Source organism: Eubalaena glacialis, chromosome 3 (assembly GCF_028564815.1).
Source record: "Eubalaena glacialis isolate mEubGla1 chromosome 3, mEubGla1.1.hap2.+ XY, whole genome shotgun sequence".
NCBI classification, from domain to species: Eukaryota; Metazoa; Chordata; class Mammalia; order Artiodactyla; family Balaenidae; genus Eubalaena; species Eubalaena glacialis.
Window position 1 is genome coordinate 66,918,136 of NC_083718.1, and position 144,179 is coordinate 67,062,314.

Below are 144,179 nucleotides of genomic sequence, written 5' to 3' on the forward strand. Positions count from 1 at the left end.
CCTCACCTCATATCTTCCCATCGTTGGTCTTAAAAGGTCATCAGCCCTCCCCATTGCAATCATTTTTCCCCCTGAAAAGTAAGACTGGAAGTACAGCAATTCCATACTCATATCAGTTCCTATAAGGATCTAAAGAGGTTGGATGGTCATCTTCCAGGATGGGACAAAAGGCTTCCTGCACTGAATTAGTCAGAGAATTAAATAGTCTATAAGACCCCATTCCACTCCAAGGTCCTATGCTATGTAACGTGATTCCAGACAAAGAAAAGGATGAGAAAAAATCCAATTAAGGCTTTGAAGTTATTGGAAGATGACAAAGGACCAAAAATGAAAAGGTAAAGAATGTCATAGGCCATTTTCATTTGTGAGTCAATTTACTGAGCACAATTATTCACCAGACAGCAGTTCTTATGAGCAGTGGCCAGTATAAACCAGAAATTGTCACCCTGAAGACACACACATTTTAGTGGAAGGAAACAGACAATAGGCACATAAACAAAGAAATGTAATAAGGTAATTTCAGGCACCAGTAAATTCTAAGAAGAAAGTAAATAGGATAATGGGATGTAGAGGTATTGTGAAGCTGGCTAACTAGAAAGCATGGGTAGAGGCTTCCTGAGAAGGTGACATTCAAGTTGGGTTATGAATGATGAGAAAGAAGTAGCTCAAAAAAGACCTGGGGGAAGAACATTGCCCAGTGACAGAGTAAGGCTGGTATGTTCAAAACCAATGCTGCTGGATCTAGGGAACCAGGAGGAACATGGAGAGGGAGCTAGGTGGGTGTCAGATAATAAAAGGTCTTACAGGTCATGATAAGGAGTTTTATTTTATTCCCATTACAATGGCAAGTCATTGGAGGTATTTAAGCAGCAGAGTGACATGATCTGATTTATGCGTTAGAAAGATAATTCTGGCTGCTATATGTCATTTGGAGGGAAAGAGTAGAGGCAGAAGGACAAGTTAAACTATTATGAGTGGGACTCTGTACACTAAAAAATCATCTCCAATGTTGAAGCAAAGTTTATCTCATAAATATAAGGATAGTCCAATACTAAGAAATCTATGAATATACTGTATCACCAGTTACATATGACAAAAGCATATGATTATTTCAATAGGTGTGAAAAGAACATTTAATAAAATTTGAATACACTTCAAATAAACAACATTTTAAGATGTGAGACTAAATGAGTTGTTTCTCAACATGATACAGAGATACTATTTTCAGCTGGCATCATATTTGTGTGTAAAATACTAGAGGCCCAAAACAAAGATGCCCACCATTTCTATTATGGTTTATTATGCTGCTTATAAAGTTCTAGACAATTCAGTGAGACATGAAACATAATAAGAAGCATGCATTTGGAGAGCAGAAAATTATCATTATTGATAGAGAGTATGATTTATTTTCCTGCTGAGAATGTAACCCTTGGCATGAGCCTAGGTGCCAGGTGCTTCTGATATTTTATCTCAGCAAATCCCACAACACATTAGGGGTGACACCTTTCTTCTCTTTTGATAGATGAAGATAAGTAATCTTCCTAGGTAGTAAGCTGAGATTTGAACATAATTTTGTGATTACAAAGTCTGTGTTCTTACACCATGTTGCCAAAACAAAAAGATAACTCAGAAGCTGCCAGCACTTCCTCTTTCCTGAGGTCCCAGAGCTGTGGAAATTTCAGCCCCTCTCTGGGATCAAGGTAGAAGTTAAAGCTCACCAGCATCTCAGAAGTCCTAGCGCCGGAGAAAGGATGGCTGGCAGCTGCCTCCTTCCCTGCATCCCGTGGGCCATTCCAACTGGAAAGAGGCCCCAGAGCCTCAGCTACTCAGCACAAATAATGCTGAGGAATTTTGCATTTAAGTGTGAGTCTTAGCCCTTCCAGGGAATATTTAAATTTTAAAAGAAGAACGTTTTTCACCCAGATGAATCTACAATTGCTTGAATTGTGTGAACAATATTTTAACTGTGGGAGGGGTGGGTCTTTGGAGTTTCTCCTGCTTCCTCCAAGCTGCTGCCACAGTCACTTTCCCTTATGCTAGAAGAGGCTAGCACCTTGGCCTACACCTCTGGAAGTGTGCTGACCCTCTGCCCAGAAGTCATGTGTTGTTGCATAAGGTGACTTGAAGAAAGAGGCCAGGCTTTTGAGGTATGACTGCACAACTTGGCTTGTCTCTTCAGATGCAAAGGAGGCTCAACCCCACATTGAGGGTTGCCAAGACTTGTCCCAAACCAAGGAACTCTGATATCTGAAGCTCCGAGTTCCTGCCAGGATTATGGAACTTTCTCTTTCCATTCCAGATGATATCAGAATAAAGCATAACTCCTTCCATTTTCAACAAATCCTCAACTCAAAAAATTGAGGCCTATGGACTCTCCAAGATAGATGGAACTGACATCCCTACATTTTCCTCGTTACTCTTGAAATGTGATGTAATGTGTCATGGGCAACAGGCAGTTCAGCAGCTGCCTCACATCTGCCTGAACCCACAGTTTGTAAGTCCAAACTGGCCTCCTCCTAGTTGTCAGACTCCTTGAAGCTTTTCATTTTCCTTTGGATGTTTTCTTTCCTTCCACCATGAACAACACAAAACCCACCTGCAAGCGGCTGCTGCAAGCTGGCCCTTCTCCCATCTCAGCTCTCCATCATGGAGCAGGTATGAAGCTTGGATATGGTAGAAAGGAGAGGGGCAGATGGAGAGGACATGAGGAGGCGAGGAAAAGGAGGGAAGAAGGGCCAAGAGGGTGCCAACAGAAGACTGAATCCACAGGGTGACAGCACTTGGCACCAGCCCTGTCTCAGAAGCATGAATCCTAGGGGAAGTTTCTCTGTCATAGCCTGAAGCACCTGTCACTGTACCATGAGGACCAAGCTATTCCCAATTTTCTCAACTCATATTCCAGCCAAGCACTGAGGAATGTAGTGTTTCCCTGCCCTGGAACCTCAGGAAATCTGCCCTCAAGGAGGCCTCCCATTTCCTTCTGGGAAGAAATGGCCAGCGTTGATTGCCTAACTCTGTTCCCCATCTCAGAACCCTGGACAGCTCCCTGCAGGCTCTGCAGACCCTGCAGCCACGGCAGCCCATTCCTTTCAGAGATTTCCAACAAAACTACACAGTCTGCCTCTCTTGTATTCCAGTCCCATAAACAATAGAGACAGACAGTCTTTAAAAAAATAAATATGTGGCCACCTAATCCACAGGCAGTGTTGAGTATTCTGCAGAACATCAAGTCTATTTAAACATGGTTCCCATGTCCCCCCCAAGTTGCCCTGTTTATCATTTTTGACAAGATGTTTATTAGCAGCAGAGCAGTAAACGGTGAGTGAACATCTGAAAACAGGGTTAAAATGTTCATTGCAGCTCTATTTACAATAGCCAGGACATGGAAGCAACCTAAGTGTCCATCAACAGGTGAATGGATAAAGAAGATGTGGCACATGTATACAATGGAATATTACTCAGCCATAAAAAGAAATGATATTCAGTTATTTGTAGTGAGGTGGATGGACCTAGAGTCTGTCTGTCATACAGAGTGAAGTAAGTCAGAAAGAGAAAAACAAATACCATATGCTAACACATATATATGGAATCTAAAAAAAAAAAAAAAAAAAAAGATCATGAAGAACCTAGGAGCAAGACGGGAATAAAGACACAGACCTACTAGAGAATGGACTTGAGGATATGGGGAGGGGGAAGGGTAAGCTGTGACAAAGTGAGAGAGTGGCATGGACATATGTACACTGCCAAATGTAAAATAGATAGCTAGTGGGAAGCAGCCGCATAACACAGGGAGATCAGCTCGGTGCTTTGTGACCACCTAGAGGGGTGGGATAGGGAGGGTGGGAGGGAGGGAGATGCAAGAGGGAAGAGATATGGGAACATATGTATATGTATAACTGATTCACTTTGTTATAAAGCAGAAACTAACACACCATTGTAAAGCAATTATACTCCAATAAAGATGTTAAAAAAATAAAAAAATAAAATAAAATAAAATAAAATCCTGTAAATCACAACTCTGCATAGGCAGCCACCAGCCCTGGGACAATCCCTCCTTTCATGGCTCTGGAAACTGTGGCAGGTATCCATCTGCACTGGAGTCATTTACCCTGCTCAGGTGCTGCATAGTAGGATGTGAGGGGCTTTTTCCTAGGTAGACTCACTTTGTCCCCTCCTCACTTCTTTTGTAGAGTCCCTACTATGTGCCAGATGCTGCACTCAGTGTCAAGATCTGAAAACGGCCCTAGCCTTCAAGGAACTCATGATCCATGAGCAAGAGGCAGGGGATCAACACTGCAGTTGCATTGTTTGCTCTCTGAAGGACCCAGTCCCCCACTTCTTTCTGTGTTTCTGTTTCCTATCATCACTATGCCCCCTAAGCTCATATTTATTATACAGGACCCAGTTTGTATGTGTCCTGAGGTGAGCTTAGCCATGGATGGCTCAGCATTAGTGATGACCCTCCAGATTCTTATAGGCCACAGAGAGGAGGGTTTGGCCATAGTTAAAGAACTATTCATTTAACTTCAATACTATCTTCATGGCAAAGACCACATCATTATAGTGCTTTACCTACATGGCCAACTGGACCCACCGCTACAGCTGCTTCCAGTCTCCCATGTTGCTCAAGGTACAATGTTGCAATGTACCTCACATCTCACATGTCATACCTCCTGCCTCGTGCATCCCACCCCCGACACTGGGGAACAACTGAGCCCCGCTAAGCTCCTGTGCATACACACTGGCTGGCCCACAATGTTTCTGCTGCAGGCAGGCAAGGAAGGAAGGTGTGACACTGGCCTATGCCACGACCTATGTCATCAGATCAGCCTTCCCCAGCAGCTGCCCACAGAAGCCAGATAATACAACCTAGGAATACAAAGGAGTTAAGGCCCTGTGGGGGAGAAATTTAAGCTATCACAGCAGGAAGATAGGAAAAAATAGAGGATCAATTCTTCTCCCTTCCTCCTCCCAACAGACTATTACCAGACTCAGTATTTCTGTACAACCTCTCCAGAGACCTCCTATTTGATGCATCAATAGCTATGCTTTTTGGTAAACTGTATCCAGTTTGGTAACACACTTCCTTGTATTTGCTTTCCCTTCCACTTTGCCTCATTTCCCTTTCTCCCTCAATGTCACTTCCCTGGGATTGCACTCTTGCACCCTTATAGAGCATGAACTCATAAGTTTTTTTTCAGTCTCTGTTTCCTAGGAAACTCAGACTAAGACACTTCTCAACCAATCTGGAAGCTAAAAATACCAAGATAAATATGACCTAGATGCTGACTTCAAAAAGCTTTAAGTCTATTCCACAGCACCAACACATTCGTAGTTTTAATATGATTTGGTATCATAATAGAAATGCATATTGGGAGCAAAAAAGAGGATATCAGGTCTAGTCGGGAATGCTGAGCTAAGCCTTGAAAAATTTGTGAGACTGTCTTATAAGAGAAGGCCATACAGGACAAGGGAATGGCATATGAAAAGGCTTGGAGGGGGAATTCCCTGGTGGTCCAGTGGTTAGGACTCTGCACTTTCACTGCCAAGGGCGTGGGTTCAATCCTTGGTTGGGGAACTAAGATCTCACAAGCCACGCTGTATAGCCAAAAGAAAAAGAAAAAAGGCTTGGAGAGATTAAACCTTTCTAAAAATCTCCTGCTAAATATTTCTTCAAGTGTTCCTCATTCAGAAGTCCCTTGCTCAATGTCCATCAACAGATGAATGGATAAAGAAGATATGGTACATATATACACAATGGAATATTACTCAGCCATAAAAAGAATGAAATAATGCCATTTGTAGCAACATGGATAGACCTAGAGATTATCACATTAAGTGAAGTAAATCAGACAGAGAAAGACAAATATCATATAGTACCTCTTATATGTGGAATCTAAAAAAAAAAAAGGATACAAATGAACTTATTTATGAAACAGAAATAGACTCAGACATAGAAACAAACTTTTGGGTACCAAAGGGGAAAGGGAGGGTATATAAATTAGGAGTTTGGGATTAACAGATACACACTACTATATATAAAATAGATAAACAACAAGGACCTACTGTATAACTTAGGGAACCATATGCAATATCTTTTTTAAATTTTATTTTATTTATTTATTTTTATACAGCAGGTTCTTATTAGTTATCTGTTTTATACATATTAGTGTATACATGTCAATCCCAATCTCCCAGTTCATCCCACCACCACCACCCACCACCCACTTTCCCCCCTTGGTGTCCATACATTTGTTCTCTACATCTGTGTCTCTATTTCTGCCTTGCAAACCGGTTCATCTGTACCATTTTTCTAGATTCCACATATATGCATTATATATTCAATATCTTGTAATAACCTATATTGGAAACGAATCTGTGTTGGGCGCTCCTTCAGTGCTTAGCCAGGCATTTATTGTTCTGCCTTAGCCTTCACTTCCTGCTTGCATGGATCCTAATGGTCAGCCACAGGTGGAAGCATAGGGTCTTCTCAGGTTTTTCCTGAGCATGTGTCCAGCCATGAGCATGTGTGTGTGGCCTTCTAGATGCCCCAGTATATACGGGGAGGTTTTCAAAGTCTTTATTCTGCATCTCCTTCCCCAAGCCTCTTCCTTTCAGGATTTCCCATCTGTCTCTGCTTGCCCTGACTGTTCTCCCTTGCCACCGGTGGCTACAGCTAGTATATTCATCTTTACATGCTTTCAACAAACACCACCCAGGGAAGTCACTTCAACCCTGAAAAAGTTCCAAGGCAGGAGAAACAAAGGCAAGCCCTTGAGCCTATTTTCCAGGGAACCACAAGACAGGTCAAAACACACAGCACAGTTCTTCTGCAGAAATGCAGATGACCGTCCTCACGGCTGCTGTCCGGCTGAGAAGCGGGGATTTGTAAGTGGGTAACTTAAAACCATAGTGCTCCCTTCCCCAACTTCAGCAGCTTCTTTCTTCATTAAGCATTCCCCTGATGATTGTAAGTTTTTTAGGAGATTCCGGAGTTCTGAAAAAGTTGATTCTGACAGTTTTTGTCAGTTTAATCATTCCTTTAGTGGAGGGACATAGTTTTTCAGTTCCCTACTGTCATTTTTGGTGACATGCTTACTCTGTATATGTTTCAATATTTCTATAATAAAATGTTTTTGTAAAAGCTTCAGGTAACTCTGATAAATTATAATAACTTCCCCTCAACTGAGTTTTCAAAAATCACTAGTTTAAGTGAATTCCGGCTTTCTCTCTTCTCGTCTGAGCAACTTTAACTCACTGCCCCCTTGTGGTCCTTTAGGGTTAACGAACCACCCTTCATCAGTGTCCTCCAAGTCTCCAGACACTTCATGTTATTTTCTGTATCTACCAGGGCATCCTGTGTCAGCCATCTCTGTTGGTTCATCTGCAGCCCCTGGAGAATCTAGAAGTGAAGAGACATAACATAGTGTGCCTAGAACAAGACTTACTGGACAGGTGTCAGTTTTCGTCCTTCCCCGTTGTGAGCAACCTGTCTTCAGTTTTTCTCTGTCCTTGCATCATTTTTTTCTTATGATAAGCAGCACACAGAAATGATAATGAGGAAACTGCACCCAGATAAGCACATCTGCAATCTCAAGGACAATGCACTGCTAAACAAGGTTTGGTTTTATTGTTGTTATTTTGTCTTGCTTTTAACCACTGTGGAAGTTACTTAACTCCCACTCCCCAGAATCTTCACCAGACCCTTGGCAGATAGGCACCGAAAGGATTAGGCTTTATCTCTTCTTGAACATATTTCAAGGAAAGCTTTTCTAACAGCCACATACGCTGCTAAGCAGCTGAGTACTTTTGAATGCTTTCTCTGACTTCTCTCTCTCTCTTTTTTTTTTATTTAACCATTTTAGAGGATGTTTCTGGCCACCTAGAGGGAACTCTGAGTAACAAACAGATCTCCATGTGCTTGTTTTTCCTAAAGCAGATGCATGTAGCACCTGGCAGCTGAGTGATTTGAGGAAAACAGCTTCTTGTCACACCTCTCTGCACTCCATCAGCCCCGGGAATCATTAGAGATTTCAGAAACGGTGGCATGGAGCTTGGCATTGCCAGTTCTTACTTTTCGCGGAACGACGGGGAATGTGAGATTCTTTGATTCTTCTTTCTCTTTTCTACAGCTTCTTGGTTTCATCTCAGAAGAACAAGATGGGAGTACATGCCTTCTCCTTTGTTAATATCTTGTTAATGTGTGACTCTATACATCATGCTACTCTATGCCCAAAAGAAACCAGTGTCTCCTCATTGCCAGCAAATTAAATCCAATATCTTTCCAAGTCTCAAACAACTGAACCTGACCTCTTTTCCTAATCCTATTTCACACTGTCTAGGATGCTATGATCCAGGCAAAATCAAACATCGTCCATTTTCAGAACTTGCCCCTCATGATCCCCTTTGTGCAGCTGCAGGCATGTCATCTCCTCCACCTCAAGTACCCTCTCACCACACTGTGCCGCTGAGCAGCCCACCAGCTTTCTGGAGGCAGCGCAAACCTCAGGCCAACTCAGAGCTCACTTCCCTCTTCCCCAAAGTGGATGCCTAATTTCCTACGTGTCACATTCTGCTTCGTATTACAGCTATTGGTCAGCTACATCTGTCTCTTCCACTGTGTTAAAAGTTTCTATTAGGTAGGGAAGGTGGTAGAGCCACTTTTGGTGCCGACAATATGTCATAGACAACACTGTTCTCCTGAATGAATGAATGTTAAATAAAAGGAAAAAGAAATAGCATGCCAGTCATTTCTCAGGCTTCCAGCAGCTCCCAAGTAAAATTAAGCCAATATCTATTTCCTTCCGATACTCTATTTAGTGCCATGGAGACAATGAGTTTCCCAATCCAAGTCCTAGCCAGCCAGTGTAGTGCTCGTGGAATTGACTGATCAATGCTAAGGGATTGGAAAGACTCCATTCCAGATGCCTTGCCTCTTCTCTTGCTAATTATCTTCAATGTCTCCTGAACAAACTGCTCCATAATCAGTAACTTCATCTTCTGCAGAGAAAGCACCAGGGTCTAACTTAAGATGTCTGAAAAACAGCTCCATCCTTTCCCACCTCCAACAGGGATAAGAGGGCAGTCAACAGGCCTGAGAATGGGGCCTCAACACTAAGTGGGTTTAACACACAGAAAGGAAGCCTGCAAGAGCTCAAAGGAATCTTTATGACTATCTGACCCAATGTTCTCCTTTTACATGCAAGGAAAATGAGGACAAAGGAAGGGAGGTGGTTCCTTAAGCATAGAAATGGGACTGGAACTCTGGAGTCCTGGTTCCCAGGACTGTCCTTACCATTAATTATGCCAGTGTTTTCCCAAATCAACCTGAGCATACAAATCACCTTTTTGTTAAGAATCATCAAAACTTTGTTACCCCTGGGTTATGGGTGATGCAGAAAATGCAGACTAAAAGGTTTCATGCTTAAGGGATTGGAAAAGGAGAGAGGCTTAAACAGAGGAAGAGAAATCACAAGCTGATGGTAGAATTGTAGAGGGGGGTGGAGAGGAGTTCAATTTTAGAAACGTTGACAGCTGCAAACCAAGCACCGAGCTAGGCACCGCAGGCAACACAGAAGGGCAGCAAAACGTTTTATGATCTAATTGTTAAAAACTAGACTAGGGGGCGCCACACCAGTGGCTTGGAATTAAGCCCTACTGGCATTTGGAGGAGAGGAAATGACCATGATTACTAAATGATTAGTAAAGGCTTTCTTGGAAGAAGTAGTGCTTGAGTCAGACCTTGAAGAGAGAGCAGGGCTTACATGGTGCTGCAGAGGCGTGAGGAGCTAGAATAGGGGGAGGAGGAGCAAGGTGCAGGGGCGTTTGAGACAAGCCATCATCAATTAAGGGATCAAGGAGATGAGAAAAAATATCAGAGTTAGTTAAGTAAATTATGCCTCCTGGGGCTTCCCTGGTGGCTCAGTGGTTGGGAGTCCGCCTGTCAATGCGGGGGACACGGGTTCGAGCCCTGGTCCGGGAAGATCCCACATGCCGCGGAGCGATTGGGCCCGTGCGCCACGGCTGCTGGGCCTGCGCTCTGGAGCCCGCGAGCCACAACTACTGAAGCCTGTGCGCCTAGAGCCCGTGCTGCACAACAAGAGAGGCCCCTGCTCACCGCAACTGGAGAAAGCCTGCGCACAGCCACGAAGACCCAACACAGCCAAAAATAGATAAATAAATAAATTTATAAAAAAGAAATACACACCTAGGTATTTATAGATGAAATTATGTGGGAAAAAAATTATGCCTCCCTCCACTGGTCTCTTTCACTTCCCTCCTCTTGGTGCTCCGTCCACAGCCCTGCACACTCACTTTCCCACCTGTGTCGCCCAGGGCCTGCTCATGGACAGCACCCCACTTGGATCTGTCCTGCCCTAGACATCTCCCCTATTCTCACCCTTCTCAGCCCCTCTCCCCAACTCCTAGCATAAACCATACCTGTTCCATTGTTGATCACCTGCTGGCCTTTCCAAATGACTGGCTGATGAAATGATTACCAAAGGGTCAATGATAGAAAGTAACTCAAGATATTATTCCAATAATAACAGTTAGTTAACAGTTACCGAAGGCTTACTCTGTGCCAGGGGCTGTGCCCAACAAATGACACATAGCATCTCATTAGTACTCACAGTTTATACTTATATAGTCAATAGTGTTATTATTGGCATTTAGCAGAAGAGTAAATGGGCTTGGTAGACAAAACAAGGCACTCCCTCCAAAATGCCCACATCCTAATCACCAGAACGTAGCAATATGGTACTTTCCATGGCAAAAAAAAAAAAAGTTAGAGATCTTGAGATGGAGAGATTATCCTAGATAACCACAAGGGTCCTTCTAAGAGGGAGGTAGAAGCACCAGAGTCAGACTGGAGGCGTGACAGTGGAAACAGAGGGAAGCTTAGTGCACCTTGAAAATGGAGGTAGGGGTCATGAGCCTGGGAACAAGGCAGCCTCTACAAGCTAGAAAAGGCAAGGAATTCCATTCTCCCCTTGAGCCTCCAGAAGGAACGAAAACCTGCCAACACCTTGACTTAACCCATAAGACCCATTTCAGATGTCTGACCTCCAGCTTGTAAGATAATAAATTTGTGTCATTTTGAGCTATAAATTTGTGGTAGTTTGCTACAGCAGCAATAGAAAACCAATACACTGCATTTTCACAATACTTGCACTTAAACAGAGACCTTTACCGTCTTAGCTCAGTGCAGTTCTTCAAACAAAGAAAATTTTGTAAAATTTGGCAGGCCAGCAGGGGAGATGTGTATAAGTGTGTGTGTGTGTGTGTGAGTCTGTCTTGTGGAGTGTGAGCAGGAAAGTGTTATAAGGAGTAGGTGTTGGAGTATCTGGAAAATCGTCCAAATGGCAACAATCTGTCCTCCTGGAGAGAATTCCCTGGGTGGTTAATGTCACACCCAGAATGAGATTCTGATCCAGGGACCTAAAGAGCCCTGGGCAGGATGGACCACGAGGAGTCCTTACTCCTTGCGGGGCTTTCACATCACTCTCGCCGCCTTTGTGCTGGCATTGGTGACTGCCAGCTTTGTTCACCAGGAGGCTGCTGTCAACCTGACTAATTAGGGTGGTGCAATGATCAGAAATGGGAACCGTAAAAGGAAAACTGCTGAGCAGTTGGCTGCTCATTAGAGAAGGGCTGTGTCTATCACTCCCCATTAATAAAGGAAAGGTGGGACTTTGTGTCAGATCTCAGCTCTAATATTGCCTGGCTGGCTTTTATCGGCCATAGGAGACTCTGGGCAGGAGATGCTGGAACTGTTCAAAAGCACTTTATTACACAAGATTTACTTTGCACTCACCAGGGCAAGAGTAAAGTGGCTGTGCTGGTGGTTACCTGGAGTGGAGGCATCTGAGCATTTTTAATCAGTTATTGGGGGAAAGAAGTAAAAGCTACCCTGTGATGTGATGAGACGTAAATGCCGGGTAAATGACACTTTACCTCTGTGGTCTTCCCCCCAAAACTCATATCCCAGACTAGTCCCGAGACAATCATCAGACAAATCCCAATTAAGGGACAGTTTGCAAAATATCTAACCAGGTTTCCTCAAACTACTGCATATACTGGCAGCTACCGAGACTGCCATTCCCCAGAGTGTGTGAAAGCCCTGGCTCCCTGCTATTGGCCCCTTACCACCAAGGCTCCCCCAGAAGCCTTAGGATCCAGGCAGGCGGTTCTCCTAACTTCAGAAATAACCATGATAAGTGAGCACCTAGACTTGCACATTCAGGGCTCAGAAGACAGGAGTCATGACCTTAGGCAAGTTGCCCCCTCTGCAAGGCCATCTCCCCATATGTCAAATGAGGCAGTCGGTTTAGATCAGCACTTGTCAATCTCTAACTGCAGATGCATCGTCTGAGGAACTTGTGGAGTATCTGAGGCCCAGAGTCTTCGTTTATAACAAGTGTCCAGATGAGGCTGATGCTACTGGACCATGGACCACATTTTGAGAAGCAAGTGTCTGGATCCATGGTTTTCAAGTAGAGATGATTTTGCCCCATAGGAGACATTTGGTCATGTCTGGAGACACATCTGGGTGTCACAGCTGGAAGGTAAGTACTACTGGCATCTAGTGGAGAAAGACCAGGAATGCTGCTAAACATCCTACAATGCAAAACAAAGAATTTTTCAGCCCAAAATGTCAATAGTGCTGTGTTTGAGAAACCCTGGTCTAGATCAGTGTGATCCAGATCATTCTTAGTGTGGGTAAGAATCACCTGGATGACTTGTTAAAGCACAGATTGTGGGCCCCTTCCCCGGCGTTTCTGATTCAGTAAATCTGGAGTGGAACCTGAGGCTTTGCACCTAGAACATGTTCCCAGGTGGTGTGATGCTGCTGGCCCCAGCTCGCACTTAGAGAACCACTGGTATTGATGATGGCTAAACTCCTTGCAGCTCTAGCATGCCTTGCTTCTCCCACTGCCCACACCGAGGAGGCAGCAGCTCCTTACCTAGAAGCTCCACTGCAGTCAGAACTTGTTGATTCCAAGGTAGGAACTGGCATGGCTCCCCTGTGAGAACATTAGATCTAAAGATAAGGCAGCATTAAGAGGGTGGAGGGGGATCGACTCCATCTTGAGGAATATTCCTGATACATCTCGCCTCATGTTTAGGTGGATCCACTTTTCAAAGAAACCAAGGACTGTCCTTGTTTTGAGGCTGAAAACAAAATATCGGGAGGACAGCCTACTTCCAATTTTACTGCCCCATTTTTTGTTGCCCACAAGTGACCCATTAAATGTCAGAACCACGGTATTCAGCTAATATGCAATGAAAGTTGGCTGGCTATCCATCGAGGAGGACATCTTGGTGGGCCCATGAGATAGCACACGGTGTCACCAAGCCAACCCAACCCCTCCCCCCTCCCCCCATAAAACAGCACAGAAAAAGCTATCCCACTTAATCAGGATGACCTGGGAATGAATATGTGTGCTCTCACCACCCTGTTTGCGACTTCTCTGTGTGAACTTAGGCAAGTCACTTCCCCTCTCTAAGCCTTGGTTTACGATCTGCAGATGAGAAGGACACAAGTACTCCACAGGGCCATGGTGAGGATTCGTGCATGAGGCAATTGTTATTGATTCCCTATTGTGTGCTGGCACCATTTTAAGCATCAGGGCTACAGTAGTGAACAAAACAGACAAAAAGACCTGCCCTGCTCGCTCACAGTAGGCCCTCAAAACTTTTTTATTGAATTTACCCAAGGAAAATGAATGGGGGCGCCTCTCCCTAGGACATCTGTCAAACGCAGCCTCCAGTTCACTCACAAAGAAGAGCTCCGACCGGCAAGGCAGCTGAAGCAGAGAAACTGGAGCCCAGTGAGGCCGTCTAACCAGGATGATTTATCTTTAGTTCAATATGGTACAGGGCTGCAGCTCCTGGAGCTTTAAATATTGAGGGTTTCATTATGGCTATTTCATTATCCTGAGCAGTGCTTTGTAGGAGACAAAGTAGCTCGGTGTGACCAGGCGGCAGGTGAGGCCCACTGGGGTCAGAAATGGGGTCGTGTTGGGCAGGGAATTGAGAGCTCCTGGCAGCAGGACTGTGTCTTGAGCAGTGATATGGAACAGGCCTCACTTTGTGCCAGCCACTGCCGGGCACTGGGGACATGGTAGCACTCGGGAGGGGTGTAGAGTGGTTGGCCCTGCAGCAGACTGCCAGATCCTGCCCGAGGTTGGCTGAGAGCCAGAGTCCTTTCTGGGTGAAGGCTTCTTCTAGAAGACAGCCATGAGCTTCTGGCTGGTCAACACAGCAGGTTGGTCCAGAGCCTCTGCAGGTCCAACGTCTTGTTCAGTTCAATGGGGCCAGCAGCCCTAAGCCAACCCCCCCGCCCTTAGCCTGCCTCCTGCCCTCCCTCACGACTCCCCTTTTAGAGGCTGACCTGGGTTGCTTCTCTTGTTACCTCCTCCCAAGGTAAGATCTCCCCCAGCTGTCTGGGCCTTTCTAGCCACATCTTTTGATACTTACCCAGCCTGTGTCCTTTTCTCTCTGTCCCCACTCCCTGCTATTCATGTCTTACTAGATGTGATCAGCTAGCCCCAGGGCTGGGGTTAGTGGATGCATCTTTACAGGTGTTGACCCTCCTGCAACATTGATTCACTAAGCATAAGTTTAAATATTTTCTACAAATCTTCTGGAGACTCTTTCTTAATCCAAGGGGATAACAGATGTGGAAATTTGTGACTATGGAAAAATGCAGGGGGATTAAAGATAAGATGGGAGGGAATTTATTTATAGCTACGATGGGCTGCTAAAGTCACAATTACCCTGAGAGACAGATAGTATTGAGGCAAATTTTTACAAATGAAGAATCTGTGGATAAGAGAGCTCAAGGGACTTTCTCAAGGGTCACACAGCTAGCAAAAGACCCATCAGGATTTTCTGAGTCTAAAATTGCAAGCGCATCACCTATCATGGGAAGAGGGAGAACTAGTACTGATAAAACGTGGGATGGGTGAGCCTGGAGAGACGAGGATTTCCCCTAACATCTGCACTGAATCCACTCTCGCACTATTTATTTTTTCTGATAAAGGGTTCCTTTTTTTTAATTTTTATTGAAATATAGTTGATTTACAGTGTTGTGTTAGTTTCAGGTGTACAGTAAATTGATTCAGTTATATATATATACATATTTTTTAATTCTCTTCCATTATTTGTTATTACTACTGCGCTACACCGTTGGCCTGCGTTGTTTTATCTATTTTATATATAGTAGTGTCTACATGTTAATCCCAACCTCCTAACTTATCCCACTCCCCCCCATCCCCATTTTGGTCAACTAAGTTTGTTTTCTATGTCTGTGTGTCTATTTCTGTCTTGTAAATAAGTTCATTTGTATCCTTTTCTTAGATTTCACATCTAAGTGGTATCATATGATATTTGTGCGCTCCCTCACTTTCATCCTAGCTCCTCAAAGCCCTAGACCCTGGGGCGGAGCTGAAGCAGTTAGAGGAGGAGGCCAAGCAGTAGGGCCCAGCCTGTGCCGATGGTGCGGATGAAAACAGTTCAGGTATTCCCTGGATCCAAGCAGCCGCCTCACCTGAGAGCTCAGAGGTCCAAACCAGCCAGTCTGACTCCGGGCAGCTGGCCCTCCCCAGAGACGCTTCTCCAGCCTCTGCCCTGGGGGCCGACTGAAGCTCTGCTGGCCAGATGAGCAAGCTTCAACCTAACAGCTGGTGGTGGCTTACAATGTCAGCCCTCCCGACACTGGCATTTTCACAGCCATCTTCACGTTGCCACACTGGAGAGAGGCAGACACGTTTGAGAGAGAAGCAGGGCCTTTCCTAGACACAGAAAAGTTTTTGATTCCCCAAGCGCTCTTATTTCTTACATAAGTCTCCCCACCAAGGCTGCTTCTCGTTTCTTCCCTCTGGGTGGGAAGGGCTCGCAAGGCAGCTTAGCCTCAGCTGGGGCTCCTAATTAGGCAAGAGCTCTGGCTGATGGGCTCCCCCGGCTCTTCCCCAGCCCAGGCTGGAGTCTGGGAGGGGTCCCTGATGCCCTTTCTGCTGCCTCCCTCCTCCTGACTCGGGGCCATTCTCCTGCACCTCAGCCCCACCTCCCTCCTCCCTCCTCCCCAACCCTGCCTTGGATTTCTATGCCTCAGACCCAGTGCCTCTGACTACTACACTCCTGCCAGCTCCAGAGCAGATTTGCTAATCGTGTCCCCCACGTCCCCTCCCCTGGCATGTGGGATCATCACATCACACCCACACGTGCCCATGGTGAGAAGGAAAGGGCCTCGGGTTCAGAGCTACATGACCCAGGTGTGATCCCAGCTCCAAGTGGGATCTTGTTAACTGTGTGGGCTTGCTCAGGACCCATCATCTCTGAGCCTCAGTTTACTCACCTGAGAAAGGGAGAGGAAAGTAAGACCTGCCTGTCTCTTAGAGCTCTTGTGAAAGTCAAATAACATCATGCATTTAGGGGGTCAATAAATAATATTCCCATCCTCCCTTCCTGAGCCTAGAACTAGTTAAGAAAAAAAGACAAAACTGAAGCAGAGTGAATTTTTAAAATCAGTTTAGGGGACTTCCCGAGTGGTCCAGTGGTTAAGATTCCACGCTTCTGCTGCAGGGGGGAGTGGGTTCAATCCCTTGTTGGGGAACTAAGATCCCACATGCTGTGTGGCATGGCCAACAAATTAAAAATAATAAAATAAAATAAGTTTAATTGGTAGAGCTGAATTGGAGAATGTGGATTGAATTTGTGGCCAATTTGTGGCTAATATATCCCTCCTGCATTCGTGCATGGCACTCTGGGCTAAGGGATGTACCACTTTTATCTCCAAGAATCACCCAGGAGACCTGAGGCAGGTATGACTCTTACCTGTTACAGAAGAGGGACTAAGGCCCAGAGGGATTAGGAATCTTGCCTAAGCTCACACAACTAGTAAGTTGCACAGCTGGGTTCTGAACCTGAGTTAATCGATTGCAAAGCCCAGGCTCTCACCACCAGCCAGCAGGTGAGAGCCTTTCCTGCTACTAGAGGCAGAGGCACTGGACAACGGTCTCGACCTACAGATAACGCTTCCACTTTTCAGGGCGATTTCCCATGACTTATCTCATTTCATTCATTCACCTATTCAACAAATATGTACTGAGCCTGTCTGTATGCTAGACAATTGGCTGAGGGTTTGGCAGGAAGCAACGCAAAGTCCCTGCCCACAAAAGCGTACATTCTAGTGAGGAGACAGACCCCAAAGAATTATCTATAGAAAGAAAGATAAGTAGGTGGATATAGGCCTAGCCATAGACAATCCCAATGAAAAAATTAAATCAAGGGTTAAAGGATAGACAGAGGGACAAGGATAGCTGCTCTGAGCATCACATCCAACAGAACCCAAATGAAGTGAGAGAATGTGAGTATCAGAGGAAGGGCATTCCAGGCGGAAGGAACGGCCAATGCAAAGTTCCCGAGAATGGAGCAGTGCAGTGATCAAGGGCTAGCAAGTAAGACATTGTGGCTGCAAAAGAGCAAGAAGGAGGGTGGTAGGAGGTGAGGTCTTAGGGCTGGGGGCAGGAAGGGGGCAGCGAGGGGAATATGTAGCCTTGTTGGTCACAGGAAAGACTTTGGATTTTTTTTCTTAAATGTGTTGGAACCTGGAGGATTACAGAACAAGTAGGTGTCTTGATTTGATTTACATTCTTAAAATATGGCTGCGGCTTTTCCGGGGAGAACAGGTTATAAAGGGCAAGAATGGAAGCAGAGTCCTAGCCCAGTTATAATCCTGATCCTAGACGGGGACCTCGGCATGGGAGGCAGCAGAGCAACACAGAAGGTCCGGCTAGAGGCTCAGCACCAGCCACGGAACCGTCCTTGGTTCCCCGCCCCTCTTTCGTCAAGATGGCAGGCCAGATGCACCATCTAACGCTTGCTGTGTATTTTTCGAATGACATTTCCCCAGTAGTGAAAACACCGCGTGCCACTTTAATGCAAGATGGTGGAACAAAGGCAGAACGCTGAGGGAGGCGCCTCAATGCGCTCCCATTCAGGGAGCTACGCTGTGTGCCCCACCAAGAGGCTGGGGACGCTTCATTTCAATACATGTTCCTGAGCACCTTCTTGCCAGGTGTTGGCTGGGGCACCAAGCTGCACATTACAGGGTGTTGTGCTCTTAGCCTGGTGGTGGGGAGAGAGGCTGGGGGACACAAGAGAAGGAGTGAAGGATGAAGCCAGGAGTAAGGGAGAGGGACCAGGAGAAGGTCTTTAATGTGTGTGCCCTGAACAGGTCTAGGGGATGACCATGTATAAACAGAGGCAGGCAGGTGTGTAGAAGCATGGGCCCCAAGCAGTCCTGTGCAGGGGGAGTCCCTGTGGCCTGAACAACAGGAGCTGTAGCAGAAACAACTAATATTCACTGAGCAATGTGCCAGGCAAGCCGTGCACGAAGAGCTTAAAGGCAATTGCTCACTTGATCCTCCCAACACTGGGAGGCAGGCGGTACCACAGCCGCATTGTATGGGGTGAGGAAACAGGCTCTGAGAGCTTAAGTGAGTTGACCAAGATTATTTAGTAAGAAGAGGAATTTAAAAAAAAATTTTTTTAAGTTTTTATTGAAGTATAACACACATACAGAAAAGATTACAAATCCTAAGTGTTACAAAACAGAAACAGATTCACAGACTTAGAAAACAAATTTATGGTTACCAAAGGGAAAAGGTAGGGGGGAGGGATAAATTAGGAGTTTGGGATTAACATACACACACTGCTATATTTAAAATAGATAACCAACAAGGACCTACTGGATAGCACAGGGAACTCTACTCAATATTCTGTAATAAACTAAAGAGGAAAAGAATTTGAAAAAGAATTGATATATGTATATGTATAACTGAATCACTTTGCTGTACACCTGAAACTAACACAACATTGTAAATCAACTATAGTCCCATATAAAATTAAAAAAATAAATTAAATTTAAAAATTTTTTATTGAAGTATAACACACGTACAGAAAAGATTACATATCCTAAGTGTACAGATGGATAAATCATCACAAAGAGAATACACCTAGTAACTACCAGCCAGGTCAAGAAACCGAATCTCACCCTTCCAAAGCCTCTCTCCGGCCCCTTCCCCAACTCTTCCTTTCCCTCCTCCCCAAAGGTAAGCACTATCCTGAATTCTGAATCCCTAGATTTGTTTTTGGAGTGGAGATTTGCACCCAGGTCTGCGGGACTCCTGAGGCCAGGGTTTTTAGTAGGCACAGGACTAGGTGGATGGACGTCCCCCAGTCTGGCTGGGTCTGCACACCACTGCCAGGACTGTTTCCCTCAACCACATCCCATTCTGTGCCATTCTCCTTGCAGTGTCCTTGGTGGCACCGGAAGGCAGGTGACAGCTCTAAAGCGAACTCTGGAAACAGGTGTGGGAGCTGCCTGCATCCAGGCCAGAGTCCCTCCCTGGGCTCAGTGACAGGGATACGCACTAGACCTTGGGTCAGTGAGGTTGCCCACATCCCTTCTTCAGGAACATATGATTTAATGACAAGTCTGTCCTTTAGGAGAGAGCAAATTGATAGCCCTGAGCAGTGTCCTTGAATAGATATAACCATATTCTCAAAGCTAAGAGTTTTTATTTTGTGAAATGTGAAGAAAACTTGGGGCGGGGGGAAGGGGAATGGGGAGTTAGTGTTTAAGGCAGAGAGTTTCAGTTTAGGAAGGTAAAGGATTTGGGACATGGATGATGGTGAGAGTTGCACAACCGTGTGAATGTACTTGGTGCCACTGAACCGTACAGCTGAATATAGTTAAAATGGTATGTTTTATGTTATGTGACTTTTACCACAACAAAAAAACATTAAAAAAAAAAAAGCTATATAGTCACTGCAGAATAAAATAAAAAGACTCCAGTTGGTCAACAGGACAATAAAACACACCCTTTGTTCCCCCACCTCACCCCCTAGTCTCTGTTCTGGTACAAAAACAAAAAAGAAGCGTAAACTTTGCTGAGATAGTGATTAGCTTGGGTTCTTCTGAAGCCCTGAGTAACACAAGCTCTAACCCATATGCTGCCCCCTTCACCCCCAAGCATATTTCGGCCAGATCCTTAATACAGAATCCTGCGGTCCACTCCCCTCTTGACAAATCTTATTTTTCTTGTGTCCTTTCACTCAGGACAAGATGAACCCCTGACTTTCTCAGGCAGCACCCATCAAGGCCCTGCTCCCCTTCCCTGGCCGTCCTGACCAGAGGACTGTTGGATGGAAACAGTCTAGTGAAGGAATATTCCTCCCCTCTAAGCCATTGTGAGGCCTCCCCTCTAAGCCATTGTGAGCTCAGGGGGGAGCCACATGAAGGGAGATGGGCCAAGCCACAGACCTGAGTAAAAGAACTGCGGGTGGAGTTGGAGAGGTCAGTGAAGAGGGACTTTAAAGTGCAGCTGTAATCGATACTGTCCCAAATGGGGATGTTATCGGGAACATGAGGCCCAGGCCAGGTGGCCGAGGTAACCATTTCCTGGTCAGGTGAGCAGGAAAACTAGCTTAGTGGAGAGCAGCAGAGCACTTGTAAAGCTCTCCAGGTGGGGGAGACTGGGAGGCAAGAACCTGCGTCTTTGGGACGCAGGACACAGAGGAGGCAGCAGAGTGTAAGGTATAGAGTTGAAGCTCTGCAATCAGAAAAACGTGGGTTCCAATGCCAGCACCTCCATGCATTGCTGACTTGGCATAATTTACTTAACCTCTCCTAAACCTCAGTTCCTTTCATGGAAAGTGGGGTAATATAATCCACCTCATATGTCAAGTGAGATTTAAAATAAAATAATGTATTTCAGCGACAGACACACAGCAGAGCCTAGGTACGTGGTTGATCAATGAAATGATTAGGAGAAATTTCAATTACGCCCCCTGGTGGAATTAAGTCTATCACATTGGAAAATGGAAGGAGCATTTAGGAGACGGCGTGTCTATAGGATGTCATGGTTAACACACACACACACACACACACACACACACACATGCAGACACACTCACAAGAAAATGTCTGCATGGAAATCTCATTTTAACTAAAGTTTTAAAAACAGTGATTGTGATCAAATTTATTAACACATTGTTTTTAGGCTTTTTTTTTTTTTTTTTTTTATGGCTGTGTTGGGTCTTCGTTTCTGTGCGAGGGCTTTCTCTAGTTGTGGCAAGAAGGGGCCATTCTTCATCGCGGTGCACGGGCCTCTCACTATCGCGGCCTCTCTTGTTGCGGAGCACAGGCTCCAGACGCGCAGGCTCAGTAATTGTGGCTCACGGGCCCAGTCGCTCCGCGGCATGTGGGATCTTCCCAGACCAGGGCTCGAACCCCTGTGCCCTGCATTGGCAGGCGGATTCTCAACCACTGCGCCACCAGGGAAGCCCTAACACATTGTTTTTAAAATAGACTCTGGGGGACTTCCCTGGTGGTGCAGTGGTTAAGAATCCGCCTGCCAATGAAGGGGACACTGGTTCGATCCCTGGTGTGGGAAGATCCCACATGCCGCAGAGCAACTAAGCCCGTGCACCACAACTACTGAGCCTGCGCTCTAGAGCCCGCGAGCCACAACTACTGAGCCCATGAGCCACAACTACTGAAGCCCATGCGCCTAGAGCCCATGCTCCACAACAAGAGAAGCCACCGTAGTGAGAAGCCCGTGCACTGCAATGAAGAGTAGCCCCCGCTCACCGCAACTAGAGAAAGCCCGTGAACAACAGCAAAGACCCATCACAGCCAAAAATAAATAAATAAAATAAATAAATTTATTAAATTAATTAATTAAATTAAATAGACTCTGGTGGCAAAGAAGTCCAAGAATCCCCACAGGGATGTTCCTTGATGGGGCAGGAAGATAGCATGGTAACATGTCTCCAGGCTGTCCTCCTCTCCCCTCTTTCCATGGACCATGGGAAGGTACCTTGAGTCTCCCGTTGGCTAGAGGACTTGGTCCCCTTCCCTCAACTGTGAGTGGGATAGAAAAGCCCCCGCTAGCCACAGGTTCCTTTATCACATTTGTCCCGAAAAGTGACAGAGGATTTTCCTCTTGGAGCTTGTTTCAGGGATTAGGACAGAGTCACACTCCACCCACACTGTCCTACTTCCCCCTCGATGTCATCTTCCTCAAGGCCCCTGCGTGGGGAAGGAAAAGAGCCCCTCTCCTCAGGCTGAGGCAGACCCCTCCCACAGAGCCTGAGACAGGAACTCCTGCTACAGGAGACCTCCCTTCTTGGATGTCAGGCTGCATCAAGCCCAGGGAACATCAGAGCACGAGGCTCAGCCCAGCACTTCACTGACACTGCTGTTTCCTTGGCTCCGAACCAGCTGGTACACATCAACCAGCTGCGGGCCTCCTTTTCTGGAAGAGCTTACATTCTTTTTTTTTTTTTCTTTTGGCTGTGTTTGGTCTTTGTTGCTGCGTGCAGGCTTTCTCTAGTTGCGGCGAGCGGGGCTACTCTTCATTGCAGTGCACAGGTTTCTCATTGCGGTGGCTTTTCTTGTTGCAGAGCACGGGCTCTAGGGCCCGCAGGCTTCAGTAGTTGTGGCATGTGGGCTCAGTAGTTGTGGCTTGCAGGCTCTAGAGCGCAGGCTCAGTAGTTGTGGTGCACGGACTTCATTGCTCCGCGGCATGTGGGATCTTCCTGGATCAGGGCTCGAACCCGTGTCCCCTTCATTGGCTGGCGGGTTCTTAACCACTGCGCCACCAGGGAAGTCCTTACATTCTAATTCATTCAACAAATGCCCAAGTGGGCCTAACCTTCCCTGAAGGAATTTTAGAGAAATTTATATGAACAATTATTTTAATGCCTCCTAAGTTTATGGCACTTATGAATTTTCAAAGCATTTTAACCTTTAATACTTCACTTAAATGTGACACCATTCTGGGAGGTGGTAAGGACCGATATTATGATCCCTAAATGAAACTGAGGCTTAGAGAACAGTTAATCCAGGGTCACATAACTAGTCAACTGCAAAGTGAGGCCTAGGAGGAAAACCTGATGGGAATGATAAGATATATACACACGAAACAACTGTAAGAAGAAGTTGGGTGAGACTGGGAGGGGGTGACACGCTCCTGGAGGCTCCTGTCTCATAAACTGACCAATCTGAGTCCTGCAGGGAAGAGGTCAGTGGTTCCTCCTTCTTAAGACTCCCTGGGTCGGGCTTCCCTGGTGGCACAGTGGTTAAGAATCTGCTTGCCAATTCAGAGGACACAGGTTCGAGCCCTGGTCCGGGAAGATCCCACATGCCGCTGAGCAACTAAGCCTGTGCGCCACAACTACTGAGCCTGCACTCTAGAGCCTGCAAGCCACAACTACTGAGCCCGTGTGCCACAACTACTGAAGCCTGTGCACCTAGAACCCGTGCTCCGCAACAGGAGAAGCCACCACAGTTAGAAGCCCGTGCACCGCAACGAAGACTTGCTGCAACTAGAGAAAGCCTGTGCACAGCAACAAAGACCCAACACAGCCAAAAATAAAATAAACAAATAAATTAAAAAAAAAAAAAAAAGACTCCCTGGGTCTAGGAACTTGAATGTGCACATACCATTCCGCCTCGGATACATGCTGTGTCTATACGTGAGTGGCCACTGGCCATTTATGAGGTCCCTGAGGGCAGAGAAGACTTGGCACAGTATCTGGCACATGACAGGCGTTCAATGTTTTTGAATTGACTGCCTTCCAGCTGTTCTGAAGGTTAAAGCAGGACTTGACTTGCTGTGGCTCACTCTCGCCATCTAGTGGCCAGTTCTAAGAGAAACAGACCACAGATGGAGCCGAGTTTCCCAAGCCAATCTGGCTGCAGCATAGTCACACCTAGTCTACAGCCCATTTTTCTGGTCAGGACCAACTCAGACAGATTTCCGTGACACTCTTTAAAAATATGTGTGCATCTCATGCTAACACTGTGCCTGGCTCCAAAACAAAAGTCAAATAAATGGCCAACTATTAGGCACTGATTATGTGGACAAGTATTGTATGTGCAGGAGCACATGAAGGTACGAGAAAAGCACATTTCACAGTTCCTGAACTTAAAGAGCCTACAGTTTAACTTGGAGTAACACACTCCACACCCTAGGCATCCCAGCACACTCACATACTTAGAACAATGGAAGTTTTGGAACTCCCAGTAAGACTTGATCCTGTAGACAAAGCAGAATTTTTCTGGAGAAAAAAAGTTTGAAAGAAACCAATGGGATACTTTTATTTTTTTCACTATTGTGAGTCAGATAAGCAGAAAACCCTCTTGCTATAAAATACTAGAAATTCTAGATAAAATACCAAAAAATGTCTTGCTTAATGCATAGTGGAGTACATAAGAAAATTAAAAATTTTTACAGGGGCCAAGAATAGAAATCGAAAACATAAGGATAAGATACTGTAGAATATCAACAAGCAGATTTGTAATAAGATGAAATAGTTTTTCTAAAAGCTAAAAATATGGTCAATGAAATTAAAAACTCAATGGATAAGTTTTAGACAACAGACTGAACATGGCTAAAGAGACAATAAGTGAATTGGAAATAGATCTGAGAAACTTTGCAAAAGTAGTTAAAAAAGGAAAAAATAGAATGAGAGTAAGAGACTTAGAGAAAAGAATAAATGTAATACACGTAACCTACAGATTCAGAGGGTTAAAGGTGAGGAGGCACATTAGAAAAGATAATAGCTATGAACTTTCCAGAATATATGACACACATAGCTCTTGCCAATCAGGAAGCACAAGTAGGATAAATAAAAATAGATCCATGTCTCAACACTTCAAGGCAAATTGCAGAACATCAAAGACAAAGAGAAGTCTTTTTTTTAAAAAAGACAGTAGAAAAATATGTTCCAAATGTTGAGAGGAAATATACAGCTAAATTATCTTTCAAAAGTGAAAGTAAAATAGACAGTTTCCAACAAAGAGCATACCACTAACACCCTTTGTAAAAGTATCACTAAAGGGTGTACTTTAGAGAAAAAATTGAATCTGGGACTAAGAAGAACAATGCAAAATGAAATAGTGAACAAAGGCATTATAAAACTCTGGGTAAATATAAAACAAGCACTGACAGCATAAAACAATAGTGATTTTTTAAAAACAATAAATGATAACTAACTTAGGGGATATAAAAGCAAGGTGGATATAATGGAAAAGAATCTGAAAAAGAATATATATACGTATATCTGAATCACTTTGCTGTACACCTGAAACACTGTAAATCAGCTATACTTCAGTAAAATGAATACATAAATATTAAAAATAAAAAATTTTAATTTTTCATTAAAAATTAAAAAGCAAGGTAGAAATAAAACTCAGTAATGCTGACATGTAAGCTGGACTGCCTGATCAGAGTTAAAACTTTCTAAAGCTCATATTGTTCAGTAGGAGATTAGAGATTTTTTTCAAGTCAAGTATGCCTGTCAATTTTAAAAGATAATCACCAAAGTAAGAAAAATATGTGTAATTTCCAAACCTGTAGAGATGATGAAAGTGAATACAGAAATCTCAAGAACTTTTCATTAAACATGGTAGATTAAACCACTGTTATATCTCTGCTCGCTCCTGAAACTACTCTAAACATAGTATTAACATTAATAAATAAGTTTAGCAAGGTTGCAAGATAAAAAACCAGTATACAAAGATCCATAGTATTTCTATATGCTAGCAACAGACAATTGGAAATTAGAATTTTTAAAAATACTATTTACAATAGCACCAAAAATTATGAAATACATTGGAAAAAATCTGATAAAAAATGTACAAAATCTGTAAACTGAAAACTACAAAGTATTGCTGAGAGAAATCAAAGAGCAAAATAAGTGGAGAGATATACCTTGTTCATAGGTTATGATGACATATTGAAGATCATTTAAAAATCAAAATGGAGTAACTCTGGTTCAAGCATTCAAAATGGAGCCAGATGGCCACTGTGGATGTGGTTTCAGACATGTTCCTGCATCACTGAGAACTTAAATTTTCTGAACTCTATCAAACTCAAGGATGCCACCAGTTGTTTTCAAAATAGTATTTGCTAGCAGCTTCCAGCTGCAATCTTGTAACTATGTGACCATTTCGGATCCCAATCAATCCTTGCTTAATAAGCACCCTTACTTCTTACCAGTTCCAATCCCAAGTTTTGACAAACAATTTATATAACTTTGCAGTTGTTGCCTGTATAAGCCTCCCCCATTTTGTAGTCCACAGAATACAATTCAAGTGCTTCTTGAATCTGTGTCTCCCAGGCTATAGTCCTCAGCTTGGCTCAAATAAAACTCTTTTCTATTCCTATCATAGATTGTTTATTGATTACTTGCATTGACAGTCAAAAAACACAACATTGTTAAGATGTCAGTTCTCCCCAAACTAATCTAAGTCTCCAACGCCATCCCAATTAAGGTCCCAGCAGGACATTTTGTGGAAATTGACAAGCTGACTCTAAAATTCATATAGAAATGCAGAGGACCTAGAATAGCCAAAACAATTTTGAAAAAGAACAAAATTGAGGGGCTTATACTACCTGATTTCAAGACTTATTATAAAGCTACAGTCATCGAGACAATGTGGTATTGACATCAAATAGACAAATAGATCAGTGGAGCAGAGAGTCCAGAAACAGACACACAAATATGAACAGCTGATTTTCTGCAAAGGTACAAAGACAATTCAATGGAGGAGAGTCTTCAACAGTGGTGCTGTTGAAAAATGGATGTCACATGCAAAATAATGAACATCCATCTATACCTCACACCATAAACAAAAATTAACTCAAAATGGATCACAGACCTAAATGTAAAACCTAAAACTGTAAAATTTCTAGAAGACAACCCAGGAGAAAAATTTTGTGACATTGGATTACACAAAAATTTCTTAGATATGACTCGAAAAGTGTAATCAATAAAAAGTTTTTGATAAATCAGACCATCAAATTTTTAACATTAGCTCTTGAAATGACACTTTCATAGAACAGACAAACCACAGAATGGGAGAAAATACAATTGACCTTGAATAACACAGGGGTTAGGGGCACCAACCCTCCACGCAGTCAAAAATCCATGTATTGCCTTATAGTCAGCCCTCCACATACAGTGTTCCGCATCTGTGGATTCAACCAACTGGGGAATCTTGTAATACTTTAATATGTATTTATGGGGAAAAAAATCCATGTATAAGTGGACCCGCACAGTTCAAACCCATGTTGTTCAAGGGTCAACTGTACTTGCAAAGCACATATTTAAAAAGGATGTGTATTCAAAACATATAAAGAACTGTCAAAATTCAATAAGAAAACAAACAGAAAGGGCAAAAATTTGATATACACAACATGGATCCATATCAAAATTATGCTGAGTGAAAAAGCCAGACCAAAAAAAAAGGAGTACATAGTGTATGACTCCACTTATATAAAATTCTAGAAAATACAAAATAGTCTACAGTGAGAAAGCCAATCAATAGTTACTTGGGGGAAGAGGAGGAAGGAGGCTTATGAGGAAACTTCAGGGAATGATGGATATATTTACTATCTTGATTGTGATGATGGTTTCATGAATATATACATATGTCAAATTTTATCTAATTGTAAACTTTAAATATGTGCAGTTTATGTCACTTATAATAAACTTTAAATATGTGCAGCTTATGTCACTTATACCTTCATAACTCTTTTTTAAAAAACAAAACAAAAAATTACATTAACAGCTATCATTTATTGAGAACTTGTCATGTTTGATTGTTTTTTTGCTTATATTATCTTTGCACATTTCTATTTTACTCAGAGTAGGAATGACTCAGCTAAAAGATCACATTTCTCAATCTCCCTAGCACGCAGATACGGACATAGGCTAAGTTCTGGCCAATGAGATATGAGCAGAAGTGTGTGGTACTTCTGAAAAGTCTGTCTTAACAAGAATAAGCCATGTCCTTCTTTTCCTCCTTCTGTATGGAACGCAAACCTGTTGACTGGAGCTCTAGCAGCCTTTTTGGAACACAAAGTAATCTTGAAAATATTAACCAAGTGCTGATGATAGAAACAGAGGCCTGAGTCCCTGACAACATGATGAAACCACCATATTTGCCTTGAACTTCCTGTCCCTAGACTTCTTTTGTGAGAAAAATAAACTACCTTGCTTAAAGCCAATTATTTGGGGCGCTTTGTTAGTTTGTTTTGTTGTTGTATGCAACTGAACCTAATCCTAACTGACAGAGCCTCTTTCAATGATGCTTGGTATGGTGGAGCTACTTCTCAGACTTTGGGAAGGTTAGATCCTGTGACAGGTTGACACTTTGACCAGAGGTAAAGAAACAAACATTGTCTTCATGCTTCCTGCAGGTTCACGGACACTGCCCCAAAGCCACGCTCTCTGAGTGGCTGACGCAGGCTTTCACTCCATTAATCCACTTTGCTGTTTTCATCTGCTCTCACCTCCTTTCTGGCTATGTACAGACATCTTATTTTCCTCACCCACACATCGGTCTGAGTCCAACTTGATCATTTCTTAATACCACTTTGGCCCAGTTACACTTTCCACTGAAAATAAATAACACATTTTATGTTTGTATGACAGCTTTTATTGCTCTAATTCATGTTATAGCTGTTCTTTCACATGATCTACTAAACCATTAAGTTGAGGAGGGCAGAGAGGAGTCTCTCATTTCTCAGATGGAGAGGCCTGGCAGGAGAAATGATGTGACTTGCCAACATCCCAAGGAAAGAGTGGAAGCTCAGACCAGATGAGGTTCCCTGACTCTGTGCCCATCTTGCACTGCATGCAGAGCTCTCCGCCCTCATTCATTTATTCCCCTTTGTTTTTCAAAAGTTTGTCAAACACCTGCTCTGTGGCAGAACTAAGCCATGCCAAGCATTGGGTGGGGATACTAAGAGTAGCCAGACATGCTCTATGCTCTCAAGGAGCTCCCCATGCAGGAAAGACAACTTTTTACACATGCAGACAGTACCGTGGAGAAGCATGCAGCATCTCTACCTAGTGACTGAGCTGCGGTGAAGACAATTCCCTGGTGTCTTCCCTTATCTGTATTTAGGAAAAAACCAGAAGATTCTGGGATTTCCCCCTTTTCTCCTTTCATTACCAGTCATTTCTGCCTTCCATTTCATAATCATCTCCTTTGGACCTCTGTGCGATAAATGGATTTTTTGTGTTCCCCATCTATTCAATATCATCTCAAAGATTTTGCCTTATATTCCTTTTCACAAGTTTTCTTTTTATTTCCCTCCACTCTGAATTGGTCATTTCATCCTCATCCATTGCTGAACCAACATATGTTCTTCCTGCTGTGAGGTGACCCTCCACTTCTGTCATCACCGAATTCCCCTTGAGCCCTTCACTCCTCTGGGATTTTCTCTCTTTGGCTGTTTTCCTAGCCCTCTTCATGGGCTTTCAGAGTGGGCACTCCCAACACTTAGGTCTCTCCTGAAGAACTCAAGGCCTTCGGGACCCAGGGCTGGAAAAATGTAATCTTTACTGAAGGATAACATAAAGGCAGAAGCCCCACAAGACAAAGGCCTAACCAAGGCCTGGTTCTCTAGTTAACTAGCCATGACCTTGGGCAGGTCACTTCCTCTCTCTGGACCCCAGTACCCACTTTGGTAAAAAGAGAGTATTTAACGGGAGCCTTGCCTGACCCAGACACAATATAATTCTAACTATACTGACCTGCAATGTCCAATAAGGCAACCACTAGCCATGTAGCCATTGAGCCCTTGAAATGTGCCCAGTCCAAATCAAGATGTGCTGTGAGTGTGCGGTAGGCACTAGATAACAAAGACTTTGTACAAAAAAAAAGAAAATGCAAAATATCTCATGAGTAATTTTTATATAGATTACATGTTGAAATAATGGTATTTTGGATATACTGGGTTAAATAAAATATAATGTTAAAATTAATTAATTTTTTTTACTCTTTTAAGTGTGGTTTCAAGAGCATTTTCAATTACACTAGGGTTGCTGGTTGTGTGTCCACTGGCCAGAACTCAGACAGCTGTCACACAAGCCCAGTGCCATGGCTGGGTCCTGACTCACTCAACTCAAGACACATAGTAAAAGGAGACAAATTCATCTACCTTAGTCACCAGGTGACCTGGAAGATTTGGACCTAGACCAGTGTTTCTTAATCTGAGGATTAAGGACAGAAGCCTTGGGCAGAATTCAGGTAGTCTATGATCTTTAAAATTTACATCTTTATTTTCACTGGCCTCTACTTGAAATTTTAGCCTTTCCTTCCGTTATGAATGTAGGAAACAAACCACAGGAATGAATATTAGTTGTACTTGGACTTGTTTGTCAGCAATAGAAATCAGAGTTATGTTCCTAACACCTTACAGTTGCCGCAGAATTTCAAAATACAATTTAGTTTCATCACTATGATACCATGTAGTAGTTATTAGACCTGCCACTGAATCTTGTTATTTGATGTGTTAATAAAGAAGCACACGTATCACAGATTTGTTTTTATATTTTGGTAACTGTGTTTCAATATAATTTATTTTCTTAAATTTCTTTGGATGTTATTTCATACGTGTAAAAACATTATTCTGACAGGTGTCCTTAGACTGCTAGAGGGGTCCATGGCACAAAAAAGACTGAAAAGCCTAATCAAGAAACACAAGGCACGTTCATCGGCGGGAGTACCAGGGGGGACCCCTAACCCTGAAGGGGCTGCTAGGACAACGTAGGCTGTCCCACTGGAGATGCCCAGTGCCCCCTCAGCTTGTTTGCCCCACAGACAGAATCTTCAGCTACAGAACAAGAGAACAAAATATCTGACCCCTTTGTTTTGGTGCCAAGGCTTCTGGATATTCACCATTTTGAGGTCCTAAAAAGCACATCATCAAGTATTTGGATCCATTTTAAATAAGTAAATGATACGTACAACAGATATCCTTCGTTATTCCATCCCTGAATCCAACTCCCATCTCTGAGCCTCACACCCCTGGGAGGTGTCAGGGTCAACAAGAGGGCCAGAAATGGGTGGGTTTCAGCCTGGGAGGCTCATAGCCCTGGGGCCGGGCTAAAGCTCTGAACCTATTGGGTTGGTCTTTGCGTCAAAATATCCTATTGTGGTTTTGCTAAACCCTCCTCTGGCAACTCTGAGATTAGCCCTGGGGCAGGGCTCCAGCGGTATCTACAGAGAAATCTGGTTTAGGAATTATTCCCCAAGCCAGCCAGCCTCTCCCAGATGCCCTGAGCTACTAAGAAAAAGCCTTCTGGGAACTCAAGTCTCACCCACTGCAGTCCAATTACTAAGAGTATAAGGACAGCCGCCACTCCCTGGACACTTTACGCGAAGGCAGTCCTGCCTGTGTACAAGCTCTCATTCAACACTGAGCAAAGCAGAGGTCCTTATCCCTAGAGTACAGCCTGAACAAGACCACACAGCCATTACGTGAAAGAGTCAACATTTAAACTAGATCTGTCAACTCCACAGTGATTTCCCCCAACAGGCTTGAAGTCTCCCTTTGACTTGAAGCCAGACAACACTGAAATCATTGAGCAGAAGGTGGAATCCCTTTTACAGAACTCAGCTGACCCCCAACTAACCAAATATCATTTTTAAAAGATGTTCGATTCTCTCTCTTCATTCTCCTGCCTTCCACCTACCCAGGTCCTTCTTCCTGTAGCTGCCAAAAAGAATCAGTCCAATGGCAGTGGTCCGCCCCAACTTCTGCCACCAACGCCTGCCCTGGAGAAGCTCTAAAGGACTACAGGAGGAGGAACTTTTGTTTCAAACCCTGAAATCAAGTCCACTGCAGACCTACAGCCCAGTCAGTAGTAGGATCCGGACCCAGTTGTTTTGCCTCTGGGCCCTAGGTTCCTCATCTGTAAAATGAAGGGCTTTGTCTTCAATGGCTTCAAAGAAAACCCTGAGAATTCTCAAGGGAGAAGCTGCTTTTCTGCTTTTCACATTAGTCTTCAAGGAAGACTTCATGAAGGGCTCCATGACTAAAAGCATGCTTGAAGGCACTGGACTAGATGACTTCTAAAAGCTTGCCCTGCTCCCAGGACATCTTAGGAACTTGCCCAGGGCAGACATGCAGCCGTAGTTTAGTGTCTCCTGGTGCCGGGTTTTGGCGGTGGTGGGGGGTGTCTTATAACCTAAGAGGCAGTGCTGGACTTGAATGAGCTTCTGAGAAGCCTTTAATCCCCCTTTCCAGTCCCCATGCAGGCAGCGAAGGGCTTTAAACAGCACAGATGACATTTCCGGGAGAAATGGGCTCCCCAGTGCTGGTGAACATCACAGATTTAAACGGTCTACGTGATTAAATACACAAGGTCCTGGGTTTTCAACTCTGCCTATGCATCTGACTCACCTGTAGTTTGTTATAAAAGATCCTCTCCCTAGACCTACAGAATCAGAATTCTCAGGAATGGATCACAGTAGTGTCTTTATCAAGCCCCGGTGATGATGATGGCCAGCTTGGGGAACCACTAGAGTAGACTGCAGCAACAGAGAAACTAAGAAGTAGGAGCTGATGCTCCTACCTGCCCTAGTGAAGGCTTTAATAAAGATCTTCCAGGAAAAAAAAGAAAAAAAAAAAAAGAAATCACATCAGTAGTTAGACTTCTAGGCCCTCTGACCATTCTCTTTGAAACCGTGATAGCCAAGCAAATAGTATTAGTCCAGCAACCCAAGGCAACCCCCCACCCCTGTTGAGAACTGAGTTCCACCACTAGATGGCAGACACGCACCAGGCAGCCTCCTCCTACAGCATGTCCTACTTCCTAGCTTCCTCGGTAGAACTGGAGCAGGACCACATTCCTTACATACTTTGCAGGACTGTTTGAAGGCTGGAAAAGTCTGATGTGAGTGTTATCAGGAAAGTTGGGAAATTTCAAGAACTGAAAAGAAAGTACATGTTGTACATGGTGCTCACTGATAAAGAGGAATCTGGAAATATCCTCAACTCTAATTCCCTTAGTGAGAGCATCCTGAGCTTGTCAGATAAAACCCCATGAAGCACATGAGCTTGTAAGGCAGAGGCCAGGCTGGCTTTCCCTGGCCCAGGGCAGTCAGCACTTAACACCGTGGTGAACCCCAGGCCATTTTCATCCCCTGCATCACGGGCACCACTGACCTAGTTCCAGCAAATCCTCATTGTAAAAGGAGATGCCAAGCATGGATTGGACTGTGCGAAAAATGAGTTTGTGTAAGGCACAGTTTCATGTTCTCCCACCCTTAAGCTCCATTCATTCATCTGAGGAGATATGTCTAGATAAATCTATAGTCCTAGCTCAAATTGATTCAGTTGGCTAGTTTGTTATTTTAGTTCACGGTGTAATTGAAAAGATACATAAGCATATATGCAGGTATAGCCCAAGATTTAGCAGGAAGGGTAACTTCATTCTGGGTTTTAGCAAATATGTTTAAACTCTGCTTTAAAATAGAAATCTAAACATCCCCCAGCACCAGACGATGACAGAAATCAATCCCTATGGTCCCATCCTCTCAAAGCTTTCCCACATCCTAGGTCTCCTTCTCCACCTCTTGTCTTTAAAACTTTTATGCAGGTCCTAACAGGTTTCTTTCAGTCTGAGCCGATGTGGTTTGATTAAAGCAGCACTCACTTGTCAAAAGGGTGAGTCCAGGATGCAGAGCAGAATGTGGCTCAAAGGATGCTGTGACAGGCGGGTGGGAGGCAAAGCAAATCGCTCAAGGGCTTCACTGGCCTGCACAACTGTGCCTCAAATTACAACAAGGAAGCAGAACTGAAATCTGAGAAATAAGCAGAGTCCCAAGCAAAGCATCCAACTCCAGACGTGGTCCACAGATAGGGGAAATGTGAGAGCAATGCACAGAGCAAACTGGATCACAGCTAAAGCGGCTTGCACAACCATGACTCACGTCTTCATCTGCCTGCAGGTAATAATTGAGCTTGATAATACACACCTAAGTGTTATGTAAAAACACAGCGGCCTTCTGAGGATGGATTCCTCTTAAATCCAAGTTCTTTTGGATCTGAATTCCTTGAAGGGTTTGCCTCTGTCCTTGGAACAAGTGGCTGGAAATAGCAGGGCAACTCTGCACATCAATGAAGGTCATTTGGTGCCTGGGAGGCAGCAGGTGAAGGGATGAAAGGGAAGCTGAGAAAAGGGGGGGCCGGGGGGAAGGGGTGCTACAAAGAGCACAAAAGCCAATTACTTTAATTATTTTAAAATCCTCGGTGGTGGGTGACCTAGATCTTTCAGTAAAAAGAGATAGATGATTATCTGCATTTGATTGATGTATGACTATAAACTAAATAGATATAGTCATCCAGGGTAATCACACACACATATATGTATGTGTATTCAACTTGAAGTTGTTCACATTGTCATAATGTCAAATTTCCTCCACCCAACTCCAATAAAGTTTTCTTTATTTAGAAGGTTTTGTTCTGGCTTTTATTGTGAAAGTTGAGGAAGGGATGGGGAAGGGAGGGCAGGGAGGGAGGAGACTGCACAAACCGGATGACCTCAGAGGGAGCAGAGCCAGCCAGAGCCAGCGAAGAGAAGCCTCCCAGGGACCTTGACCTGGCTTCAGAAGCAGAGCAGAAACGCACAAGTGCACACATGGTGGCCTGGGTGCAGCCCAGGAGGGCAGGCATAGTGACAGCAGGCTGGTGCCCATATCCACACAGCGAAGGCCTGGAGGCGCTACTTTCCCATCAGCTCGCTGGCCTCAGCCACTGTTCCTCCTGCCCACGCACCACAAAGAAGGCAAGAGTGGGTTCTTTTCTGTTCAGTCTTTATTTACAGCAAAGTACAGAGTATGTGGTCATTTATGTAACTGCTAACAATAAAAGCAGGGCAGTAGAAAGAAAAGGGGGAAGCGCAAGCATCTAAAAGACAAAAAAAAAGCCTACGGCTTTATTTACCTACTCACCCTGTTCCTAAGGCAGGACTGGCTAGGCACTCACTGCCTCTAAGGGTGGCCGGATGCTGACCTGTAACCAGCCCCCTGCCCCAGGAGGGCCGAAGAAGGCCCAGAGACCAAGATCAAAGGGGACTCAGCTCCAGGCTCACCCTGACGGTTTCCCCAGCCTGCTCTCCTTCTCGTTTGCTAGGACACCGAGACTTTCCCCACTCCACCCTGAGGTCAGGGTGAAGGGGAGGAGTGGCAGAGAGGTCCAGTCAGCCCTTCTCAGAAGCCCAGCCCTGGGACCCAGAACCTCCCTAGCCTGCCTCACCCACACGGTTGTGGACAGGCAGGTGGGAGACTCCAGGGCAGAGGAAAACACTTCCCTGCAAGAGGCTACTACTTCCCTCCCATAGCCTCGGGCCCTAGTGCAGGTCAAGGACGTTAAATCAGGGAAGCCGCACAAGGACAGCAAAGGAGGTGATACACAAACGAGCTGGGCTCCAGTCCCTCCCGCACACAAGCCTTTAGCCTGACCTAGTGGCCTCATGAGACTGGCAACCCACCCTGGGCACAGAGACACGTGTCCAAGCCAGCCCAGGAGAGGCAAGAAGCCAGTGTCCTTGACTGCCCAGCAGCCAAGACCACAGTGGGTTGCTGCAGAGACAACAGGTTCTGAAGGGTGAACCGGAGACCTTTCCCTGCCACCCTCCCCAGCCTGTTCTTCAGAGACCACTGCCTCTTTGAGGGCCTACCCTAACCATTCCAAATCAAAGGACACCTGAGGTCACAACACTGCGTCTTCCGTATACACACTGCCATCTCTCTGCTCCTATTGGTCTCAGGCTGCCCAAGAACAAGAAACCCAGGGCAGCAGAAGCTCCACTGGGGTGAAGGAGCATGGGACCAGGCCTTCCCACGACACAATGCCTGTTCCCTAAACACATGGTCCGCGGACAACACCTGCGCAGCTGGGAGAAGCAAGCACCACCGGGTATGTCTGAAGCCAGGAGACTCCCATGTACACACGACCAACATTGCCCCACTCTGCTCATCCATATCGCCTCCCCGGACAGCAAAGAGTACCCAGATGACTCACGTCATGATTTCTGGCCTAATGACTCTATCTGACTCTCCAATGGAATCAGAGATCCAGTGACTCTTAAAATACCAAGTCCGGGATTTGCCACATAGAAAGCTCTAATTCAGATACTCAGTTGGCTAAATGCTGGGGTCACCACACAAAGGCAGAGCTTCCTGTCCCCTCCTTGCCCCAGACGTACTATGTCACAGAACCAGAGGAGTCGTCAGCACGGCCCAGTGAGCCCCCAACCAAGACACCAAGAATTGGTGATGGTTTTACCCAGAGGCAGGGCAGCCCTAGAGCTGCTTCCAGCGAGGACAGGGCTTCTCGGAGACACTGGAGGCTTGGTCCCAACACCATGAGTAGATGAGGAAGCGGCTAAGTGAGTCAAGGCTCAGAGATGAGAAGAATCCATCTTCCAAGGCAGTGGGATAGACAGCCAAGGCACTGAATGGTTTGGCACCTGGGAGCTTCAAGTAAAGTTGACCATGCTACCACCGAAGGGCCGAGGCTCTCCCAGACAGGGACGGGTTTCCCCTGAGCACAGACAGGCCCCACCCAACAAGGCAGGAGATCCTTGGGTCCTCAGGATCCTAATCCAGGCCTGCCATCTACCCTTCATCTCAGAACCGCACAAGGCATGACTGGAAAGGTAACCAATACTGACTCGGAAACACGCACTCCAGAGCTTGGCCATCCCGCCAGGTACCGGCCTTCAGAGCAGGCACCCCGGGAGCCTCCCCTTCTCCAACCAGGCAGCTGCTGCCCTTGGGGGGCTCCCTCAGAGCCTGCAGCACAGTCTCCTGAAGGTCTCAGGGGTGGCAAAGCCCTGCTGGGGATTAGGTTTGACTTTTTGACACAGCCCAACAGAGTTAAGAGTCAAATGGAGTCCAGAAAAGGGGAAGCAAACTACATGGTGCTGTTTGCTTCCGTGTGACTAGAGTTAACTGCATCAGTTTACCTGAATGGCTCAAGGGGCTATGAAAGCAATGGAAGGAGAAGTGTTCCCCAAAATGTTTCAGGCTGTGGCAGTCACAAGGGAATAACTAAGGGCATAGCCTACCGAGCACTGAGATGGTCCACACTGAGGTGAAAAGGTTCTGGCTCTTCTGCAGTTAAAAGGTGACGCTTTAGGCCTCTATAATCATACCTCTTCCTTCTCACTTGGTCCCCTGCTTCCTCCACCCCTCCCCACCAGGAATCTTCAGGAATCTGTACTTCTTGCAAAGAAGGAAGCTTTCACCAAGAGGGAGCCCTCGGAAAAGCTGGAATTCTCCACCCCAAACGTTTTCAGCCTAAGACTCCAACTTGTGACTTAAAAACGCCACTCCCCTTCCCCGCCCCTCGTGCCCGGCAGCTGCCATGTGACATGGCAGCATGGTAAATAAGTCAATCAATGTGTCTGTGATGCTGCCAGTGACAGTCCCTGTTATCGTCACCTCGCTGCAAATCCCCATGCTTCGGGGAACAAAAGCTACAGGCTCCCTACACGGCAGAGCTCTCTTGCCACCCTATGAGGGGCAGGCTGCCAGCAGAGGTCCTCAACCAAAGCCCAGACTGCAAGGTCCACTGTGCACTCCACAGCTTGGGGGACAGCCCAAGGAATCTCATGGGTGACCTCCCTGGGAAGCACCAGCATCTCAGACAATACGACAGGCATAGTCCCACTCCCTCCTTCCCCACTCAATCAGGAAGCGACCCCATCACATCCCCACCAGGGAAGGAGAGCAAGGCAGCTCTGGCTTTCGGAGAGACTGAGAAGTGGTTGAGTAAGGAAGGAAGCGTGGAGCTACCAGAGCAGCCAGAGGTGGGCAGGGGCAAGAAGAAAACGCAGAAGACTCGTTCCCCTCAGTGGGCCCCTTCCCTGAGTTTGATTTTTGAGTTGAGGTCTTGCCTAATTTCAACTCAAAAAAAAAAAAAAAAACAGAAAAGAAAAGAGGATCTCTCATCAACATTATCCTAAAGCTCCAGTACCAAGAAGGTGGCATCTGGCAAGGGAAGCGATCAAAAGTTCCAAACTCCACTTCCAACGAGTCCCACAGACAGTGAGAGCCGCGAGCCGTGAGCCTCCCTCCCAGATGCCTGAGCCTGCCCCTCCTGGAACCCACCAGGCAACTTCCCTTTGGTGAAACTCCAGCTCCAGCCCCCAAAACACTCAAGTACAGGCCCTCCTGCAGAATACTTACGGCAAACAGCTGTACAGTATTTGTACATTTACACAAAAATAGATCCTTTTCTATATATATATATATGTATTTATAACTGGTTACACGTTGAAGTCATAATTAGGCATCACCAGTAGTAGTTGGCACAGTTTGTCATTTAAGCTCAGGGTCAAGTTCTGTTTCATTTCGCTGCTCCGAAGTACCAAAAAAAAAAAAACAAAAAACAAAAGGCATTTCATCTCCATGGTGTTTTCTTAAATACAGCAATGTCATAGGAAACCATATGTATAGATGCACAGTGCCTCCTGCCCCCTCCTCCTGTCCCTTGGAGATCGGGGCCAGGGGCTGAGGAGATGGGGGTCAGTGCGGCCGGCTGCTGGACTCCGAGGCCTGCCTCTTGCGTGAAGGGGTATAGCCATTGAGATAGCCGTTGGTCTGCCGTTTGGAGATCCCTCCGTTCAGGATGTCCTGGATGTGCTGCACGATGAGGTTGATGGCCACTGTGGGGCAGAGACCAGCAGAGTGTTAGGGACACGGGGAGGGTGGGAGCACGTCTGTGGGGCTGTATGTCTGTTTGGGTGGACGGCACTCAGGCACTCAGCCTTTTAACCAAAGGTTAAAAACTGTTCCAGGAAGCTGGCTCTGCCGCTTGCGAGCAGGTCATGCCACCTCCCCAAGCCTCCATCAGGGCTAATATGACCCCCGCAGGGGCATTCTCAGAGTAGGACAATGTAGAACGCGATCAGAGGCACGGACTGGATGAAAGCAATCGACCCAAATTCTGGACATGAGGTCTGGCCTTCGCTCTGACACCATCAATTAGCTGTGAGACCCTTCCACTGGGTCCCCATCCCATGCAGCTCCCCATCCCAAGGACAGGGACCCCACAGAAGGCCCTCTCCTCCAAAGGTCAAATGGGACTATCTTTCCTTAGCCTTGGAAATAAATCATATGCTTCAAGCAAATGATCAATGTTAACATCACCAAAAATGGGATAAACATCAAGTGCTCCCTGAGGTGATGCCCCAAGAACACCCCTCCCCCAGGGTATTCTCCAGACTATATAAGCTGAAGCTAATCATGAGGACACAAAGGCAAACCCAAGCTGAGTGCCATTCTACAAAACAATGGGCCTGTACTCCTCAAAAATATCAGTGTCATAAAAAACAAAGAAAGGCTGAGGAAAGTTAAAGGAGATTAAGTCAATATTAATTGTCCTGGATGTGATGAGTGCACTGTGGCTATGTAAATGAAAATGGCTTTGTCTTTAAGAAATATACAGTGAAATTTTCACTGCTGTGACTAACTCCCAAAAGGCTCGGCAAAAAATTAACTTTTTAAACAGAGGAAAATTGAAATAAATGATAAAGAGAATGAGAAGACAGGGTCTTCTCACAATTCAACTCTGCCCCATTATGCCTAAGTCCAGGGATAGTCCTACTTTCTAGACAAGTCAAAGCTAACGCATAAATGCACTAGTGGTAGAAATCCCTTTCCCTTTAGGAAAGGCTACCTTAGTGGCAGGTCATTCTAAATTAGATTAAGAAGGAAATCTGCTTTTGCTAAAAAATGGCCTCAGATACAAGGCAGCCAGGTATCATCACTGGAAATGACAGTAGAAGGTAATCTATTGCCCTCTGATTGTTGCCAGAGAAGCACAAGTTCACGTCTGTCCCCATTTATGTACGTGCATATTCACAGGGGCCTGTCCCCGAGGCCAGACGCATAGGTATAAATACCTTTCTGGCTCACAGCAGCAACCAGTGGCTCAGCCACATCTATAGAGCTTTGTTTGGTTACCACATCCTACCCCAAAGTATAACTGACAAAGGGTAGAAGTTATGCCCCACAGGATGGCACCCCAAGAGGACTCACCTAGATTATCTGCACCTCTAGGAATGATAACATCAGCATATTTCTTTGTCTGTGGAGAAAGATATTTACAATGCATTAAATGCATTACAATGCATTAAAGAAAGAAGCTGGCCCAAGCCACTCTCTAAGGGAATGTGGGGAAAGGGCCAGCCTTCTCCAACCAATCCCAGAGAGCAGCAGCTTGTGGCTTTAAACATAATACATTTTATCCACTTTATCTAATTTATAATAAATTGGCTTTTCCCTGAGTTCTCATTAGCATTTAACATTGTTTCAGCTTACAATCTGCACAGAGAACATGGTCTTTGAAACCAAATATATAATTGCCTCTTCACCACTAGGCAAACCATCGGTTAGTAAAACCAAACTTAAAGGGGAGCAATTCACCTTGGATTTCTATACACAGTTTATCTAGCACGAGGGTAAACCCAAAAAAAAGTAATCGCCATTGATGACCATTTTCCCTGGCTCTGTTATGACACAGCCTTAAAAAAAAGAAAGAAAGAAAGAAAGAAAGAAAAAAAAGCCCACAGACTCTCTTTTTTTTTGTAAAGTTTACTGACATTTTGTGGACCATTTTACAAATAACTTGTGTGCTGGTGAGACCACATAAACGATGCCTTAGGACATGGGCATCTTTACTCTGTGCAGCTTCCACGCCACAACTGCTGAATTGCGACTGAGGCCCAACTTGAACCAGGCAGACAGTTTATCAGGCCCAAGTTCCTGGTTGATGCGGGAATGAGCTGCTCTTCCCTGAGCTGAGTGGCTGGACAGGAGAAACAGGTAGAACAACCTAGAAAATATTTATGTAAAATTCTTAGCTCCATTACAACTAAGTTAAACAGCAGAAAGTTGGCAGTAAACTCTAATCTATGTCCAGTAATCAGTTTACTTTGTATTCTTATTATTAAGTTAAAAAGAGCAGGAGAGGTCCTCAGATGGATGGATAGAATTGCACAGCTCCACAGCCACCTCTGCCCTCTTCCCAGAAACCTAATCCTGTGACCCAATCCTCTCCAGGGGAATGAACAGGGCATCAGCGTTACTCAGGCTGACTCAAAGTCTGCCTGGTTCCTGACTGAAACAAATGTCAAGTCTGTTTTGATGCAAAACCTACTAACAGACTTAAAGAAACAAAGAGGTCCCCGGGGTGGGGGGATGGGTGGGGGAGGGGTGCGGATGAACTGGGAGATTGGGACTGACATATATACACTACCATGTGTAAAACAGATAGCTAGTGGGAAGCTGCTGCACAGCACAGGGAGTTCAGCTCGGTGCTCTGTGGTGACCTAGATGGCTGGGATGGTGGGGAGGTCTAAGAGGGAAGGGATATAGGTATACGTATAGCTGATTCACTTCATTGTACAGCAGAAACTAACACAACATTGTAAAGCGATTATACTCCAATAAAAATAAAAAAAGAAACAAAGAAAGAAAGACGGTTTGGGATCATATTTTTCCACGAGAGGAAAAAGAAGTTAATTATTAGGAGAAGCAGAGAAATCCCCACACTCGGCCACACTCTACACCTCTCATCTCCCTGAAGGCATCACCCAAGACCAGATGAAGACCCAACCTCTCTCGCTTTCTCTCAGAACTTAACCCCACCACTCCAAACCTCATGTCCCTGAGGCCTTCCCTCAACGTTCGCCTGTCTTTCATGAGGAAGCTGGGGCGTTTCCTAGGCTGAGGGCTGATTCGCTAAAAGCTGAGAATTCCCCCGTCCTCACCCTTCCTTCTCTGAAAGCCAGCTCACTAGAGAGTTCCCAGCTGCTGTGGGGAGGCCTGACAGAGCCTGTGCTAGGGCAGAAGTACAGAAGCCTGTTCCAATATGGCGAACCTCCCAAATGGGAACTTACACAGGGACCAATGACAAGCTCGAAACGGGGCTCAGATGTAGTGGCAGAAGAGATTCAGAAGGGAATACCTTGTAGCTGAGGCCTCCTACACCAGTACTCCAACCATCACAGACCTTCTGAAGACCCAAGTGGCTGAGTCTATCCTTGGATACTGATGCACCCTCGATAAAGGGTCTCACACCATGAGCCTACCAAGCAAGAAGTGTACAGCTTGCTGGAATCAGACAGCAGGATCCTGAAGGGGTACCCCAGAAAAAGAGTGGCAGGACAGAGCTCTTGGAGAACACAGTGATAGGAAACAAAGCGCCAAAGGCTGCCCTTTCTTGGGACTTGAAGATAGAGGAGGGAATGAGTGAAGTCCCAGCCAGGGAGCTCAACTTACAGACCTTTATTTGTTTGATTACATTTTAAAGACTAAATTCAATGAAAAACAAGAACACAACTCACTGGCAAGCAGAATTCCTCAAAGGCAGGCTTGACGAATGTAATGTACTGAGATAAAATCTGCTCAAGGTCCCTCCCTCTTTCGCTGATGTCCCTTAATACTAGAAGAGAAGGAAAAACAAGAATCAAGAAAACAGTGCATGAGTCAATGCATGTCTGCCTTTCACAAGGCCGACCAGGATCACACAGGCTTCACAATGACTCTGGATGATTCACAAGCCGAATTCCTGAGAGACTTGACCAAGAGCCAGTCAGCAGCAGCTTTGGGAAAAACAAGTTGCATTTTCACGTCTTGCTACAGTCAAATCCAGCTATGCTCTCCAAAGCAAAAGGTTGTCCAGGGAAGGCCAATAGTCTTCTGGTTTCAAGCAACATTTGACCTAAATAAAACTTCATTGCGAACCCCAGAAAAAGGCAGGACAAACTCATAATAGGAAGTGGACTGGACCCAGAGAGGTGGTGGGGCATCCTGGAAAAGGGTGCGGGTTGCCCGGAGACTTCTCCTTTGCCCACCCTGATCCCGTACCCTTACACTTACTTACCTGTGTTCAGGACGGCAACCCTCTGCTGATGTGCCACCTCCACCTGCCTGGCTCCCACCCACACTTGAGCCCCTACAGGGGGTAGAAGTGGGGCAGAGGGCCCAGCTGTGGTCAGCCACTCCTGCCCACCTCAAGCACAGAGGTCTGCAAAGGGAAGACCTCTTAGTGAAAGATGAGAAAACCATGGTGTAAGAAACCATGGGCTGGAGCTGTGAAGCTGCCCAGATGGACCCAAACTCACCATCTTCTACCTTCTTCCTCCTGGGGGGACTGTTTTTCGGGGACTTGCAACAAACACTGCTTTTAATACAGTTTTTCATCAAAACACGGAAAAGCATCCAGAATCCTGGTTCCGCCACTGTACACTAACCTCCCTGGGCCTGAGTTTCTCCCAAACTCAGCAAGTGAGTTTGAGTCCCATAATCAAAAACAGCCCCTCCCTACAAATGTTTTCAATCTTGGCTATTAACTCTTTCCCTCCCACCCCAAAAGGGTATCAAATCCATCTACAATCATTTGCAATGGGCTCTCAGCTCCTCTCAATCATTTCTCAGGTAATCGTTTCAGGGATGAAACTCGCTGTAAACAAACATAGGGAATACTTCTAAGTGAATTTCTGGAAAGCCACGTCTGTAAATAATTCTGTGTTTACACCCAGGCGTGCACACAGGAACGCACGCACGTGGGGGAGCGCAGGTAACAGGGAGAGCCTGTGGCTATGGTCCAGGCTGGCATGAAGTCTGCATGATCAGATGGCTAGAAAACTGTCAGGAAGACCCCATTCCAGAAACCCGGGTAATAAATATACTGCTATCACCATTGACTTCTCTACCGGCTCCTCAAATCACAGGGAGTTTTCCCCCGCATGAGCCCTGGCAATAAAACGGTTGGTTGGTCCCTAAATCGTCAGGATTTGCCTCACAAACCCTGCCGCCTGTGCACCCAGCCCAGCCAGGAAATGGTCTTCTCAGGCATTTGGACACGGGGCCCTGCTCCAGCTGCCACCGCCGCTGCTCTGCCAGGGACGCTCGGCCAAGTAGGAGCCCCAACAGGTGCCACGTGGCTCAGCCCCAAGGGCCTCCAAGAGCTCGGGCACTCAGGCCAACGGGCTGAGCTCACCAAAACACACAGCCCGTGCGGCCTCCAGCTCTTCACACGTCTCCAGATAAGGCCCAAAGAAAAAAGGAAGCCAGACCAAAAGGGTATCAGAGCTGGGGGGGAAAAAGCAAACACACGCCCGCACTTATTAAGCAGCTTTGACTCAAAAGCCCTGCAAAAGCCTGATGCCGGGTTTGTTTCACAAGACGTGCATTTCACACAACTGCTGACAGCTTCAGCACTGTGGGAACCCCTGTCCTTCCCCCAGAACACACACACATACATACACACACACACACACACACACACACACACTCCCCTTTCACATCGCTCTGCCACTGCCCTCAGCCCAGGCCTGCAGCTCTCTTGTGTCTTGCAGACCCGAGAGCATCACCTGTCATGTCACGGGAGAGAGGAACGTACCAGGGAGAAAGCAGTGGATGCAGGTGACTCACACCTGCGTCCGCTGAAGCCCAAAGCCACTTCTTGCCCCATCAGCTACAGCGATGGGGGCAAAACTGACCCAGTTTGAATCCTGACCCCATTAACTACTACCTCTGTGGCCTTAGACAAGTTACTTAACATCTTTGGAGCTCATTTTCCTTAACTGTAAAGCAGAGCCCATAATAGCAACTTTCTCACAAAGCAGTCACTTAGGAAGACAGGGAGATATACATAAAACTCTTCAGCACCTTGGCTGGCACATGGTGTGTATTCAATAAGCCTAAGTTTCTATGATTATGAAGACAACAGGACCTGAGGAAGCTCCAGCAGAGGGATGGCTCCCTGAGACAGCAGACTATCGGGAGGATGGGAACTGTGAACTCAGGTGAGCAGGCTGGACCCAGTGGGGGTGGGAGTCCCTCAGAGCAGCTGGGAAGGCGGGGGGTGGGGGGGGGGTGCTGCAGTGCAGGAGTGTGGGGCGGACACGTGGAAAGACAGGATGGAGAGGGAGAAACAGGAAGACAGGGAGGAGGCATCCTCCAGCTTCCACCCTGGAAAAGGAGATGGCAGTGGGTCGGCATGTTGCCCAGACGCTGGGAACATGCAAAACCAGAAGGCATCGCCCACCTCTGCTCCCAAGAGCCTTCCATCGAATTATTACCTTAAACAGACGGGACCCCTCCTGAAGCCAAGGACAACTCGGGGCCAGCCAGTTCACTGCACTGAAACGCCTTCCTCCTCAGAGTCAGGAAACGGGGCCAAGCCAACAACTAAGTCAGAACAAGGTCTTGGCACAAACTGGAAACTCCAGGGACTTAAAACCAGCTTCCTCGTCATCACTCTGACCCTGGCATATTTGCTGCGCTGGTATAGGCCCTCTCAGAGGGGCCCTGCAGGGTAAAGGGCAGGAAACGACAGGTCTACCCTTCCCTGCTTGGCTTCCACTCAGCCCTTCCAAATCAGCTAGTGCTGCTTCGCATCAGCCAAAGCCGAGAACCAAATGTAGAAGGACCCAGAATAAACACAATTCCTCCATGGCTGTCAATTCACTTAAAAAATTCGTTGAGGAGATGTGTTACTCTAGTAAAAGAACACACTGACTATGTCAAGGCTCGCTGCAGCCCTAATTCCGTGTAAACTGGGCACAGGGAGCCATGGCGGGAGAGACTAGGGGTCAGCAGTCCCAGGGCCCCCGCCTCACGTCTTCCCTGTCCCTAATTCAAGGGTTGGTTAAATTCACACAGAGAGGGAAGGTGAAGGCAAGCTCTGCTGGGAGGAAACCAATTCCCTAGAAATACAAGGGGGTCCCTGGGAAAGAAGGAAGTCCTTCCAAGGCTATGAGACTTGATGCAGACCTCCCTCCCACATGAGGGTCAACTTGGAATGTGCCCAGGAGGATGTAACCCACAGACGGGTGAAATCATAGCGTTCACTCAAGTCTCCAGGAATGTTCTTTTGCCCCACAGCTCCCGACTAACCCTCCCTCCCTCTCCCTTACCCACAAAGCACATGCCAGGCATATTTTTTGTCCTAGGTGGACAGAGAGTGAATTTGTAGAAACAGCTTTTGCTGAGAGTGACTAAGCAGTGGGTGACATGACAAGACAGCGGAACGGAAAGAAGGCAGCGACCTGCCCCAGGGGCACCAGGGAAGGCAGGGGGTGAAGAGAACTGACCCTAAGAAATCCCCAGAGAAGGCCACCATCACCTCAGGTCTCTCACCCATTTCACATAAGGATCTCAGTACAAGAAAAGGAGGGAGAAGTTTCTGTTTAATCTACCCTAGGATTATTTGTTTGAATGAATCAGAGTCCAAGGATGTTGCCACTCCACAAAACGCGGTTCTAATTTCCTGTGTAATTTCTTGCACTCGCTCCTCCCTCAGGCATCACTCCATCCCCTGGGACTTTAGTACCACCTGCTGGACTAATGATGGTACCAGCCCAGGTGTCACCAGCTCCTGAGGACATGACTACTCAGAGGTTCTGACAAGTCCTGAGAGAACACTCGGAAAACATAACATCATAATCTCAGGTGAAGCAGGTTTCTGATCTGCCACATTGATATTTATCAACTAATGCCACCACCAGGCATTTTACCTGCATTACCTCTGATCGGCACAACTATCTCAGGAGTACTAACTAATCCTTACATGATCAACCAATAGGAAAATAAGGTACAGAGAGATTAAAGCATAATCTGCCCAAGGTCACACATCTACTAAATGGTGAAACCAGGATTTAAATAATGTCCAGTTTAGGGGGGAAAACCGCGGTGGGGTGGGGATGGTGGTGTGCTGAATTGGGTGATTGGGAGTGACATGTATACACTGATATGTACAAAATTGATGATGGATATATATATATATATATATATATATATATATAAAAATATATATAATCCATAAATAAATACATAAATAAATAAATAAATAAATAATGTCCAGTTCATCTGACTCCAATTTTCCCCCCAGTGATGCCTCCCAAATTTGGCAAGCTAATATGGACATCCGAGCAGATTAGCCTAGGTAGGACCTGGGTTTGTGGATGAAGGTGATAAACCAGACCCTGGAGCAGATGCATAAGCGATTGTCAGGCTCAAGCCTCAATTATCTGTCAAAAAAGATCACGCAATTCTTATCTGGCCAGTGTAACCCTAAAACACAGGCCTGTCTCCTTCATATTATCCATTTAAATAAAAATCCCATGCCTGGGAGGTCATAAGAACCACCAAAGTCACAAAGTTAGCAAGGGGCTCTGCTGGGACTAGAATTCTCCTTTTTTCCATCAGGTTACTCCCCCTGCCCGACACCACCGGGGAGGGGAGTGCAGCCCCCCTGACTTAATAGAGTGTGACTCCTATTACTTCTTAGGAGGGCAAAACCCAGGGAGTCGTTTCTCTAGATTCTGCCATTTCCACTTATAGTTCTTGTGATAAGAGTACTGAACTGGATAAACTAAAAATCTGTTTCATGAACCGGAAAAGAGGAAACTTCACAGACTTTGAGGTCAGAAGGCTCTGGGCTGGAGCTTATGAAATTTGACTCTGCCAACGACTTGCTCTGCGACTAGGAGCTAACCCTGGCATTTCCTGTGTCACTCCTCTTCCGCATGATGGGGACTCAAACCTTAAGTCAGCTTTCATCCCCCTCCTCAGTCACCCACACCCCACTGCCTTGGTTGGGGTCCGGTCAGCTCTAACTCTGCTAGGAACCTTTCTCATCTCTCCCCAACTCTCCATTCCCCCTCACACCACCCACGGGCGACAGCCCTACCTGTTGTCCAGATCAGCAAGACAGTCCTAACAAGCCATGGTGTCTCTGTTTGCGGTACATGCCTTCCTGGGTTGCCTACGCCATCACCCCGCCACATCCAAGTCCAGAACCCACTTCCCCCACAAAGCCTCCCAAGCTCTCTGGTGGAAGCAAGCCCTCTGCTTCGTGTCCCGCAGAGCTGAATTCACAGGCTCCGCTCTCCCACCAGCAAGCAGTTTGGTGTCTTCAGCACACGCGGAAGGAAGGCCTGCAGAGAGAACAACTGACTTTGCTCCCAAGCTGGGTGGACAGAGTGACCAAACCTCCACAGAACTTTCCGGAAAGCAAAGGGCGAGAGAAGCGGGCAGGTGGGACCAGCTGCCCAGAGTTTCAGGCAGAGGGTGTTCCTGCCCCCCCCCAGATGTCCTACAGTGAGTTCCCATCTTGATTCTGACACCTGTGGGGAAATCATAAGGAACTGAGCATTTAACCAAACTTTTCCCCAGCAAAACCAAAACGTAAACTTCTTATGTCATCTCTGTGACCTCAGGAGCCTTTCGTTACCTGAAACAATAAGTGACTAATCCCTTCTCAAATGTCACCAAATGTTCGGGCAGCAGGACATCCCTGGGGCTAGACTGACTCAGTTGGGCTGGGCCACGCAGCCACGAGGCTGCCTCGGGGAAGGCACGGGCCCCAGAATCGGGGAGGGCAGGGGCCTGTCACAGGCCACCGACAGGGCCATCAGAGGCTTTTGGAACGCACCTCTGCGGGAGAGCCGGGTGTCTGCATCTGTGTCTACGAAAAGCTTCATCTGGAACAGGTCTCGCACTTCCTGGGAGTAGAAGGCCAGGATCCCTTCGAAGAGCACCACGTCCGCAGGGTAGACGGTAACCGTCTCCTCCTTCCTGCAAACCAGAGCAGATGATGAGCCGAGCCAGGCGGGGGGAGCCCGAGAGGAGGAAACAAGAGAAGCTGTCTGGGAGTCTGGGGTCCCAACCCCTTGACTGAAAGGGCGCTGAGAGGGTTTAGCTAACACAACCTTACACAGCCCTCAGACCACCACGGAAGACCCAAGAATGAGCGCCAGGACGGCTGGAGCAAAGGTCTCCTGTGACCAGTTCTTCTGAGCTTTCGCCATAAAGCAGATGGGTAGACATCCTTCTGCTTGGAATAAAAAAACCTGCTGTTGGGACCTCCCTGGCGGTCCAGTGGTTAAGACTCTGCGCTTCCAATGCAGGACACGCAGGTTCGGTCCCTGGTAGGGGAACTAAGACCCCACATGCCACACAGCACGGTCAAAAAAACAAAAAAACCAAAAAACCTGCTGTTGAATGAAGAATAAAGACAGACAAAAGAAGATGTGATCACCTTTTTTTTTTTTTTTTTTTTCCCCTCCGAAGGCGTCTCCAGGAATGCTGTCAGTCCTGGCATTTATGGAACCTAACACTCTGAACTTTCAAAAACAGAAACTCACAGTTTTCTCCCAACAACTCCACCCCCTCCCCCAGTGCTGAGGCAACTGGGAGGAAGAAGGAAGGGGCAGATGGAGGGAGGGGAAAAGAAAGCTTTAGGTAAGAGGGTGGGAAGGGGAAAGGATTTCTGTGGAAGGAAAGAGTCCCAGTCCTGCCAGGTTTGGCTCTGCCCGGCTCCTACAACTGTCTTCCTTATCAGTAAAGCAGGGACATACATTACCTCATCCATCTACCCACAGGATTGGGAAGCCCAAGGCAGATACTACTGTCAACACGACTTTTCAAAAGCCAGGGGAGTGAAACCAAATGGATAACTGGGGCCTGCTGGGGTCCAGCTCCGCCCTGTCTCAACTTTCACTGCAATCTTACCTTTTGCTTCTGTCGGAAAACCACCTTGCACTTCACCTCAAAATTCACTAAAAGGGAAGTAATGACACCACTCCAAGGTTTACCACTCACCCTAACTAGCAGACATTTGTGAAGAAACATTTGTGAAGAAAACCAAACAGTTATTTCAAAAGTTCCTTAAGATGATAGGTTTTATCTGTGCAAACACAGCAAAGTCAGCAGCAGCTGGCCACTAAGGAGGGACTTCCTTCCCATAAACATGCTTTGATTCTTTATTGGCTCAGTCCCTTAGGTTCCTGTCTAAATTCTAAGGCAGCACTGCTGGAGCAACTACCAAGGTGGCAGAATATGGAGCATAAAAGACAGCAGAAAAGCACCAGGTTAGTGCAATTAGGAGACTCTCTAGGATGGCGGTATTAACTCTGGATGCACACAGAACCATCTGGGGAGCTTTTAAAAATATTTATACCTGGACCCTACTCCCCTGGGGCTCTGATTTCATTAGTCTGGGGTGGAGCTAGAGCATCGATATTTTTTAAAAGCTCCCCAGGTATTTCTTTTTTTTTTTTTTTAAGTCATGAAACTTTATTTACTTAACAGCAGAGGTTCGAAGTATATTGAGCGGATAAAAATACCAGGAGAAACTGCATCCACGTTGGTATTGGAGAGACGCCTAACTTCTGTATTTTAGAAACTGACAGATGAAGTAGCAATAAAGAAGGAAATGGAAAGTATGAATAACACAGTTAGCAAGCATGTATGTTTGTGCGTGCACACAACTTTAACTTTGTACAAAACTTGGAAATACAACTGCAGCAGGCACAAAAATTAACTGTTAGGCCACAATGGAATATTAACCAATTCCAAAAAGTAGAACTCACTTGTGTATTTCTTTTTATTTATCCTGCTTGGGATTTGCTGGGCTTCTTGAATCTGTGGATTTAGTGAGTTTCATTAGTTCTGGGGAAAATTAAGCTACTGTCTCTTCAGATATTGCCTTTATTCTCTTTCTTTCCTTCTCATTAAATATTTTCCAGGTCTTTTCACTGTCTTTCATGTCTCTTAATCTCTTTTCTGTTTTTTTTTCTGTCTTTTTCCTTCCTTAATGCATTAATGAATGATTTCTTCAGATCAATCCCCTAGTGTTTGAATTGGGTTTTTTTAGGTCCATTTTGCTGCTAAATATGTCTACTGAGTTTTAAAAATGTGCCATTGTGTTTTCCATTTCTAGAAGCAATGTTTGTTCTTTTTCCATATTTGATACATTATTTTTAATTTTTTTTCTTTTTTTTTAAATTTACACTTTCTTCTCCCAGTTTCATTGAGATATAATTGACATAAAGCACTGTATAAGTTTAAGGTGTACAACATAATGATTTGACTTACATACATCATGAAATGATTACCACAATAATGGTAATAATGTTTAGTGAACATCTATCATCTCATATAAATGAAATATTTAAAGAAACATTAAAAGAAATAGAAAACTTTTTTGTGAAGGAACTCAGGATTTAGTCTCTTAACAACTTTCATATATAACGTACAACAGTGATAATTATCTTTATCATGTTGTACATTACATCCCTAGTACTTATTTATCTTATAGCTAGAGTATATACCTTTTGACTATCTAGTTCTCCCTACCCCTGCAAGCCCATCTCCCCATTTCCCCACCTCCCCCAACTCCGCACACTGGTAGCAATAAGTTTGATCTCTTTTTCTCTGAGTTTGTTTTTTGAAGTATAATTGACATACAATACTACGTTAGTTGCTGGTACACAACACAGTGATTTCATATTTCTATACATTTCCAAATCATTACCATGGTAAGTCTAGTTGTCATCTGTCACCATACAAAGATACTACATTATTATTATTGAGTATATTCCCCACACCGTACACTTCATACCTGTGATTCATTTATTTCGTAGCTGGAAGTCTGTACCTCCTAATCTCCCTCACCATTTCTTCTTCCCTTACCCCCTTCCCCTCTGACAACCACCCGTTTGTTCTCTGTATCTATGACGCTGTTTCTGTTTTCTTGTTTGTTCATTTGTTTTTAGATTCCACATAATACGTGAAATCATACAGTATTTGTCTTTCTCTGTCTGACTGATTTCACTTAGCATAATACCCTCTAAGTCCACCCACGTTGTCGCAAATGACAAGATGTCAGCCCTTTTTTAAAAATGTTCCCCAGGTATGTCTACTGTGCAGCCAGGGTTGAGACACGCCAACCCTAGAAGAATGTCAGGTACTGGAAAACAGGGTGCTCATTGTGGTTTAGGATAAGGAACCAAACTGGGCAGAGTTCAGAAGCAAGATGGATAGAAAAAAGGATCAATGAGTGAGTGAAATAATGAGTCACTCTAGGCAGCTGCCCTGGGCCAAGAAGAGGGCAGAAAGGCTCTGCTGGGAAACAAAACACGTGTGTGGGATTCCTAGGGCTCCATTTGGAATACACAGAGTGAGTGCAATGACCGTGCTAATTTACCCAGACTGACACTGTGTGGCAGTGCTGATCAGCTTGCCTAACTGATAAACACTAAAAAGGAACAGGTGGTTTTCCAACTCAACAGTCATGCCTCTTCAGTCCTGGGACAGTAAGGAGAACAAACTGCCTGCTCTGTGGGTGGTGCCCCAAAAAGTTGAAATCAATCACTTCCCAAGTCCACATGTAGGTCTAGGTGGGAGAAAATTTAGAAATAGCTTAGAGCTAAAAACAACATTTATTGAGCACCTACTAGCCCAGGATGTGCCAGGAACCTATGGTGCAATATTCTGTTTAGGAGTTTAGAGATGGGCTGGGAGGTTCACATAAGAAACCTGGAGTATTAGAGCATTTGGGATTACCTAGCCCAACCTTCTCATTTGACAATTATTCCTTACGATAAAGAAGGGGAAGACCAGAGAAAGGTATTTACAGAGAATAGGTGACTTCTCAGTTTCAGTCCAACATTTGTTTGTAGTCACCATGAAAGACCCATGGGTGGGTTGGGATCAGTTAACCCTGGACAGCTGGGTCCCTCACAAGTGGCTCTTAAGAGTTGGGGGGGGACTGCTGTGGTCTTAGGTGGTCACAAAGCTTCATGCAAGAGATGGGCTCTGGGCCACTAAAGAACAGGGTTTTAAAATAAAAGGTATGAGAGAGGAATCTGGAGAAAAAAGGGAAACACATCTGGATGGGCAACTCTGCAGGGTTCTTTTTTTGTTAATACGTGAACTGGATGGAGCTCGTGCTGCACAAGGTACTCATCTTCACCCCCTGCCCCCCGACTACACTGGTCAGGCCCTGACTCCTGCCAACTGCCCTCACTCCACTCCCTTCCATCGGCCCCATATCAGTCTCTCACCTGGGCCACTCCAAGGGCTTCATAAACAGCATTGTGAATCCTCGTTCCTGCCACCAGAATGACCTCTCCATTCCTACATAACTGCCATCTATGGCTCCCTACTGCCAACACGTTTGTCCTCTGGCCCTGGGGTCCATGGTCCTTCCTGATCTGAGGCCTGCCTGCCTCCCAGCCTCCTCCACCTCCTGCCGCTCTCCCCACACACTGACCCCCATCCCTCCACACCTAACCTACTGCAATTCCCCATCAAGCTTGCCCCTGAAATGCCTCCCTACCCATCACCTTGGAAATCCCTTTCCCAACAACTTCTCATGCTTTCCAATGCACAGCTTAAATATCATCTCCTTTACACAACCTGCACTAAATACTCTAGCCCTTCCTCCCTCCTACTCCTCCACATCCCCGTGCCTCAGTCGTCAGGCTACACTGTAATTCTGTAGCAGTACCCCGCCCAGGACCTGAGAGGTGGTGGGCTAGGCTGTCTCTTGTCAACTTGACATCACCACCACTCCCCCAAGGCTAGAAACTACAATTCCCAGAATCCCTTTCCCTATATGGTCCCAGCTACTTTGTCAATGGGAAACCTAGAAGATGAAAGTGATTAACACACTGTAAATCAACTATACATGAATAAAACAAATTTTTAAAATTAAATTAAAAAAGAAAATGAAAGTGAAACAAAATCTGTAATTTTTAGGAGATCATAACAGCTAGACAAGGAAACTGCAGACACTCCATAAGTTCCCATTCAGAGGCTGTGGGCCCGGATGGATGCAGCAGTTTCTTGGACTTTGCATGAACCTAGCTTCTTCTCCAGATGGCAGCTCAGGCTGCCATCACTGGGGACGAATGTCTCTGATTCTCTGGCTGCGGCCTCCCAGATCTTTGCTCTCCCAGCCCCCTCATTATTCATGTTAGCTCCAGTTCCCTATTCTAAACACCCCTTTATTCCTGCACAGTCTGTAGAGGTTTGATATAGGAGACATATCTTGTTCTTTGAATGTCCTGCACAGCAGAATTGGGTCCATAGTAGGAAGCACTTCAGTAGCTACCAGTGAGGGATGAAGGTGAGAACCAAAGTAGCCCGGCTTTCCATCACAATGTGCTCTCTCTTTTCTCCTCCTCCAACCGAATCTTTGCCACACCCTCAAGTTCTGAGAAAGTTCATGGGAAGGGCACAGAACATGTGAGCTAACTGCATTAAAGGCTGAGATGTGTCCTAAAGGAACACACAGGGAGATGGAGATCGGGCTTTTTTTTTTTTTTTTAATTTTTATTTATTTATTTATTTATTTTGGCTGTGTTGGTTGGGTCTTCTTTTCTGTGCGAGGGCTTTCTCTAGTTGCGGCAAGCGGGGGCCACTCTTCATCACGGTGCGCGGGCCTCTCACTATCGCGGCCTCTCTTGTTAGGGAGCAAGGCTCCAGACGTGCAAGCTCAGTAGTTGTGGCTCACGGGCCTAGTCGCTCCGCGGCACGCAGGATCCTCCCAGACCAGGGCTCGAACTCGTGTCCCCTGCATCGGCAGGCGGATTCTCAACCACTGCACCACCAGGGAAGCCCCGGGCTTTTAATTATAGAAACATTTGGTAGTAGAAACATTTTAATTATAGAAACATTTGTTTTTAATTATAGAAATATTTGGTACGAAATCTAATTTCCCATTTTTAAAAAATCAACTCAAGAGAGAGTGGGATAAAGAAACCAAGAAGGAAAATGAAAAGCGGGAGGGAGAAACTTTCAAAAGAGCCCAGAGCTAAAAACAACACTTACTGAGCCACTACTAAGGAGCTACACGTGGTGTGACACACCATTTAGGAGTGTCGAGTGTGCCTGGGAGGTCCCCCGAAGGAGACAAAGTGAGCAGAGAGCTCTGTGTAGCTCTGAAGGAGCTCGGGGTCTGGCTAGCAGGAGGGAAGTCCTCCAGAAGCCCCTTCCCACCACTCAAGAGGGAAGGAGGCTGTGATGGAGGTCAAGCCACTCTGCTATTCCTTATTAGGAGCATGAAAATTGACAAATGGAAAGGACAGGTCTGACGTGATTGAGAAGCTCTCTGGTGGGTCTAGTCTTTGGTGACCCCAGTGCCCTCACACCTCCCCACACAGCTCGATCCCAAGTAAACCAGGAGAGCATAAAGAACAGCTTCCTTTCTTCTTCTTCCTGTTTTTCCTCTACCACACCCCCTTGCGTTTGTTCCAGGAACAACAGCTTGGGCACGTGGATGAGGACGAATGCGCAGTCCCTCACCTGAGTCCAAATTCACAAATATATCCCTTCAGAGTTAACAGAGCATGATGATCACGATTGGACTGTTCCAGGAAGCACCTGGATGAATTCCTGACCCCAGGCACCTACAGGCATGCTGATGCCACCGCCCTGTCACTGACAGGCTGCAGTGGGCACCAGGCACATGGGGGCGGCGGGGGGTCGGGGGGGTCAGGAAGAAGCCTGGAACTTCTGGGGATGCTCTGGGGAGCAACAGGTAACAATCCCCAGCCCAGAGCAGCTCACTTACCGGGAATGGGAGACAAAGTCATACACAGGAATCTGGACTGTTTTCCCTTCGGTGATTTCTTTGAGTGTCTTGAAGATGAGTTCATTGTCAAAGGCATCTGAAGGAAATCAAACTATTAAGATGTTTCTTAATTGTAAAATGATTTCTCCTATAATGATGAACAGGGCATCCCTATAAACCTATTATTTCACATATGTGTATCACACCCTAGAGAAGCATCCCCTCCCCACAAAAAAGCCAGATTTCTACCCAAAGCAGAATGCGAATTCCCTGCATCTCAAACCAAAGTGTATAAATGAGTTCTGAAAAGTGGATTCTTTTTTTTTTGGCTTGCCATTCCATCTCTGGCCTCAGACATCTCTCTCCTCTCTCTAAATCCAGCATATGATAACCTGGCAAGCATACTCACAACTAGGGGACTGCAGCAGGCATCACACCAAGTTTTGACTTCCACAGTTATAAGAACTCCAAACCAGCTAAAGGGGCAGTGTGCTCATCTGGGACTGTCAGGGCAAAAACCATTCAGGCCGCCATCCTGGACCCTCCACCCCACTCTGCCAGTCGGTGAGTTTAACACACGAGCCATGTACACGCACGTGCTGGGTGCTGGCGGGAGGGTGTGACACAGGCTGCTGCGGATCAGGAGGCGGGAGAACCAGCTGTGTGTGTGTGCTAACCTGTGTCTGGCCCACCCTGAGTAATAGGCTTCTCCAAGAGTCACCCTTGTTCAGACACAGATTCTATCAGTATTTAAGGCGCCAAGCACCAGAGGATGCGTTGCAAAGTGCTTCTTTCCTATAAGCCCCACCGCAACCCCGCAAGGTACCTATCAGTCCTCCATTTTATGGATGGGAAACAGAGAGGTTAAGCAACTTCTTCAACCAATCCCCCCCCACACGCCCCTTCAATGCCCCGACTCACCCGGGTGATCAAAATTGAACTGGCCCTTCAAGGCTTTGCTCTTCTGCTCTGAAGTGAGGACACGGTAGAAGCTATCCTGGCTCAGGATGACCACCTGCTTCTGGCGATAGTCCACCTCATTCTGTCCCAGGAGCTGCACAATCTTAGCACAAACGGAAGACTGTAAGGAGAGAAGGGAACACCACGGAATAAGGGAGGTCCAGTCACTGAGCTGATGTGTGCGCCTTGAGCAAGGGGGCCTTTGGAAGGAAGAACCCAAAGGCTACCATATCTTGGATGATGCATTAGGGGAAGGGAGGAAACGTCTGCTGAGAAGGAATTCAGGGGCCCCAAAAGTCTCTTCCTCTCTTTCCTTAACACAATTTACTATGCTCAGGTATCCACAGTGAAGGCAGGGGGAGGAGGGCAGTAATCTCTAACTCCTCTTCCATAAAGCCTTCCCCAAAGCTACTAATAAAAGGTGACACTATTTTATTCTTCCTTGCTTGCACCCTGGGATAGATACACAAAAAAGACAGCAGAAAGTGGGGAAAGGGCACACTGAGGCTGTGCTGATGGGCCAAAGGGCCTCTGGGTCATGAAGTGACTGGGCATTTGCTAGACATCTCACAGCCCCTGCACATCTCTTTATGCCAAAGGAATCTCATAGCAGAGAGCTTGACTGGTTGGCGGTAAGGCCAAGATCATGGCTTCCATCCTACTTCTGTTTGTTTCTTTTGCTCTGGTCCAGAGCCGTGGACTTCATCGCCCTCACAGTACCCCGGGCAGCCTTGTCACACATGTGTGCCCCCGCTTTTAGAGCTGGAGACATAAACATCACCAATACCTGAAACAACCTAGGGGTATCCCAACTAAGAGTACGGACGCCAGTTCCAGAGGAACTCAAACCTACATGCTTTGTGTTGCGTTGCTAGTAATACACATATCTGACTCCTTTTCTCTCCAATAACATACGCTCTTTGTAAAAGCAAAATTATAAAACCAAGTGCATTCAAAAGAATGAGATAGTGAAAGATTGTATTTACCAAATAACTCTTTTCTTTTTTTTTTCATTTGATACAAAGATTATTTGAAAAATAAGAATGTCTACATTACAAAACCTCTAGAAGCTGTAACTCAAGCCCCCTCTGGAACTGGGTGACCTAATTACAAGCGATGAAAAAATGAGCAGTTAGAGGTTTCTTGGGCTCAGCCTTAGAAGCCTTACTATTGAACTTATTTTACCAACTGATTTTACAGGGAAAAACCAGGAAACTTTTAAAAGTTTTTATGAAGAATGTATTTGATTTGTCCAAGCATAAGGAAAACTGGTCATTCCTGTTGTACTAGCAAGTGCAAATTAAAACTATTTTGAATTATACTCCAATAAAGATGTTAAAAAAAAAAACTATTTTGCACAATATGTCCTGTTGTACACGTGGTGAAACACACTGCCATATTATAAGGATCTGTGGGGGAAAAATATTTTGACTCAACTGTTAATTATTAGAAAATTATTTTATGACACTTTTACATATTAACACACAAAAAAGCATTTAAAACTACTTAGGATTTTTGGAACTACAGATATGCCAAAAGAAAAAAAAAAAGAATCACAGGAAGGTATAAAGCTTGCACATGACTTAAACTACATTCAAAAATGAAAATGCTACAACAGAATCAAAGGTTCTATGCAATCAAAACCTCTAAGTTTTTAAACATGTATAGGCCCATAATTTCCTTTTCCTAGCTTCCATCTGCTTCTTACATCACAAGGCTATGAGAGGGCAACGTTTATACCTGCAGCCTTCACTAGTAGATAGAATTCCTTCCAGAAGTCCAAAGAACAACAATGAAAAGAGGGATTCATGGAGCCAGATATATATAATCTATCAGGTTATTCAAATAATGGTATTTTTTTATTTGTAGCTAAAACACATTAAATGTGTTTTTTTTTTTTACTAAGAATAGTAATCCCACCACTGCCAGGAAAGCATATAAGGAAGTTACACTACTTAATTTCACAGATAAACCATCATTTCCCTTAACCCAGGCACAACCTAGGACAGAACCTATCCAATGGCCAATAAAACTGGTTAATGAACATACAATAGGTACAATTCTAGAATGTCAGTGCTCATCACACTCTCTATCAAGAGTAAAGATGGCTGGGGAATTCCCTGGTGGTCCAGTAGTTAGGACTCAGCGCTTTCACTGCCGGGGCCTGGGTTCGATCCCTGGTCGGGGAACTAAGATCCTGAAAGCCACGTGGTGTGGCCAAAACAAAGCAAACAAACAAACAAAAAAGAGAGTAAAGATGGCTGTTTTGTTGGTCCACAGCTGCTTGTCTCAGCTCTATGTTTTCAAGGACTGAGCTGGTGATCGTTCTTTCCACAAACATACCACCACCAACTGCTAACATTTTAACTGATTATTGGTTAGGTGTCAGGTCCTAGGCCAGGTGCTCCATTACAGCTACCCCCAGAAGTCACAAGTGTTACCCTTCACAGATGTGGACACCAAATTAAAGGACTTGGCTACAGTCATGCAATCCTGGTTCCTTTCCTTTTCAACTTAAAAGTAGTCAGGGACTTCCCTAGTGGCGCAGTGGTTAAGAATCTGCCTGCCAATGCAGGGGACACGGGTTCGAGCCCTGGTCCAGGAAGATCCCACATGCCATGGATGCAACTAAGCCCGTGTGCCACAACTACTGAGCCTGCTCTCTAGAGCCTGCGAGTCACAACTCCTGAGCCCGCGTGCCACAACTACTGAAGCCCGTGTGCCTAGAGCCCGTGCTCCGCAACAAGAGAAGCCACCAAAATGAGAAGCCCGCATGAGCAATGAAGAGTAGTTCCCACTCGCTGCAACTAGAGAAAGCCTATGCGCAACAACAAAGACCCAATGCAGCCCAAAATAAATATAAATAAATTTATTAAAAAAAAAAAAGTAGCCAGAAGCGGGGGGTGGGATAAATTAGGAGTTTGGGATTAACATATATACACTACTACATATAAAATAGACAAATGACAAGGATTTACTGTATAGCACAAGCAACTATATATATTCAATATCTTGTAATACCTATAATGGAAAAGAATCTGAAAAATAGATATAGATATATGTATAAGTGAATCACTTTGCTTCACACCTGGAACTAACACGACACTGTAAGTCAACTATGCTTCAAAAGAAAAAAAAAAAAAAGGTAGTCAGAAGTTCCAAGCAGAAGAAACCCTTTTATCACTCAGGAGATAAACACCACTGCATGAACAAGCAAAGAAACACTTGCCTGTAGGTTAATTTAGATTTTTCTAGTATTTTCTTCTTTCTGGAACTTGTTAAAGCTGGGCCCAAAATATCTAGATAACTGTCAAATCGGGGCGACAGATACTTGGGGAGGGGTTCATTGCTTCTACTGGTGCTTAGGTTTGAATCTTCACACAATCAGGAGGAAGAAGTCCTACAGAGGACGTCTGCAATGAGTGAATGGTTTTTTCCTTACTGAAGGCCCTCCTTTTATGTCTCCTTCACTTTAATTTCCCTTTTCTCTAACCCTACCCTTTTCAAAAGGATGAAATGGAGCTGCAAGGTGTCTTGTTCCCTCAGGAAAGGAAGTAAGTCATTAATGACTAGGGTTTGAGAAGAAGGCAGGCAATCATAAGCTTGTAGAATGCTAAAAATGGGAGACAGTGCAATTGCTGTGGTGAGCTAAGACTTATTAAATAATTATAGTCACAAAACCACAAGTACCATATGATCCCACTCAGGAGGTATGTAGAGTAGTCAAACTCATAGAAACAGAAGGTAGAATGGAGGTTGCCAGGGGCTGGGGGAGGCGGGGTAGTGGGGAGCTGTGTAATGGATATAGTTTCAGTGTTACATGATGAAAAAGTTCTGGAGATTGGGTGTCCAACAATGTGAATATACTTAACACTACTGAAACGTACACTTAAACATGGTTTAAGATGGTAAATTTTATATTATCTATATTTTACCACAATTAAAAATAATAATTATTATTATAAGAAGAGTCCACATTTAAGGGGCAGTTTCTTGCTATGTGCTGATACTGGGCTCAACATTTTTAAATCATCCCATTTACTTATTACAACCTTGTGTGCTGGCCATTATTATTATACCCACTCTACTTACGGCGAAGCCTGAGGTGAAGTGACTTGCCCAAGTCAAGTGGCAGTGGAGCCAGGATTCCAACGCGAGGAGTCCAACCCCAGAGCCCACCCTCCTTCCAGCTGCACCTCCCAGGCAAACTGGTACCACCCGTGGGGCTGGAGGTAAACTCAGTTTTGTATGGTATCTCCACATGTAGCACGATGTATCCAGAATGTCTTCTGTCCCTGCCACTTCTACTACACTATTTTAAAGGAAGAGGGGGTGGGGGACAGGACACACAGCCACAAGCCAGCTAGGGTTGCTGTCTGAATACAAAGTTAAGATCAATGAGGTTAGCTTTAGAAAAGGAAAAAAAGAAATCATATGGAAGACTCAGGGAAGGTGATTTACAATTTCTTCACTCCTGTGCCATTTTGAAGATATTACCTCAATTGTTTTACAACAAGATACTATTTTATCTTTTTTTTTTTCTTAATGAGAAAACTGAAGCTTAGAGATTTCAATCAAGCTAAATGACTTGCTCAAGGTCATGGAGCCGAATCTCAAGCCACAGATCTTCTAACTGCAAGGGCACAATTCTTTTCACTATTCCAAACTGAAGCAGCTTTGGCATCAGCCCCAATACTCTCTATAAGTTTACTCCACTTCCAGAGAACAGGGAGGGAACTGGTTAGAAACGTAATACTGTTTTGTCCCACTGTATCATTAAAGTCAAATTTCATAGAATTTCATGTGACTCAAGGCAGGCAAGTGATATCAAAAAGAAGCTAGAAGTACACACACACACACACACACACACACACACACACACGCTCAAGGTATTTGGAACCTAAATTTGGATTATATTCAACAAATCCAGCTGTTAGGAGCCAGACATTTGGAGGGCCCAGAAAATTCTCTGAAGAAAAATCTGTAGGACTAAATCTCACAAACAACTACAGTGATGGAGAACAACTCACAATGACTTTAAGATTCCTTCCCACATTGTAATTCCAAGAACATGTCAACACTGGACTTCATCATTAGGCCAGTCCACCAGATGTGCTAACCAATATGGCGGACTCCCTTCTCGGGGACACTTCCCATTCATTCGGGAAGACCCAGGAGCAGTCAGTCAACAGCCAATCAACAGGCCCTTCAAGCTAGCAGTTTCCAACAGGGCAGCTGTTGAGTCTGCACAGGTTCCCATATTGCTATAGGAAGTACAGCAATTCTCTAAACTGATTCTTACATAGGAGGTGGCTCAGACAGCCTAGACACCACCTTAGCGTGCCATTTCTAGCGTGTGTGTGTCTTCTAAGATCTTCCTTAAGATCCTCTTGTCCAATCCCAATATTGCCAAATGAGGAAAACAAACGAAACAAACAGAGCAAACGAGCTCTGGTGGCCTTTTTGTTGGGTGAACCACCAACCACCCCAACACATAACCTGGATGGAGCCCAAGATGGTTAGCTCAGAGCAACATAGCTCAGCCCTACAGAGGGCTTCAGGCCGGGTGTGTCCCCAGGGGACGGGGTTGGTATTTCTCATGCGCAACCTTACAGAAGAGTACAGGCTGAGGGCTACGCTGCCCAACATGCAAGAATCGCATCAAGCTGTCTGTCCCGCTCAGAGTGAGCTGCTTCATTATCAGAGGGAGCGCTGCTGAGATGGAGGAAAACCTAGCAACCACACAGCACGCAGCTTAAAATAGTCAGCCAGCTCCAGGTGAGGCACCTGACTCATCACTCCCTCCCCACCCTTCAGAATGGGTTGTGGGCATCAGTTAACACCTGCCCTGAAGGCACCACCCAGCAGCTAAGAGTGCAAGAAGGCCAGATGCTTAGCCTCCTCAGGCAGGAAGACCCCATCTAACTCCGTCACTCCGGGACTGTGTACAAGTCACCTCGATAACTCTTAAAAGCAGCTTTCCCTGTCACTATCATCAAGTAAGAAACACACCGCTGGAACTTCCCTGGTGGTGCAGTGGTTAAGAATCTGCCTGCCAATGCAGGGGACACGGGTTCGATCCCTGGTCCGGGAAGATCCCACATGCCGCGGAGCAACTAAGCCCATGCGCCACAACTACTGAGCCTGCGCTCTAGAGCCCACGAGCCACAACTACTGAAGCCCGCGCGCCTAGAGCCTGTGCTCTGTAACGAGAGAAGCCACCTCAATGAGAAGTCTGCACGTTGCAATGAAGACCTAACACAGCCAAAAATAAATTAATTAAGTTAAAAAAAAAAAGAAAAAGAAAAAAGAAAGACACCACTAACTTATATGGTGCTCAGCACGGCCCCCAGACATTACATCACACCTTTGGGGGCTGGGGTTGCTCCCCATGTAGCTCAGAAGCTCTAATGTACAAGTATGAGAAAACCAAAGCCCCAGTAATTTGCCCTGAGACAGAACAGAGCTCAAATCTGCTGACTCAATTCCTGGTCAAGCCAACTATATGGAAGCAATAGGCAGGTGTCACTCAATGCTTCCCCGGGAATATCGGTAAGGCCAACCAGCCTTGGGTCCATAGATGACCCCAGAACCCATGCACTGCTAAATGGGTTCTCCTAGCTACAACTACAATACCACCACCACATACACATACACACACAAATAAATAAGATCTAAATCAGAAACTCACTAAGTTGTTATGTGATAAAAAGGGTCTTAGACATCAAGAGGTAGCCACAGATCAATCCAATCACTAAGAGGTGTTGGTGAGCATAGCTGCCTTACAGTAACTAAGAGCTCCTGGAACACAGGAACCAGTTACAACTCAGCTTTTATTCCCAGGGCCTGGCAGGCCTTGGCACCTGGGGGGCTCACTCAAATGTGGTTAAATGGATGACCACAGGAAATGTCTGAATTGATGGCCCAACAGTTTTCTTTTTCCTTCAGACCTGGAATTTCAAAAATATAGTTTGCCCTGCTCATCCTTAGCATCAGCCTTGATTCCATCCTAAAGCATATCACATACTCAGGTAGAGAGACAACTAGTTGCGTACCCAAATCTTAGCCCCCGAGTTTTAGCTGCGCACATGACTACATTTCCCAGCCTCCCTTACAGCTTGTGATTGTACTAAGTTCTGACCAATTAGACCAATTGTGAAATGGAAGCTTCTAGAATCTCCTAAAAGGATAAGGGTCCCCTTTTGACTCTCTCTTTCCTGTTGGCTGGAATGAAGACTTGATGGCTGGAGCTCAAGCGGCCACACTGTAGGATTGATATCATGCTAACTAAGGGTAGTGAAGCAGCTAAATAAAGGAGCCACAGACTCAAAGGATCATGGAACTAAGATAGGAATGAGGTAAATTATCTTGTTTAAACCCTGTTGTTTGAAGTTTTCTGTCTCTTTCAACTTAAATAATCCTAATGTCAACACCCACATGCCCAGTATATCTTAGTGTAAATGTCCTCTTGAAAGCTGCAGTAATTCTCCTGTCCTGGGCCAAGAGGCTGCCTTATTCATCACAGGCGCCACAAGCATCCCCTCAGCCAAGTAATTTCTTTGTGAGTTTTAAAAGGTGAGGTGAGGAGCATTTTGCCTGGACCAATGTTCCCAGACTACTGGGCACCTCTCTGCCACCTGCCAGTCTCTTTCTCTGTATTTACCCTGATGTGTCAGAATGGAGTTAAACATCCTCTCCATCTTTTAGCACATTACTTGTGCTGCAGGCCAAGCACTCCATAGAGGAAGCTGCAGCTGGGAGGGGGGAAACCAGATTATAAACAGTACTAGATGAAAACACCCCACAGTGGAAGCTCTCACTTGTGTGTGTGTGTGTGTGTGTGTGTGTGTGTTTAAATTGGAGTATTAATTGCTTTACGATGTTGTATTAGTTTCTGCTGTACAACAAAATGAATCAGCTATATGTATACATATGTCCTCTCCCTCTTGGACCTCCCTCCCCTGCCGCATCCCACCCATCTAGGTCATCACAGAGCACAGTTTTAATTCCTGATCCGTGTTGGTACTGCAAAGGTAGTCCAGCCTAGAAAATCCCAGGTATTAGCCTGCAGCTGAGAAAAATTCTAGCTGATCAACAGTCACCAATATATACATATTCCCAGGACTTTTCAGTGAATTGTCCATCTAAGCTCTATTCCTAGCAAAGACATTTAAAATAATTCACTTCTGGGTTTGTAAAATTACCTAGTTGGCTCTGTTCTCTTTGGAGTCGCGAGCCCCTGCAGAGAAACCCCCTCAAAGAACACTCACTCATGAAATTAAACTTGTTTAGAATCAACTGAGGGATGATGAACAATAGCTAACACACAGACGCCAGGAACTGTTCTAAGGACTTTACATTTACTATGTTATTTAATCCTCAAACCAACTCTATGAGGTGCGTGGTCTTACTATGCCCATCTTACATACAGGAAATGGAGGTACAGAGGTAGATTAAGTGACTTGGCCCAAGATCACACAGCGAGAGAGCAGCTGAGCCGGTCTTCACATTCAGGCAGGCTGGCTTCAGGACGCTGGCTCTTAACAACCACACACACTGCCTGCCTTGCCACTGCATCAGAAGGGGACAGAAACTTCTTCTCTTCCCGAGAGCCACAGTGACCCTACAACACAGGTGCAGTGTCCACAACAAAAAATACAGGAGCTGCCAGGAACAGAACACTTTCAGCATGGCTCTGTAATTTCCTCCCCTCGGGCTCCAAAGCACAGGCTTGCTGGACTTCCTTAGAAGTTAGTTTTCCTGAGAAATATTTTACTAGGAAAAGAGTAAGACAAGTCACTTCTGATCCCCCACTTTGTTGTATACTTGAAACTAACACAACACTGTAAAATAACTATACTTCAGTTAAAAAAACTCAGGCAAAACATCAGGCAAGGGGCTTCCCTGGTGGCGCAGTTGTTAAGAATCCGCCTGCCAATTCAGGGGACACGGGTTCGAGCCCTGGTCTGGGAAGATCCCACATGCCGCGAAGCAGCTGGGCCCGTGAGCCACAGCTACTGAGCCTGCGCGTCTGGAACCTGTGCTCCGCAACAAGAGAGGCCGCGATAGTGAGAGGCCCGCTCACTGCGATGAAGAGTGGCCCCCACTTGCCACAACTGGAGAAAGCCCTCGCACAGAAACTAAGACCCAACACAGCCATAAATAAATAAATAAATAAAATTTAAAAAGAGATAAGCAAAACATTCTCTCTATAAATTTGATCTTTAAAAAAACAAAAAAACATCAGGCAAGACAGGACTGTGCTTGTGCTCAAGTGGCGATGCAGGCCTCACCACCGGGTTACAATTATTCGGTATAAAACAATGATTGATTTCAGCCTCCTCTTGCTGATTCTGAGCCTGAATATGGAATCTGTGGACACTTCTTTGTATTCCCCACAGGACAAACACAAAAGGCACCACCACCACTCTCCCCACTCCTAAAAAAATGGAATGCATCTAGGCTTATTGCTAGCTTTGATGAATTTGCTCCTTATGAAGCCCTCTGCAAAAGGTAGAAGCAAGAGGAGGCATGCTGGAGGGTCAATTCTCACTGCCTCATGGGTGCAAGTGAGGCTGGATCTCTTTTCTTCCCCTTTTACTTGAGGGGCAGGAGGCAAGCTGAGATGGTAAAACCCAGCCAACCGAACCCCCTGTCCGAGGAAAAGCTGAGCACGTCTTTGGACGAGGGGTGCCAAAACCCACCCACTTCATACAGTTTGGCTTACGAAGCAAGGATAATATGCCTATTACAGAAATTATGGTCCAGGACTTGAAGTCCTTCTGGAGAGAGGCACAAAAAAGAAAGCTGACTACCCCCTGTTTTTAAAAAATGAATGGATAAAAAGGCGAGCACAATGTGCCAGTTGGATCCTTGGCTGAATCTTTGCAAATTGAAGGCCACACATGGGTAAACGTTTAACGTGGACTAAACAGCACAAGACTGCTTTGTTGTACAAAGCATATTTGAGTTAACTCTTCCTTTCCAGTAATCCTTATCCAAATTGTGGAAAACCAGAAGTTAGACTATCTGGCGGTCAAAAGATTTTTTTTTTTTTTTTAATTTTCTCTTTAGGGTTCCTCTAGCACCTGCGTCTAACTGCAGCACAGCAGGGAGAGGAAACCAAAAGCGTGTGCCACGCACCCACTTCTCCTTCCTTTTGGAACGTCTCTTTCACTGTCCTTGAAAACCCAACTTCCCACTTATTCCTCATAGCATCTGAAGAAAGGGGTTCAAATCCTCTATTAAGAGATTCAGAGCAGAAGCAAGAAAAACTACAGTCCTGCAGCCTGTGGAACAGAAACCACATTTACAGAAAGATAGACAAGATGAAAAGGCAGAGGGCTATATACCAGATGAAGGAACAAGAAAAAACCCCAGAAAAACAACTAAATGAAGTGGAGATAGGTAACCTTCCAGAAAAAGAATTCAGAATAATGATAGTGAAGATGATCCAGGACCTTGGAATAAGAATGGAGGCAAAGATTGAGAAGATGCAAGAAATGATTAACGAAGACCTAGAAGAATTAAAGAACAAACAAACAGAGATGACCAATACAATAACTGAAATGAAAACTACACTAGAAGGAATCAATAGTAGAATAACTGAGGCAGAAGAACGGATAAGTGACCTGGAAGACAGAATGGTGGAATTCACTGCTGCGGAACAGACTAAAGAAAAAAGAATGAAAAGAAATGAAGACAGCCTAAGAGACCTCTGGGACAACATTAAACGCAACAACATTCACATTATAGGGGTCCCAGAAGGAGAAGAGAAAGAGAAAGGACCAGAGAAAATATTTGAAGAGATTATAGTCGAAAACGTCCCTAACATGGGAAAGGAAATAGCCACCCAAGTCCAGGAAGCGCAGAGAGTCCCATACAGGATAAACCCAAGGAGAAGCATGCCGAGACACATAGTAATCAAAGTGGCAAAAATTAAAGAGAAAGAAAAATTATTGAAAGCAACAAGGGAAAAACGACAAATAACATACAAGGGAACTCCCATAAGGTTAACAGCTGATTTCTCAGCAGAAACTCTACAAGCCAGAAGGGAATGGCATGATATACTTAAAGTGATGAAAGGGAAGAACCTACAACCAAGATTACTCTACCCGGCAAGGATCTCATTTAGATGTGATGGAGAAATCAAAAGCTTTACAGACAAGCAAAAGCTAAGAGAATTCAGCACCACCAAACCAGCTCTACAACAAATGTTAAAGGAACTTCTCTAAGTGGGAAACACAAGAGAAGAAAAGGACCTACAAAAACAAACCCAAAACAATTAAGAAAATGGTCATAGGAACATACATATCAATAATTACCTTAAACATGAATGGATTAAATGCTCCAGCCAAAAGACACAGGCTTGCTGAATGGATACAAAAACAAGACCCATCTATATGCTGTCTAAAAGAGACCCACTTTAGACCTAGGGACACATACAGACTGAAAGTGAGGGGATGGAAAAAGATATTCCATGCAAATGGAAATCAAAAGAAAGCTGGAGTAGCTATACTCATATCAGATAAAATAGACTTTAAAATAAAGAATGTTACAAGAGACAAGGAAGGACACTACATAATGATCAAGGGATCAATCCAAGAAGAAGATATAACAATTATAAATATATATGCACCCAACATAGGAGCACCTCATTACATAAGGCAACTGCTAGTAGCTATAAAAGAGGAAATTGGCAGTAACACAATAATAGTGGGGGACTTTAACACCTCACTTACACCAATGGACAGATCATCCAAAATGAAAATAAATAAGGAAACAGAAGCTTTAAATGACACAATAGACCAGATAGATTTAATTGATATTTATAGGACATTCCATCCAAAAACAGCAGATTACACTTTCTTCTCAAGTGCGCACGGAACATTCTCCAGGATAGATCACATCTTGGGTCACAAATCAAGCCTCAGTAAATTTAAGAAAATTGAAATCATATCAAGCATCTTTTCTGACCACAACGCTATGAGATTAGAAATGAATTACAGGGGAAAAAACGTAAAAAACACAAACACATGGAGGCTAAACAATACGTTACTAAATAACCAAGAGATCACTGAAGAAATCAAAGAGGAAATCAAAAAATACCTAGAGACAAATGACAATGAAAACACGACAACCCAAAACCTATGGGATGCAGCAAAAGCAGTTCTAAGAGGGAAGTTTATAGCTATACAAGCCTACCTAAAGAAACAAGAAAAATCTCAAGTAAACAATCTAACCTTACACCTAAAGGAACTAGAGAAAGAAGAACAAACAAAACCCAAAGTTAGCAGAAGGAAAGAAATCATAAAGATCAGAGCGGAAATAAATGAAATAGAAACAAAGAAAACAATAGCAAAGATCAATAAAACTAAAAGCTGGTTCTTTGAGAAGATAAACAAAATTGATAAGCCATTAGCCAGACTCATCAAGAAAAACAGGGAGAGGACTCAAATCAATAAAATCAGAAATGAAAAAAGAGAAGTTACAACAGACACCGCAGAAATACAAAGCATCCTAAGAGACTACTACAAGCAACTTTATGCCAATAAAATGGACAACCTGGAAGAAATGGACAAATTCTTAGAAAGGTATAACCTTCCAAGACTGAACCAGGAAGAAGCAGAAACTATGAACAGACCAATCACAAGTAATGAAATTGAAACTGTGATTAAAAATCTTCCAACAAACAAAAGTCCAGGACCAGATGGCTTCACAGGTGAATTCTATCAAACATTTAGAGAAGAGCTAACACCCATCCTTCTCAAACTCTTCCAAAAAACTGCAGAGGAAGGAACACTCCCAAACTCATTCTATGAGGCCACCATCACCCTGATACCAAAACCAGACAAAGACACTACAAAAAAAGAAAATTACAGACCAATATCACTGATGAATATAGATGCAAAAATCGTCAACAAAATACTAGCAAACAGAATCCAACAACACATTAAAAGGATCATACACCACGATCAAGTGGGATTTATCCCAGGGATGCAAGGATTCTTCAATATACGCAAATCAATCAATGTGATACACCATATTAACAAATTGAAGAATAAAAACCATATGATCATCTCAATAGATGCAGAAAAAGCTTTTGACAAAATTCAACACCCATTTATGATAAAAACTCTCCAGAAAGTGGGCATAGAGGGAACCCACCTCAACATAAAAAAGGCCATATATGACAAACCCACAGCAAACATCATTCTCAATGGTGAAAAACTGAAAGCATTTCCTCTAAGATCAGGAACGAGAGAAGGATGTCCACTCTCACCACTATTATTCAACATAGTTCTGGAAGTCCTAGCCACGGCAATCAGAGAAGAAAAAGAAATAAAAGGAATACAAATTGGAAAAGAAGAAGTAAAACTGTCACTGTTTGCAGATGACATGATACTATACATAGAGAATCCTAAAACTGCCACCAGAAAACTGCTAGAGCTAATTAATGAATATGGTAAAGTTGCAGGATACAAAATTAATGCACAGAAATCTCTTGCATTCCTATACACTAATGATGAAAAATCTGAAAGAGAAATTATGGAAACACTCCCATTTACCATTGCAACAAAAAGAATAAAATACCTAGGAATAAACCTACCTAGGGAGACAAAAGACCTGTATGCAGAAAACTATAAGACACTGATGAAAGAAATTAAAGATGATACCAACAGATGGAGAGATATGCCATGTTCTTGGATTGGAAGAATCAACATTGTGAAAATGACTATACTACCCAAAGCAATCTACAGATTCAATGCAATCCCTATCAAATTACCAATGGCATTTTTTACGGAGCTAGAACAAATCATCTTAAAATTTGTATGGAGACACAAAAGACCCCGAATAGCCAAAGCAGTCTTGAGGGAAAAAAACGGAGCTGGAGGAATCAGACTCCCTGACTTCAGACTATACTACAAAGCTACAGTAATCAAGACAATATGGTACTGGCACAAAAACAGAAACATAGATCAATGGAACAAGATAGAAAGCCCAGAGATAAACCCATGCACCTATCGTCAACTAATCTATGACAAAGGAAGCAAAGATATACAATGGAGAAAAGACAGTCTCTTCAATAAGTGGTGCTGGGAAAACTGGACAGCTACATGTAAAAGAATGAAATTAGAATACTCCCTAACACCATACACAAAAATAACTCAAAATGGTTTAGAGACCTAAATGTAAGACTGGACACTATAAAACTCTTAGAGGAAAACATAGGAAGAACACTCTTTGACATAAATCACAGCAAGATCTTTTTTGACCCACCTCCTAGAGTAATGGGAATAAAAACAAAAATAAACAAATGGGACCTAATGAAACTTCAAAGCTTTTGCACAGCAAAGGAAACCATAAACAAGACGAAAAGACAACCCTCAGAATGGGAGAAAATATTTGCAAACGAATCAACGGACAAAGGATTAATCTCCAAAATATATAAACAGCTCATTCAGCTCAATATTAAAGAAACAAACACCCCAATCCAAAAATGGGCAGAAGACCTAAATAGACATTTCTCCAAAGAAGACATACAGACGGCCACGAAGCACATGAAAAGATGCTCAACATCACTAATTATTAGAGAAATGCAAATCAAAACTACAATGAGGTATCACCTCACACCAGTTAGAATGGGCATCATCAGAAAATCTACAAACAACAAATGCTGGAGAGGGTGTGGAGAAAAGGGAACCCTCTTGCACTGTTGGTGGGAATGTAAATTGATACAGCCACTATGGAGAACAATATGGAGGTTCCTTAAAAAACTAAAAATAGAATTACCATATGACCCAGCAATCCCACTACTTGGCATATACCCAGAGAAAACCGTAATTCAAAAAGACACATGCACCCGAATGTTCATTGCAGCACTATTTACAATAGCCAGGTCATGGAAGCAACCTAAATGCCCATCAACAGACGAATGGATAAAGAAGTTGTGGTACATATATACAATGGAATATTACTCAGCCATAAAAAGGAACGAAATTGAGTCATTTGTTGAGACGTGGATGGATCTAGAGACTGTCATACAGAGTGAAGTAAGTCAGAAAGAGAAAAACAAATATCGTATATTAACGCATGTATGTGGAACCTAGAAAAATGGTACAGATGAGCCAGTTTGCAGGGCAGAAGTTGAGACACAGATGTAGAGAACAGACATATGGACACCAAGGGGGGAAAACTGCGGTGGGGTGGGGATGGTGGTGTGCTGAATTGGGCGATTGGGATTGACATGTATACACTGATGTGTATAAAATTGATGACTAATAAGAACCTGCAGTGTAAACAAACAAACAAAACAACTAATACTAAACTTTCATTGGGTTATTTGTATGGAAATATGTTAATATAAATGTTTCAGACATTACATGAAATTTCTAAAAATCTTATATGTTCTGGTATAATGTTATAAGTCATAATCCTAGTTATTACTTTAAAATGTATATCTCAGAAATAACTAATTTTCTTGTCAACTGCATTATTATGAACTTTCATCAAATCTTTAACCGTGGTCATTTTTAAGTCTTTTGTCATTTACAGACAGTTCTGGGTGTACTCTGATGCTTTTGTAAATATGTTCCTATAAAAGGGTTTCATCTTCAGGAAATTCATGGAAAAGACTCTGACAAGTACAGGTTTCTGGTACCTGACTGTACTGCTGAACTGAATGAATAAGCATTTTCAGAACTCTAATGAAAAACTGATGAGCTCATAAAAGTGCTAACAAAAGATCAAGATGAAAAAAAAAATTTAATTACATGGGACTGAGTGAACTGATGAGGATGAGTATAATTTTTGTGACTTTCTGTTTGAATTTAAAAAAAGAAAAAAATCCCACAAGGACTCAGAGGCAAAGAATATACAAATCAATTTTCACTGCAAAGTAAAGGAGCTGTTACAGTGGAGGATTACTGGACTGAATGTCAATATTATGACATAGTATGAGTGTGTTTCATGTTTGGTAATTGCAATCATTGTTGCTTTTGTTGTGGTCATCCATGTACAATGCTTGGTGTCAGTCTATTTATCTCTTGTAAAAATAAAATACAGTGTGTGTGAAAAAAAAAAAAGAGATTACACACTTAAGGCATTAAGTACGGTGCCTGCTGTATAGAAGATAATAAACAGTAACTCCTGTTTCATCTTAAAAAAAAAAAAAAAAACTGCAAAAAAAAAAAAAAAAGATTCACCATTTTAAAAGATCTACACCACAATGAGATATCACCTCACACCCATTAAAAAAAAAAAAGAGATTCAATTGCTTCAAGTTATCCCTTCCATATTTTGATGGATTCATCATTCATCAACTACCTCCTTGGCCCCCAAACTCCTCTGGAATCCAAAAATAAATAAATAAAAGAATTTCCAAAGCTACACACCATGTTACTCTATAAAGTATGGTGAGTTTACCACAATGTAAATCATCATAAGTCATCAGGGCTAATCTACTGTTGGCAGATAAGAGGCGTTAAAGCACATATCCTTTGCAGAGAATGATGTTCTTTTATTAATTTGTGAAACTGAAGCAACTATCAGTAGACACAGGCCAAACTTTTGTTTTAGACTCACACAAATAAGTCCACTTGCTTGACAGAGGAAGGACAGTCTTTTCCAGAAATGGTGTTGGACCAACTGGACATTTATTGGCAAAAAAAATGAACCTTGACCTAAACCTCATACCTTATATACAAATTAACTCAAAATGGATCACGGGCTTATGTAAAACAGAAAACTTATTAGGGGGAATTCCCTGATGGTCCAGTGGTTAAGACTTGGTGCTTTCACTGCCAGGGACGGGTTCAATCCCTGGTGGGGGAACTAAGATCCTGCAAGCCACGTGGCATGGCCAAAAAAAAAGAAAGTCTTCAGGATCTAGTGCTTGGCAAAGATTTCTTAGACTTGACACCATAAGCATGACCCATAAAAGGGAAAGCTGATAAACTGAATTTTGTCAAAAGTAAACTTGGCTCTGTGAAACCTCTCTCTTAAGGGGATGAAAAGACAAGCTACAGACTGGGAGAAAATACTCACAAAGCACATATCAAACGAAAGACTAGTATCTTATATAAAAAATTCTCAAAATTCAACAGTAAAATACAAACACTCCTGCTAGAACATGGGCAAAAGACATGAAGAAGCATTTCACCCAAGAGGGTATAGAGATGGCAAATACGCACATGAAAAGATGCTCAATATCATTTAGCCATTAGGGAAATGTAAATTTAAACCAGGATGACATTTCACTACATACCTATCAGTACAGCTAAAATAAAAAATAGTGACCACACCAAATGTTGGTGACGGGAAGGAAAGCGACCACTCATACGCTGCTGGTAGACATGTAAATGGCTCACATCCTCAGGAAAACAATTCGGCACTTTAAAAACTAAACATGCAACTACGATATGATCCTGCAATTGTACTCCTTCCTGGGCATTTATATAGCCCAGAGAAATGAAAACATGTTCACACAGAGGCTTGTACGCATATGTTCACAGAAGCTTTAGTCATAATAGCCAGAAACTGGAAATCACCCAGAAGTTCTCCAGTGGGTGAATGCTTAAACAAACTGGTGACATACACCAAGGAGCACCAGTGAGCAATGAAAACGAATGAACTCCTACCTACCTGTAGGAATCTCCAGAGAATTATGCTAAAGGCCCGGGGGAGGGGGGGTAATGTATGATTCCATTTATGTAACATTCTAGCAATGACAAAATGATGGAAATGCAGAAGAGGTTACTGGTTGACAGAGATGAGGGATGATGGGGGATCGCAGTGGTGGGAGAAGGCAGGGGTGGCTAATAAAGGGCAACATGAAGGAGGGATCCTGTGGTGATGAAATGTGCTATATCTTCACTTTATTGAGGTCAGTGCCCTGTAAGATATTACCATTGGGGAAACTGACTAAAGGGTACATGGGATCTCTCTGCTTTATTTCTTACAACTGTATGTGAATCTACAATTATCTCCCAAAAAAGTTTATCTGAAAAAAAGATCAATGACCATCCATCTTTTGTGATTCAACTTCTGTCGTGGGTTGAATTGTGGCCCCCCCAAAAGATATGACCATGTCCTAAACCCTGGAACCTCAGAATGTGACCTTATTTGGCATAAAGGTCTTTGCAAATGTAACTAAGGTTGAGGGTCTCGAGATGAGACCATCCTTGGAATGGATGGGCCCTAAACCCAATGACAAGTGTCCTTGTAGGAAACAGAAAAGGAGGAAATACAGAGACATGAGGGAACACCACGTGAAGATGAAGGCAGAGATTGGAGTGATGTATCTATAAGGCAAGGAACTCCACCAGAAGCTAGGACAGGAGCACAGAACAGATTCTCTTTCAGAGCCTTCGGAAGAAACCAATGCTGCCGAACATCTACATTTTGGACTTCTGGCCTCCAGAAATGTAAGAGAATAAATTTCTGTTGTTTTAAGCCACCAAGTTTGTGACAATTCGTTACTGCAGCCCTAGAAAGCTAATACACCTGTCATTTTTCAATGGGTGAGTTCAATTTCTCTCTTTTTTTAAATCACAGAGACTATGAGCACGTTCTTCAACTTCTATTAATGTATACTCTTGGACACAATTTGTTTTTCTTCTTCCAGAGGATATATTCCATAAGGATATGTATCATTTCATTCTATAATCTTTTCCTGCAGAATTTTTCCTGATGTTTTCCATTTGCTGTAAGTGTAAACTATTACTAGCTGGCATATAGGAGTGTCACCTTCATCAAATATCCTGGTTAATAATTATCATACATGCTAAACAGACTCAACCAATTTTTAAAGATTTCAACTACACTTAAAAGAAACTAGACTGAGCACTAGGCTAAATCTAATGTTTCCTTGGTAACTAAGAAGTTGCTTTTAGATCCAGCAATGTGCTTCAGGGTCTTCAAAATGAGTACCAATTATTAGGCTGCAGATGTGTAAAAAGTGCCATTTTGTATCGTGATAGAAATGCCCTAAGCTTCTGAGCAAGACAGATTTAAAAAAAAAAAAAAAAAAAAAAAGAGGCCGAGATGGACAAAAACTACCCACTTACCGCAAAGTTCTAAAAGGTGAAAAATGGATCCTTTTGAACCAGGCTGGGCACACGGGACCTGGCTTGATTCCCGACTTTACCACACCCACACCAGTTATGTGTCAAACAACTCAACCTCTCAGACCATTAACTGTCTTTGTTGCAAATGGTAGGAATGACAGCCATTCCACAAATGGGCTCTAAGTGTTAACAGGTCAATATATATAAGATAGTGGCTAACACAAAATACATGCTCAATAAAAATTATTCTTGTCTCTAAAACCCCTTAAATTTTCATTTATACAAATATTTCCTAGAAACAATCTATTGGGAAACTTTTTATTTTGTAACTCAGTTGAAGACTTCATCCTGATTCATGGCCATTCGTTTTATTTTCTTCACATCTATGAAACCGTACAGGACTACGTTCTGTCTCCAGCTCAGAATTCTGTCATTTGTCCCTGCTTCATTGTTAAACCTTGGTGATCTAAAACCTGAGCTGAAATTCTAGGTTGTTGTTGGGTTTTTTGGGGTTTTTTTGTTTTTTGTTTTTTATTTTTAGTTTTTATCTTGGTTTTTCTACTTACTTAATCTCTATTACCCTTTTCAAGGCAGTTAGCTTTTTAAGAGGCAATATCTGAAACATGGTACAAAATCTAAAAGGTACGAAACAGCACAAAGTGTGAAGTCTGCCTTCTTCCCACCCCACATCCCAACCACCTTTCTGACTTTCTTGCAGGTGCTGTTTTCGGTTTTCATGTACATCCTTTGAGAGGCGGTCACTACATATAAAAAACAGAAGTGTGTACAAACTTTTCAAACAAACACTAACACAATGTTGTACCTTCATTCACTCATAAATTTTGAAGATTTTCTCATCAGTGCATTTAAGACCTCTTCCTTTACAAGTGCATACATTCCATTGTATGAATGGAACCGCAGCTAGTCTTCCACTGATAAACATTTCAGTCGTGCCCAACTTTTTCTAAAACAAGCATCATGTATGGGCAAATGTATACACCTGTCAGATAAATTTCTAGTAGTGGATCTGCTAGGGCAAAGAATCTGTATTTTTTAAAATTTCCATACATAAGCCCAGATATCCCCCAGCATCAGTGATTTACATACATCTATTTCCTCATACTCTTAGTATCTAACTTAATGTTATCTACCTATTTAATTTACGTTTCCATTTTAAGTGAGGTTAAACATCTTTTATATGCCTAAAAGCCTTTGTTTTTCTTTTTCTGAAACCAGTCTGTTGATATCCTATCCTCACTTCTCTGTTGAGTTACTGATCTTTTCTTTATTGAAAAGCTCTTGATATCCATTAAGAAAATTGACCATTTCTCATTTGTATTACAAATATCCTTTCCAGTGAACTTTTACCCTTAAAAAAGGGGTGTTTCCTGAAGAAAATTTTTATTTGTGTAGTTAAATTGATTAACTTCGTAATGCTTTTATCATGTTGTATTTTAAAAAGACTTCCTCATGCAGAAATTTATAATCAATTCCCCCGAGTTTTCTTCTTCTTAGGGATCCTTTCTTGGCCTTCAACTCCCAAGATCCCAACCAGATCAAAGGAGGACCACAAGAGGGCACCAATCCTGAGGCTCTCTGAACCCTGAACCTACAGGCCAGACACCCAGGGAGCACCGAGGGCAAAGAACTGAAAGGAAATGAGATCTAACAGAGTGGGTTGTAAGGAACTTCCTGTGCACATGCAAAGAGTTACAGAAAAACCTGCAGCTGTGTCCCTCTGGAATTCATCCGGAAAGAGACACGGGATCTGCTTTCAACCCTCTGGTCCACAGCTGCACACATGTTGAGATCAGACTTGTGTTGTGGCACCACTTTTAGGGGAGAAATCTGCAGCAGGTTTAGAGTCCCTCACAGATGAAGGCCATGTGCAAAGTTATCTTTCTTTCAAACAAGGTAATATCTTCCCACCAGCATGAAACCCTGTTTCTTCTCTACCGTGACAAATAGCTAAAGTAAGCGCACACACCCCCACTGAAAAATCCCCCACAAACTAAAGAGTAATGGGGAATTCCAGTCCAAACAAGCCTCCTATAAAGAATACATATATAACTAAAGATAACAGATTAAGAAGCACATTATATACGATGTGTTTCTCATCTTACCTTGATAATGTCCTTCTCTTTCCCCCCTTCTCACTTGAAATGGCTCCTGCAGATTCCCAGACTTGTGTTGTGGGAATTCCCAGACTTGTGTTGCACAGGAAGTACCCACAGGGAAGCTTCCTGCAGTGTGCTGTCTCTCCATAATGCAGTGAGAGGCTTGAATCTCTTCCTCCTATATCATTCAAACAGAACCCTCTTGCCAGAGACTGTGGCTCAATAACTCCTGTGAGTTGCAGCTAAGCATCTTCTTTCATAAATTAAAGTTATCTTTCAACATATTGTATTAGGAAAACTGAATATCCACAGGAAGGGAGGGAGGGAGGAAGGAAGGAAGGAAGGAAGGGAAGGAGGGAGGAAGAGGGAGGGAGGGAGGGAGGAAGGAAGGAAGAGGGAGGGAGGGAGGGAAGGGAAAAAAGAACTGGAACCGTACCTTATACAATATACAAAAATTAACTCTAAATGGACCGAAGGCCTAAACGTAAGATTTGAAACCACAGAACTCTTAGAAGAAAACACAGGAGGAAAGCATGACGTTGGATTTGGCAATTATTTTTTGTTTGGATATGAAACCAAAGGCACAGGCAACAAGAGAAAAAAATAAGATGGACTTCATCAAAAGTAAAACCTTTTGACCATCAAAGGACACTATGAACAGAGTAAAAAAGCAACCTAAGGAATGGGAGAAAATATTTTCAAATCATATATCTGATAAGGGATTGGTACCCAGAATACACAAAGAACTCTTACAACGACAACAACAAAAAAAAAACAGATTAAAAAATGATCAAGACTTGAACAGACACTTCTCCTAAGAATATATGAGTGGCCGATAAGCACATGAAAAGATGCTCAACATCGCTAATCATTAGGGAAACGAAAACCAATACCACAGTGAGATACCTCTTCACATCCATTAGGATGGCTATTAGCAGAAGAAAATAACAAGTGATGGCAAGGATATAGAGAAACTGGAACCCTGTGCACTGCTGGTGGGACTGTAAAATGGTGCAACCACTGTGGAAGACAGTACAGTGATTCCTCAAAACACTAAACATAGAATTACCATAAGCTCCAACAATTCCAGTTCTAGATACATACCCAAAAGAACTGAAAGAAAGGAACAGATATTTGTACACCCATGTTCAAAGCAGCATTATTCACAATAGCCAAAAGATGGAAGCAGCCCAAGTGTCTATTGATGGATGAATGGATAAACAAAATGTGGTATATAACCATACAATGGAATATCTATTCACCCTTAAAAAGGAAGCAAATTTTGACACACGCTACAACATGGATGAAACTTAATTCCTGGAAGAATTAAGCCAAATGAAATAAGCCAATCACAAAAGGATAAATACTGTATGATTTGCTTATGAGGTACCTAGAATAATCAAATTCACAGAGACAGAAAGTAGAATGGTGGTTTGCAGGGGCTGGGGGGAGAGGGAAATGAGGAGTCATTGTTTAACAAGTACAGAGTTTTAAGTTGGAGAAGATGGAAAAGTTCTGGAGATGAATGATGGTAAATACATTCACAACAATTTAATGCCACAGAACTGCACACTTCAAAATGGTTCAAATGGTAAATTTTATGTTATGTGTATTTTGCCGCAATAAAAACTTATCTATTATTTATATTACTAACCTTGTATCACCAAACTAGGGACAAGGGTCTGATCTCATTCATCTTTGTACACCTGTCCCAGTGCCAAGCCCTCAATAAAAGTATACTGAGCCAAAGTCACATTTCTCATGTAGAGTCTAAAACCAAGATGTCTTCCAGCTTCAGGTTCAGAGTACTGAAAAGCAGCCCCTGAAGCCATGATTTGGGGGGAGGGGCGAGACACACACCATGTCTTATAACCCTTTTCTCAGTTATAGAAATCAATTCTCTCATTAACAAATACTTAACAAAAAAAATTTTTAAATCAATAGTTTGCATTACTAGTTACCAACTTCAAGCCAAGCTCTTAAAAGGTGCTTACTTCCTGGTATATGCCCAAAACACAGCATATACTCTAATCTCTCAGAGTTAACTTCCTCTTCCAAGAAGACTTAAAAGATTGCTCCTTGAAAGTATCTTTGCTCCCCCCTCCTCCTCCTTTTCTTCCTCTCCCTACTCCCCACACTGGCCAACCACTCAGTTTTCTGCAGCCCTTCTTCCGTTTCCAGCCACACACCAACTAACTGCTAAGAAGAAAGCCCAGGTTAGTGAAAAGAGAATTAGATCAGGCTTGGTCTCACACCTACACGGAAGCAAGAATCCTGACGTGAGTCCTGCCATCACTGGTGGAAGTCAAGTCTGACGACAAGCGTGTTCTGTGATTAGTTATCACGGCTGCGGTCACCCTAGTTAACCACCCCCTGGCTTTTCCAAGCTCTCTCATGGGGTCCTCGGCTATGATGGGAGGTCTGCTCCTTTCAGATCACCTCTACTGTCTTCTCATGGTGGACACTCTGAAATGGAATGAACAGTCAATGGCTCGCTTTTGTACGAGAGAGGGTTTTTTAAAAAAAGAAAAAAAAAGACAATCTAGTGTGTACATGTCAATCTCAAACTCCCAATCTATCCCTCCCCCCACCGGAACCTTAAGTTCTTTCTCTAATCTGTGAGTCTGTTTCTGTTTTGTAAATAAGTTCATTTTTATCATTTTTTTTAGATTCCACATAGAGCCATATCATATGATATTTGTCTTTTGTCTGTCTGACTTGACTTCACTTAGTATGATAATCCTGCTATATTTAAAATAGGTAACCAACAAGGACCTACTGTATAGCACGGGGAACTCTGCTCAATATTCTCTAACAACCTAAATGGGAAAAGAATTTGAGAAAGAATAGATACATGTATATTAAATAAATAAACAGATAGATAAAGGCAATATAATATAGGTCTCTCTTTTTACATGAAAAAATAAGGAATATATAAATAGGGCTGAGTTTTCAAGAAGGAACTCACCCCGCCCCACCCCCAAAAGAGGCAAGAGCAAAAAATGCTAGGAACAACTGGTTTTCTCATTTTTTCTTCTACGGCTCTCACTGCTGCGCTCACCACGCCTGCTGCAGAGGGTGGGGGAGACCCTTACTGCATTGCCGCCCCGGCGACACACTGCATCTGGGGCCCAGCTGTCCTGGGAAACTACTCACAATGCTGCCAATGGCATGCACCGAGGATTTTGTTCCCGGCTTGGCAAGAGCATGAAAAACGTTCATCCTTTTAACCTATAATTAGACTTCTAGGAATTTATTCTAAGGAAATAATTAAAGAGGAACAAAAAATTTATGAAGATGTTCATCAATGCAAAAAAGTTAATGACAACCTACTTAGTCAACAATGAGGGGAGTGGGTTTGTTAAATAAATTCTTGTACATTGCACATAAAATATAACACAGGTACCAGACCATGTTTGCAAAACAATTTTGGTAATATGGGAAAATGCTCAGGATATATTAAGTTTTTAAAAGCTATGTTTTTCTCAGTTTTGTCCAAAAACAAAATAAGGTCCATGGATGTATATATATTACAGTTCAGAAAGAAATTTAATAATTTTAACAATGGTTAGGTCTGGGTGAAGCAAGTATAAATCATTTTTCTTCCTCCTTATACTATTTTACTTATTTTTTACACACCAAATGATAAAGTTCAAACAGAAAGAAGTCCGATCCAAAACCCCATACACATATGGGCTGATACCCATAAAAATAATAAAATGACATTTGTTTCTGAAATGTTATTTTTAAAAATCAGTTTATTTATTTTAAAAAGACCGCTAAGAGGAAAAGCTGTGCACTCTGGTAAGGTTTACAACGCATTATCATTAGGACAGGTAGAGATGGAAAAAATTCTGTGGTTTCCTATTCTCATTTGGCACCCTGAGTCTGACCATTACAAAAGAACAAAGAATGCACAAAAACAGGTGGCAGATCCAGGACCCTGATATGAAGGGTCACTTACCTAGTTGTTGGAAAAATAAGGGGGCAACTATTAAAAAATAAATGACATGACTTTTTATAATACATGTAAGGTGATTGCCGTATTTCACAAATACATAATGTAACTGATATATACCATATGTGCTTTCTATAGACATTGCAGACAACTTAATTCTTTATTACAGACAAACCAGTTTGCAAACCAGCAATTAGGAAGCACTAGATCATCTCTATGACTCTACTACTAATATTCTGAATTTCTAAACACCCTGTTGGAAGTTATTCAGGCTCAACAATACTACGGTCAAGTCCAAAACTAATTTCGAGCATGCTTTTTTAGCATCTGGTTCCAGTGACTCCCCTTTAACCCATAGAAGGTCCTGACTTGAAAAGAATGTTTCCTTCTTTACAAAATACCCTACAAGTAGTCCCCAACTTACAAACACACTGCCACCCAAAAGTTCACTGGCTGTGCAAAAATGGAACACATTTTTCCACATAAATGAGTGAGGATTAGGTTCCCAGCATAGCTTCTAATGTCATTTAACCCATACTGACGATCAGTCTACAAAACAAGAGAAAGCAATACTGCTGCATTTCTAAAATTTAAGTAGAAAAGAACACCAGTACAACTGAGTAAATGCTGCTGCTTGAGGACATAGACCTATGCTTCTAAAGCTTTTTTCTTCATGCTACTCACAGAAAATGGCCAGCGTGGCTGGTTCTTCAACACATAACCTGTCCACCATCTCTCCGGAGGTCTCTACTCCAAACCTCTTGGCCTCACTAGTTTTCTGTGTCTCCAGAGACGAGCCCTCAAGTGCATAAATCCCCCTTAGGGTCAACCTGCAAAGCACATCTTTAGCGTAGCTGGGAACCAGGCACAGGAGAAGGCAGCAGCCTCTAAATGGAGGTCCCAATAGCTGTGCATCTGTTGTCTTGGGGCCCAAAGGCTCACACATAATTACATGTTTCCTAAGTTCCAGATCTGGCTGGGGGCAGTTGGGAACCAGACAGTAAAATTATCACTAAGTAGCCAAATGCCTAGCAAGGTCCCTGATTTAGATAAAGCTCTACTTTTTCTACACAGGGAGATCCTCAATTATAGGTTACTCCTTATTTTTGCCTACAAATCTAAGAAGCTTCCCTTCCAGATTTCAACTCAAAGGGACACTAACTAACAGTAATTGTTGAGTGCCTCTGTGTGGCACTATTTTATTCTCATTTAAGGGTCTAAGTGTCTTGTCAAGGCCACTCAGCAATGACATCGGACCTGTGACCTGAAACTAGACCCCACCTGGTGGATCTGAAGTCCTTGGAGGCAGAGTCAATGCCAGGAGTCAGCAGCCAGCAACAGGCTGAGTGCACTATTATGGTAAGAAAAACAAAAAACAAAAGCTGACACAAGTCTCAGACTGCAGCAGCTCCATTCACTAATTGCTCCCTGCAGAAACAAAGGGGTGCTTGGGATGTTTTTCGATCACTTCTCCCTAAAATTAAGTTTTCCCAAGTGTTGGTACTTAAAGGGGACTCTCTGAAATGTGCCACCCTCGAGGTTCCGGGGGCAGGGTTCCGGGGGGGGGGTGTTGGGGTTTTTACTCCCCAGGACCTCACACTTCCAGGCATCTCAGGTCGCCATTCCCTGAGCAGCAGAGATGTGGCCAGACTACAACCCTACGGATGATTTCTGATGTGGATGCGGCCCTGTCCTGGTCCTGGCTGCCTTAGCAAGGGCAACCTCACGCTTCCCTGAGTGTTTTTGAAGCAGCAGGAAGAGACACTTCAGAGCACAGGTGACAGGATTAGCTTCCGAGAATAGTACCATCTGAGACCACTCAAAAGGAAGGGAAAATAGAAAATGAGACTATGCATAGGAATAAAGAGACCGATGAGAGCACATACCTGGGGACTTGAATGTTTTCAGTCAAGTATTTAGTAAGGATTTCTACCAAGGCTCCTAAGAGGACTGATGGCTTTCTTTTCAATAAGCAAGGACTTCCAAGTGGGAATCATTAAAGAATAAAAAAAAAAAAAAAAAAAGATGAGGGTCTCCTATCAGAACTCCTCTCTCCCGAGGGTCACCCAATAATTATCAATCAGTTTACTGAAAATGATAATATAATTTACTGAAATTTAAAAGTGGCTTCATGAAATTGGCACGTATTCCCCTGGAGGCAGAAGAGCACGGTGAAGACAAAACAGGCTTGCATTACACATATCTGTGCTTGAATCCGGATGTGGATGGGTGACCTTGAGCAAAGTGATTCACCTCCTTTAGCCTCAGTTCCTTCATCTACAGGATGGCCAGGTAGGGGACACCTATCTTATAGGAATGTACAAGCATTCAATAAACCAGAGCTAATTCATTTTACTGGTGCTAAGACGCAAATTATATTTGACAAGTTGCTTTCTTCTCTTTTTCAAAACAAAAAGCAGTTTCAAGCACTTACTTATGCCTGGTGAAGTATGGGGCATTTATGAAAAATCGTGTAGACTTAATCCCTACTCTCTTGGAGTTTATCATCACAATCCCAAGGACACTAACAAACAAGGGATATTAGATTAGATATTAGATAAGATGGAGAGTTTACTCTGTATAAACGTCACGCATAATTGCAGGGAGGTGAGCTAGAGTCCTGCGGTCATAGTACTCTCTCTTTTTAACAATAGTGAAAAGACTTCAACAGAGAAAAAGGCAGCTCAATGGTGGTGGTGTTGCAGCCTTAGCAACAACTTCAAGGAAGGAGGGGGACAAAGGTGGGGGAAAAGAACAACTAAGAAGTGGATCCTGGACTTCCTTGGTGGCGCAGTGGTTAAGAATCCGCTTGCCAATGCAGAGGACACAGGTTCGAGCCCTGGTCCGGGAAGATCTCACATGCCGCAAAGCAACCAAGCCGATGCACCACAACTACTGAGCCTGCGCTCTAGAGCCCCCGAGCCACAACTACTGAGCCCACGTGCCATAACTACTGAAGCCCGTGCGCCTACAGCCCACGCACCGCAACGAAGAGTAGCCCCTGCTAGCCACAACTAGAGAAAGCCCGCGCACAGCAACGAAGACCAACACAGCCAAAAATTAATTAATTAATTTAAAAAAAAAACAGTTTAATAAAAAAGAAGTGGATCCTGAAAGGCAGGTAGTTAACACTGAAAACAGGGCAAACATCTCAAACCTGCCCTGCAGCGCACCAGGCATGCTTGGAGTTAAGGTACAGATGGGCTTCAGGTGAAAGGTACAGATGAAAGTCCAGAGCTCCCATGGGACGGGAGGGGTCTTTCCTACTGCAAATGCGATGGTGATATGAGCTGATTTAAAGCTCGGAGCGATGAATACAGACAGCCCCGGCACACAGCAACCTACAACGAGGCTAGGGAAAGGGGGAGGGCACTGCAGTGGGATGGGAGGGCTACTGTCAAGGGGAGGCAAGGTGGGCAGGGAGGGCGGAGTGTTCACCAGAGAGGGTGAGGGACCCTCCCCCGGGATTCGAGTTTGGGAAGGGACTTTCTCTTCACTCCAGTTGAGCCTGCTAACAGGGTGATGTTTGGGTCTGAAATGCAGGGGAAGGTTTATATACATAAATTTATATAGATTTTATTACAGTCCTCCATTCCCTGTGTCATAAATGTCACCACCCAGTGAACTGTCTTATCTTTCTCAGTCTTCAAATCAAATGGCAGGGAGTCAGCACCAGTATCACCTGTAAATCTGTAGAATGGGATCTGAAACGGGACAACTGCCAGTTCAGTAGATTCTGCGACATGTCCAGACACTTCTGCTGCAAGGCCTGGTATAACCCTCCTGGACTCAGCCTTTCCCTCCAGGGACAAGTTCCCAGGCCTATCAGAGCAGCTGCTGCTGGCTTGCTCATCTGTCAGCAAAAATCGAGCTAATGTAGGCAAGGCTGCCAAGGGGGCAGACAGGGAACCACAGCCACTTTCTGCATGGCACCCAGGGCAGCACCACCAGACTCACTGACACCTGCAGCAGGCACAGGACAAGCAGGAAGAGCTGGACAGACACACGTGTGAATCCCCGCGTCCATCCCTTATTGGCTGAGCAACCTTGAGCACGCTACTTAACCTCTCTGAGTCTCCACTTCATCCCCTGAAACAGAGGACCAGAACCTCACCTCAGGATAGAAGTAAATGGGCAGCTTTCTATCTTTAGGTGCATGCTGCACAGTGGCTAGAACACTCAGTAATGCTTGTGGTCTCACAAACCAACCTCATGCACATACCTCATGTACCCTAACTTGAGATTTTTTGTAATGGTCTGGAAAACAAACCTTTCTCTAGTCCTCCTACCATTCACCTCCCTCACTTTCTCAGAGTGCTGATTCTAGAGGCCAAGATCCAAGATCCTCAGAACTCCTCCTGTACCGCTGTCTCCATCCCTCCAGCAGACACAGACACAGGGAAACAACATAGGGAAATCACTCCGAGAGGACACAGCTGGCCTGGTGAGAGCCTGTAACCCTTTAATGTGCGAGGCTGACACTGACAGCCTAAGGAAAGAGCTGGGAGGGGTAAAAAAAAAAAAAAAAAAAAGGAGAAAGGAAGGGGAGGGAGGGTGGCCAGAATGACAGTCAGATGACAGCCAGAGCAGCACGTAAAGGACATGTAGGGTACAGTGGCAACGGGACATCATTCAAATGCCTCTGCTTGGCACACAGAGCTGCCAAGCTGGCCTCTACTGGCTGCTCCTGCCTCTCGCTTCTGCCATGTACCCGGTGTGAGCACACACTGCTGTTCCCAGCCCTCCAGTTCTGTCTGGAACGCCACCCTGCGAGTGTCCCCACCCACCTTTCCAATCTGGCAAACTCCTGCTCATCTTTCCTACTCCAGCTCAGTTACCGTCTCTGCCTTCTCCAACTCCCCACCCCTGCGATGACATCTCCCTCTGGGTGTTCCCACATCATGTCACTTACCCAACTGCACGGCCATCGCTTGTATCAGTTATCTGTCTTCTCCTATTGCCTTACTCGTCTTTGTATGCCAGGTACTAGGGACTCAACAGGCACTCAGTGTTGGCTGAATAAATGGATGACTCAGGTGGTATTCAGTACCATTGCTTGCCTCCTGCTCTGATGGAGCCTCATCAGCTTAGTGGAAACCAGGATTCAGCGAGATGAGGGTTCAAGTACCAGCTCTACCATCTGCTAGCCATATGTGACCGGGCAAGACACTTGGGGAGACACTCATTTCTGAACCTCAGTTTTTCATGTATTAAAAGGAGGGATGAATAATACCGTCCACCTTACATGACTGTGATTGACCTCAGGATCTCGAGAAAGCAGGTAGAAGAGAACTCTGGGAACTGTTCAGGCAAATGCTTTCCCAAGCCCCTAAAAAATGTTCTCTCCGCAGAGAATGAAGCCACATCACCTGTATGAGGCCTTCTCAGTCTCATCTCTGTAGACAGGTTGCCAAATGTTAAAAAGAAAGCCCCGGAGCCCATGAAGGTTGCGTTTAACGCATATTCTTCATTCTCAGGCTCTAAATGCTGGTCCCGGGTGACATCTGAAACTGCCAAAGGAGTGACATTTGACTCTGGAAGTGTTTTCCAATTAATTTATCTATCAAAGCTTTCCAGCTCCCCCTAGGTGAGCCCAAAGCTGAAGAGTTAGGAAGGTTAACAGTTAAATCACCACCTGGCCAACTAAACACAAGCAAAGCTGACACACTCACATGTCACAACTCCTAGTTCACTTATTGAAGTCATTCCAAGTTTCTCTTCCTAGGAGACACGCCTCTGGCCAGTTGCAGGGTATATACACACAGGAATGTCAACTAAGAAATTAAGACTGAGAGGGACTTCCCTGGTGGCACAGTGGTTAAGAATCTGCCTGCCAATGCAGGGGACATGGGTTCGAGCCCTGGTCAGGGAAGATCCCACATGCTGCGGAGCAACTAAGCCCGCGAGCCACAACTACTGAGCCTGCGTGCCACAACTACTAAAGCCCGCACGCCTAGAGCCCCTGCTCCACAACAAGAAAAGCCACCACAATGAGAAGCCCGTGCACCGCAACAAAGAGTAGCCCCGGCTCGCCGCAACTAGAGAAAGCCCACGCACAGCAACAAAGACCCAACACAGCCAAAAATAAATAAATAAATAAAATTTAAAAAAGAAAAAAAAAGACTGAGAACCAAGGTTGGAGTAGTTAAAAAGAGGGAAAAAAATTTTAAGCCCAATGCTTTTAAAGATCATTACAAGTTACTTAGAGGAAAAAACTGAAATGACAACAAACAAAACTCACTTAACACCTAAAATGCCAGGTGTTAGGCATACAGCAGTCACTTAATGTTTGCTGAAGAAATTAACCCATCAGATGGTACCTAGTACTATAAGTTGCCTACTGCTTTGATGGACCTTGATTAGCTTAGTATAAACCAGGTTTCAAAAAGAAGATTGAAGTGCTGGCTGTGCCATTCACTAGTTGTATGAGCTTGGGGAAGACACTTATTTCTGAGCCTTAGTTTTATCATCTATAGTAAGTGGGATGGCGTATCTATTTTATATAAAATGTAACATACTGTTTAGAACACATAATACATAATACCTTCTACCCTGGAAAACGCATATCGCCTTATCATAGAGAGTTCTTTAGGGTTTAAAAACATTTTCATACCTATTTTCACCTTTTATTCTCGTAACACCTGAGTGCCACAGATAGGGCAGATTCCTTTCTACTTTATAGAGATGATCAAACATCTTGGAAGTTACTCGACCTGCACCAGGACACACCCAGAGGCCGAGCAGAGTGCAGATTCAGAGTATTTTGACTTCTCTACTCTGCGGCTCTTCCCAGGGGCCACGCTGGCCAGGGCAGGGAAACAGAGCTCCAAGTCTCCCAGGACCAGGCTGGCCCCTCTCTTCACCTCTGCCCTCACGTTCTACATCACAGGTACCCTGCCTCCACGTGCCACAGCCTCAGACACGGCGACTACAGCGCATCACCCAAAGCAAGGTTCAAACAGCACGTGTTCCACCACCCCACCTGTGTTCGGACATCTACGAAAACCTTGGGATGCGCAGGCGGACAGAGGTCACGTGGGTCCCAGTTAGACAAGACAGAAGGAGCTTGTGACAGAAAATGCAAAAACTGGGAAGTGACTGAACCCACATGTGAAAACAGTTTTACTTCCTAACGTGGTGGACTGTGTGCCAGCTGAAATGTGTTTAACTGTGAGCTGTTCTGAAACAAGATGCAAGGAAGTAGGATCTGTTGCTATATATATATATAAGTGACTTACTGGGGGACATCTTTGCTGCAAAGTAAATGGAGATTCAGAGAGACCAGGAATAGACGTTTATGGAATGAATTCAGAAAGCCTGACTCCTTGGAACTAACCTTCACACACTAAGGCCTACAACATGGGGAAAGAGGTCCTGAAGAGAGCTAGTTGGACCCTGCCGATTACAATCTATATCATTCCAGAGAGGAAGAATGTCCTTTTCCTTTGTTTTACAAGTGTCCAACTATCCAAGGTAAAACAGTTCAGAACAGGCAGAAAAAAATACAGGTTGGCAAGCATTTCGCACAGGGTGAAAAAGTGGCAATCATCATTTTCTCCAGCAAGATACTTTATTCTGTCCCTTCTCTTTTCATTGTCCCTGTGTGCAAGGTACCTAGCAAACTGTTAATTACACCTTCAGAAGGGATTTACATAACTTTTCAAAACCAGTTAAAATCTTTTCAACTATGTCCTTCTAAAGTAGGGTCCAATAAGTGTTGGGGATCTGTAGGAAAAACAGAAGCATAAAGGAAAGAGTTCGGGGACTGAAATAAAGAAAGTAAGGTATTATTTATGGACTCAAAAAGGTGCAGCCAAATAAAAAAGAGAGAAAAGAAAAGATATGGTCGGGACTTCCCTGGTGGTCCAGTGGTTAAGACTCCACACTCCCAATGCAGCAAGCCTGGGTTCCATCCCTGGTCAGGGAACTAAGATCCCACATACCACATCAAAGCCCGCGTGCCGCAACTGCTGAGCCCACGAGCCACAGCTAGAGAAGCCCTCGCACCACAACGAAGGCCCGGCGCAGCCAAAAATGAATAAATAAATGATTTTTTTTAATTAACTTAAAAAAAAAAGATATGGTGAAGTAAGAGCTATGGTGTGGGGGGGTGCTTTAGAGTGAAGAGCTGAACAAAAATCAGGACATCAAGAGAGGAAAATACAAATTTCTTTTTTTAAACTATGAAGATTCAAAAGATACTTTTTTTTTTTTTTTTTTAAAGGAGGCTGAGTTAGCAACGTACAGTCTAACTCTAAGAGGTGGGGCTGGGGGAGGGGACACAGGTCACTGAAAAGGCCACTGGCATGCAGCTACACAGCTACACTGGTCGGGTTGGTCATAGGCCTTACACTACCTGTCAGTTCTCTGCATTATTCGAGTGATCAAGTCCTGGAGGGAAACCAGAGAAACCAAAGTTTACTTTCCCATGGGATGCGTGGGACTCACCTGAATGAAGTTATTAGCTAATATCCTAGGACCAGAGCCCCTTGTTCCCCATCCCTCCCTGTGGCATGGGTGGTTTCAGAAGCTAAGCCCCTTCTTTTTGTGTGGGATGGTGTACGCATTCTCTGGCCTGCCGCCACACTCCATGGTGCCTTGGGGGAAAGCCATTCCAGAATCCACTGCTTGACTGCTTCCTACCTCTCCCTCAGGAACTCTCAGCAGGCATTCTGCCTCACCACTGGAACCCCCAAATGAAGGGAGATACGAATGGGACCCCACCTCCCCCAGTCTTCACACTTCCCTGGGAGCAGGGGATTCTGACAGCTCATCTCTAGTTGAGAAGGCTGGTGAAAAAGCGGTACCCAAGATTCTATCTAAAACTGCTAAGGAAGAAAGTTTGAAAGATAAGATCTTTACATTTGGATAACTACATACAAGTGCTCCCATAAACGGACATTCCAAGAGCTCTGATGGCTTATCCAGAGCCTTGTGTTTGTGCAAGTTAAGAACTCCCAAGGAGATAACTCACTTGTCCCCAGTTGTGAAATACTCATGAAGGGAGACACAACTAGGGCATGGAGATGGAAATGAAAAGTTCCAGAATATCACTAGTACCTTAACCTTGTGTCACCAGGGGCCCAAAATAAATACTTTCCATTATCTTCACAGGTTATAAGCACCAAACAGAGGAGGGAGTAGTGAAGAAAAGCTCTCTGTGAAATGCATTCTGACGGAGGATGACATTCAGGGAGGGAGGTGATTCCTTTTTGGATAAAGACCCTTTCTGCAAACGCCCAGCTGGGGAGGGGAGAGATGGAAAGAGAACCCACTGGACTTAGCAGGCAGACATGATACTTAGCGTGCTTTAAAAGACATAACTATTTGGTATACTGGCATGCTTGGTTTATTTTTCATGGAGAGACAAAAAATATCTCATAAATATGCCTGACAAGTTCAGGGTTGGAGATGCAATAGGGGAATATCCTTCTCCTTTGACTTTGCAAAAACAGATGGGCATTAAAATCACTGAGATGGTCTGCTTTACACTGAGTTGCTCCCCAGCACCCAAATTTTCCCATCCTGCCCTCCCATCTCTGACCAGATCCAGGAGAGAAAAACTGTCAGTAGGTTGGGCTCTTCCTGGTGCCTCCAGGCGCTAATCCGAAAGGCTGACGGCAATCCATAGCTTTAAAGTCTGTTCTCTATGATTCATGTGGTTCTGCAAAACTCTGGGAAGGTGGCCCCTCAGAGCTCACAGATGCCAGGCTGGAACCCTGATATTCACATGACACGTAACTCACAACGAAAGGGACAACTTAGAAGAAAAGAAACCAGAGCCAGGGCCCTGAGAGGGGCACAGCCTGGGGAACAAGAGCCTTGACGAGGAAGACCTCGCTTTGATACTTGAGAGATGTTTGACTCAAAGCCACAGCAAGAGCTGTACCGGCTTGAGTTTGATTCTCATCACTCTATAAGAGGACTTTCCAGAATGTCCCAGTTAAGCCAGACGGTACCAGGTATCCAGGCTGGGCACGGAGGTCACCCCTAAGAACATCACCCAGACCCAGTTAAAAAAAAAAAACTGGGGCACAAAATGAAATCTTCCTTCCAAACATTCAAAAGGAAACTAAGACAAAGGAAAGAGACTGAGAATCTGTGTGCTTATGGATGAAGCCAGGAGACAAAAGAATAAACCAGAGAGAACCATCATCACAATGCACCTTTCACAATGTTTCCCCTGGGGGTTGACAGACACGACCGGATCTCAGAGATACCCAGGTACGCTGGGTCAGCTCCAAAGATGAGACACAGATCACAGAGGGAAAAGAATCTTGTGTTTACCTTCCCAAAGATTCAGACTATGTGACCTGGAAGGGAATTTCAAAGCTGTCTAATCCAGTTCCCCTCAACATGGACCTAAAGAAGGTGTCTGTTCTGGCATATGGAGCAATCTTGGGTTCTTTTCCTGGCTATTCCTTACCATTTCTGGGTCACCCCAGTCAAACCTCTTACCTGTTAATCCAGTCCCATCTCTCTGAGTAATGAGTGTTAGTAATTATACCTTCTTGATATAGAAGATGACCAAGTTACAGAGGCTTATGACTTACTATTAACTATTCAGCAAAACCTGGTAAAGGCTGAATGAAAAATGTGGAGGAAGGCACCACACCAAGAACAGAAAGGGAAGAAGAGCTACTGTGAACAAGAAAATCCTCTGCTACTCACTCCAAGAGACATGCTTTCCCAGCTAAAACCAGCTTTCCAGTGTGTATAAACCCTCACTACAATTACCCTACAAAACTGGTCACTAACCCCCAACACAAAAAGAGCCAAGAGGGAGGCGATATATGTATACATAGAGCTGATTCACTCTGTCGTACAGCAGAAACTAACACAACATTGTAAAGTAATTATACTGCAAAAAAAAAAAAAAAGGTTAGAGCCAAAGATGAGAAAAGGAACTTTGTCTTAAGCAGGAATTAATCTTGTGTTTCTCTCTCAATGCTGCATCTGATCATTCTGTATAAAACAATCATTAGTACCTGAGCACTGGCTTCCTCCTCTCTCTCCACCTTCCCACCCTCCCCCCACTCTGGCCCTGCCCTGCCCCTTTCCCGCTACATCTCAGAGGCCAGCAAGTCCCAGACCAGGATCCCTTCAGGACTACTTGATTAACTGCAGCTCCAGAGAGAAATTCTGCTTTGGGTCTGGTTGTCCCCCACCCCTGTCCCAAATCCAGAACCCACACTTTCACCATGAACTACACAAAGACAATGTTTTGTCTCCAGTTAGGATTCTCAGAGCAGAGGCACCGCACCACCTGACCTCCTGTCTGGTTCATTGGTAAACACTTGAGACCCACAAAACCACAACTCCTCCTTTGTCCTTAGCTCCGCCCCTCCCCCCATGCCGGGTAAACTGTACCAAGCATTATAGAAGTAAATCAACATTGACATTCCATCTGTGAGAATCTGCCTAGTCCTTCTGTTGAGTGCACTTTGAAGACTCTGCTCTTCCCTACTGTCATTCGTATTTCCTTTTCATAATCATATTAGCAGTTTGCCTTTTCCCACATTGGGATCATTTCGTTCCACACCCACCTAGGCAGTCCCACCTTGTGCTTCCCTGAAACCTGGCATATTTTCTGAAGCCTAAGGATAAGGACCTGAAGGGCAGCTAGTACCAAAAGCTAACAGACTCACAGACATCCATGTCTGCTCCAAACTCCCAGTCTATCTAAAGCTCAATGTTTCTTCTAGAAATTCAACCTCTACCAATTCTAAGATTCCTGTATGGTTATACGAACGAATGAGGTAAAACTGAACAGCCGAGGAGAAAAATAAGCGAGTCACAAAATACATCTAAGCAGTTAGCAACCGCATGACAACCTTTAACTTCATAACTGACAGCAAATCAACAATACCCCCTTCATTTTTTTTTCAATTCAAAATAGCAGTTGAAATATTCAGTAACACCCAACACTATCCCACAACTCAGCTATGAACAAATTTTATATGATCATAATAATGTAAAACACTAAATGTCGCTCTGCATATATACACTACCAAATGAAAAATAGATAGCTAGTGGGAAGCAGCTGCATAGCACAGGGAATCAGCTCGGTGCTCTGTGACCACCTAGAGGGGTGGGATAGGGAGGGTGGGAGGGAGGCTCAAGAGGGAGGGGATATGAGGATATATGTATACATATAGCTGATTCACTGATACAGCAGAAACTAACACAACATTGTATAGCAATTACACTCCAATAAAGATGTAAAAAAAAACCAAAACTGATTCACTTTGCTGTACAGCAGAAACTAACACAACATTGTAAATCAACTATACTACAATAAAAATTAATTAATAAAAAAGAAAATTTATGGGACTTCCCTGGTGGCGCAGTGGTTAAGAATCTGCCTGCCAATTCAGACGACATGGGTTCGATCCCTGGTCCGGGAAGATCCCACATGCCGTGGAGCAGCTAAGCCTGTGTGCCACAAATACCGAGCCTGCACTCTAGAGCCCGTGAGCCACAACTACTGAGCCCACGTGCTGCAACTACTGAAGCCTGCGCGCCTAGAGCCCGTGTTCCGCAACAAGAGAAACCACAGCAATAAGAAGCCCACGCACCGCAACGAAGCGTAGCCCCCGCTCGCCGCAACTAGAGAAAGCCCGCGCACAGCAACGAAGACCCAATGCAGCCAAAAATCAATCAATCAATAAATAAAAATTAAAAAAAAAGAAAATTTATTTTTTTAACAATAAATAAATAAATAAATAAATAAGTGTTGCTCTAACTGAAACTTGTTATAATTATATTAGAAGAAGAGACGTAGGGAAGAGGTGTTAGTTAAAACCTCATCATCTACAACAGGGAGTCAATAAAGAATGTTTAACATTGGGAGAGGAAAAATCAGAAAATAGCAGTGAAAATGTGATTTTTTGAAATTCGGAAATAGTGAAATAATCAAAAGAACTGAAAGTGTTTGTCTCTGGGAAATGAGATGGAGTGAAGGAGAAAGGACTCCTCATTTAGGGTTATAAGCCTTTCTGCAGAGGTAGTTATCCTTATTGTCATCATCATCTTCCTCAAAGCTAACGTCTATTGGCTGTTTACTATATACCAGTAACATTTCAACTGCCATCTCTGTATTATTTCACCTCTTTTGAGAGGTACATTTTGGTACCCATTTTACAGATGAGGAAAATGAGGCACAGCAAACAACTTTCCTCAAGCCCATTGCACTAGGCAGTAGCAGAGCAAAGGCAGAACTATTTGTCTTTTTATACCAAATACATTTTTTTTAACTTTTACCAAGTAATAACATACAGGTTAAATTTTTAATCAGGTACCTTCACAAAAGCAGCAGCATTTGGAAATAAAAACAGCCAGTTAAATATGAGGGTGTGAGCTATTTCCAGACTACATGATAAAAGGCTCAGATGGGGACGAAAGTGGGCATGACAGTGGTGTCACACCAAAATGTTTATTTAATCTGAACAGGTGCCCCCTGTATACAGGCTGAGCCCACACATTCTCCTCAATTAGTGAGAACCTCTGTGCCCTAATGAGGAAATGTCCAAACTGCCCTCTCTAGAGTTTTACTCACACCCACCTCATTTCCTCAGAGTAGAAAAAAGTATTTCCAATCTCTAAATCAAGTCAGCCTCCAGGACCGCTGCAGCCTGAGAATGAGAGTATGTTAATACCCGTATCAAAAAGGGCTCTTTGTGTCCTCACGCTCCATTCTGGGATGGAAAGCTCCTCCAGCAAAATGTGCACACTTAACAAGATTCTACATAGTTTAAGAAATTGATGGCCCTTCTGGAACACCATCCTAGGGCCCCAGGCTAACCTAAGAGCCCCTGCCCTTCAGTGAAAGCCTCTGCTCCCACTGGAAGGGAAGAGAAGGAAAGACATGACTTAACCACTTCCCAAACGTTATTATAAAAGGTTGTTATTACACAAAGAAAATTTTAAACAGTCTTTTTTTTCTCATCAGCACAATTATAGGAACTAGGAAAAGACCACAGTCAGTAACCAGGATGCTCAGACCTCCAAATAAGGTATATCCTTAGAATTTAGCAACATTAACTTTCTTTACAGGGATGACATCTTCTAGTAAGAATCAACAGAAAATAGATGGCAGCAGCCATCTGGAGGAGCACCCCTCTCCCCAGGATATTGCTGATGAAGCTAAAATGTTCCCCAGATCTCAAGAAGACTGACATTTAGGTAACGTAAAACAATTTCAGTGCCATTCATTGTTGCACAGCTAAGATAATGTCATAGTTCAAGGGACATGTCCCCAAGGAGTCATGGAGGAAAAGAAATGTTTCCCAAGAGGGGTAACATTTATGTAAAAGGACTCTATCTGTGAATAAGTGTATGCTTGTAATTGAAAAAATCTTTATGAGGAAACCAACCAAATTGTACTGCAGAAGGGTGCTGAAGGAGGACTTCATTTCCACTTTTTGCTTGGTATATTTCATGTTCATTCCACACACCCAGTGCAGAGCACCACGCTGGGAGTTGCAGGAAGCAAAGCCGCCTGTCCTATCCAGCTTACACTGAGACTCAGCAGAACAGAGTGGGGTTTTGGACTCTGGAGCCAAGCTGCTTGGATTTAAATTTCATTACTACCACATAGTGCTTACGGACTTGAGGCAGTTACTTAACTTCTCTGTACTACAATCTCCTCATCTAGAAATCGGGGATAATTACCGTAACGTACCTCTCGGGGCTCTTAGAAGGATTTAACGAGTTAATAAAACACTTGGAACAGTACACAGTCAGTGCTCAGAAAAATATTAGCTATTATTTGTATAAGTATTTTGAAAAGAAATAGAAAATCAACATACATACAAATAATTTCATAAAGCGATGCAAGGAAAATAAAATAAGGCAGTGGAATAGAGTGACTGCAGGCACTCCAACATGTCATGCTGATGTTTTACAAGAGCATGTGTTACTTCTGATTAAGAAAAAAAAGAAGTGGCAAAAGATGATAAAAGTTGTACTTTCTAATAAATTAAAAGACTGTGCCTGGGAATTCCCTGGCGGTCAGGGAATTCCCTGGTGGTCCAGTGGTTAGGACTCCATGCTTTCATTGCAGGGGGCATGGGTTTGATCCCTGGTCAAGGAACTAAGATCCTGCAAGCCGTGGGGCGTGGCTGGAAAAAAATTAAATTAAATTAAATTTAAAAATTTTAAAAAAGACTGTGCCACCCCTCAAAACACCAGTGACTCAACAACTTCTTGAAATTGAAATATCTACCTAGGAGCTCAATAGAAAAGCAATGGTTTTTCCTATAAATACAGGGTTCATTTAAAGCTGACTTCTTTTTCACACTCATGTATAATAACTTTTGACATGAACTAGCAGTTTATAAATTCAAGAGATGAAAGTTTTCTGCACTAGTCCCATGTTCTAAAACATCAGTGCCCAGTCCATCTGCCATCCCCATGCCTGCTCCTCTCCTTTCACACACCTACACACTCACATGACAGGCACGGCAGAGGGTAAACCAGATGCAACATCAACAAGTGTGGGACTTCCCAGGTGGTGCAGTGGTTAAGAATCCGCCTGGCAATACAGGGGACACGGGTTCGATAACTGGTCTGGGAAGATCCCACATGCCGCAGAGTGACTAAGGCCGTGCACCACAACTACTGAGCCTGTGCTCTAGAGCCTGTGAGCCACAACTACTGAGCCCACGTGCCACAACTACTAAGCCCACATGCCTAGAGCCCGTGCTCCACAACAAGAGAAGCCACCGCAATGAGAAGCCCACACACCACAACGAAGAGTAGCCCCCAGCTCACCGCAACTAGAGAAAGCCCGCATGCAGCAACGAAGACCCAGTGCAGCCAAAAATTAATTAATTAATTAATTAATTAATTATTTTTAAAAAGGCCTGCCTATAAATTATTTTTAAAAAAAACAGTAAAAAACACAAACGCATGGAGGCTAAACAATACGTTACTAAATAACCAAGAGATCATTGAAGAAATCAAAGAGGAAATCAAAAAATACCTAGAGACAAATGACAATGAAAACACGACTATCCAAAACCTATGGGATGCAGCAAAAGCAGTTCTAAGAGGGAAGTTTATAGCTATACAAGCCTACCTAAAGAAACAACAAAAATCTCAAGTAAACAATCTAACCTTACACCTAAAGGAACTAGAGAAAGAAGAACAAACAAAACCCAAAGTTAGTAGAAGGAAAGAAATCATAAAGATCAGAGCAGAAATAAATGAAATAGAAACAAAGAAAACAATAGCAAAGATCAATAAAACTAAAAGCTGGTTCTTTAAGAAGATAAACAAAATTGATAAGCTATTAGCCAGACTCATCAAGAAAAAGAGGGAGAGGACTCAAATCAATAAAATTAGAAATGAAAAAGGAGAAGTTACAACAGACACCACAGAAATACAAAGCATCCTAAGAGACTACTGCAAGCAACTCTATGCCAATAAAATGGACAACCTGGAAGAAATGGACAAATTCTTAGAAAGGTATAACCTTCCAAGACTGAACCAGGAAGAAATAGAAAATATGAACAGACCAATCACAAGTAACGAAATTGAAACTGTGATTAAAAATCTTCCAACAAACAAAAGTCCAGGACCAGATGGCTTCACAGGTGAATTCTATCAAACATTTAGAGAAGAGCTAACACCCATCCTTCTCAAACTCTTCCAAAAAATTGCAGAGGAAGGAACACTCCCAAACTCATTCTATGAGGCCACCATCACCCTGATACCAAAACCAGAAAGAGATACTACAAAAAAAGAAAATTACAGACCAATATCACTCATGAATATAGATGCAAAAATCCTCAACAAAATACTAGCAAACAGAATCCAACAACACATTAAAAGGATCATAAACTACGATCAAGTGGGATTTATCCCAGGGATGCAAGGATTCTACAATATACGCAAATCAATCAATGTGATACACCATATTAACAAACTGAAGAATAAAAACCATATGATCATCTCAATAGATGCAGAAAAAGCTTTTGATAAAATTCAACACCCATTAATGATAAAAACTCTCCAGAAAGTGGGCATAGAGGGAACCTACCTCAACATAATAAAGGCCATATATGACAAACCCACAGCAAACATCATTCTCAATGGTGAAAAACTGAAACCATTTCCTCTAAGATCAGGAACGAGACAAGGATGTCCACTCTCACCACTATTATTCAACATAGTTTTGGAAGTCCTAGCCATGGCAATCAGAGAAGAAAAAGAAATAAAAGGAATACAAATTGGAAAAGAAGAAGTAAAACCGTCACTGTTTGCAGATGACATGATACTATACATAGAGAATCCTAAAAATGTCACCAGAAAACTACTAGAGCTAATCAATGAATTTGGTAATGTTGCAGGATACAAAATTAATGCACAGAAATCTCTTGCATTCCTATACACTAATGATGAAAAATCTGAAAGAGAAATTATGGAAACACTCCCATTTACCGTTGCAAGAAAAAGAATAAAATACCTAGGAATAAACTTACCTAGGGAGACAAAAGCCCTGTATGCAGAAAACTATAAGACACCGATGAAAGAAATTAAAGATGATACCAACAGACGGAGAGATATACCATGTCCTTGGATTGGAAGAATCAATATTGTGAAAATGACTATACTACCCAAAGCAATCTACAGATTCAATGCAATCCCTATCAAATTACCAATGGCATTTTTTACGGAACTAGAACAAATCACCTTAAAATTTGTATGGAGACACAAAAGACCCCGAATAGCCAAAGCAGTCTCAGGGAAAAAAACGGAGCTGGAGGAATCAGACTCCCTGACTTCAGACTATACTATAAAGCTACAGTAATCAAGACAATATGGTACTGGCACAAAAACAGAAACATAGATCAATGTAACGAGATAGAAAGCCCAGAGATAAACCCACGCACCTATGGTCAACTAATCTATGACAAAGGAGGCAAAGATATACAATGGAGAAAAGACAGTCTCTTCAATAAGTGGTGCTGGGAAAAATGGACAGCTACATGTAAAAGAATGAAATTAGAACACTCCCTAACACTACACACAAAAATAAACTCAAAATGGATTCGAGACCTAAATGTAAGACCGGACACTATAAAACCCTTAGAGGAAAACATAGGAAGAACACTCTTTGACATAAATCACAGCAAGATCTTTTTTGATCCACCTCCTAGAGTAATGGAAATAAAAAGAAAAATAAACAAATGGGACCTAATGAAACTTCAAAGCTTTTGCACAGCAAAGGAAACCATAAACAAGACGAAAAGACAACCCTCAGAATGGGAGAAAATATTTGCAAACGAATCAACGGACAAAGGATTAATCTCCAAAATATATAAACAGCTCATTCAGCTCAATATTAAAGAAACAAACAACCCAATCCAAAAATGGGCAGAAGACCTAAATAGACATTTCTCCAAAGAAGACATACAGACGGCCAAGAAGCACATGAAAAGATGATCAACATCACTAATTATTAGAGAAATGCAAATCAAAACTACAATGAGGTATCACCTCACACCAGTTAGAATGGGCATCATCAGAAAATCTACAAACAACAAATGCTGGAGAGGGTTTGGAGAAAAGGGAACCCTCTTGCACCGGTGGTGGGAATGTAAATGGATACAGCCACTATGGAGAACAGTATGGAGGTTCCTTAAAAAACTAAAAATATATTTACCATATGATCCAGCAATCCCACTACTTGGCATATACCCAGAGAAAACCATAATTCAAAAAGACACATGCACCCCAATGTCCATTGCAGCACTATTTACAATAGCCAGGTCATGGAAGCAACCTAAATGCCCATCGACAGACGAATGGATAAAGAAGTTGTGGTACATATATACAATGGAATATTACTCAGCCATAAAAAGGAACGAAATTGGGTCATTTGTTGAGACGTGGATGGATCTAGAGACTGTCATACAGAGTGAAGTAAGTCAGAAAGAGAAAAACAAATATCGTATATTAACACATGTATATGGAACCTAGAAAAATGGTACAGATGAGCCGGTTTGCAGGGCAGAAGTTGAGACACAGATGTAGAGAACAGACATATGGACACCAAGGGGGGAAAACTGCGGTGGGGTGGGGATGGTGGTGTGCTGAATTGGGCGATTGGGATTGACATGTATACACTGATGTGTATAAAATTGATGACTAATAAGAACCTGCAGTATAAAAAAACAAACAAACAAAACAACTAATACTAAACTTTCATTGGGTTATTTGTATGGAAATATGTTAATATAAATGTTTCAGACATTACCTGAAATTTCTAAAAATCTTATATGTTCTGGTATAATGTTATAAGTCATAATTCTAGTTATTACTTTAAAATGTATATCTCAGAAATAACTTATTAAAAAAAAAATAAAATAAAATCAACAAGTGTGCCTCCTGCTAGTATACTTCCTACCAACACTAGTTTAATGTTCAGCTCTGCATAGAGCAACTGCCATGAACATCTGTGCCACATCAACCAAGAACTATATATATGTGAGATTAACTTTTCAGATCTCAAATTCTGATGTTAGAATGAAAAAAAAAAATTTATCCAGGTGAACCCACACATAACTCAGTCCTACACTCGTAGCAAAACAAAAAGCAAAAAACAAAACAAACAAAAAAACAAAGAAAACCCTCATACCTATGATATTCTAGGCATAGTAGAGATGAAAGACATTGCTCTTAAAACTCAGTCTGCTGGGAAGAAAAATAAGCAAACAGCAAACAGCGTGCTAGAGGGAGGAGAACACAGGATGGGAACCTCAATTCAGAGCACAGTGGACGGCCAGAGAACACCTCCCAGGGTTTTGAAGGGACGGGACAAAAGGGGAGGGGACAACATGTGTAGAAGAAGCAGCCACACGTCCAGAGGTGTGGAGGTGAGCTCTCCAAGATCTGGGAACTGGAAGCTGACATCTGGGTTGGAAAGGACAGGCATGGTGTATGTATGGAGAGAAACAGGAAGTAAGCCTGGAGAGACTAAACCATGGCTTAGGTGGGAGGCAATGTTGACAGCAAGACTGAAGGCGAAGAAGAGCCACTAAAGCATTTTTGGGGAGTGACAGGCATGATCACTCCAGCAACAGTGTGGAGAATGTCTTGAAAGGAGTCCAGATTGGCGGCTGGGAAGTCAGCCACTGGAGAGTTATCCAGGCAAGAAATGATGGATGCAGGTGAGGGAGGGAGGGGGTAATTCCAAGGGAAATTCAGCAAGTAGAACTGGTGGGACCCCGGGAGCCAGGATGGGTGTGGGAGGATGGAGGAGCGCTGGAGAGAGATGACTTGCAGTTTCTTTCCCATGCATTTGTGCGGAGAGAAAATACGGGTAGTGCAGCACCTGTGGCTGGGAGCAGTTGAGACTGGGTACTAGGGACTAGGTGTCTAGTTCTGAATAAACTTAGTTCATGAACATCAAAGGGCAATGCCCAGGAGACAGCTGGATAAGTGGGAAAGGAACCCAGGAACAGGCTCAGGGCAGGAAATCACCTGGGAGTCACCAACAAATGGAGGATACAGAGTATGCAGAGGGTGCAAACCAGTGAGCCAAGGAGGGGGTTCTGAGGCATGACACATTCACAGGTAGAAAAAACCCTCAGAGGTGGACGAACCATAAGACAGGGAGAAAGTCAGCCTAGAGCGGTGAAATCAAAAAACTTTCCCCAGGGACTTCCTTGGTGGCGCAGTGGTTAAGAATCCTCCCGCCAGTGCAGGGGACACGGGTTCAAGCCCTGGTCTGGGAAGATCCCACATGCCGCAGAGCAACTAAGCCCATGCACCACAACTACGGAGCCTGCGCTCTAGAGCCCGCGAGACACGACTACTGAGCCCACGTGCCACAACTACTGAGCCCGCACGCCTAGAGCCCGTGCTCCGCAACAAGCCACCTCAATCAATGATAAGCCTGCGCACCGCAACCAAGAGCAGCCCCCGCTGGCGGCAACTAGAGAAAGCCCGCGTGCAGCAACAAAGACCCAACGCAGCCAAAAGTAAAAAAATAAATTAATTAAAAAAAAAAACTTTCGTCAGAGGAATTGGTCATTGTCAATTGTTACAGAAAAGTAAACTAAGGAATCAACAGCTTTAATGGGCCTTAGGGACTAGGTGATTATTGGTGACTTTAGCAAGAAAAGCTTTACCATAGCCATTAACATTCTCCAACTCCTCTTAACTTCCGACAACACGTACTGACTGTACCATTTACTCGGCACTTGTCACACCTTCAATAATCAGACCGAAGTCCTTTCTATGCAAGAGGCTAGGAATACAAAGATGGACAACCTGCATTCCAGGATCCTGGAATCTGGAAGTCAGAGGTCTTGGATGGACCTGGAGGGTATCATGCTTAGTGAAATAAGTCAGAGAAAGACAAATACCGTATATTATCACTTATATGTCAAATCTAAAAAATAAAACAAACTACTGAATATAACAACAACAACAACAAAAAAAACCCAACTCACAGATATAGAGAACAAACTAGTGGTTACCAGTGGGGAGAGGGAAGCAGGGAGGGATAAGATAGGGGTAGAGGATTAAGAGGTACCAACTGCTATGAATAGAATAAATAAGCTTCAAGGATATATTGTACAGCACAGGGATTACAGCCAATATTTTACAGTAACTATAAATGGAGTATAATCTACAAAAATTTTGAATTGCTATATTGTACACCTGAACTAATATAATACTGTAAGTCAACTATATCTCAAAAATAAATAAATAAAATTTTTTTAAAATACAGGGGAAAAAAGTCAGAGGTCTAACAGCTGAGCACAGTACTACCAAAGGGTAAATGCCATAGGAGAAGAGTAAAGGGATTATATTTAGTTGGGTTTGGAACACATTTATTAAACACCTACCACGTAGTTAGGTAGTAGGTTAGCACCCGTGAGTCAGACCTAGACATGTGAGCCCCATGAGGTCAAGGGCTTTATCTAATCACTGTTGTAGTCCCAGTACTTAACAGCGTGCCTGGCACTTTGTCAGAAATCAATAAATATTTACAGAATGAACCAATGAATGGAAGACATGACCTTTTCTCTCAGAGGCAGACAGGGGTGAAAGCTTCAGTGGCTTTATTTTCATATGTATGTATCTCCTATACAAGACCAAGTTCCTAGAGTCCCACAAGTCATACATGGTAACTCTACAGCTATGAAACACTGCCTCGCATCTAGCAGACAATCAAGAGACAACTGAGAGGAGGGTAGTGATGGCAAGGGACTTGCAGTGATGCTGGTCACAATATATTTCTTAACTTGGGCGAGTACCTACACAGGTGCAGTCACTTTGTGATTAATTCACTGAACCACACACTTGTAATTTACACCCATTCCTGTATGTTCTATTTTTAATTAAAAGGGTTGTTTTTTTTTTTAAGAAAGTAATGTTAGGGAATTCCCTGGCGGTCCAGCAGTTAGGACTCCATGCTTCTACTTCAGGGGGCGCAGGTTTGATCCCTGGTCAGGGAACTAAGTTCCCACAAGCCACGTGGCACAGCCAAAAAAAAAAAAAAAAAGGAATATTAATTAATTGCTTTTTTTCCCCATAACTACCCTTTATAAAACAAGTCCATCTTAACAGCTACAGAACAGGATCGCTAAGGCCTCCAGCAAGTTGGGGATGAGAAAAAGAACACTGAGAAGTCAACATCTGACTAGTCATGGCCTTATCAGCAAAGAGGACAGGCCATGGCCTCAAGGAGACAGCATCATGGTTAGCAAGTGGGAATCACAATGCCCTAATGGGTCCTCATCACTAGCAACACCGCAACGCCTGGACAGCGCCAGGCTCATGTGCTCAGGGAGCCGTGCTGGTCAGAAGTGTCAGCAGGATGGCCAAAGAGCCTGCAGTGACAGCACGGCTGCTGCAGAGCAGGAACCACGGTGCAGGAGAACAGGTCCCCTGTAGACTCCCTGCGATGTATGTACTCCTGCTCCTTCTCATGGAATCCTAGCAACTCTCCAAATGAGACATGATCTCCTTTTCACAGATGGAGAAAGGGGTTCGGAAGAAACAGATGAAGAGTGGTGGAACTGGGACGTTAACACAAGCATGCTGAGCCCATCGAGCTGTCTGGACCTACTGGAGATCTACTGCAATCCCTGCTGCAAGGAGAGACATCATAAAGCTTTTATTCTATCACACCAAGACCTTGAACCCCACAAAGACCTGCAAAAGGAGCCTCATGGCAGGCTGGGGATTAGCTCTTCTCAGATGTACAAAACACAAGCTTTTCCACTTCCAGCATGACGTCCCGTGATCGCGTCCCTCCAGAACCCAAATGATCAATCCAGCACAGCCTCTAGCTTGTGTCCTCCAGAGTCAGACAAGGAGGGCTCTGCCTCCAATGCCTTCAGAAGAGTACTCACTGCCCCTTATTCAATTGCTATGTGTCACTCAGTCGTCTGCTCCTTATGCTTTCAGAGGTTTACTTTCTCAGGACTTCCTTGGTGGTGCAGTGGTTAAGACTCCATGCTCCCAATGCAGGCGGCCCGGTCCTGGTCAGGGAACTAGATCCCACATGCATGCCACAGCTAAGGAGTCCATGTGTGGCAACTAAGGAGCCTGCCTACCGCAACTAAGACCCAGCACAACCAAAATAAATTAATTAATAAGTAAATATTAAAAAAAAAAATTTACTTTCTTTACAAGGGGGGTAGAGGAAAATGAAGCCACTGACTAATTAAAATAGCATGTTTTACAACCTAAATGTCTTTTGACATATGAATGGATAAAGAAGATGTGGTATGAAAATACAATGGAATACCACTCATCCATAAAAAAGAATGAAATAATGCCATTTGCAGCAACATGGATGGACCTAGACATTACCATGCTAAGTGAAGTCAGACAGAGAAAGACAAATACCATATGATATCACTTACATGTGGAATCTAAAATATGACACAAATGAACTTATCTATGAAACAGAAACAGACTCAAAGACATAGAGAATAGACCTGTGGTTGCCAAGGGGGGTTGGGGGAAGGATAGATTGGGAATTTGAGATCAGCAGATGCAAACTATTATATATAGAATGAATAAACAACAAGGTCTGACTGTATAGCACAAGGAACTCTATTCAATATCCTGTGATAAACCATAATGGAAAACAATATGAAAAAGAATGTATACATATGTATAACTGAATCACTTTGCTGCACAGCAGAAATTAACACATTGTGAATCAACTGTACTTCAATAAAATAAAATAAAATAAATTTTTAATGCATGTTTTACCTCATTAGAAAAATCAACAGGTCCCCAGGAAATGCAGCCCACCTGAAACAGCAGGGCTCTTAACCAATCTCCTCACCAAACTCAACTACTGGAGAAATTCTGGAGAAAGTTCATGCAGACAACCAATACACCATACAACAGAAACAGGTCCTCAGAAACCCTCCACTGGGACTTCCCTGCTGGTGCAGTGGTTAAGAATCTGCTTGCCAATGCAGGGGACACGGGTTTGATCCCTGGTCCGGGAAGATCCCACATGCCACGGAGCAACTAAGCCCCTGTGCCGCAACTACTGAGCCTGCGCTCTAGAGCCCGTGAGCCACAACCACGGAGCCCACATGTCACAACTAGTGAAGCCCCTGTGCTCTAGGGCACACATGCTGCAACTACTGAGCCTGTGTGCTGCAACTACTGAAGTCTGTGCGCCTAGAGCCCGTGCTCCGCAACAAGAGAAGCCACCATAATGAGAAGCCCGCGCACCACAACGAAGAGTAGTCCCTACCTGCCGCAACTAGAGAAAGACCCGGCGCAGCAACGAAGACCCAACACAGCCAAAAAAATAAAAATTAAAAAAAAAAAAAAGAAAAGAAACCTTCCACTGAGACAAAGGGCAGTCATACCACAGCTGCTTTGATAAATGCCAGACTGATTCCAATGCATCTGTTGGCAGAGGTGCTAACCCATGAGCTGCACAGATGGGGCAGGCTACCCATGGCTCCTGGGTATTTGCCCTGGGTTCCAAGTTCTATTCCTGCGCAGAACTACTTATTATCAGTCTTATCATAAATTTACTAGAACAGTGAAGACCATAACTGTTTCAGTTTACAAAGTATCTGCATTTCTTTTGTCAAAAAAAAGAAAACATTTTAAATAGTAGCATCTCAGATCTTAACACTGTTGTTTTACAGCAGAAACTAAAGTTTGTAATACATATAATTATGTCTCATCTGTGTTGATGAAAGGAAGAACACTAATAACCCCAATGGGACAATACAAAATTACACACATAGCTTCGGACAGTGTCTGTCATGTCGAATCTCTCTAATTCAGTAAGGACATACTCTGTTGCCTACAAGCCACACTAAACTCAAAAGAACCTAAAAAGCTACCACATTTTCCCACCCTATGGCTCTGCTCAGCACTTCTGCAACTCCAATCCATGCTATGAAAGGCCTATATTCAGAGGAACGCAAGCTGCCCAAAGCAGAGATAGTTTTTCTCAAAAGATGATGCATCTACCTTCCTCTAAGATAGAGAAGATAATCGTTTTGGTTTAAAAGATCTACTCTTCTAGCATTTCTTGAGTTAAAGTAAAAATCTAGTTCATATCAACAAGCATTTCATTAAACAAAATTAGGTGGCATCCCTAATATGAATTTGACAGCAAGATATTAAGGTTCATTATACATTTTTTAAATGCGCCATTAAACAGGCACCTAAGCCATCTAGCATGTACACTGACGCCGAGCTCTGTGGTTGGCAATGTGCCCACAATCCTATCCTGGTGAAGTGATGTCCAAGAGGAAGTACAAATGTGACCAGCAAAGGGACAGTGATCTCCCAGCAACAGCCAAAGCAACGGGTTCAAGTGCTGAAAACTAGTATTAGAAGGGATAACTGAGCAAGGAAATAATGAACTCTTCATCCATTTTCCAACAAATATTTGAGTGCCTACTGGGTGCAATTCTAAATAAGGTGACCGAGGAGGTGAGAGAGTTAACTATTCAGATGTCTGAAGGAAGTGCTGTCCCTGCAGAATGAACAGCCAATGCAAAGGCCCATTTATAGGACCCTGTGGATCTTTGTAAGGACTTTGTCTTTTATTGAGAGTAAAATGGGAAGCTACTGCAAGGTTGTGAGTAGAAGCAGGGAAACTGCTATCCAACCTTCCTTCATTTTAACAGAATCACTCTGGCTGCTACGATGAGAAGAGAACAGGAAGATAAGAGTAGATCAGGGAGCTCTTAGATAGCCTCAACCACCAGAGGGCAGACAGCAGAAGCAAGAAAAACTACAATCCTGCAGCCTGTGGAACAAAAACCACATTCACAGAAAGATAGACAAGATGAAAAGGCAGAGGGCTATATACCAGATGAAGGAACAAGATAAAACCCCAGAAAAACAACTAAATGAAGTGGAGACAGGCAACCTTCCAGAAAAAGAATTCAGAATAATGATAGTGAAGATGATCCAGGACCTTGGAATAAGAATGGAGGCAAAGATCAAGAAGATGCAAGAAATGTTTAACAAAGACCTAGAAGAATTAAAGAACAAACAAACAGAGATGAACAATACAATAACTGAAATGAAAACTACACTAGAAGGAATCAATAGCAGAATAACTGAGGCAGAAGAACGGATAAGTGACCTGGAAGACAGAATGGTGGAATTCACTGCTGCGGAACACACTAAAGAAAAAAGAATGAAAAGAAATGAAGACAGCCTAAGAGACCTCTGGGACAACATTAAACGCAACAACATTCGCACTATAGGGGTCCTAGAAGGAGAAGAGAGAAAGGACCAGAGAAAATATTTGAAGAGATTATAGTCAAAAACTTCCCTAACACGGGAAAGGAAATAGCCACCCAAGTCCAGGAAGCACAGAGAGTCCCATACAGGATAAACCCAAGGAGAAACACGCCGAGACACATAGTAATCAAAGTGGCAGAAATTAAAGACAAAGAAAAATTATTGAAAGCAGCAAGGGAAAAATGACAAATAACATACAAAGGAGCTCCCATAAGGTTAACAGCTGATTTCTCAGCAGAAACTCTACAAGCCAGAAGGGAGTGGCATGATATACTTCAAGTGATGAAAGGGAAGAACCTACAACCAAGATTACTCTACCCGGCAAGGATCTCATTTAGATTTGATGGAGAAATCAAAAGCTTTACAGACAAGCAAAAGCTAAGAGAATTCAGCACCACCAAACCAGCTCTACAACAAATGCTAAAGGAACTTCTCTAAGTGGGAAACACAAGGGAAGAAAAGGACCTACAAAAACAAACCCAAAACAATTAAGAAAATGGTCATAGGAACATACATATCGATAATTACCTTAAATGTGGATGGGTTAAATGCTCCAACCAAAAGACACAGGCTCACTGAATGGATACAAAAACAAGACCCATATATATGCTGTCTACAAGAGACCCACTTTAGACCTAGGGACACATACAGACTGAAAGTGAGGGGATGGAAAAAGATATTCCATGCAAATGGAAATCAAAAGAAAGCTGGAGTAACTATACTCATATCAGATAAAATAGACTTTAAAATAAAGAATGTTACAAGAGACAAGGAAGGACACTACATAATGATCAAGGGATCAATCCAAGAAGAAGATATAACAATTATAAATATATATGCACCCAACATAGGAGCACCTCAATACATAAGGCAACTGCTAACAGCTATAAAGGAGGAAATCGACAGTAACACAATAATAGTGGGGGACTTTAACACCTCACTTACACCAATGGACAGATCATCCAAAATGAAAATAAATAAGGAAACAGAAGCTTTAAATGACACAATAGACCAGATAGATTTAATTGATATTTATAGGACATTCCATCCAAAAACAGCAGATTACACTTTCTTCTCAAGTGCGCACGGAACATTCTCCAGGATAGATCACATCTTGGGTCACAAATCAAGCCTCAGTAAATTTAAGAAGATTGAAATCATATCAAGCATCTTTTCTGACCACACCGCTATGAGATTAGAAATGAATTACAGGGAAAAAAGCATAAAACACACAAACACATGGAGGCTAAACAATACGTTACTATATAACCAAGAGATCACTGAAGAAATCAAAGAGGAAATCAAAAAATACCTAGAGACAAATGACAATGAAAACACGACTATCCAAAACCTATGGGATGCAGCAAAAGCAGTTCTAAGAGGGAAGTTTATAGCTATACAAGCCTACCTAAAGAAACAACAAAAATCTCAAGTAAACAATCTAACCTTACACCTAAAGGAACTAGAGAAAGAAGAACAAACAAAACCCAAAGTTAGCAGAAGGAAAGAAATCATAAAGATCAGAGTGGAAATAAATGAAATAGAAACAAAGAAAACAATAGCAAAGATCAATAAAACTAAAAGCTGGTTCTTTGAGAAGATAAACAAAATTGATAAGCCATTAGCCAGACTCAACAAGAAAAAGAGGGAGAGGACTCAAATCAATAAAATAAAATAAAATAAAAATAAATTAAAAAAAAAGAGTAGATCAGGGAGATGAGTCAGGATTCTACTGCAATGACCCAGCTGTGAGATGCTGGTGGCTTGGACCAGAGTGGAAGCAGTGGAGATGAAAAGTGGTCAGATTGTGGACATGTAGGTAAGGAGATAGGGTCAACAAGATTCCTTAATGGATTGGATACAAGTGAATACAAGAGGAGTCAAGAATGGCTCCAAAGTCTTAGGCCTGAGCAACTAGAAGGCTGAAAATGTCATCAACTGAGATGGGGAAGGCTGCAGGTTGAGCACATTTGAGGGAAGAGCAGGAGTTAAATATTGGACGTATTGAGACTCCTGTTATACATCTAAGTGAAGATGTCAGGGAGTTGAGAAGAGTCCTTAATGTTTGGTTATTTAACAAACACTTATTGAGAACTCACACAGACTGTTTTTAGCCCATTTGTGAGCCTCGCTCAGGCAACAGTGAGGTAAACATAGTCCCTGATGCTGAGAGCTCCATCTAGAGAGGAAGACAGACTAAAGAAGCAAGGACCGCCCTGGGTGGGGGAGAATTTTACAATGGAGGTCTGGTAGGACGCTTTAGCAGCACAGCAAAGGGTCACTCCATCATGCCAGCCTAGGAGGACTGCCTAGGAGACAGAGACACCAATGGAAAGATGAGCAGGGGCTATCCGGGTAAGGAAAAGGAAGGAGGATGGAGGGAGGAAGGGACTCTAGGGAAAAGGAGCAACATCTATCTGTGAGAGAAAGCACACAGGGCCCCAGGACCTACGAGAAATCCAGTTCAGGTGGATGTTGGCAAGGGCCAAGAGATGACAGTCCTTCAGAACCCCACCAAAAGATTACAAATGCCAACCGCGTCATAGAGGTTCGGAGTTGAAGATTTGAAAAGTACTTGATCTGTGTGACCAGTAGTAAGAAAACAATTATAGGATACTCAAGGCAAGCTGTGGAATTGTGAAACGCTAAGAGCTGTAAGGACCCTCTTCTATAGATGAATGTACCTAATAAGTAACTGGCAAAGTTGGACTGAAACCCAAGTTTCCTAAATCAGTGGCCATACACTGATTTGAAATACTAGTGCCGATACTAAAAAGTGAATGACCTAATGAGTGGGTAACAAATGCTTTTACAATTCTGGAGGCTTCCAGTTTTCTGCTTTCAACAAAATTAAAGGGAGGTGAGTGGCAAGCTGGCTGATTCATAAACACACATCAGGTTCTGACATATAAATAGAAAGATGAAAACTGGGTGACCTTGATATAACAAAAGTTCTTCCATTCCCATCTACTTACGTCAACAAGGTTTCTCAAAGTTTACATCTAAACAAGCAAAAAATCTTATTCTAGCATTAAGTAGGAATCATCCCCCAATACATGAAGTAATTGGGTGGGGGAGCTCCACCTGTCTCATCAAGTTGCTTTCCGACATAATTCTACCTTTTGTGTCTAATTACTTATCAAAATGTATATCTACTTGATCTGATTAATTTATGCTAATAACTGTACTGATGCAATCCAAAGGAAATTAACACTGAAGAGACTTATGAGAACAGGAAATAAAGATCATTCCAACGTACATACATATTTTTGTTGCAGAAGGATGACAGAGTGATCGATAAAAAATTTTCAAGCATAAAAATAAATTAACATTTTGTGGAGGAAGTGGAATTGAAATAAGATTTCAAGGAGAAAAAAATGAAAAATTAACATTTCTGATTCAATGAAGAGCTTATTCATGTATTTCTTAAATGGATGGTAATAGGTCAAATTATTACAGTATTTAGAGCACATTTAAGAGAATGAAACAATTATTATTTTAAAACATCAACATTTACAATATATCAGAAATTACATACTTTGCTACTCTTTCCTCATGTGATGAAAAAAACTGATGTCAAAACCATGTGACAGGGATAAAGAATTCTCCAAAATTCTCTTAGCAGAAATGGATGCAAACATGTTTAAAGACCATAGTTCAAAATCACAGGTCAGCACCCTTAGCATCCCATTCTACTACAAGCTCTGTGTAGAGCCTGAGAGAGACTACCAACCTGCACAGACAGAGCTCACCCTCCACCATGCGGGAGGAGGCAACCCTACAGACAACTGCAGAACTCTGGACTTCCTACAGGACAGGCAAACAAACAGAGGATGTTTGCTGAGATATGACAAAACAGCTCTCCAGCTGAGGGGAAGGGAGGTATGGATAACAGACCAGACAGCATACTTACAGCCTGATTAAAGCAATAAAGAAGCACAACTCAACTTCAACAACACACACACAAAATTCTTATGCTTCTACCATGTATGTACCAGGCAAAATTCTTACCTTACCAAAGCTCTACAATAATGTGCCACAAGTCATACAAAAAGCAAGTGGTAGAATCTTCTGTCACTATTATTGCGAAAATGAATGCTCCACCAAATGAAATGTGGGATCACACGGGATGGTGGTGGTGTGATGAATTGGGAGACTGGGATTGACATATATACACTAATATGTATAAAATGGATAACTAATAAGAACCTGCTGTATAAAAAAAACAAAAAACGAAAAAGAAAACATTAAATGGAGCATCTTGGTTCGCAAAAATAGCTGATGGACAACAACGAAGATGAAAATTTTCTAGCTGCATAATTGGGGGATGGGACTCTCATGATTTTATAAATACTGCAAATGATGAGTTTCTTGTACTTGGATCATTTTGGGGAATAACTTTTTTAAATACAGTCATGAAATCAAGATTCATGATACTTAACTTAGAACCAAACTTTCAGCCTTATATTATCACTAAGAGTAATATCACCAAGATCATCCAAGATTCATGAATCACCACATTTGAAATAAGATTTTTAAAAATAAAACATTCAGTAAGGACCAAAAGTCTTTATACTGCTAAAGAAACCACAATTTTTAAGTGTTTATCTCATTTTTCTTATCCTTTCATAATCCCTATTTTTGTTTTTAATTATATTGATTATACTTACATAATTTGCATATTTAGATACATGATACATTACAATAACAAGATGATCAAATGCTTTAATGATAAATTGGTTTAATGATAAAAAGTTTAATGGACAAGAAAGCACATAAACACACACACACACACACACAGAATATACCCTCAAGTGTTTTTATTGATTTAAAAAATTGAGACACATGTCTAAAAGACCTTAGAGATCTTAAGCAATTCCAACAGCACCATCTCAGATCCCACTAGCAAAAAAGGTCAGGTCTTCAGCCATGAAATTCCCAAACACAACCTGTCTCCATCACAGGACCTCATGAGAGCAAGACTCAACAAAGAAATAATATCAACGAAAAGACAACCTACAGGACTTCCCTGGTGGTGCAGTGGATAAGAATCACCCTGCCAATGCAGGGGACAGGGGTTCGAGCCCTGGTCCAGGAAGATCCCACATGCCGCAGAGCAACTAAGCCCGTGCGCCACAACTGCTGAGCCTGCACCCTAAAGCCCGTGCGCCACAACTGCTGAGCCTGCACCCTAAAGCCCGCGAGCCACAACTACTGAAGCCCGCATGCCACAACTACTGAAGCCTGCGTGCCTAGAGCCCGTGCTCTGCAACAAGAGAAGCCACCGCAATAAGAAGCCTGCGCACCGCAACCAAGAGTAGCCCCCGCTCACCACACCTAGAGAAAGCCCGCGCGCAGAAATGAAGACCCAACGCAGCCAAAAATAAATAAAATTAAATCTTAAAATAAATAAATAAACATATATATAAAGCAACACAACTCAAAAGATAATTAAAAAACAAAAAGAAAAGACAACCTACAGAATGGGAGAAAATATTTGCAAATGATGCAACTGACAAGGGATTAATTTCTAAAATTATATAAACAGCTCATATAGCTCAATATAAAAAAAAAATCAAAAAATGGGCAGAAAACCTAAATAGACATTTCTCCAAAGAAGACATACAGATAGCCAACAGGCACACGAAAAGATGCTCAACATCACTAATTATTAGAGAAATGTACATCAAAACTACAATGAGGTATCACACCTCACGTTGGTCAGAATGGCCATCATCAAAAAGTCTACAAACAAAAAATGCTGGAGAAAAGGGAACCCTCCTACACTGTTGGTGGGAATGTTTAAAAAAAATAAAAAAGAAATAATATCAGGCAGAAGACCTAAGCAAATGCTATAGGTACAGTGAGCTGGAGTTAGGTGAGCACAGACAGAGTGCATCAGAAACACACTTCAAAGACTTTCCAACAAGAAATGAGGCAGCAGCTGAGGAAAGGCAGCAGCAGCAAGACCTGCTGCTTGGGCTTCATTCTAGCAGGCATGTGCTAGGCACTGGCACAATGAACAAGAGGGAATTTCAGGCAGAGGAAACAGCAAGTGTGAAGAGCCCTGGGCAGGGGGGAAGCATGATGGGCCAAGCTGGGGATGTGGCTGGAATGGAGAGCAAAGCGGAGAGTGGCAGGAGGTCAGCAGGGCCAGATCACGTCAGACCTCCCAGGCAGCAGCTTGAGGCGGTACAAAGCAGACAATGCCAGCTCTGAGAAAAACAGCAAAAGAACCAAAGCAGTCCCATGGTTCTGGGAGCACCTGATGGAGGGAGGGTGCGGAATGAGTGATCTGGCCGGATGGGGATGGCTGCCGAGGTTCCAGGAACCCGGCAATGGGAGCCGAGGAGCCGGAGGTCCAGGGAGCATTCCTGAGCGCTCCAAAAGCAGATGCTGACTCATGGTCAGGCCGAGCTGAGGTGACAGCCCCCACCTCTGAGGGGACTGCAATGTCCTCTCTTGGTCTGTATTATTCATACACTGTCCGACTGACCTCCCTCAAAATACGTCTGAAGGCTGGTCCCTGCTTGTGGAGAAAGTTCAAAACAGGCATAGATTTAGTAAAGGAAAAACCTGGATTCCAATCCAAGTTCTATCACTTACTAGCTACACATGACCTCAGGCAAGTCAAAAATTCTCCTAACACCTTCCAGTGTTATCCATCAATGGGGAAGACACCTGCCCCACTTCAAAAGGAAGAGATAAGGAAATGCTTTAATGATAAATTGGCTTGATTGAGCTGTTTAAGCAGCTTGTAACTATAAAATACTGACAAAGACTTTCTCTCATATTTCCTTATAACCTGACTTCCTCTTAATACAGTATTCTGCACAATGACATTCAACAAATATTCATTTAGTACATACTAATTAAATGCTAGGCTCTGAATAAGCAATACCAATGTACAGTACTAGGGTTCAGGGGTTTTTTTTACTGCCTAGTCACTGCAACACGAATAGCACAGTTAAATATGGTTTCAACTGTGGCTTCAAAGCCTAATTCAAATAGTCATGAATTAAAAGAATAAAAGGATAATTACAAATGATGGTCAGCCTAACTCAGTTCAACAAATGCTGTATCAAACACTGTAATGGGCATTAAGGCAGAAATAAATGAGACGCTCTTATAGAACTTTTACTATAGTGGGGGAAGCAGTCAACAAATAACCCCAGCACTAGGCAATATGTGGTGAAACTATGGAAGCATTAGAGACAAAAAATAATTCTGATTAAGAAAATGGATAACTAAGTTCCCTGTGGGAAGTATTAACAAAACTGAAACCTTGACAGGATTAGAGGCCATTCCAGAGAGAAGACCAGGAGCAAAAGTATAAATGAAAGCAGTTCCACAGATGTATGTGTGTGCATTTGGGTGTGGGGAAGGGGGACAAGAGTGGAAAAATAAATAGTCCGGTGGGACTTCCCTGATGGCGCAGTGGTTAGAAATCTGCCTGCCAATGCAGGGGACACGGGATTTGAGCCCTGGTCCGGGAAGATCCCACATGCTGCGGAGCAACTAAACCCATGCGCCACAACTACTGAGCCTGTGCTCTATCAGCCCGCAAGCCACAACTACTGAAGCCTGCGCGCCTATAGCCTGTGCTCTGCAACAAGAGAAGCCACCCCAATGAGAAGCCCATACACTGCAACGAAGAGTAGCCCCCGCTTGCCGCAACTAGAGAAAGCCCGCACGCACAGCAAGGAAGACCCAACACAGCCATAGGTAAATAAATAAATTTATTTTAAAAAATTTTTTAAATAAATAAATAAATAGTCTGGGACCACATTTGGGGGCCAGGGGGATGTGCACTGTGCTGAAATATCTGACCTATAGCCTGGGCAATGGAGAGGCATCCAAGGTTTCCAAAAAGGAGAGTGACACAGTCAGAGCTACACTAAGGAAGACCACTCTGACAGCAGTGCAGACTGAGAAGATATTTTAATTGGCCAAGAAGTCACAGGGCAGTAAACAGCAAAAATAAAGAGGAGAGGGAATGGCACCTAAAGTCATGGATATATATATATATTCAGGTAAAGAAGTTTAAACTGTTTTTCTTCCCCATCCAGTGTTACTTCTTGCTCTCTCTAGACCTGTCCTTTAGGAGGAAATACGAGAATGTGATTTTTAACATAGATCAGAATTACTTTCTCAACCCACCACAATTTTAAGATGAGTTTTTAACAATGATTTGCCATGTCAGCCTAGCAAAGCTTACTCTAGAGCTCTAATTAATCTTCATGTATAAAACAAACTTTAAAAATGTGACGTATGGGACTTCCCTGGCGGTCCAGTGGTTAAGACTCTACGCTTCCAATGCAGGGGGTGCGCGTTCGATCCCTGGTGGGGGAACTAAGATCCCACATGCTGCGTGGCATGCCAAAACAAACAAAAAAATGTAATATATGGACCACAATCGCTATTTTTGCCTTCTACAACCAAAATAACTTAGGCTAAGATAAAATACTTGTTAACTCAGGGCAGCAACAACATTGAGACAAATTAGAGCTCTCAAGAAAAGCTGAACAGGGAGTTGTTTTCTCTTATAAAGGAGGGGAAAAAGCAATCAAGATCCATATTGCCAGGCCACTGAGTACAAAGAAATCTGCATTTCCATGTCCTTTTGGGTCAAGTACCTCTGAAACCATTCTGTAGCCATTTCCAAGTAGCCCCTTTCCAGGTTGAAGGTGTAAACTTGTGTTCTCCGGGCATGCCTTAGTCAATTCTTCTTAAACAAGGCCAATAGCTGGGACGAATATATGATCTGAATTCATTATTTTTCTCATCCGTAAGTGATGAGATGAAGTGTTGGACTCCAGGGCCTCTGAGGTTCCTTCTAGCTCTAAAACTGTCCTTTTTTGTTGATGTCCTTGGGCCCTTTGCCTTCTCCCAAATTCCTTTAACAGGCACAGAGCAAATATGCAGGGGGTAGAGTATCGACTTTGCTTCCAGGCCCTCCTGTACCACAATGTTCAGACTTGAGGCTTCCAAAGGAGGTCCAGTTTGTTAATGCTGACCATCCTTTAAAACAAAAACAAAACAAAAACTTCATATTCCTTGGAGAAAAGGCACTAAGGCCTGGACTAAAGAATCAAGACATAATTGCAGCAAACTGACTGCAGTAAAGAATTTTTGAAGTCCAATGCTCCTTTGGACTTTTTTTAGTAACAAAAAAATTATAAAATCTTACAATGACAAAGTATTTGTTAATGCCCAAAAGATACAACATGCTTTAAAAACTGCATGAAAATAGACCCTTTCTTGGGAGTATCTTCCTCCTTGATGAGAAATAGGGACAGCAGAGTTAAGAGATCCCTTAATGGCTCATTCCTAGCTCCTACTTGACACGTTACCAAATAACACATTTATACTGATTATCCACTGAGAAAAGGTGATGATTGAGGAACACACAAGAATAAGAAGCGAGTTAGTTCACCTTTTAGGATCTTAGTTTCCACCTCTGTAGTGACTAAATTATTTAGATGATTACCAAGGTCATTTTGTTCCTAAATGCTACACTCATCTGCCAGTTTCGGTCTCCTTCCCCCTAGGAGGGCTGGATCTCAGGTTAATATTTGGGTCCAACTATGTGCCAGGCATCGTTCTAGGAGCGCTGGGAATACGGCCATCAACAACAAAAAAGGTCCCACATAACACGAATATACTATGGAAAGGGCGGGGGGGGGGGTGCGGAGGGGGACTGAGAAAATTCTAATATAACAGGTACATTTCCTAAAAGAGCTGGCATCCTGGTTTGGCTTTCACTTACTAGTAATAGTACCAATAAAAAACATGTAAAACTTTTAAAAATTAAAAAAGGCATTCAACCAGGGGCAAATTCAACATAAACTTCTGGGACACAAAGCAGGCATATCCCAAGCCCTGGGAGCTACAGCCGAGATTAACTAATCAATAAAGAAGTTCCATAGCGCCAGCTGCCGTGCCTGGGCCCCCTGCGCCAAAGTAGTCCAGACCTGGAGGGAAAAATGTAAAACCAAAATGGAGGAGGGGCTACGGCAGAGTCTGCTCCGGAGCAAAAACCTCGTGGCTCACTTCTCATGGCGCCAACCAGCCTTCCTGCTCCGCTCTCCCTGACCCTAGGAGGCATCATCCCACCTCGCCAAACCCAGCGCGCAGCACCTATCTCTCGCAGGCTCCCCTTGAGGAGCCCGGGCGCCAAATGAACTTGTTAAACAGTAGGGAAGACAAGTAGCCACATCTTAAAGGCAGGGGAGCAAAGAAAAACATCTGAGAGGACTCCACCCTTCTCCACCTGCAGAAAAAGCCGCGGGCAAAGCTAAGAAAGCATATCCCTAGTCTCTCCTTGCCTTGCTGAAAAAACAAAGAAAGCAGGCTCCTAGAGGATTCAGACAGCCAGAGGACGACCCCGTTCCGCGAATGCAAGACGCGTACGGCCCCAGACATCTAAGAGCATGGGGCCAGCACAACTTTCTCATTGAAGCCGACCGCGTTTCCTCTTAAAACCCCCCAAAAAGAGAAGCCCCGACTATGATCATTTCATTGATGTCACCTCGCCTATTTGGCTCTCAGGATTTTACCCGGAAACCCCTGCAATCCCCGGCCCCGGCGTCCAGCCCAAGTGGGGCTCCCCTTCCCCGGGACGCCGCCTCGCACGTTCTCGCAGCCCTCCCGGTCGGGCTACCCGGCTCGCTCCGCCCCTGGCACCGGGGTTGCGTCGCCGGGCGAGCACATCAACGCCAGGCCGAGGGAAGACGGGTGTACCGGGGGTTCGTAGAGGACCCCGCTTAAAGCCCTCTCCCCCACGACGGACTTGCAAAACAATAAGCATCCGTTTTCTCTGCCCCTCCCCCATAGGACCCCGGCCACAAATTACCGTCGCCGGGGAGCGTGCCAGCCCTGTGATCGGTGGCCGGAGTACCCCTGGAACCTCAGATGGCCCGAGTCCCCGGCCGCCCGTCCCCTGCCGCGGCGCCCGGAGTCTGCGCGGGGAAGACTCTGCACTGGAGCGCGGCCAGCAGCGGAGGCGCGCGGGCCACGCGGTGGCTGCAGGAACTGACATGGCCCGCGGCCGCCGGCCACATGCGGCGCCGCCGGGCCGGGGCCGGGGTGGGGAGAGGTGGGGAGGAGAAGAGAGAGCGGCCCCGGGGCCCCGCCGTACCTTGCCGCTGGCCGTGCCCCCGCTAACGCCGATCAGGAAGGGCTCGCCGCCGTTGGGCTGCTGGTGGTTCTGTAGGGTCTGCTCGCTGTCCCCGGCCATGGTTCGCGCCGCCCCTCCTCCCGCTGCCTGTGCGAACGGACGCACGGTCCCCGCCCGCGCCGGGCTCCCTCCGCTTCCTGCAGCCTCCGCTGGGCGCTGCCCAGGTCGAGGCTGACGCGGCTCCCTGCGCACCGCTTGGATCCCGGTGCTGGAGGTGGCTTTCCCGTAGGAGCCGAGAGCCTTCCTCTGCCGGCTGCGGCCGCTCCGGTTTACATCCCAGGCAGAGGTCAGCGTGATGCTGCTGCTCCAATCCGGGCGGACAGCGCACTGCTATTCGCCGAGGCAGCGGCGGCGAGGCGTCTGCCCCAGCCTCCGCCCCTCCCGGGCCCCGCCGCCGCCGCCTGGGGTCTCTGGGAAAGGTGTGAGCCCGACCCTTCTCCCAACCCGCCTGCTTAACCCTTTCCGCGACGACGACCTGCGGCGGGCCCAAGGGAAAAGAAAGGAGCCTTCTGCGTTTTAATTGGGTATGCTCCCACCTATTTCAAAAGGGATAAAAAGCTAAAAGGACAGATCAAATAATGGAGGAGATGCCTCCGGTTTGAGAAGCAAAATTAAAACAAGCTTGGAAGGTTAAGATGAAACAAAGAGTTAATGTCATTTACCCATTATCCAGACTAAAAACTTGTGTTCCGAAAATGAGATTTTTTTTTTCCCCTCCCGTTTGCCAAAATAATATGTCAGCCGCTGGCTTTAAATATTTCCTCTCTTGGAAACCCCCAAACACCATCCTCCTTAAACGGCGACTCTCTGGAGTCCTTCCTAGAGAAAGGTAATTTGAGGAGCTCATCTGAGGGAAGCCCTCCCTCCTAACATCAACGCCCTTTCTAACCATAGTTTGAAATCCCAAACACTGAGGTTCCTGTGGAGTTAGGGCTGTGGAAACGTTAAAATAATACTTAATGTCACGTTGACTTATTAATACCTTTAAGTGAACTGGTTTATCAGAGATGGGGAATTAGGCACTTGGTTACAAAGGCAGTAGCTGCTGATGACTCAGAGCAGCGCCACCTCTGGAGCCAGATTTCTGCATTGACGTGCCGTTCCCTGAGCAAGTTACTTAATCTCCCTTGCTCAATGTTCTCATCTGTTAAGTGGGAATAATAATGGCAGTTACATGCTAGGATTATTATATTAAATGAACTATTATATTTAAAGTACTTAACGTAGTACCCTGCACAGGTACAAGACCCTATATAAATGATCTATGAGGAAAAGCCCCTAAAGGGCTGAAACTGGAAAGGGAACCTTCTTTGGGGCACAGGGGAGAAAGGGAGGACTAGACTAGTCACTTACAGCTGCTGCCCCTGTGAACCTGGGACTGGTATAAATGAGCTGATGGGGGTCCTACAGTCTAAAGGAGAAGTTAAGTCTATAGCATCCTCTTTCAAAACTTAGTAAGTTACCTAAAATTCAGAATTATTTTGAAAAAAAATTACTAAAGAAAATTGAGTATTAGAAAAAGCAAATGTTCGTTTCACTTTTTAAATATTTCAGGTAACCATCCAAAACCAAACTCCACAGAAGCTCAGACAGGAAACTAAGCTGGGGAGAGCAGCTACCTGGTACCCAGAGGCAGGCATTTGGGAGAGGTTAGCTAGAAGGGTGCCTTATCAAATGCCTGTGGGGTGGGTGAGTTTTAGCTGATTCATGTGTTTGCTTCTCTTCCTCCAAGTTTTTCTCCACTAAAAAGATAAGATCTTCAAGGACTTTTGCAGAGCTCTTCACAGGCCAAGATACGGCCTATTGGAATTTGGAACTTGATGGACTCATAGCTAAGGGAATATTAGGTAGCTGAAAGGAAGAAGAAGAGGATAAAACAATGCCATGTCCTCCATGAACTTTCCCCAACTCTCTGCCTTTTTTATCATTCCTATAACTTTTTTCTACAATATTTTATCATAAAAATTTTCAGACATACAGTTGAAAAATTTTACAGTAAACACTGATATAGCCACTACCTAGATTCTGCTGTTAACATTGTACTATACTTGTTTTATCACACTAGTTGTCTACCCATCCTTTATCACATTTTTATTATTTTTATTATAGTTTGTTTCCCTTTGTTACTCCAAACTGGTTTATACATTTCTTGCTTTGTCTGTCTAGTTTTTTTTTAATCTTTTTTTTTAATTTATTTATTTTATTTATTTATTTTTGGCTGTGTTGGGTCTTTGTTGCTGCGCGCGGGCTTTCTCTAGTTGCGGCAAGCGGGGGCCACTCTTCGCTTCGGTGCGCGAGCTTCTCATTGTGGTGTCTTCTCTTGTTGCAGAGCACAGGCTCTAGGCACGAGGGCTTCAGTAGCTGTGGTTCACGGGCTCTAGAGCGCAGGCTCTGTAGTTGTGGGGCACGGGCTTAGTTGCTCCACGGCATGTGGGATCTTCCCTAACCAGGGCTCGAACCCGTGTCCCCTTCATTGACAGGTGGATTCTTAACCACTGTGCCACCAGGGAAACCCCTGTTTGTCTGTTTTTAACTACTATATCCCTAGCACCTAAAACAGTTTCTGAGACATAGTAGGACCTTCATAAATATTTGTTGAATGAATGGACACCATATCTCATTTCTACATTCCCAAGGCCCACAGAGCAGAATAATTGGAAATAGGAAGCACTCAATACATGTTTGTTGAATGAATGAATGAATGAACAAATATGAAAGAGGTAAGAAAATACCAACAAGTAAACTTCACTTCCACCACTTTGGAAGGAAATGTGATTTTCCCCAGATTGCATTTATGTGGTTACTATTATTTCTGAAAGTTTTGTTTTCCTGGCATTCCAAGTAACTGTCTACCTCTAATCCTAGTATGTGCATCTATTAACTAGTTAAACTAACTCATTAACTGAGCTAACTCATTACTCTTACCTGCACCCTGTTTAATAATAATAATATTTGACATGAGTTAATATACATAAAAGTGCTCTGGGTACTTCCTTGGTGGCACAGTGGTTAAGAATCTGCCTGCCAATGCAGGGGACACGGGTTCGAGCCCTGGTTGGGGAAGATCCCACATGCCGCGGAGCAACTAAGCCCGTGCGCCACAACTACAGAGCCTGCGCTCTAGAGCCCGTGAACCACAGCTACTGAAGCCCTCGTGCCTAGAGCCCGTGCTCTGCAACAAGAGAAGACACCACAATGAGAAGCCCGCTCACCGAAGCGAAGAGTGGCCCCCCTTGCCGCAACTAGAGAAAGCCGGAGCGCAGCAACGAAGACCCAACGCAGCCAAAAATAAATAAATAAATAACTTTAAAAAAAAAAATAGTGCTCTGAAAAAAAACAAAAGCTATGTATATAAAGGCCTAATCCAGCTGCACTCTGCACTCCGTGCTTTCACTTTGCTGTTTTTTCTCTATTCTGTCTCTAAGGCAGGCTCACCTACACATAAGGAAGTTCCCCTCGTCCATTTAAATTATTAAGAATATTCTCAGCACTGGTGACCTGAACAAGGACTTTTGCATCTTTGCTCTCTAAAAAGCAAGGCAGGCTGTCTGTGCTATTCCCTGTGCTGTGTCATCCTCTCTTGGGAGCCTGGTCACAAAATCCCACAGCTAGGGATGTTCAAATCATGTTTGAGCCTCCTCTAGCAATTACACTGCAGATTCTGGATTAAGTGATTTCCAGATGCCCTCCTTCCCCTCCCACTAAGAAAAAAAATCAAACATTTTCAATAAAATCCAGAGCTAGAACAGATTCAAGGGAACACATTTTCTCAGTATCTGTGAGAATTTTTTTAATACAAATTCAGATTTCAGTCTGATCAAGCTCTGGCCTAGTTAACATTTGGGAATGAAGTCAGCATGAGTGTGCAACTACAGCTGTAGCCAAAGAAGGAGAAAAGACCTTGCTGTTGACAGTCCTCTGTCTGCCTGCCTTCTCTCCTTAAAGCAGCTGTAGTTCTGAACTAAACAAGCAACCTTACATTTTGCCTCCAACTGACAAATGCTACCTCTAGGTGCTTCATACACCATAGCTAACTCTCTAATTGCTTATCACATTTCCCAACCAGAAAAAAATGTTCTCACACTTCAGTATGTCTTCCTCAGCATGTTAGTTCCCTGTTTTGCCTTTCCAACTACCTCCTGCCTTTTATCAATCAGCAATTGCTTTGACAGGTCATAAGTACTGTTCTGAAAAGATGACCAGATGATATGAAAGCTACTTCAACATCTGGCTCTGTGATCTTAATCAATCCCGTTCTCGGATACTGTTAAGCAGCAGGATATAGCACAGTCTCAGAAAGAGCAGCATCTGCAGCCTCTGAAGGCAAATCCGTGGGCCCCACCCCAGAGGTAGTAAACCTGAAACTCTGTGGAAGGAGCCAAGCAATTTGTCTTTCATAAGCCCTCCACTTGACTCTAGTGCCCACCAAAGTTTGAGAACTACTGATTTAGTGGAACAAAGACAGTGTGAGCTCTAGTCAGAAAAGAAAGTTTTGCATCCTTGCTTTGTTACTAACTTTGTAACCTTTGGCAAGTTACTTACTTTCCATAATCCTGGGTTTCTTCAACTGTTAAATGGTACCTGGCTCATAGGATGGTTGTGAAAATAATGAATCTATATCGGTATACATATAGTGGTTGTTAAATATCATTTCTCTTTCCCTCCTATTTCCGTCACAGGTCCCTGATTATTGCAAGAGTCATACCATTTAGAGATTAGGAATTCCAAAGGTAAGGACTCCTAATCCCCAAGGACACTTTAAACTAAAAATGAAAAGATAATGTCCAGAATAGGTAACTACAAGTAGAGCTTGCCTACAGCTAGAGAAGTTGGGGGATAAAGAGGGAGTGGCGACTAATGGGTCCAGGATCTCTTTCTTAGGGTAATGGAAATGTTCTAAAATTAATTGTCATGATGGCTGCACAACTTTTGCCTAAGAACCATTGAATCATTAAGTTGGTGAATTGTATGGTATGTAAATTATATCTCAAAGCAGTTTCAAAAAATAGGTCTCAACCTGCAGTCTAGGAGGGGGAAGAGATTTTTCAGAATTGGGAACAGAAATGGCAAAGACAGAAAAAAAGACTGAGAACTAAAAAGACAATGGTCAGAGGACTTTGTAACCTATAAAACAGTACCCAAATGCAAGTCGTTAATTTTGTTGAATTCAATATATTGATTTTTGCACATATGCTCTTCCCCTTCCTCAGAAAGATAATAGTCATACAAGGGCCCTTAAATTTTAGCTGGCCCAACTTCAGAAATCCCACATGCCCGCAGAAGTCTTCCCAGACTTTGAAAACGTTAACATACAGATTTTAGTTCTATAGGGATTTTCTGATTTTCTCTCCCTACCTTATAACAGGATTTTCTAGTGTGATTCTATGAAAATAAGACTTTAAATAAAGTAAGGAGTTCAGTTGTCTTGCCCAGCCAGCTCCCAGCATCACTATTTTGTTCACTCTCCATGTTCTAAGCCATTTAGCTTCATTTTGTTCCCAGGTCTTACCCCAGACCTGCATCTGACCCTTTGCTTCTTTTCCTATCACCAGATTACCACCCTGCCCATCCCACTTTTCTACAATGACTTCCTTCACCTTCCTCAATTAGCTACAAGGTCACTTTCTCTGTAATTCATCTACTTCTACTTCTACCCCTCCCCCTCCACCCTGGGGCTGATGCTCTGTCCATTACACCATAATGGATGCATTGTGGTTGGTGATGTACAGTGCTGGGGACTAGGGTGACACAAGGGAGACCCCTAGGGTGCAAAATGTAAGGAGGCTCTGACTCTTGGATGGAGGAAGTGCTAGCGTAGGGTGGGCCTTAAAAAGAAGTCTTCTTTACGTGTTTGCTCTAGACGCCTTCCTTGCCTCACCCCAGTCCCAGCCCTGGTAATTGTCAACAGGAGAAGCAGAGGACAGTACAGCTAATGGCATCAACCTCAGAGCAGTAGCTACATTTAGTCTGGTGGCTTGGCTTGTATTTAGACTGGTGGCCAAGGATGGCAGGTTTGACTGTCCTCAGGGTGATGGACTGAGGTGCTAATTGGTGTTGGAGGCTAAATGAGATTGCAGATTTAGCAGATTAGTTCTTGCTCAGGGTTCAAATGGTATGTTGCTGAAAAGTTACTTTGGTATCTTGAAGCAACCTCTCCCCAGATCATTAAGAGAGAAAATTAGTTCAAATCTGCTTCATAATGAAGTTACAGCTGTTTCTGGTGGCAAAGAGGCCTAAGGCTTTGAGTGATGGAACCTAGTGTTTCAGAAATATTTTTAGTCAGAGACTGAGAAAACTAAAAAAAGCAACCGATTCCCCAGGAACACACACACATACACACACAAGTAGAATTTTTTTTTTTAGTGGAGAGAATGCTATTTTTATTTATTTTATTTATTTATTTATTTTTTTGGCTGTGTTGGGTCTTCGTTTCTGTGCGAGGACTTTCTCTAGTTGCGGCAAGCGGGGGCCACTCTTCATCGCGGTGCGCGGGCTTTTCACTGTCGCGGCCTCTCTTGTTGCGGGGCACAGGCTCCAGATGCGCAGGCTCAGTAGTTGTGGCTCATGGGCCTAGTTGCTCCGCGGCATGTGGGATCTTCCCAGACCAGGGCTCGAACCCGTGTCCCCTGCATTGGCGGGCAGATTCTCAACCACTGCGCCACCGGGGAAGCCCACAAGTAGAATTTTGAGTATAATTTACTCAGGCCTGACATAGCCCCAGTTTTCATCCTGGTGGCCAGGGGAGGTGGTGGGGGTGAGGACAGCTTCTGAGGAGAGCACCTATTGCCAGCACAATGGAAGTGTTAATCTCTTTTTAAGGAATATGGGCCACCTCTGCGAGCACAGAGGACCCAGGGGCATGGTGGTTGCCTAGGCAATATCCTCAAAGGCACCCATCCAGATGTCCCCACCCATACTTTAGGATCCTAGGTTTTTATCACCAAGGCCCTGACATTTTCCTACCAGTCCCTCCTTGGCTGACCAGTGTAAACAACTATTGATCTCTGAGCCTCTAACAATTAGGTCTTCAGCCTGCTGCTCAAATGTGCCTGCACTTCTACTGCAAAAGATCAGGACCTCTTTGTAAGCTACCAGAGGTTCTCTGACTCTCACACTTAACCATTAACTGCTTGCTAACAATAGCATGTCACAACTTAGCAGCAACCAGCCAGCTCCGGTCTTTGTAGGCATTGGTCCCCCATATTTTTTTGAGAGGCCTGAAACATTGCTCCTGCCACAGCTTTCTCCGCCACCAGGACATTTTCACAGGCCACCACCAGTGAAACCTTTAGCAACTGAGCCACCATCTTGTGCCACGTCCCACTCCCCAACCAGGACAGCATCTTCTTCCTCTGCTGGGCAGTAAGTGAGCCAGTCCAAATCTCTGTCTGACCACCTATTTTCTTGGACCACTCTTGGTACCAGTGGTGCTAATCTGGGTCCTCTAAAAAGCAGATGCCAAGATGGGATTAAACACATGAAGATTAGGGGAAATGACTGTGAGAGGAAAGAGGGAGCTGGAAAAACGTGGAAGAGACCTCAGACTGCAATGCAGACCTGGCCCTGAGTGAAGGAGAGAGGTAAGGAAGATTGGGCAGAAGCATGCTAGACTACTGCGCAGACTAAGAAAGGTTCAGCCAAGCTGTTGGGAGTCCTCAAGTTAAAGTTAACAATCAGAAGAGCCTCCTCTCTCCTAGGAATGGACCTGCCTTAGTATTCCAGTGACATGGAGTATTCCAGTTGGCTGACAGTAGCCAATGGGAAGCACAGTCAGGGAGCAAATGCAGCACATTAGCTGAGGCTCTTGGTCAGTTCTGTTCCTTGTGCGTGGAGTTCTTTGAGGCATTTCTCCTGGCCACCACATGTGGAGAGTGAAGTGTTGAAATCTCTAACTAAAATTGTTGAATTATCTATTTTTCCTTTCAGTTATATCACTTTTTGCTACATGTATGTTGGGGCTCTTCTGTTAAGTACATATAAATTTATGAGTGGTCATATATATATAGATATATATAAAGGATATACATATCCTTTTCCATTACAAAATGTCCCTATTTATCTCTAGGAATATTCTATGCCCTAAAGCCTATTTTGTCTGACATTAATAAGCCACTCCAGCTCTCTTATGATTACTGTTTGCATGGTATATCATTTTCCATCTTTTAGTTTTAACTTCTTTGTGTCTGTGAATCTAAAGTGTGTGTCTTGTGAACAGTATATAGTTGGATCTTGCTTCTTTATATAGCCTGACAATCTGTAGTAGATCTAACAGTATAATATAATAAGTCTGCTAGTAACATCTTCTCTCAATTTTTGCTTGTCTGGTAATATCTTTATTTCAATTTCTTTTTCAAAGAATGGTTTTACTGGATATAGAATTCTTGGTTAAGAGGATGGTATTTTTTCCCCAGCCCTTTTTTTTTTTTTAACATCTTTATTGGAGTATAATTGCTTTATAATGGTGTGTTAGTTTCTGCTTTATAACGAAGTGAATCAGCTATACATATACATATACCCCCATATCTCCTCCCTCTTGCATCTCCCTCCCACCCTCCCTATCCCATCCCTCTAGGTGGTCACAAAGCACCGAGCTGATCTCCCTGTGCTATGTGGCTGCTTCCCACTAGCTATCTATTTTACATTTGGTAATGTATATATGTCCATGCCACTCTCTCACTTCGTCCCAGCTTACCCTTCCCCCTCCCCGTGTCCTCAAGTCCATTCTCTACGTCTTCCCCAGCCCTTTTAATAAGTCATTCCACTGTCTTTCTGGCCTTCATTATTTCTAGTGAGAAGTTAGAAGTTAGTTACTTAATTGTTTTCCCCCTATATATGATGAGTCATTTTCTCTTGCTGCTTTCAAGATTTTTCTCTTTGTCCCTGGCTTTCAGAAATTTGCCTCATATGTCTAGGTGTGGTTTTCTTTTAGTTTATCCTATTCAAATTTCATTGAGCTTTTGGATGTGTAAGTTAAAGTTTTTCATTAAATTTGGGAAGTTTTCAGCCATTATTTCTTGGAATATTTTTTCTACTCCTTTCTCTCTCCCCATTTTGGGACTCCCATTACATTTAAGTTGGAATGCTTGACTCCAAGGTTTCTAAGACCCTGTTTATTTTTCTTCAATCCTCTTTTTTCTCTGTTCTTTGGAGTGGATAATTTCTATTAGTCTATCTTCAGATTCACTGATTATTTCTTCTGTCATCTCAAATCTGCTGCTGGGACCATCTAGTGAATTTTTCATTTGAGTTATTATACTTTTCAAATCTAGAATTTCCATTTGCTTCTTTTTTATACTGTTTCCTTATTGAGATTTGCTTTGTGTTGATTCATTGTTAGCATTTCTAAAATTATTTGAACATATTTATAATAGCTGCTTTGGAGTGTTTCCCTGCTAAAGCTAAAAGCTGGGCCCACTCATAGTTTCTTCTACCTGCTTTTTCCTCTGTATATGGGTAGAACTTTTCTGGGTTTTTTTGCATATCTAATAGTTTTTGATTAAAAAAAATGGACATTTTAGATAATATATTGTAGCTACTCTGAGTTCCATTTTATATTTTTGAGGGTTGTTGGATTTTTTGATTTTTTGTTTAATAACAAGCCTAGATTTAAACTGCAGAATCTATCTCCCTGATGTGCAGCCACTGATGTCTCTGCTGTTTTATTTTTGTTTGTTAGTTTGTTACGTTTGCTTAAACTGGCTCCCTAGTGATTTCCTCTGTGACTGCATAGCTTACTGCTCAGTCAATGCTTTGGGCAGAGGTTATACTCAAACATCTTGAGCCAGTTAGGCTCCTACCCTCTGCTGACTCATATGTGTGTGGATTGGGGAATGCATTCAAAGTTTCAGCCTGTGCTCAAGTTTCCCTCATCTTTTACTTTTTGCTGGGCTCTCCGAGGTCTCTTGGATCTTCTCTAACCATGTGTAGTGTCTCAGTCAGCCAAGGATGTATGAGGAGCTTATCTCAGCTATTCTGTGCCTGTCTCATTTCCAGAATTACCCTGTTAAATTTCTGGCTGCTTCACCACTTGCTCTGAACCTGAACCTCATCTTCAAGCTGGCAGAGCTGCTTGAAGCATTTTCCTTGTGCCCGACTAGGTCCACTGCTTATTGCTGGCAAGGCTGTGGGACTGTGGCCACTACACTGGATGGGATCTGACTCCTCTTGCAGAAGTGAGATTCTCTTGCAAAACTGAAAACTATCGAGTGAACTAAAACACAGCAAGATAAAATTCCAGGCTCTGATACTTTCATTAGTGAATTATACCAAACATTCAAAGGAGAGTTAATACCAAGATTTCACAAGCTCTACCAGAGAGAAGAAAAAAGATGGAACACTTAACAACTCATTTTATGAGACCAGCAGAACTTTAACACCAAAACCTGACAACATGTTACAAGAATGGAAAATTAAAGGTTAGTCTCTCTTATAAGCGTAATATGTAAAAATCCTGAACGTAAACCACAATTTTAAATCCATCAGTACATAAAAAGGACAATCCATCACAAACAAGTTTTGTTTATTTAAAAAAAAATGTAAGGTTAGTTTAATATTGGAAAAATCTATACCTTCAATATTCTAGATCTGGCTCAAAAATGACATGCAACAAACAGGGTAACTTTATTTTTTTTTTATTAATTTTTATTGGAGTATAGTTAATTTACAACATTGTGTTAGTTTCTGCTGTACAGCCAAGTGAATCAGTTATACATATGCCTATGTCTACTCTTTTTTAGATTCTTTTCCCCTATAGGTCATTACAGAGTATTGAGTAGAGTTCCCTGTGCTATACAGTAGGTTCTTATTAGTTGTTTATTTTATATATAGTAGTTTGTATATGTCAGTCCCAATCTCCCAATTTATCCCTTCCGCCCCCTTTCTCCCTTGATAACCATAAGTTAGTTTTCTACATCTGTGACTCTATTTCTGTTTTGTAAATAAGTTCACTTGTACCATTTTTTTAGATTCTACATGTAAGCGATATCATATGATATTTGTCTTTCTCTGTCTGACTTACTTCACTCAGTAAGGGTATCTTTATATATGGATAAATCCTGTGATAAATAAGAAGGGGTAGGGTCCTTCATTACCTATCACTATGAAATGAACTCTTTCTTGAACACCTACAGCAGTGTTTCCCAAAATATGTGCCTTGGAACAGTAGTTCTGGGAGGAACAAAGGTATTGGGAACAAATTACACAAGTTTGGAAAAACCTGTGTAATACCCTCTGTTCCCACTTGTGCATTAGCATATTAAACACCCTGAGAAATACTGCAGTGAAGAAACTTATTTATGTTTGTTTAAACCAGTGTTTTACCAAAGTTACCAAAGCACAGAATCCTTTTTTTTCTGTATGCCTATTACTAAGGGGCAGAGCTAGTATTTTGTGGAGCTCACCCTAAGAAATGCTTGTCTATAGTAACCAAGGGTCCATACAGCAAATTATCTCCTACCAGGAACTAAACAGTATTTTGCTAGCTTGGAAGTGGTCCTAAGAGACGTATTTACATTGAGAAAGATATTTATTGACTTCAGCTTTCTATTAGCTCAATATCTCATGTTTAATATTCAGTTATTAATAATTTATTATAATTGTGTTCTCACTTAAGTTATAGATGTTTAGTGTATAAAAATCAAGCAATGCAGAAAAGTTTTATATAGAATGCTAAAGTTCTCCTTAATCCCCTCCTTTAGAGATCATCATTATTAGCAGTTTAGTGTTATTATTCAGTTTTTAAAATTCATATTTTTTGCAAAGTTTTTTTACAATAATTGCTCACTAGCAGAGGATTTGGTCAGTTTTTCCTATCTAATGAAAATGCACACATTAATACCATTAAAACCTCTAAGCTTTCAAATAAATATGAAAATATCAGAGTTTAAAAATATATGTACAAAAGATGAACATTAAAAGTTAAATACAAAAGGGAAGATAAAAGAAGGAAAAAACCCTAGGAAAAGAAAGCCGATGACTGTGACATCTGATTAACTTGAAGCAAGAAATGGAACACACCAAAGATGGGAAACAAAGGGATAATTTATTTATTTCTGGATACACAAAACACTTATCTTTTGAATGCTCTGACAGTTTCATAAAAAACAGTTTTCACTATGGCTATTACAAATCAAGGCATACTTACACAGGAAAATATTCACAGGCATGAAATTACTGTTTACGCCAACAAGAGAAAATGGATAAAAGACATCAGTAGTTGACAGTTATGATTGATGGGGAGGAGGTGTCTCTCATTCACAATAATCCAGGATTTGGAATGAAATGAAGGTCAACAGAGGAGGGACTCCAAGTAAGTGTCATCCTGTTGACACCTGAAGCACCACTGTCACCAAGGGAAACAACTAGGCATTCATTGTCCCCTTTCCATTGGTGGCGTTTCTAGGGATCAAGTGGCAATTGAAATGACAAGAAAAAGGGTTTTGTAAATAAGGCCATAGTAATTATCATACTGGATCAGTCTTATGGGTCATTTAATTCATGACAACATCTGACAATGGTGTCCAGGGCTATTTTGTGGAAGGGTCTCATTTTCCTCTATGCTGACTACTTCAAACGTTTCAGGTCCAGTTCCAACAATTATTTTCTTTTAAGGGCTCAGGCTGAAATGTCAGAGTGTTTATATCCTATTTTTCCAACTCTCAGATCAGTTTCATTTCCTCCTGTGGTTCTTTCTCTAGCTTTAATGTATCTTTCCTCTGGTGTGGACACAGAACTACATACTGTATTCTGGATGTGAATTCTTCTGTTTCCTTTACAATGCCATTCCTAATGACTCCACATTTTTGTTGCTCTTTGTGGCTGAAGAACCAGTCTGGACCAGCATGTTCAGTAAACAAGATGATTGTCTCTGACCACCCCCCTTTCCTTGGTTTAGATGATAGTCAATCCTTCTTTAGGTTTGGTGGAAACAGCAAGTCAGGTGTCCTTGCCCATGGTCTGGTATTATCAATAATGAGCTATGTGACCTTATAAGTTATTTAATTTATTCATATATTAAATGAAAAGATTGACATTTAGGTGCTTTAAGTTCCCTCCCAGCTCTGAATTTATATAATTATGATATTGTAGCTTATCTACCATTTTTCTCTACATTCTTACACCTCATAGGAACTTTTAGCAGTATATTTCTATCTTGGCATTTCATTTACTGCAGTTGGTTAGTGTCAACTACAGATGTAAATATTTTACCTTAAAATCTCAAATCTTAATGTAACATACACTTCTCCATCAGTGTGTAAGTAACCATCTCCATTGTGCTTTTTAAAACCCCAACCCTTTATTTCCTAGCTGTAAATCACAACCCTAATGGCCATCATCAAAAAAATCTACAAACAATAAATGCTGGAGAGGGCGGGAGAAAAGAGAATCCTGCTACACTGTTGGTGGGAATGTAAATTGGTACAGCCACTATGGAGAACAGAATGGAGGTTCCTTAAAAAACTAAAAATAGAACTACCATACGACCCAGCAATCCCACTACTGGGCATATACCCTGAGAAAACCATAATTCAAAAAGATACGTGCACCCCAATGTTCATTGCAGCACTATTTACAATAGCCAGAACATGGAAGCAATCTAAATGTCCATCAACAGAGGAATGGATAAAGAAGATGTGGTACATATATACAATGGAATATTACTCAGCCATAAAAAAGAATGAAATAATGCCATTTGCAGCGACATGGATGGACCTAGAGTTTGTCATACTGAGTGAAGTAAGTCAGACAGAGAAAGGCAAATATCATCTGATATTGTTTATATGTAGAATCTAGAAAAATGGTACAAATGAACTTATTTACAGAACAAAAATAGAGTCACAGATGTAAAAAACAAACTTATGGTTACCAAGGGGGAAAGGGGGGGAAATAAATTGAGAGATTGGGATTGACATATATACATTACTATATATAAAATAGATAACTAATAAGGACCTACTGTATAGCACAGGGAACTCTACTCAATACTCTGTAATGACCTATATGGGAAAAGAATCTAAAAAAGAGTGGATGTAGTGTATAACTGTATATGTAATATATAACTGATACACTTTGCTGTACAGCAGAAACTAACACAACAGTGTAAATCAACTGTACTCCAATAAACATTTTTTAAAAATCACAACTCTATCCACTCATTCACTTATACATTCTTTCATTTTTTTTTAAATATTAAGTTCCTATTAATGTGCCAGTAAGACAGATATCATTCCTATTCTTATTTCACTTACAATATAGAAAGACAGGTACTTGAACACTCCATGACAATAAAATGTAATCCTAGGGAAAGTACTAGGGAATATTTAGCAGAGGCATATAACCAAGTCCCAAAGCAACCTCAATTTTTTTAAATGACTTCACTATTTGAAACTATGAATGTTTAAATAAATTACATCTGCAGTTCTCCTTTATTTAAGATAAGGTAATTTAAGTAGTAACATTTAGAAATTCTCCTTTCCCTAAAAAAGTAGCTACATTCAGGCACCTCCATATCAATAACACCTTACAACCCAGGGGAGTATTTTCCAAATGGCTTTATATTTCCGAGTAGCTTCTTTTCTTTTATGTGTTAGTTGATAAACAACCCGGCATTTTCTCCAAGTATTGTGGAAAAGTGGCCTGACATAGGTGAAATGAATCAAATCCAATATAATTTATCCATTGTTTACAGAAATGTTTTGGCTGTATTCTACGTGGGATGCCCCACAAATCAGTGTAATGCATTTGCTACAAAGGAACATAATTGGCCAACACACACAATAGTCTTTTGTGTATTTAAGAGAGTAAAGCTTCACTGTTGTTGTTATTGTTGAATATTTTTAAACTTAAATTGAATGGTTTTGACTTTTATTATTTCTCCATTATATACATAATATAGAATTATAGTCATATTAGAAACTCTTAAATGAGTAGAAAAGAAAATAATCACCCTTAAAGTTCCAGTCAGATATAACTCCCATTAATAGTTTAGAGTATAACCTCCTAGATGTTTTTTCCCCTTTCCTTTCTTTACTTTCTTTAATGGACTTCAACTGTACAAATTCGAAATAATCATAACCCTTACTTTGTAACACACTCTCGTCATTGACCCTCTTTATTATTTATTAATAAGTTAATAAACATTTACCACCCTGTGCAAGATCTAGAATATTGACAAAAAATTACAAGTTATTTTCAGTATTCTAGATGTTTTACTATGTGGTATGTGTGTGAGCATATATATATGTAACTTTTTAAAAAGTGGTCCTTTTTAGCCAAGATCTCATTAGCCAAGTACCCACAGTTAAGAGATTGCACTGAAAAGCAAAGATTGTCCTAACATATATTTACCAATGAACTAATATAGTCACATGATATATTGTGAACTTTCAACGCTATCAGTATACATTTATATCATTTTAAGTACTGAACAGTATTCCAATGCATAAATTTGTTATAATTTGTTTAACGGTCCTTTTTTTTAACATTTAGATATTCTGCTTTTTTAATTAAGTAAGAATGTGAAAACATCCTTAAATATGCTTCTTGACCCATCTATCTGCTTATTTCCTCTTGTTGGATCAAAGGGTATGCACGTTTTTAAGGCCTTTGATGCATTCTGCTAAATTGCTTTTAAAATTTAAACTAATTTAGGTTCCAATGACCTCACTAGAGAAGCAGAAGCTCCTGATGCCAGAAGACCTCAGGCAGCTGGACGTTGGTGGAGTAAATCCAACAGTCAGACCTGAGGTTAGGTAGGGCACTGACAAAGTCTGCTATGCTTTAGGAAGGAATCACATACAGAGCATTTAATCTGTGATATTTTAGCATATTTATAGGTTTTGTGTGCAACAACACAGTAAAACCCACGATGGAAAAAAGCCCACAGACACAAAATTTAGTGTGGCCAGACGTACAAGTTTCTATCAGAAAAGACAAATTATATGATGAAGAATGTGGAAATCATTTTAAAAAATAAAAAGTGTAACTGTTCAATCCTATCCAATTTTTATGTATCTGTAACCCTTAGGACAACTTGAAATGCACAATATGTAAACCTTCAGGTAGATGAAGACCTAGAAAAAATATTTTTAAACTGTTACATGCTTCTATGTATACATGTAACAAACACATATTTAAATACTTTTCTAACCTGAATTTGGTAATTTAGGAATATTCCCACATCATTCCAGTCCTCCTGCTTACCATTTATTTTAGGTTTTAGAAATAGTAAAAAAATTGTAAAATAGTATATATATATATATATACTATTATATTCAGGAAAAATGCATACGCCCTTTTTGGCCAACTGCATCATTGTGGAAGTTCTGCCGCTTTTCATGTGCTTTAACGGCGAGTCCAATGTACCTCTTGAAAACTGTTTCCTGCAATTCTGCATTGCTCTCAAATCCTCTTCGTTGCCTTAGCTCTATATATTTTTGGACGATAGTTATCATTTATAACCCTGCAGGTTTGTGAATTGCAGTGCCCCTGAGCTCCATTTTTCAACTCGCTTTTTTGGGAGCTGGCCGCAAAACCGCAGGATTGCTTCAGGCCCTATTCTGGTTCCCGGGAGCAAGCTGAGCCTTTGGTTAATTCTTCTTCCTGATTGGAAATTAGAGTGACATGTGCCTGTCCAAACACCTAGAGCTAGTCTCTCATTGGTTCCCCCTCTTCCTGTTCATCCTCTGGACAAATTGCAAACTGTACGAAACAGGAGGTTACAGGTGCTGATTCTCCAAGTGGGGAGCTTGTTAGGAAAGAGGCTGGAGGGGTGAACCCGACTACCAGGAGATAAGGAGATGACGTGTCTTTTCCAAACTCTTCCCGATCAAACGGTGTACCATCTTCTGGGTGTCACAGGCATGTTTTAGCTGTAGGAAGAGTCCCCTGCATGTAAGGAGAACACCAAGGATTTTTCCAAATCAGTGTCTCCCCGAACCCCACCCTGGGAAATTTTTAAGCTCCGGGTACATGTATGTTCATTAAGGGCCTTGGGCAGTAGGCAGAGTCCAAGCTTTAGATGACTGAAGTCTTCAGGGTCAGAAGTGCTCACCATCAACCTCCTTTAGGTTACATTTTATCTGTCGTTGCTAGATGATGTAGATATAGAAATCTATTCTTTTTCAGATTATTTCCCCTTATAGGTTATTACAAAATATTGAGTGTAATTCCCTGTGCTATACAGTAGTTCCTTGTTGATGATCTATTTTATACATAGCAGTGTGTATGTGTTAATCCTAAACTCTTAATTTATCCCTCCTCCTGCATTTCCCCTTTGGTAATAATAAGTTATAAGATTTTATACTTCTCAGAAATGGGGGAGCTGAAAGAGAGGTATCATTTTCAGTGGAAAAGCATTCAAAACAAGATTGAAGCTTCAGCCAAGATTATTAGATGTACATCCTTGAAAAGAAATCACTTCATTTCTCTAATGTTGACCTGACTAATAAGACAAACCCTTCCACTGAACTTGCTTATAATAAAGCGATGGAAATATCAAATGGAAGTGTTAGAAACATCTTATTTTACTGGAGCCTTATACACTGCTCTATGTTAATTACAGTTTGGCCCACACATCTGTTCACTGAAATTACAATGTTCTCAAATTCTGTTACTGATCCTCCAGAGTGGGCCCCAACAAGGGTCCCCCTGCCCAGTGTCATTGGAGCCAACAGATCGAGACTGACTTTGGTTCAGAAGCAAAGGAAAACTTTATATTTTGATCAGAGAATGGAGAGCTGAGAGCGTGCGCTCCCCCGCGGGCTGTGGGCCGGGCTGCTGTGTAGGGATCCCATCAGTGTCGGCGGGTGGGAGGGGGCAGAGCTCTCGAGGGCTGGGTTGGCTGGAGCTCAGGCTCTATGTCGTGGAGTCTGCACGGGGCCCCGCGAGCTGAGGTGTCGGCCCAGATATTTTGCACAAGGAAATCGGGTCTGAAGTGCCTCGGGTGTGAGGCCTCTGCCTGCGGAACTCTAGGAGCAAGTGAAATTAGACAAAGCACAAAGGAAAAAAAAAGGTTAGACTTTATTTTATTGCCCAGATTCTATTTTTATCTCCCAGGAATTTTTAATGGGTTTTGCCGGTGACAAACCCCTCCTCTGCCTTTTGTCCCGTTCCTCATTCGTGGGGGGCTGAGGGTGCAGACCCCTTTCTGTAACTGCTTCGTGCTGATTTGGGTGTGCTCATACCCGGGGGGAGGGGCAGGACTTCTCCCCAGCAGCCTCCAGGTGAGTTTGATCGTCCCCAGGGCTCCTCCCTCACTGCTCGTCCGCCTGAGCACCAGCATTTGAAGTTTTATAGATTCTAATGACTTTTAAGGGTCCAGGAAAGAGAAGCCCAGAGACGCTAGGGGGGGCCGGTTTTACCCCGGCCCCGCATTTGTTCGGTCACATTCGGCTGACGGTTTCTGCCAGCGAAGGTCCTCTGACGAGTAGTCTGCGCTTTCTTCAATTAGGCCGCTGAATTAACTTAAAAACAGCACCAGGTGTCAGAGCCCTGCCTGGTCAACTCCCAGACAGTCCAGGGCCGGTGGTGATCCAGGACCATGACGGCCACTGAGTCAACGGACTTTTGAAGTAGCTAGGAGTGCAGCGGGTCTCATTGGCCGCCGTCACCGCGGTGGCTGTTGGCTTTTCTATGGTGACAGCGTTATATACGCTTCCCCCGCCAAGCTTATTAGCTTCCCTCTGGGTGCAGTAATTCCTGCAACCAGTAGTCTGCTCTTTTGCGGCACACTCTTGTTTTCTGGAAGAGAAGCTCCAGGTCAAGTGATGGTCACACGAGTCGTCTTGGGGGCCCGTTGCCCCAGGTTGTCTCTCTGGAGGTTGGAGCTTGAGGGCCTCCTCACTCGAGGTCAGCGTGCCCACGGAGCGATCCCTGCAACTTCAGGGCAAGGTGGGTGGTTAGGATCACCAAGTGGGGTTCTTTTCCCTTAGGAGGCAGCTGGCCTTGCGGGCTGCTGATTTACAGGTTTTTAGATACCCCCAGTATCGTGGCTGGATGGGGCGGCGGACCCAGCCCTTGGTTACCATAGTTTCTCCTACCTGGAGGGCATTCTTGAGTTGTTCCATTTCAAGTGGTCCCAGTTTTTGCACTAATACTCTAAGGGCGATTCACCTTCTACGGGGAATGTAAAGGTCAAAGGGTTTAGCTAAATTTGGGAGGGCCAGGGCCTGAATTAACTGCTCTTTCCATTCTTGAAAGGCCGCTTCTGGATTCTATTCAAAAGGATCATCATCTTTTCCTTTCAATGTTTCCTATAGAGGCCTAGCTATTAGACTGTAGTTAGGGATCCAGATGCAGCAAACCCCGGCCTCCCCAGGAACCCTTAAGCTGTCTTCTTGTTTTAGGAAGGGTAAGGCTGCAAATGGCTTCTTCCCTTTCCTGGGATGGGCTTCTCCGACCTTCTGTGAGAATGAAGCTCAGGCAAGTCACCTTAGTCTGTGATATTTGAGCCATTTTCTTGGACACCTTCTATCCTTTATTGGCTGGGTAGTTCAGAGACCTCCTTAGTAGGGCTGGCGATCAGAATGTCATCTGCATATTGAAGGAGGGTTCACTTCTCCAGAGGTAGATCTTTTAGGTCTTTAGCTAAAGTTTCCCCAAAGATGGTGGGGAAATTTTTGAACCCCTGTGGTAGGACGGCCCAGCAGTATTCTTTTTGTTGTATGTTGAGTCCTGCCAGTCAAAAGCTAAAGTTTCTTGTGACTCTGGGACTAATGGAATACAGAAGAAGGCATCTTTTAAGTCTAATATAGAATACCAGGTGCTGGTGGAGAGTAGAATGACGAGCAGTGTGTAGGAATTAGGAACTACTGGATGTATATCCTCGGTGGCTTCACTGACTGTCCTGACGTCCTTTACCAGGTACCCAGCAGCCCACGGGGCTCTCGTGGTCAGGCCCCTCCCTGCATACGGAGCTCCCCTGGGCAGGTACCCCAGCAGGGCTGGGCACACAAGAACCGTGCACATAGCCCTCATTGCAGAGCACCCCCAGCTCACCTGTCGGTCAGAGCTGACACAGAGCACCTCAGAGCAGGACCTGAACTAACAAACAGCAGCTCCGACAGGTCTGTGACCCTGGGCTTCACTCTCTGCGGCCTCCCTCTGCCTGGTCTTCCAGAGGCTTCCACTGCAGCCGGGGCACCAGGCCTCTGTCTCCACCCACCACCCCTCCTCTCCCTGACTCCTGGGTTCCTCTCATTAGGAGAGGGTCTTCTTGAAGTTGTCTCCCACTCATGGACCAGATAAAATGATTAGAAAACAAGCCAGGGCTGCAGCCCCTTGTCTATCCTGACTCTCGGGACCCTACACCTGTTCCTTGGAGCTGGCCGGTGCAGCAAGGCCCATTTTCTGCAACTATGAGCCCCTGAGGGGCGAGGATTGGCTGACCTGGGCAGCCTGACCTGGCCGGCCAGCCCTTCCCAGGTGTGCCTAGGTTGAGGTCAATATAAACACCCCTCTGCAGCTGTGCCTGACGCCATATTCTCTGCCCCGTCAGCAGTCTCGGGGCTGGGCTGGTGGGAGGGAGTAGGGCCCACGGCTCTATGAGTGGCCCCGTGTGAGTGGGGCTCTGCTGGACTTTCTGCAGGAGTTGCCGGGCTGCCACCTGCTAAAGAAGAGGATGTGTCACCCATACCTGCTGCTGGAATTTCTCCCCGGGCAGAGGTGAGGAAGGAAAAAAGCAGTGGGGGCCAGGACAGGACGGGTACCTCAGGTAGGGAAATGGAAAGCTTCCAGAAGAGCGCCCGGGGCCAGGACCATCCTGCCTGGCCTGCAGGCACCAAGTCGGCCTGCGTGCTGTCGCTGGTGTGGCTCCAAGGCCCTTCCTCTAGGTTTTCAAGTCCTTGCACACATTCAGGTGTTTTACCTGGGAAGGGTGGAAAAAGTTCAGCAGCAGCTGGCCTGCGGCTCAGCTCACGTTTACTCAGAGACGCCTCCTCACCGTCCCCAAGCTTTGCAATGAGGACGCTCCTTGCGGGGGGGGGCTGCTGGCTGCATGTGAGACAATTCCCCACCTCTGACCAACTTCAGAATTGTTTACCACTGGAGCAAGTGCACTGATAGGGTTTTCCTCTGTATAATTAGTGGGTTCTGTTTTTTTTCTTTTTTGGTTCAAGGTAGGTTTTATTCCTCTTTTTGTATTTTTAGATATAAGCATGGAAATAATTCATTCATATAAATACATCTATGGGAAGGAAAGAACTATTTTTCTGTTTTTTTTAATATTATTTATTTTTTGAATTTTATAATTTAATTTTATTTATTTTTTTATACAGCAGGTTCTTACTGGTTATCTATTTTATACATATAAGTGTATATATGTCAATCCCAGGCTCGCAATTCATCCCACCACCACCAACCCGCCACTTTCCCCCCTTGGTGTCCATACATTTGTTCTCTATATTTGTGTCTCTATTTCTGCCTTGCAAGCTGGTTCATCTGTACCATTTCTCTAGGTTCCACATGTATGCGTTAATATACGATATTTGTTTTTCTCTTTCTGACTTACTTCACTCTGTATGACAGTCTCTAGATCTAGCCACGTCTCTGCAAATGACTCAATTTCATTCCTTTTTATGGCTGAGTAATATTCCATTTTATATATGTACCACATCTTTATCCATTCGTCTGTCTATGGGCATTTAGGTTGCTTCCATGACCTGGCTATTGTAAAGAGTGCTGCAATGAACATTGTGGTGAATGTGTCTTTTTGAATTATGGTTTTCTCTGTTTATATGCCCAGTAGTGGGATTGCTGGGTCATATGGTAATTTATTTTTAGTTTTTTAAGGAACCTCCATACTGTTCTCCATAGTGATTGTATCAATTTACATTCCCACAAATAGTGCAGGAGGGTTCCCTTTTCTCCACACCCTCTCTAGCATTTGTTGTTTGTAGATTTTCTGATGATGCCAATTCTAACTGGTGTGAGGTGCTACCTCATTGTAGTTTTGGTTTATATTTCTAATAATTAGTGATGTTGAGTAACTTTTCATGTGCTTCTTGGCCATCTGTATGTCTTCTTGGGACAAATATCTATTTAGGTCATCTGCCAATTTTTGGATTGGGTTGTTTGTTTTTTTACTGTTGAGCTGCATGAGCTGTTTATATATATTGGAGATTAATCCTTTGTCCATTGATTCATTTGCAAATATTTTCTCCCATGCTGAGGGTTGTCTTTTCGTCTTGTTTGTAGTTTCCTTTGCTTTGCAAAAGCTTTTAGGTTTCATTTGCTCCCATTTGTTTATTTTTGTTTTTTATTCCTCTACTCTAGGAGGTGGATCAAAAAAGATCTTGCTGTGATTTATGTCAAAGAGTATTCTTCCTATGTTTTCCTCTAAGAGTTTTATAGTGTCCAGTCTTACATTTCGGTCTCTAATCCATTTTGAGTTTATTTTCGTGTATAGTGTTAGGGAGTGTTCTAATTTCATTCTTTTACATGTAGCTGTCCATTTTTCCCAGCACCACTTATTGAAGAGACTGTCTTTTCTCCATTGTATATCCTTGACTCCTTTGTCATAGATTAGTGGACCATAGGTGTGTAGATTTATCTCTGGGCTTTCTTTTTTTTTTTTTTTCTTTTACATCTTTATTGGAGTATAATTGCTTTACAATTGTGTGTTAGTTTCTGCTGTATAAAAAAGTGAATCAGCTATACATATACATATAACACCATATACCCTCCCTCTTGCACCTCCCTTTCACCCCCTTTTCCCACCCCTTTAGGTGGTCACAAAGCACCGAGCTGATCTCCCTGTGCTATGTGGCTGCTTCCCAGTAGCTATCGATTTTACATTTGGTAGTGTATATATGTCCATGCCACTCTCTCACTTTGTCCCAGCTTACCCTTCCCCCTCCCCATGTCCTCAAGCCCTTTCTCTACGTCTGTGTCCTTAATCCTTTCCTGCCCCTAGGTTCTTCATAAACTTTTTTTTTTTTTAGATTCCATATATATGTGTTAGCATAGGGTATTTGTTTTTCTCTTTCTGACTTACTTTACTCTGTAGGACAGACTCTAGATCCATCCACCTCAATACAAATAATTCAATTTCGTTTCCTTTTATGGCTGAGTAATATTCCATTGTATATATGTGCCACATCTTCTTTATCCATTTATCTGTCGATGGACACTTAAGTTGCTTCCATGTCCTGGCTATTGTAAATAGAGCTACAATGAACACTGTGCTACATGACTCTTTTTGAATTATGGTTTTCTCAGGGTAAATGTCCAGTAGTGGGATTGCTGGGTCCTATGGTAGTTCTATTTTTAGTTTTTTAAGGAACCTCCATATTGTTCTCCATAGTGGCTGTATCAATTTACGTTCCCACCAACAGTGCAACAGGGTTCCCTTTTCTCCACTAAATGCCTCTCCAGCATTTATTGTTTGTAGATATTTTTATGATGGCCATTCTGACTGGAGTGAGGTGATACCTCACTGTAGTTTTGATTTGCATTTCTCTAATGATTAGTGATGCTCAGCATCCTTTCATGTGTTTGTTGGCAACCTGTATATCTTCATTGGAGAAATGTCTATTTAGGTCTTCTGCCCATTTTTGGATTGGGTTGTTTGTTTTTGTGATATTGAGCTACATGAGCTGCTTTTTGGAGATTAATCCTTTGCCATTTGCTTCATTTGAAAATATTTTCTCCCATTCTGATGGTTGTCTTTTCGTCTTGTTTATGTTTTCCTTTGCTGTGCAAAAGATTTTAAGTTTCATTAGGTCCCATTTTTTTATTTTTGTTTTTATTTCCATTTCTCTAGGAGGTGGGTCAAAAAGGATCTTGCTGTGATTTATGTCATAGAGTGTTCTGCTTATGTTTTCCTCTAAGAGTTTTATAGTGTCTGGTCTTACATTCAGGTCTCTAATCCATTTTGAGTTTATATTTGTGTATGGTGTTAGGGAGTGTTCTAATTTCATTCTTTTACATGTAGCTGTCCAGTTTTCCCAGCACCACTTACTGAAGACACTGTCGTTCCTCCATTGTATACCCTTGCCTCCTTTGCCATAGATTAGTTAACCATAGGTACGTGGGTTTATCTCTGTGCTTTCTATCCTGTTCTATTGATCTATAGTTATGTTTTGGTGTCAGTACCATATTGTCTTGATTACTGTAGCTTTGTAGTATAGTCTGAATTCTGGAAGTCTGATTCCTCTGGCTCTTTTTTTTTCCCTCAAGACTGCTTTGGCTATCTGGGGTCTTTTGTGTCTCCCTACAACTTTTAAGATTTTTTGTTCTAGTTCTGTAGAAAATGCCACTGGTAATTTGATAGGGATTGCATTGAATCTGTAGATTGCTTTGGGTAGTATAGTCATTTTCACAATATTGATCCTTCTAATCCAAGAACATGATGTATGTCTCCATCTGTTTATATCATCTTTGATTTCTTTCATCAGTGTCTTATAGTTTTCTGAGTACAGTTCTTTTACTTCCTCAGGTAAGTTTATTGCTAGGTATTTTATTCTTTTTGTTGCAATGGTAATGGGATTGTTTCCTTAATTTCTCATTCTGATCTTTCATTCTTAGTGTATAGAAATGCAAGAGATTTCTGTGCATTAATTTTGTATCCTGCCACTTTACCAAATTCTTGATTAACTCTAGTAATTTTCTGGTGGCATCTTTAGGATTCTCTATCTATGGTACCATGTCATCTGCAAATAGTGACAATTTTACTTCTTCTTTCCCAATTTGTATTCCTTTTATTTCTTTTTCTTCTCTGATTGCTGCGGCTAGGACTTCCAAAACTATGTTGAATAATAGTGGCGAGAGTGGACATCCTTGTCTTGTTCCTGATCTTAGAGGAAATGGTTTCAGTTTTTCACCATTGAGAATGATGTTTGCTGTGGGTTTGTCATATATGGCCTTTAT

General features: G+C 43.3%; 1 protein-coding gene across 3 annotated transcripts; it reads right to left on the minus strand.

The window, feature by feature from the left end:
* Window positions 1-38,120: 38,120 nt before the first annotated feature.
* UCK2 (uridine-cytidine kinase 2) lies at window positions 38,121-119,733 on the minus strand. 3 transcript variants are annotated; one of them, XM_061183152.1, is made up of 7 exons: window positions 119,277-119,732; window positions 56,184-56,343; window positions 55,263-55,359; window positions 48,336-48,478; window positions 42,238-42,335; window positions 39,929-39,977; window positions 38,121-38,553 (listed from the first exon to the last, which is right to left on the minus strand). In XM_061183152.1, the coding sequence occupies exons 1-7, from the start codon at window positions 119,373-119,375 to the stop codon at window positions 38,414-38,416; spliced, it is 786 nt and encodes a 261-aa protein (XP_061039135.1). In that variant the 5' UTR covers window positions 119,376-119,732; the 3' UTR covers window positions 38,121-38,413. The 3 variants fall into 3 exon arrangements, with proteins under 3 accessions (XP_061039135.1, XP_061039134.1, XP_061039136.1); XM_061183151.1 differs by lacking the exon at window positions 119,277-119,732 and adding an exon at window positions 118,992-119,177; XM_061183153.1 differs by lacking the exons at window positions 38,121-38,553; window positions 39,929-39,977 and adding an exon at window positions 40,482-40,724 and having other exon boundaries at window positions 119,277-119,733.
* Window positions 119,734-144,179: the final 24,446 nt, after the last annotated feature.

Coding starts and splice junctions, on each gene's coding strand:
- UCK2 (XM_061183151.1), bottom strand. CDS start 119,177: ATGTCAGTTCCTGCAGCCACCGCGTGGCCCGCGCGCCTCCGCTGCTGG. Junction 42,336..48,335: donor CACCCGGCTCTCCCGCAGAG/GTGCGTTCCAAA, acceptor CTTCTCTTCTAG/TATTAAGGGACATCAGCGAA. Junction 39,978..42,237: donor TTGAGGAATTCTGCTTGCCA/GTGAGTTGTGTT, acceptor CTTTCTCCACAG/ACAAAGAAATATGCTGATGT.